We start from the raw sequence: 135778 nt of genomic DNA on the forward strand, positions 1-135778 counted from the left end.
AAGACAGATTAGCAACTATCATCTTAATGCCAACTTTGAGCTAAGCAACCAAGGCGCCGAGACATAAGTCGCTCAAATGCTCATTCCATTCCTCTCAGCTCTTCATAAAAGGAAGCTGAAATGACTGCAACAATCTCACATCTGACAAATGACCTGAAATCGATACTGCTGCGCTGAAATGTTATCAGAGACGATATTAATCTCTCACCGAGTGGCAATCACTAATATCATGTACAATTAAGTTGATGAATGGGGTTTTAACAAACTGAGCTATTGTTAGCAAATGCAAGTGGACAAATTCATCAAGATCATGATTAACCAGTGGACTGAGAAGAAATATGTGCAGGGAAAAATGGCATTAGTGGGAAAAGGAATATCTAAACGAAACGAGTCCGAGACAGACATGACAGATGGCAATTTATATTCTCTTTCTGTATCAGAATCCAGACACAATACTAGATGACCAAAAAGGGAAAGGATGTGATTGTGACTTGGTTAAGAAATGCACATGTCAGCATAACTTTCAAAAAACTGTGGCTCACAAAAAGAATGCAGCAGGACATTCACGGTGAAAAATTGGGAAACAGTGACATCTAGTGGACACTTAAACTTTCTTTGAATGCTATGAAACAGTGAAGATGTTCAACCGTCTTTTGTCTTGCCATGTTCATGATTTGCAAGCAATATGGTAATGAAATCAGTTGTTAAGTCAATGCACTGACGACAAATTATATGCGTTTCCATTATTGTGAGGATTTTCATTTGAGCTACTCACCAATGGATTAAAGGTGTCATTTGCTATTTTTGATCGAGAAGTCATGAAACGTATTCACTGCGCTAACAAAAATGTGTAATAGTAATGAAAAATAATCAGATATTTTTGCTTTGTCAATTTATCATAATTGACAAATGGTAAAGGCCCAATCCTATGCTTTTGTTTCATTTAATTTAACTGAATTTCATATTGGTTTATTTGCTCATTCCAGTATTTAAAATAATGCATTATCCACAATTTACTCCCAATACATGTGTGAACAGACAGGGGCAGGAAGACGAAAACCCTTTTAATACCTGCCCCTCCAACAATAATAACATATATTAAAGACAACACAGACAACACAGACTGGTGACATATGAACACTGGTTTTCTGAAGTGAGAGGAAATGTAGGCAGAGAAGAGAATACGCAACCAAAGGTGTTGGACTGACCAGTTTGTTCTCTTGCAGGTAGAGTCTTTGCAGTTTGGGACATCCTCTAGCCAAGGCCACCATGCCTTCATCACTGATACCGTAGCACTGACCCAAGTGGATGTCCTTCAGCTCACTGCAATGCTCTCCCAGCTGAGGTCAAAAGGAGAAATTGCAATTTATTAATTAGCATTCTAGATATGAAATTCCAAATGATTTTCTTTTAGAGTGACACTTCACAATTCAGTGACAGACAAAGTAAGAAGCTGTGGAGCTCTCATGTGCTCTGACGAATACCTTTTTTAGTGCTTCATCTGTTAATTTGTCCTGATTTCCCACATGCACCTTCACCAGCAGAGGGCAGTGTGTAGCCAAGGCGGACAGGGACATGTCCCCCAGCTGTTTGCAGCGGTATGCTGTGTACTTCTGCAGGCCTGGACAGTGGGAGGCCAGAGCAGAAACGCCGTGGTCGTGGACCCCACGGCAGTCTGAGATGTTTATCTCTGTCACATTCTGCCTTCGAGAGGCTATTTTCACCAGGAGATCGTCATTTACCTGAAAACAAGAGAAGGGACATCTCAACTCCCTGGATCACTTGCTTCATATCTGAGCATCAACTTGATCTCTGAAACGATAACCATTGCTTCGCTCTCATTATATTAATGTTTATTAATTAGATTTTTTATATGTACCTCCTTGTGTATCTGCTCACGAAGGGCTTTTGAATCTAACTATATGCACCAGTACAATAAGAGGGAATTATATCCTAACATCTGAGAAACCAAACAATTAGCCCTGATCGCAATGAGTTTTTACCCCCAAAAAATAAAAAAATATCCTGTGTGCTGACTTACTTGTTGTAGGCCACTGAGGTCGATTTGCTTCCAGAACTGGAAGTCCAAGCACAGGTCCCTCCAGTACTTACAAACTAGAGAGGCACACAGGCACCGCTCCTTCACTGTCAAGTGTGAGAGCACCTGGGAGGAGAAAAACTGCCCTTCAGTAGGTGCCTTTCCATGACATTCAGTACATATTTATAAAAAACAAAACGCATCTTTACTAAGTTCATTATGACCTCTGACCTTAAGAAGGATGGAGGAAGGCAGGTGGTTGATACTCAAATGATCAGCAGCATCAGAACCTCTCGCCTGGCAATCGTCATAGTGATGCAGGCAGCAGGGGGAGGAGTCTGAACTGTGGGCCAAATCAGTTTGAAGACCCAACCCGCAGCAGCCATCAGCCGGCGTGGAGGAAGAGGAGGATGTAGAAGAACAAGAAGAGGAGGAGGAGGAGGGAAGTGGACAGAGGGGAAGGTGGCAGTGGCCAGTTTCAGAGTTCGAGGCAGCCTCTCCTCCACCTCCTCCCACTCCTCCATTGTCCAACCCTTCGTCCGGGGAAGCAAAGGCACAGCGTGGCTGCTTACAGGGGGTGCACCTCTGAACCTCTGAACACTTCCTCTTACACACCTGCATCCACAGAGAGACACACACACACACACACACACACACATCAGCCACATACAAGCAGAGACCTTCAACTATAACTGAGAACTTCATGTTGCCCACATTAAGAGACAGTTATCAGGATCAAAAGTGTGAAGGCTTGATGATTGCAATTCTGCCTCTGAAGGAAACTGAGTCACTGTATAACCCCCACATCTAGAACCTGCTGCCTTATGCATTTGAGTACTTTTACAATAAATATACTTTTATAAAGAAAGAACACCTTGATTTACAGACAGGAAATGTGAATTTGCACTATGGACTGAGCAATCCCTTATAGCTCAGATAGTTTTTAATGGAATCATGATTCTACTACTCAGAGGTAGAGTGGCCATCTAGCAACTGAAGGGTCGCTGGTTCGATCCTCTCTCCCCCCGGTGACCATGTCAAAGCATCCTTGAGGAAGATACTGAACCCCTAATTGCTCCTGATGGCCCTGTGACCTGGTGAGCCAGAATGATTTCTCATTTAGAGACAAAAAAAGAAACAAATTCAGCAACATGGAAAAAGTTTGTTTTCAGGGAGTCTTAGGAGGTATAACAAGTCACTGACTAATCCATCTTAAAATTTATTAGAAATAACACAATTAAGATTTTTGCCATAATTGAGTAACCTGCATCTATCGGTTGGTCTTGTAAGATTCTTAACTTCAGCACATACTAAGATTTGGTAATATTTAGGGGTGCATCGGTTCAGCAAGCCTACAGTTCTGTATATATATTGTGTATATTTCAGTTCTGTTATTTATGTACATCAAGGAAAACAAAAAAATCCCCTGAAAATTTCAGCAAAATGCAATGAGGTGAAATGAATAAATAAATACCGTCACTGTTGTGTTTCACTACCATTTATGTTAATTGTTGCCTGTATTCTTCTCTGCACACTCATCAGATACACACAACCTAAATATCTTGAAGTTTCCATGTGGAACCCAGAAATTGCAGTGTGTAGACAAACTGAACCTGGTTTGTGTCTTTAATGGCTCTGTTTTGTGCATCCCTAGTAATAATGCTAAAGCTTTCCCTTGCTTCTTACCATCTCGGCGTAGTCGCTGGTGCAGCCAGGCACAGGCACAGGTATGGGAACAGTCACAGACACCCCAACAGTTCGAAAGAGTGCTGGCGGCGGTATTAGTTTAGCAGGAACTGCTGATAACAGGCTCCTACCCTGGCCCTCCCAGATAGCAAGTTCCCGCTGGGTCAAAAGGAACTTGGAGCAGTCCTCCGGAGACGCGAGAGTCGCGTATCGTTCAGCGAGCTTTGATGCGGCAGCTGCTCCGATGCCAACTCCACCCACACCTGGGACGCTGATGCCGGTTAGACTGTTGTGATGGCACGTGCTGCCGTTGACACCAGCCTCCAAATGGTCACTGTCGTCGTCGAGAGCGCTGCTGTTGCTGTGGACGATGAAGCACAGCATGCACGGCCCCTGCAGGAAACAGTTCCTCTTCTTCTTCTTCCTGTGATGTAGCTTGCGTGTCCTCTTCTTCAGGCGGTAACCATTTTTCGAGAGAAGATGGCCCATATAGATGATTCAAGGAAACTCTATAACCAGAGAGAGTTCAATAGTATGTACAACATGCAGTAATACTGTCTAGACCCATATGATCAGTAAAAATCTACTAATCAATTTAACCACTTACTGGCTTAGATACTTGTAATTTCTCATTTCTTAAGTATCGGCATATTTTCATCATTTGGTTGTTTTTGACGCATTAATGGACCAAAAGCCAAACAAAAAAACCTTAAACATGATAAACTTTTAGTTCATCCAAAAATTGACATTTCAAACATTATTTTAACACCCTGTTTCTTATAGGGCTGCACGGTGGTGCAGTGGTCAGCACTGTGGCCTCACAGCAAGAAGGTTCCGGGTTTGAGTCCCGGCTCGGGCGCAGGATCTTTCTGTGTGGAGTTTGCATGTTCTCCCTGTTCCTGTGTGGGTTCTCTCCGGGTACTCCGGCTTCCTCCCACTGTCCAAAGACATGCAATTTGGGGACTAGGCTAATTGGATTCTCTAAATTGACCATGGGTATGAATGTTAGTGTGAATGGTTGTCTGTCTCTATGTGTTGGCCCTGCGATGAACTGGCGACCTGTCCAGGGTGAACCCCGCCTCTCGCCCGTTGATGCTGGGACAGGCTCCAGCCCCCCCGCGACCCTTACTAGTAAGGAATAAGATGACGATGACCTGTTTCTTATATTTTATCTTCAGTATGTTCAAAGTTTACCTTCAACACAGTCACCTTTCATTACTGTTCATACTGAAACTTTCCATGATAAATATGTTAATTTAAAAAAAGCTTTGTCTCAGGGCTTTTATTTCTGCAAAGTCTGGCACTGAAATTCTAATTCTCAACAAGTATCAATTATTTATCAGCCCCCCTGACTTACGACTAATCAGCATCAGCCACGAAAAAGCAAAATCTGTCGATCCTTACCCTTAAATGTTATGGACACAACCAAGAATGATCAATAAATACATCTATATTGGACCTGATATATTTGTCATAATAATTTAACAGCAAGATACATAGTTAGTACATGCTTCTCTCTAAAACGTGTAATGGCGTTCACACTGGATATCCAAAAAAAAATGATGCCCTACTTCTAAACTCAGAGGTATCTTATAACCCGTATTTGCCACTAAGCCTTAACATTGCATAATTTGCGTTATCCTGAATATTTTCCTTGTTGCGACCCAAATGTTAGAGAGTAAAAATAAATGTGCGTTTGTTAGGCAGCAGTTTCGTTAAGCAATGGCAACAGGGCATGGTTAGGGTTGTTGCCGAATGACAACACAAAGATGTAAACAGAGAACAGGTGGTCATTTGTTTAGCAAATTCACATACGGCAGCGTTGCCCTCACTAGTGTAATTGACTCAAAATCAACAAGTTTGTCACTACTGACTTTATCTTTACAACGTTTATACATCCTCACATGGTGAAGAAGAGCACCGCTACCCAGCAGAGCTTTCTGACAGGCTAGCTCGCTCCATCACTGGATGCTAAATTAGCTGTAGCCCCAATATGAAGCATCTCTCACCAGTTCACACGGTGCTCCCACACTGTGCTGGCATAATACTGCTATCCTGCTCGGTCAAGATGAGCGGTGACCACCCCCGACAGGAGAGACGCACCCGTAAAACAAAAAATCCTGCTGCTGAAACAGAGTAGTGTTAACCCAAACAGTAGCAGCTCTGGCTATGCTGCTCCTGCTCCTGAGGACAACACTTCCGCACCGAGAGGGCAGCCGGACGGAAGCCGACGAGGGCGCTTCGTAATTCGCTACGGTTCCAGTGAATAGGCCATTAGGGAGACTATGAGGGGAAAGTGATAGTGTGTGACTTTGCTCTTGATCGCGTGTAATTATTATGCATTATTCAATATTACATGGAATTCAGAGAGCTAATCCTCCGTGTAACTCCGTTTCGAAACACTCCACAGGTCGTTTAACTCGATAACATTTAAAGCAATGTGAATGTGCAGCACTCTGCACCATTTTATTTCAGATCATTTTTTATATCAATTTCTAAACTAATGGCTTGGAGCCAGTGGAAGCTCTTCCACATCTAGATTGACTTATTATTTGCATTCTATATTTGTTTTGTTAGAGAAGTACACTCCACCAGGGTCACCAGAAACAAAAAAGGTTATACTGCAGTTAGAAGCAGTAGAGACTTTGTTATTAATGTAGATTAGATTTGAATGGGGGGGGGGGGGGCACAGGGGATCCACAGAGCTGAGTTACAGGGCACTCTGTGGAGAAAGCATACCTCAAAGTGAACTCAGCCTAACCCTAGGTAAAACTATGTGGTACTACAGAAACCATTTGTACCACTCCACATACCAAAACTAGCCAGCAAGTTCTAGCCATTCTGAAGCAGAATAGGGCTACAAGTGGGTCCTCTGGGGATGAGACCACAGTATGTCCAGTGTTTCCTGGGTTTGGAAAAGAATAAGGCCCATTACCACCGAATTGAATATGTTATCTGACTTCCTCAAATATGATAAATGGTGATAAATGGTTGAAACAACTTCACCAGCGGAACCAGATCAATAGTTGAAGACCAAGTGCCATGTTTGCCAGAGCTAGCATGAATGTTAGCCTAGTCACAGGTGGTGCTAGCCAAGTGTCAACACCAGCGCAGATGAATCCACGTTAATGACTCGTCACACATACAGAATTGTGTCTGACCATCATACGCCTCATGGCAGTAGTATTTTGGTGAAAAAAGAGGTCGCATAATGAAAAATGAACAATGAAAGTCATTTCTTCACATAAAAGACCTACTTTATGTTTGCTGTATGTCAAGTTTTAGGAATGTGGCAAAATGTAACATCTTCTTAGAGTTGGCCCTCTATGGAGATAGAACTCAGCAGGAGGTTGAGGCAGTAAAGGTCTTGTGAGAACCACTGGTCTACAGCATACCAGCGGGCCACCCAGAGGTTTGAGCATGAAGCCCTGAATGTTTATTTCGTCCGGCTCCGCCCCTGCCATGCATCATGCATGCATCCCCAAATATACTGTATTCAAGCGCGTATTACAGAGATACCCTTTCTTTATTCAAAACAAGTTCACAATTTGCAAATTATTGTTTTATTACTTACTAAGTAGAGGTTTACCGTGTGCACATATGTCAGTGTCCGTTCTGCCGTCACACGTGGAAAAAAAACACAATTTCTCTGATTTGCATTTCCCTCCTCTGCGCGGACCAGGTGACGTTTTCATAACGCACTCTCACACGCACGGCAGAGAACTTGGGCGTGGATTTAGAGCCGCCAACTCTTCCAGCCTCAACTGAAACGCCTAAAATAGCCCCAAGAAAATGGCTGAAGTGGAGTCTCCCGTAACTCGACAAATATCGAAGGGAAACAGCGAGATTGGAATTCACTCGGTTGATCTGCGTCTTGAAGACGTGGAGGATTGCTTAATATACGACAAATATGGAATGTCAATTCCTTTCAGGAAGTTATACCAAGACAGGAAAGCGATCATAATTTTTGTGCGGGTAGGGGAAAACTTTGTCTGGCTTGTTATACAGATTAGGCTGAGTCTAAACATGGGCGTCTTAAAATGAGTAGCGCTTAGAGTAGCCGACAGGTGAGATCCAGATGCCCCAGCGAATTACCATACTAGGATGGAAATGGAAGAAGGTCGAGCTCATGTCCATAGGTGAAGACAGGGGGCTGAACATCATAGAGGTGCGAGAGTTTTGAAAGCCTTCTGCAATTTAGTCTTAACACTCTCCCAAATTCCACTGCAGAATTTCCTGTGCTACAGCTGTAAAGAATATGTGGATGATTTGAGCAAAATACCCAGAGAGGCTTTGGAGGTGAGTCCCTAAAATTTGACACAGTATACCATGTGAGATGCACGATAATTTTGCAAAATATGTGTGTTTTGTTTTTTGTTGTTTGTTTGTTTGTTTGTTTGTTTTTGCAGGAGGCTGACATCAGTCTGGTTGTGATGGGTCAATCTGCTCATCGTCACATTGAAGTAAGTTATTTAGAGATACTCTGTGAATAACTTTCCTGTCATGGAATACTGATGCTGATTATACTCCCTTTCATCTAGCCTTTCTGCTCACTGACTGGATATCCTTACGAAATATACGTGGACCCAGAGAGGTGCATTTATCAAAAACTCGGGATGAAAAGAGAGGAGACTTTTACAACCTCGGGTAATAATGTAATGCAAATTTACAGGATTTACCTGGCTGTTTATCATTGGTTCCAAATGATTGACAGAGACCAGAGTTATTTTTGATGTTTTTAGACACTGCTGATTAATCTGTCAGTAAAAAAATAACAAGCACTTTTACCAGACTGACTTTGACGGGGGTTGTTGCCTCTATGATAATTGCCAGTCATCATGTTCCAGTTCGATATCAGAAGGATGAGAATAAATTGGTCCCCAAAAGTCAATGCATACACACAGGAAAACTGGGAGGGAAACACCAGAATTTCCCTTTTGACAGAAATTGATCAGAGATCAGAGCAGCACTTTGAGCAGGACGTCAGTCTGCTATTGGTCATGCACTGGATGGCTGAACTTAAACACCAATTACTGATGTTTCATTACTTTTGTTTTCTCCTGGTTCTGATCCTTTCAAATACAGTAACAGGCATTTAAAGAAAAATTATAATGTAACCCAAGCTACTACATTATATTGTCCCTGAAACATGTCGTATTAAGTTATTATGCTCTGCAAAATCTTATTTTTTGATATAATCAATATTTCATAATGGGAACTTTGTTTGTTTGTTGTGTCCTAAGCTCGCCCAAGTCCTCATGTGAAGTCTGGTGTCTTTATGGGCCAAATGAAGAGTATATGGAGGGCCATGACTAGTCCTGCATTTGACTTCCAGGGAGATCTGCATCAGCAAGGCGGAGCCATCATTGTAGGACCAGGTATGCTCGCTTGCTCTCTCTCTCTCTCTCTCTCTCTCTCTCTCTCTCGATGTAAATGCTCCATCTTCCTTACCGTGTCTTCTCTTTGCAGGCTCTCAAGTTCACTTCTCCCATTTTGACATGAATCGCCTGGACCACATGCCTATTACCTGGCTCCTGCAGCTCGCCGGAGTTCAAGAGACTCTGGACTTCAGTGATAAACCAAAGATGATCCATGTGTAGCTAGCTAGCTAGCTGCCTGAAAGCTTGTTTCTGCTTCACCTTGCACCACCGTTATAAGCTCTCATCCACAAAGCACACATAGTTTATTCAGTTAAACTGTTTTTTACACTGAAAAACTGCACAAAGAGTTTGAGTGTACATAATTGTCAGCTACGGCAGTATTTGCGTCCTGTAATTTTGCTCATGACCTCCACACTGGATACCAGTTTGGGCTCCCTGCAAAAGTCTGAAAAAATGCAGCAAAAGCGTGTGTGAATGCATTTCTTTATTCATGATCGTGTGACCCCTGAATTCAAACTCGTTCACTAGTTTTTCAATGCATGTCCATATCTGCAGATATCTCATCGGTTGACCTTGGGATGTGATACAAAGGTTCACATAATTAAGTCTTTTATCAAAATCTGAATATCACCATGCTTCACTCCCCACATTGGCTTACATCAGTGACTGTTTTCTGTTGTGTCATTCCCCATGAACACATAACCATAGCTGCTGCTCTTGTTTCCACAACCTCCCCACAATGCTCAGAGTGTTTATTATACTGTAAATAAAGTGCAATAGCTACATTTGGATCTGCATTTGTCTGTGTCATGTTTAGAAGAGTTAGTATAGAAAATTTCACGAACAATGCATGGTCGTAGGACAGTTATATTCATATACTCTGCAGCACCGAGAGAAATACATGTTCACTGTGCAGCTGCTGCGATTGAACAGTCAAGGGTGGGCACTGGACATCTCGTCCTGATACGTCACATGCAGGGGATTCAGAAAGCATAGAACCTGCCCCTGCTCAAACGTCACCAACACCAGAGAGAGGCTGGAGCAGGCAACTGTGATTCGGTTGACACACACTCTCACTCTCACTCCCTCACACACACATACACACACACACACGCACACACACGCATAAGCAGATACAGATCATTCGCTTCAGGGGAAACAAGACATGCCAGAATAGCACAACAAGAAAAAAAAAAGGGGACCGGCAGCCGTACTGCGAACAAGAGCAGGTGTGTTGCAGCCGCTCATGTTTGTCCACCGTGCAGCCCGGAGGAGAAAATGAAGCGCAAGAACGAGAGGAGACGAGCCGAGTCGAGGAAAAAGCGCTATGCAGCTCAGCACAGCTCGGAGGCGGAGCCAAACTCGGATATTTACATTGAGATTACAGGTAAGGGAGTCTGCAGAATGAACCCTGTCAACTTTAAGCAGAGTGGATCAGAGGTAGAGACACGCCGCGGGATGCGTATCAGCATAATTTCTGTTTTAAACCCCCGGGATGCATGAAAGACTTGATTTGTTCAGTTTTAAACCTAATATGGCGACAACGCCTCTCCCTTTATGGGTAATCCATTGGTTGTGTGGGTATTTATCAACGCCGCACTGTTCATCTACATGATCGAAATTAATGTTTTGATTTGCGTTTCCAGAAAAATACTACAAAGTTCTACAGTGCGCATCTGGGATTAAGTAATACGCAGAGATTAAGATGCGAATTTGCACAATCTACACAATAATCATGCTGTTCTACGTCTAATCTGGGGTGAATATTATTCGGACATGTTTAAAACAAGTCAAGTCTGAAAGAGGCCCCCCTTTTTTCGTGGAAGTGGAAATCAGATTGTGACTGGTTGGGGGATCGTCCTAGCAACCGCTTGGGCAACGTTCCCGGAGCCTATCGTGTGTCCTATGTAGAGAACTTTAAACTAGAAGGGGCGGTGCATATTGTTATTGACAGCGTCTTCCTCAAATTATGTAACGCCTTGAATCTGACGCAGCCAATAGCGCACCAGGGTACCGCCCCCGTGCAGCAGAGTGGGAGGAGCCACGGTGAGATCATTTTTAGCAGAGTGCGCACTTACACACGGAACTCCCTTCTTCTCTTCGGCTGCTCACCTTACTGCCTTATCCTTGATTTAAAAGTCGTGGTCAACAACGTTTAAAACTTAAAAAAGTATTGAAATATATGTATATATTTTTTTAAATATTTTGTTTAGTATGCACTTATTCTTGTAGGTTTAACCAGACTCTTGTAGCTTATATTCTTCGAAACGTAATGTTCAAAACAGTTGGCAAGATGACCGCGGACGATGTTTCTTCAAGATGCATTGAGTTCATCAAAGGTAAGATTGCAAGAAGAAGAAAAAACATACTCGAAATTTGTTGATGAAGATGTTGGAATGAGAAGTCACAGAAGCGTGCATGCATGCACGACTAAAGACTGAGAGTTAACTGCCTCTTCTGTGTCACCCTCCCCCTTCTAGATCAACTCTATTTCGCCATTCTGCAGCAAAAAATCAAGAGCACCGCTGAGCGACACTGTTTCTGCATAGATGAGGAGCTGGCGTATGAGAAGTAAGTTGTCCTTTCAGTTCTTCTTAACATTTAACTTTGCTGGATGTTACTCTTTTTTTTCTGCACTTTTCTTCTGGCCATCGTACTCTAGTGGGACATTTAAAATGGACGGACCAAGGCCCACACATTGAAGCTTTTTTTTCCTTTTTTTTAAAATCATACCAATTCTTAAGATGCATTCTTGACTTTACTTTTATAAAGGAGGTGAGCTTTGCATAAAACACACGCATAAATAATTGATCCCAGTATTGGGTGTCTTTCTGAGGAATCACCGCTTTGCCTCATAGAATCTTGAAAAACGAAAAAAAAAAAAAAATCATGATCTACGTGAATGCATAAGCAAGTGTCAAATTTGAATCTTAAGTAAAGCTGAACATTTTTTTGACAAGTTGTGTACATGCAGTCTCTGGAAAATCTTTTTGTGAATATGCATCACCTATATTACATGTTCATGATGTAGCTTTGATATACATTCAACCTTGGTGATGTCCTTGGGGTCAAATTTGACTGTTTTTCAAAAGTTTTTTTTTTGAAAACTAAAAAAAAAAACCTGATATTTTCATGCAAATTAGGCCGTTTGACCCAAAATGTGTTTACTAAAACACCAGACTTTGGGCGATAAAATATACTTTATACCTTATAAACATTCCAACCAGGCAGGGCCAAACATGATAACTGACAACATTTTTTTCATGTTTAGCCTAATCAGTCGTTTTACTGCCACAGAGTTCATACGGTCACAAAAATGTGGACAAGTCATGAGAAAATTTGAAAATGGCAACACCAGGCCTGGGAAAGCTTTTTAAAAAATAAATGAATAAAGCCAGAAAGTTTGGGGAAAGTTATGCAGAATATGTTAGGTTTCCATCATCTGAGAGAAAATTTCTTTTTTTGTTGTTGTTTATTTAGTTTAACATGCGTGTGTGTTGTATCAAACCACGTATCTCAGTTTTAGTGACAATTGTATTTGTAAATTTTGATTTGAAATTCTGCTATTCATTTGCGACCAAATCAGAATGTTTTTAATGGTCATGAAAACTTGTGCTGCATGGAAAAAGGCTTGCCTTTAAAAATGTGTCTGAGCCAGTGATGCTCCTGGAAGCAATCAGAGGGAAACCAAACAAGTCAAAGCACCTTGCAGCAGCTACTTTGGTAGCTTCTGCTGTTTCGCTGGGCTTTTTATTAAGTGGCCTCAGGAGAGGACATGACTGAACTTTCAGATCCCATTTTTTGTGCCGGTGCAGCTTTTTTATCCACTTCTGAGTGAACCTCACCGGCATCAAATGATCCTAAATATAGTCTTTAACTTCTACTGTGCCAGTCTGAGGTGGCTGATTGCATCTTGTGAAACTTCCTCAGAGACCATCACCGGTTTCATAAATAGCCACTCTGACACACTCTTTCTTCTTCTCGCTTTCCCTCGCAGCTTTTACGCGGACTTTGGTCCCCTCAACCTTGCCATGTTTTATCGCTTCTGTTGCAAGCTGACAAAGAAGCTGAAGGTAACGTAAACTGCCGCACAAACGTCTCATCGCATGATTTGGGTCGATTCGTAATTTAATTTCTGTTCCTTACGTTGTTGGTTTGTGTCAACTTGTGACACCAATGTTCCTTTTTTCTGTATAATATTTTTCACATGACACGTGGGCACAGATGTTTGTTCGGCAGCTCCTTTTTTTTTCTTTGTTTAAATCTCTCTAAGAATTTGTATTTCGCTGCGCTGATTTCTCATCCACCTTTTGCTTTAGAAATCCTGCAAATTGGCCGTTAAACCACCACCTGTAGCATCTTTGAAATTAAGTACCTTTCCAGGAGGAATTTCCATTTTTGTCTGCCTGAGTGCTGCTGCACCTGTTCAAACAAAGCTGCCATGTTGAGTGAACAGCACCAGTGTGGGAAAATTAAAGACCCGTGTAGTGTCTCTCTAAATAAATGGTGTCACATGTGTGCGCATACTGTTTTTTTTTAACAGAGTAATTAAAAAGGACACAATAGTCAAAGTGGATTAGAATTATCTTTATGTGTATGACATCAAGTCTTCTTCGTGTCTTTTCACAGTCTATAACCCTTTCAAGGAAGAAGATCATATTCTATACCTGCGGAGACCAGAAGAAACAAGCCAATGCTGCCTACCTAATAGGCTCGTACGCAGTAAGTAGTGTGGAAACATGTATGTTTAATAATGTTTTATTTTCTTCATTAATTTCATTAATGTTTTTTTTGTATTTTAAGGTAATGCACCTTAACATGATGCCAGAAGAGGCCTACAGTCTGCTGGTGTCGAGGAACTCCACATATCTTCCATTCAGGTAACCGTTCACTGACGTCCAGCTGAGCTGTAAAGAGTCGCGATGAGACGAGTTGAGACTTGCAGCTGATTGCAGTGCGTCTGTAACGACTCTGCACTTCAGCTGCATTAACAGGACGAGCGAGCGATTTGCCATAGCTGCAGTTCCACTGATGAAAAGGCAGAAACGTACAACAAGGAAATTTGCACTTGTCCTTCAGTTCATGCTGCTGCAATTTCCCCTGCAACCGTTCTGTTTCGTATGGAATCTTTTGGTGTAAAGTGGCCTAAATTTGTGCGACTTTGCAACTTTTTCGATCGTGTCATGGATAATATTCTACAGTTCTACAATTTCATTTAGCAGACGCTTTTGTCCAAAGCGACGTACAACACAAGCAAGAATTTAGACTTAATTAAGGAGAAGTCCATAGGAAGCGCAAAAGTACTTCAGTTGTGATTTGGTCACAGGTACTGCCATCTAGTGGCAGAAGAAGTGTCGCCCCCCCTCCCCCCCCTTTTTTTTTTTTGGCAGACATACAATACAAATATCACCACTGCATACAAATATCAGACTGCCCCTGTCACTCATAGCCTCAGATAAAGAATATGGTCGCAAGATGACATGAATTACAAAAGGGAACCTAGTGGGAAGGTATCGAACAAGCCCTTCATCTTATGTGAGCATAAGATGTGACATGGCTGCACTTGTGAAGGCCGGGGAAACAAAAATGACGTTCTGATTTAAATTTTTTTTTTTTTAAACCCTGTTTCTTCCATGTGTCACAGAGATGCCTCATTTGGAACCTGCATGTACAATCTGAACATCCTAGATTGCCTCCATGCTGTTCACAAGGTACGTCGATCCCGGATGACTTGATTGTTATTTTCCTGCTGTGTCACGCTCCTAATGAAATTAACTTCCTCTCAACTACTTCTCCAGGCTCTGCAGTACGGTTGGCTGGACTTCTCCAACTTCGATGTGGAAGAATACGAGCACTACGAGAGAGCAGAGAACGGAGATTTGAACTGGATCATTCCAGGAAAGTTCCTTGCCTTTAGTGGGCCTCATCCGAAAAGTAAAATAGAGAATGGTAAGTTAAAAGAAACTAAATTTAACTGTATGTGACTTGATTAAAAACTCCCATCATGTTTTTGCTCCTTATTTCAGGATACCCTCTGCATGCTCCTGAGGCCTACATCCCTTACTTTAGAAAACACAACATCACTAGCGTCATCCGACTCAATAAGAAGATGTATGATGCCAGACGTTTCACAGACTCGGGCTTTGAGCATCACGACCTATTTTTTGTGGATGGAAGTACGCCAAACGACAGCATCGTCAGAAAGTTCCTCAATATCTGTGAGAATGCGGAAGGAGCCATTGCTGTTCACTGCAAAGGTTAGAAGAGACCAGATGCGATTAAAAAAAAAAAAAAAAAAATCAGGCTGCAAAAAAAACGGTGCAGAACGTCTATACGGCAAAATACTCATTCAGCTTCTGGATCCTGTTAACTGCACACATTTATGCCAAACCACCTTTTTTATTCTAGCCGGTCTGGGAAGAACTGGCACTCTGATTGGCTGCTACATGATGAAGCATTACCGCCTGACTGCTGCGGAGGTGATTGCTTGGATACGGATCTGCAGACCAGGGTCAATCATCGGGCCTCAGCAGAACTTTGTTGAAGAGTAGGTGTAAATGCTGAAGCATGAAGCAGCATGTCTTAATCTGGTTTAAAGGTACAGAGTGTAGAAATCGGTGTGAGTTTCTTTGGCAGAAATTAAATATAAAATTCCTGAATATTTTTTATTATGTCGAAATCACCCGAGAGGTTCATCGTGTTGGCTTTGGAAAAACATTCAGTCTCAATGTTCCCTGCAGAAAAGCTAAATATTTTTGTGGTGAGAAATCTGAGAACTCAAAAGTTTGGCAAATGTTGACTGATGCAGTAAGGCTGCAGTTTGCAACTTCACCACTAGGTGCCCCTATATCCTACACACTGTCCCTTTTTAAAAACACTGTTACTGACTTGCTGATCATACAGGCTTTATTTCAGGGCATATCTGCTGGGAAATCTCAATATTGGCTGTTTGTTTATACAGAAAGCTCATCTCACGGTCTCTTTTAATCTTGTTTGGTAGAAAACAGAACAGTTTGTGGGCAGAGGGAGATGTTTTCCGGGAGAAGATGCTAAATGAAAGGGAGAATGGCAAAATGGCCGTGACCAGAATTCTCTCTGGAGTTGATGACATAACCATTAATGGGAGTAACAAGAACAGGGCATCCAAGAAAGAAGACATGGAACTGGTAATTTTTTTTCCCTAACTCTTCATGTCAAATCTTCAAGTCTACTCTACTTTTGTCAACTTTTTTTAAATCATTCATCTTTGGCAGTATAATGATGAAGAGGAGAGAAATGGCCTGACGCAGGGTGATAAGCTGCGAGCCTTGAAGAGCAAGAGGCAGGCCAGATCCTCAGCTTCATTGTCGTGAGTATGAAACAGCCTGACAATCTCATCATGCATCACTCGATTTGTTGTAGCACTGAAATATGAACAACACCGCTCCTCGTCAGTCCCTCGGATCGTGACACATTTACAGTCACTTTCAGGTCAACAGTATCTTATGATTTGAAAAGTAAGGATTCACAGTGTCCCTGTAGAGTTGATTTTTTTATTTTTGTGGTTGGTACATGAATCATTTCATTCGACATGTTAGGTTTTAGGCACAGTCAGCTCTGCTCTACAATTTCATCCTGGTACCATAATTAATAGCTCAGTTAAGGACCAAGGCAGCATCCATTTAATGTTGTATTTATTGATTTCTCATCTGTTACTTTGGGGTAAATCACACACAGATCAAGGGGAATGTAATTCATTCCATTTCCTCTGTGTAATCTATGAGTTGTGAGTATTGACGACGCGTCAAGGAAGTAGGGAGTCAATTATGAAGAAGCTGTGAGCAGCATACTGGCTGGATGGAGCTATCTGACACACAACCTTCCAGAAAAACTACTTTTTTGTCAGGCTGGATTTAGAAAGACACGAGTGTATGTGCATAAAAGTTCAAGTATGGGCTGAGACAGTGATTGGGTTGATAATGTAGAGCTCCTTAAGTCAATAGAGGACTTTCCAACATAAACATGATATACTATAGATAAGTTATTAGAAATATGCGGTCAGTATATGTTTATGACTTTATGACATATAAACTAGATTTGCCTAAAGTCAAATCAGTGTTAAAACCTTTGAATGAAGGTATAACTGTGTTAGAACCAGAATTGGTTTTGAGGGTCTGTGGTTGTGGTAAAATAAGGTCTGTGGTTCCCACAGTTTTAAGATATTGATTTGTTTTTCTTCCCACGGCATAAAATACATCAGTAAATACCACACTTGTAATATCCTCAAAATGGCGTTTGCAAACAAGCGGCTAAAGGAGACTGCTGATAGTAGAGGCATGAAGCTAGTGGAGGTGGAGTGGAGGTGACGGTAAAAGTTCATTTGCAGCCTGTGTTAGCTAATGTTGCTGTAATTCTAAGGATTCAATTTATGTTTTAAAATTTGTAAAACTGGTTTGGATTTGTCAAGATCATCTCGTTGTGAAGATAATCTTGCTGAACAAAGATGGAAAAAAAAATCAAAATCCCTTTTGGTTTGGGTCAAGGGAACTCCTGATGATGCTAATGTTTAGGTTAGCTTCCATAAGTACCAGTGACACATTTGCGTCCATGTAAATCAAGCCAGGGAAGGTTGGGTGTCAGCGGGACTGAGAGGGGCTGACTTGCCTCTGCCAATGTACCCATACGGCTTTGGCTTTTGTTGTCCCATGCCAGGCAGGTGGTAGTGTTCTGCTGCAGCCTCATGTGTACGGTGTGGCCAACATTCAAAAAATAGCTGAGAGAGGCAGAGAGAGAGTGGGGGAGAGGAGACAGGATGAGAGAAAAGATATGAGGTTTTGTATGATGGAGGTAAGTGCACGACACTTGCTTTTATAGTGGCTACATACTCTTCCTGTAGAAGTGGTTGCTATGTCGATGAATGATACGGCTAATGGTATGGCTGGTTGAAGTTTTTTTTTTAATTCTTTTTTTTTTTTTGGATTGTGTGAATTGGATATGCAATTACTGGATGCCTTACATTTACGGCTTCAATGATCATCGGCACACGGAGATGTTCCGCTTTGATATCGAGGCTTATCTGAGATATCTAACAAAGCTCTCAGGTGAGCCTTCATGAGCAGCTGCTGCTTCACTTATTCAGCTAATCATGGTTTTACATAAGATCGGGATTAGCTGAATTAAATGTTTAGCGCTTGGCTTCTACTGTTGACTTGGCACTGAAGAGGAAATCTTGATAAAGGGAACAGTGACTACTGGTTCGAATGGTTTATAGGAGTCGCCCAACTTGTCTGATCAGCCATTAAAATCATCAGTAGAATTCAGGGTCCTTGAAACGGAGTTGATTTTAGGAGTAAATTAGAATTTCCATCTTATCCTGTTTGTTTTTCATTTATTTTTAACATGGTGGATTATAAAACATCATTTATGAGCTGCAGACAAAGGTAGTGGGATTAAAGTGGGTTCTTATCTGCTCTCCAGAGGGAGCTGAGGCAGACTTTAGGCCATATGCCTTATCAGCGTATATGTTGCTACACAAACATCTACCTTCCAGATGAACCTTCACCATCTGGCTCCACTGTTTGTTTTATTATGTAACACTGAAGTGCATGTTGAATTGCAGCGACTGCTGTATGGAACTTATTCATCATCTCTTCTGCTGTTCTCATGCATGGCAACAGGCACAATACCCTCAGACATGCACGCTTGCCTCTGTGTTCAATCTGTGTTTTGTCTAACATGTAAATAGATGTTGGGGGCCGGGTTCTCTGTCAACTGTTGTTTTTCCATTGTTCTCTGTGACTGGATTGGTGCACACAGTCAGTTTTGTTCGGTTCTTATCACAGATCAAGCCGACAAAATGCATTTTGGCCGATAAAGAGCTCCACAGTGATGGTTTAAAGGGGCCCTGGAGTGAATGTTTCATTCATTTTCTCCAGAGAATCAGAGCAGCGGGACCAGTTTTGTGTTCCCTCACTTAAGAAGTATGGTTCTTGACCTGAGGTAGGAGGTCGCAGATACAGGCCATTGCAATGGGTTTACACAGGAGGGTGCCTCGCCTCTGCTTCAGGGGTGAGGGAAGTTCACTCATCCATGAGAGACTCTGTAGAGGCTGGGTAGATTCTTTGCATCGAATGTAACCTTTATGTTTTGAACCTGGGACCGAAGTCGCCCAGCTACCAGGTGAAGGGCGGCAAAAAATATTAGATTCAACATTAAAATAAAGAACAGTAAGAAAGCAAAGGTACAACACTGTGGGCATAATCATCATCAGCACTGGGAAAGTACTCAACCTATGAGCCATTGCTAATTTGACCCCTAGCCTTCCGTCATTAAACTACATTTTGTACATTTTTATTGTGGCTACAGAACTTTTCACTGACATCAATTTTTAGGGGGAAAACAGGATTTTGCTGCCATTTTTTTCTCTTGTCCATGATAACATGATGGTTTCTCCCAGTTGGCCGGTGCTGAGCCAACCTCAGACGGCCAGCATAGCTAATAATCTCACCCTCAGAGAGAACATGAGTAGCATTTGCACTTCTGGAAACCTCACTGTGGAGTTGTGTCGACAATGAAACTGTTAGGCAAAGGCTTCAATGATCTAAAAATACAAATCGTAAACAGGTTAGACTTTTCATAATTACATATTATTAGCCGCTAATATGCAGTGTAACTGCTAGAACATTCTTTTGGGTTCTATGTAAACTGGTCACACATCGGAGTAAAGGAACTGTGCACTGTTGGATGCAGGGCTCTATGAAAGGCGTCTCATCTAATCCAGTCCCAGTGGAAAAGCAGAACATCAGAGGCTTTGTGTCCTGCCCGGACGTCTCTTGTCTCCTTCCTTTCCCCCCCCCTCCCCTTTTTTTGTTTTTTTGTTTTTTTGTTGCTCTTGTTGTTGGATTTGTCCTCCTTTCAGATGGCTGGTAGCCATGCTGCTCTCCTCCCTGTGTAGCCTTGCCCTGTGGTGGATTGTGTATGGCTTCCCTTCTCCCATCCTGCATTTCTGTATAGACGGGTTAGGATTTCAATGACTTCAACATCCCCCATCCCCCCACCCCCCAAAAAAAACCTGTCCTGCCTCTCCGTTCTGGAGCTGTAACTGAAAACGCTGTAAGTGAGCCCCCTTGTCTCTTTAACTCCCGCTCCCCGAATCAGAAATAAGTTCCTAATCATCCTCTTGCTTCTTTCTGCAGTTAACTTTGATCTGAAGAGCGGAGCCTTTAAAAAAAAAAAAAAAAAAATCTTAGAAACAGGCTCCGTTCTTCTATTGTTTACAGACGTTCTCCATCAGTCCCTCATTTTTGAACATCATGCTCTGCTTGTTATTGTGCTGATCTATGTTCCACTGCCAAAAATTAACCCCCCGTGGAGCCTAATCAATGAAAACTACTATGTTTTCACAGACAAATGAGAAGCCCCCTCAGCCTTAAGTTGTGAAGCATCACCCTCATTTTTGTCTGCTACTTTCTTGGCTTTACTAATCTCACCTGGCTGCTGCAGCTAAAATAAAATTTAAAAAAAAAAATCTCTGCCTCTACTCTGTCCTGTCATCTAACACTTGGACACTTTTTTTTTTTTTTATACTTTCATATTGCCTGTTTTCACAGACTAGAAGAAAATAAAATACACACCAGGTCCTCGTCCCAGTCTCTGAAGTAAGGTTTGCTGTGCACTCGCCATCATCACACATACCTACGGATCTGTCCAAAAAACAAACAAAAAAACAACCAGACTTAACGATGACACCCATCTCCTCTGCAGCAGGGTCATCCTGCAGGCCAGCGTCAATCCTTTGTCTGACCACTCAGACAGCAGGAAGAGGACCAGAACCTCATTACCAACCAACGGAGTAGCAGGCAGGTTAGTGGCTGGCTGGCTGCCTGCAGTGACTCATTTACACAACAGAGACCACAGGAAGTTGCTTATTTGGAGATATCACCACTGATGAAGCTTTTTTTTTTTTTTTAAGCAGATGCCATTTAAATGAGCTCATTTTAGAAATTACTCAGTGGTATGGAAGCCTTCATCGCGTGTGGATTTTTTTTGTAATCGTTTCAACATTTTACTTTCAGTATTGAGGTGCTGCCTAGACTTAGAAAACATCTTGGTTTGATACAGATTGCACTAAAAATTACAACAATTTCATAGGTTTTGCAGTGAAAATGAGAATAATGTAAAAGTGAACATTGCCTCTAATGTAGCAAATGATACTGCAATGTAGTCTGCTAGATATTTTCCAAAATCCAACAGCACGACTTCCAAACGGAGCCTGGTGCAGGTCTTTAGTGGTGAGAACATGATCCGACCTCCTTTGGGCCTTATCAGCTCCTGTTACCAGGCGTTCTGTGTTTTTGGACACGTGGAAGAACTGCGCATTAGTCGGAACACAGGAGCTTCATCCTGTTCACACGGCTTGTCGTCTTCATTTTTTTCCATCCGCCCATTTTCTATACCGCTTATCAGTTATGGGTGGGGGGGGGTGGGGGTGCTGGAGCCTGTCCCAGCTGACAATGGGAGAGAGACGGGGTTCACCCTGGACGGGTCGCCAGTCTGTCCCAGGGTCATCAGGAGCTTCGACATGGCCACCGGGGGAAGTAAGGATCAAACCTAGTGATCCTTCGGTTGCTAGACAGCAACGCTACCTCCGAGTCATGCCGCCCTGTCGTCATTTTGTTTTAATTGGAATTTGGAAAATGGGTGTAAAAACAAAACAAAACCGTAAGAACAACGGGGGATTCAAAGAGGGAACAAAATATGGGTGTGAAAACAGCCTGAGCTTTGGCGACTATGGAGATTGCTGTGTTACAGCGTGTGGAAGAAAATTAATGGCCGTCGCTTTGTGTTGCAACAATAGAGGCAATTTTATTTACTGACCAAAAAAAGGACCGATACAAGGCTACATCTCTGGGAAAAAAATGATTAAACCCTCTTCAAATGTGAAGTATTTATGCAGTACATTGTGTTTGTTGTACGGTAACCAAGAGGCTATAGCCACTCATGAATGGGTGTGGTTTGAATTTAACCCCTTCCCCTCTCTCTGCCAGCTCCCTGTGTCGTACCAGACTGGTCAGGTCCCTAGGCAACTTGCATGTAGTGGCTGGCGACAGAGACCCGATGTGTTGTGAGCCATGCAGCAGCCACACAGCCACAGCCAACACAGGCACTCTCATCAACTTAAACATGGCACAGGCCCACTTGCAGGCAAGCCTCCCCCCCCCTTCTGAGCCTTATGGAGACACAAACATCAGCTTTTCTCCTCTAATGCTGTCCTGACACCCAAAGTCAGAACTAGTTCTGTTTGATTTTGGCAGCAAGCAGTTGGAATGGATCTATGGGGATCAGGGGTCTTGTTTTTATTAGGATCCAATGTAGAAATCCATGTGCAAATCCAACAGTGTGCACTTGGAAAGACATTCAGATAAACTCAGTCTACTGGAGATGTGTGCACGTGGATCAGTCACGTTTCAGCCTCTAATCAACCAAATTCAGCAACAACTGATCAATTCAAAGTCCCTGGGGTACATTAATGATTCCTTCCATTCAGTGAAACTTGCCAATCACCGAAAGGTCTAATTATTTAAAGCCAGCCCGACAAAGCAGGCAGTCATCAGACTGCTGGCCTCCCAACAGCAGTTAGCGTCCTGGTTGGTTATTGGTGCAGTAGCGCCACCCTCTGCTCTCGTTATCACACACTCTTTTTCCAACTGGTCCACCAATCACATCCTGTGCGGGGGCAGTTGACATGTTTGATTTATTCCCCCCCCCCCCACACACACACACACACACACATTTTCCATCATCATGCAAGCCTGGGTGACTGTTCTCACCTGAGAAAGCTCCATCAAAAACTCAGTGATGACTTTTAATGCTCCTTTTCTCAAATTACTCTTATTCTTGTTTAGCCACTAAAAATAAAATCCTTCTTAGCCTCTTCTGGCAACACTGGATGACTTCAATTCACCGCCTCATCCGCGTCACCAATTTCCTTCATCTCCATAAGGTTTTTAGGCATGAGTTAACTTCAAAGTGCGCACACTCTACCATTAATTTTTGAACCTAGATCGTAACTTTGTGCACTGGTAGCGGCACACACACACACACACACCTACCTCGTTCTGGCACCATTTTGTGTGTGTGCAACAGTTATAAATGAGACCCCTGATCATTAGTGCCAATAAATCCAGCCAAAATCCCGAAGCTCAGCACTCTCTTTTCTCCTCTGTGCTCATGACAGTGCTTGTGTTATAATTACTCATTGTACTTTGGCTGGGCTGCGTCAACGTTCTGACTACGTTCAGTTGTGCACCCGCATGCACAGTGAAGAGAAGATACTTTTCCTGCACACTGACGTTAGTTTGGCAGCGATGATCAGTGAAGACGTGAAAATATGAACAATTCAAATTCCCACCCCTGCATTGTTACTCATTGAGTTCATGCACCTTTATTTAAATTTTTATCCTGAATACATCACGTTAGTTAGAAATCTGTTACATTTGTAAATTCTGTTGGTATTTGGGGATCAGGTAGATCAAATATGAGACCATAATTTACAAAAATTAAAAGACAAACTGAATGAGCTGATGCAGATTTATGGTTACAGCCAAATAATTTCGCCCTCTGCTGGCCATTACAAAAAATGCTGGCAGCAAAAAAGATTTAGGTCTTGCTCCCACTTTTTAAACACTCATCCGTAATCTGCAGAGATGCAACCCAGCCAAATACCATGTGCTCAGTTTTACTAACATGTCAACAGGCTGACTTTCTGTTCCAAATCAAGACTTGGTAACATTTGGTAAATCTTACAGCGTTTTGGTTATAAAATCAAACCGCATTGGTCTCCCTGCACTTCCTTTCAATCTTTTCTTGCATGCTCCTAAAGAACAGCGAAGTTGGGGAGTGTGACTGGCTATAGCTTCTCTGGTCTCGTCCATATCTGCACCCATATCTGCACCCTTCCCTGCTGCTAATGTTCATTTCTCTTTCCTCCTCTTGTCCCGCACACAACAGACGTACTGTCTCCAGAGGACGTAAATCTCGCAACTCTTTGCAATCAATGCGATTTTCCAGGCTATGGTATATATCCTCTATTCACTGTCTGTTACTTTTGACTTTTTTTTTTTTTTTAATTGCTATCATTGGAGTAATTGTAGTATGAAGGAGATTGACAGGCATGTTTGTGATGATTTCTGATATGCATGAGTAACACATATATACTTTTTTTTAATTGCGTTCATTAATTAAAACATGTGATTTAGTTGCTGTCTAACTCTCTTGACTCTGTTTGTGTCCTTCAGTCACTCCATACCCAAAGCTAGAGCTCCTCTACTCCGGTGAGCCCGCGGATCTGGAGGACCAGCAGGAGGATTTTACTCTAAGCTTCTACACGGAACGTACTCGTCGTTCAAATAAGATCCTTTACAGTTTCAAAAGATGTGACGCAATGTTTGACATCAAAATCATTTATAGATTCTTTAAGTCTCCCTCCCCAAGGCACTTTGATTTTTTTATATTTTTTTTAAACACAGTATGATTTAAAAAAAAAAAGTATTAATCATTGCCTGTTTTATAATTTGTACATGTTGAAGCCAACAGAATGACCTACAATCAGACCGGCGGGTGAATGTGAACACAGGAGATTTTTTGGGGGGGTGTTTAAACACTGTGTGAGACGAAGTTTTTAAAAGATGGATGAACCTCCTGCTCAGTAGATTTGAATAACCTGCTCTCTTCAGGGTACATGTACGACACCCTGAGGTCTTTTTTTTGTACAGGAAGTCCTTGGATGTAACGTCAAAAGTGCAGTACTGTCTGAATGTCTTTGTTTCCATGATCTGGCTCGTCTTTTATTCATGTGAAGCTTTTCAACTACTGCAGTTAACAACTGTAAATACATCAACATTTGATATGCTCAGTTTGTATTTTGTAAATATTTTGTACTATATTTTAATCATGTGATGATTTATGGGGCCTTGTCTAACTCATGTTTAGAATCCACTAAATACTGGATGGAAGCACATAGAAATCTGACTTTTTAAAATAAAATCCTACTCCAGTTTTTCTGGCTGCATCTTCTGACTCAACTGTAGGAAAACTCCACTCTGTTTTTAAGTCCAATCACAGCAGGACACTTATCAGGGTTTATATACTTTAAATATTTCCAGGACTTTTCCACACAGTTAAAATTTTTCTTGACTAAATTCTTTGCAACGGCTGTTTATATGAACTATACACACATGCTTTTAAAACGTAGCGTACATTTAAATAAAAATGACTGACAAAATAAATGATTTGATAGAAATTAACCAAAAGAAATTTCACAGTCTGGGTTGACAGATTTGTGGAGCCAATTTCCATGACTTGCAAGGTTTTCTTCACTTATTAAGACATTTTATAGGACTAGAACTCCCCATTTTCCAATGACACCTATGACAGAATTATGAACCCAGACTAGTTCCTCTTCAGTGCACTTGTGTTTTCCAATGCCAAAGTAAAATCTGGGCCAAGGAACATTGAAACAGACATGCTTACATTCCCTATGTTTATGGTATGAATAATCGCAGGGGTGCTACAAGATTAACTTGCAAAAATATTTATTCTCAACATGAACCGTGTGTTTCTAGCGAGTGCTAAGTGCAACCATTTTCCCCCACTGGAACAAAATGAACTCAAGTTATCTCCCTGCTGAGAGTGCTGGGAAGTCTTCAGGGTCATCAGGGTCAGGAGCCACATCATCCCCCTAGAAGTGACCAGGCAAGACATTAGCATACAGGGATTCATACTCTGGTTCAAACTAGTTTCTGTTGGGGAATGGAATCCAGACCGGGTTAAAAAAAAAGGTCTGATTTGAACACTTCACAGCTGATATATGAATGCTGGACAAATACTCTCACTTCAGCCATTTTTTATGACCGACGACGCAGCGACAGCTAGCTCTCAGGCTCAAATCACTCATCGGCTCTAATCACGTGAAGAAAGGGAGCATTGACTTCGTTTTTTTAAAGTAATGAGGTCGACATGACACACCTGAGTCACGTGCAAGCCTTTTTCCTGGTCCTTTCACACCATTTTCAAACAAGCAGTTCTGTTGTGGGTGAAAACTCCTGTAGGCCTACTTTTTCCATTCTACACACGTAACCGACAAATAAAGCAATAAAGCATCAGGCAACCGCATCGGTAAAATCTTGCCAATTCCATCCTTGTAATCTGTGACAAAAGCAATCTAGCTTCAGCTGTCAGGTGGAATGTGCTTAAGTGTGCATCTAAATAATTATTTGAAATCAATAGCTTGAGCAAATGGAATGGAAAAAAGAAACGGTAATATATCTTAATGTAGACTAATTTTGCGCAGGCATGTAAAAAAAAAAAAAAAAACGTGTCAGCAATGGACAATTCATCAGTGACACACCCTCCTCCCTCAAAAAAGAAAAGTAAATAGAATATCGATAATTGTACTTAAATTCAATGTAAAATGCCAGGGGAAACTGCTAATTTTGGTTGCACAGACACGTCACCATATAAGGAGTGTTCTATGAGACGAAGCTAAACAGTGGGTGTGTCTAGAAGGGCCATGGACATAGCAACGCACCCCTCGTGTTGTTAGAAAAGTAATATAGATGGTGATAATCGTTGATAAAGTTTGGGGTTTTGTTCTGAGTGACTGATCAAATGGTTACACTTCCCATTTTTTCTACTGAGCCTTTTCAAAAATAGGAATAAATGATCTCTTGCTTGATCAAATGAAATGAAATTACTTTACGTTACATCATTGGACTTTCTACATTAACAGTGAGCATCCACAAAACCCACCTTGTTGAAAAGAATTTGATACCTCAAGTTCTCCTTTAAAAAGATTCTGAGCAGTGCAAACTTCCCCGTGGTTAGAAATACCCAATGAATCCTGCATGAGGCACTACAACAAGAGAACGTTCATAGCACTTACTGGCGAGGTGTGTGTGTGTGTGTGTGTGGTGGGGGTAAGACAGTGAATACACAATGGCTGTCAAACAACAGCTGGTTTAAAACGTTGGATTAAAAGGGAAGCATGAATGTAGAGCTGTGAACACACACCTTCTCAGGTCTGGGTCTGGGTCTCTCTGGGAGACTAGCCAGACCACCTCTTGCTCCCCTGCCTCGACCGCCACGACTAGGGCGCCCAAGACTCCCGAAATTGATGTCCAGAAGGGAGGTGATGTCATTCACAGACCGGCGGAGGAAGTTGCCTTCGTCCTCCATGTCTTCCAGACTCTCCTTGAGGTTCTGGGGATGGGGAGCAAACACCAAATATAATCTAATGCACAGTTAATGACAGATACAAGACAAACCGACCACCAGCGTGGTACAGTGTTGCAGGGGTGACATTTTTGTAGGTCTCTCAGAGTTTAGCGTTAGCCATGGGTTACCATGACCAAGAGCCAATAGGATTTCAATCATTGCAGAAATACTCCGACATCAACACCATCACAACTCAGCTCTGCATTTCTTAACTTCCTGCTGTGATGATATTTAACATCCGCCACAGCCTCTGTCGTCCTGTTTAGCCACTTGTTGGCAACTGCTTCAAATTCATGAGCGTATCATTTATGACTCATGTTTTCTTCACAGATGTCAGCGCGCGTTACCTCCTCACCTCCACATGTTTGGACTTGTGGATGACCTTTGCTTTGGATGGAATCTTGTCCTCTGCTTTGCGGAGATTAAACTCTGCCTTTGGACGACCCACCTCCTGCAGAGCCTTCCACTCATCCAGGGTCATCTCCATGGCAACCTGGACCACCATTTCTCCGCCCTCCTCTGCTGTCGCACTATCGTAAAAAGTAAAATTGTTTGTTCCAGTGGATTTAACCGTTTGGTTTACTTAACTCAAGACAGTAGCTCTGACGTGACATTTTAAATGTACACCAATATTAAAGATTGATGATTCTGCTAAGCACAGCTGCACAATAGATGTCAGGAGCGAGGAGATACATCACTTCATCAGGCTTTCTGTCTGGAAGACTCAAATGAGGGCTAAAAAAAACAAGTCTAATGCTTTGTAAGAACACATTTGTGCATAGGAACATTTCATAAATGAGGCCCAACATGGCTTTAAAGCTTTATTCATACATGTAGTCTTTCCCAAAGATGTCCCAGCATTTTCCATGGAGGAGTCAAGTATTAATGAGAGAAAAAAAAAAGAAAAAAAAAAGACTGCTCCAAGAATATTCTTGTTGACTAGAAATTATTCTTGTGATTTACGTGTCAAAGAAGCTTTACGTGATAAAGAAAGGGTTAATGACATTAAGCCTCAGTAAGTGTGATTTGTAGAAACTTTATTTCAGGACAATCAAACTAAAAAAGGTAGAACACTGAGATGTGCCCAGCAGGCTGTGATACAGAAGGCAGACGAAAGGAGGGATGCTTGTGTGCACTCACGGATTCTCTTCATCCACTGGCACTTGGGGCTCCTCGGATTTGACCGCAGCATCAGATGTCACCTCCATTACCTCACTTCTCACAACCCCGGGGGACACGCACAAGCACAAAACAAAACACAACTCCATACTGTGCCCAAGTTTCAAGGGGAACATTTCCTTGTTGTTGAGGGAGTTTCACCCACCTTGCATTTTCTTCAACACAGCCCCAGTTCCAGGGTCCTCTGCCACCTCTCTTCTCCTCAGGAGAAATGCCACTACAGTAAAATAAAAACGATATAATCAGCAAGTACGAGCTCTTCAAGGGAACACGCCAACTTGTTTGGGAAAAGCACTTATTTGCTGTCCTTCCCTGAGCCAGATGAGATAGATTGGTTTCAGTCCCCAGGGAGCTCAGACCCACAGATCAGCTGATGGTTCGTTAGCTGAGCACAATGAGTGCTCGTGGATGTGCTGGTTAGCACAGTTCTGCCTTGGTTCTGTGTATTCTTGTGCAAGCAGATCAGGTTCAGGGTCTTGGTTTGTCCAGTATTAACGTTACTTATTCTTATCAACAAAGTCGGCCATGATTTGGGGTAGCAGTCGCGCTTCTTGTCCACAGATGTTTTGCATCCAAAGTTTGGAGATGCTGCGTCAAATCACTGCAGCCGGTCAGTAAAGTAGTTCCGGATGCGTGTCAGATTCTAAACTTACAATATCTCAACAACTGAAACTGTTGTGAATGTTTAACACAACCCTAAATATATTAAGCAGGCAAAGACCAGATTACAGTCAAGTGTATTTGATAACTTGATGGAGGCATGCTAACCCACCCATACATTACCATTCATTGTGCTAAGCTAACTAGCAGTCAGTGGGTCTCAGTTTTCACGTCTGGCTTTGGCGGGAATGGTAAATAAGCATATTTCTTGGCCATGTCCCCTTAACCCTCCATTACCAAGACCTACGTTCCATTGTGTCGATCATATTCTCTTTTGCCCCTCAGAGCAAAGTTGTCCGGGTTCCTTACGTAACCCCCTCCACCTCTGGCTCCCCTCCTGCCTCTGAATCCTCCTCTGCCCCGGTTGTCTGGGTCAGGGTTATAGGAAGACCTGGGAAGAAGTCAGAATAAAAATCAATCCTATTGATCGGTCTCCTGAGTTTCAAAACTAGCTGATGGTGCGTCTGCAGCCAGCCATCATGCCAGCCAAAATGAGACTGAGGTTGCAGCAGAATTGCTGAATTGAGACATTTCTGTAAGTTTCAAGAGTCGGAAAGTGACAAATCTTTTTCTCTCTCTCTTTTTTTTTTTTTAAAGTAGCCTTATTAGATTAGTTAGACGAAACCAAACATTAAAAAAAAAATAATTTTGCCATCATATGCTGAACTGATATGATCAGTGGTAGTGATTTCAAACAAAACAACATGGAGCTTGTTTCTCACGTACACAGAAACAGAAAACTCCTGGGGGCGCTCTCCTTGATTGGGCCGACGCTCCCTGAAGGCAGCCATCTTCAGTCCTCTCCTGCTCTCCGCTTTGCCATCGACACCTTCGGGTGCAGGTCCAGCATGGGCCAGCTGCTTATGAGCTGGGGACAGAAAGTAGGTTACTGCTACAGAGAGAGCTTTGCTTGCATCGTCTTTTTCTCCTGCTGAACACAAACAAGTTAATATTATCAGGATTCAAATTGAAACACGGATTGATAAAATCCATTTATTTGCAACACGTAAAAATCTGTTGAGGTAAAATATCCTGGTGAGTTTCCATGGAACATTAAAACATTGCCATTCCTTTTTTTTCCCCAAAAGTTGTAGCCTTCCTTCATCCTACGGATTTGAACTTCAGACTGCCTTCCTCATTACTAAACATCACACTAAATACCAAGTAATAGTCATGAACAAGATGATGTTCTCTGATTTAGCCACCCCCCCCCCCCCATTCAGTTCAATAAACGCCTACTGGGAACTTTAAAATACTTCAAATGTTCATCCAAAACAATTGTGCTCCAGGGAGTCAGTATTTTCAGTTTGTTCCTATTTAATGCCAAATGCATTTTCTGACATTTACTGTTCATAAAGAGAACTTTCCATTAAGCGTGTTAATTTAAAAGCAGCCGTTTGTTAGGGGCTTGTCATGCTGGAAAATCTTTGCAGCAGAAAGTTTTTAACATTCACAACTGAATATCGGCTGCAAGAATCTATCAGCAGCCAGATTGACTTAATAATAAGTATAAGCCTTGGAAAATGATAGAAGTTGACCCCTCATAGGGTTTCTGCTCCAGCCACTGAATCCCTCTGATCACTGTCACCTCCACGTTAAATGGGTTACCATCTTTTTTGAGAAAAAAAAAAAAGTTACCACTTCAAAAAACTAGCACTATCTCAGTCATGGCAGTTCAAAGTGGCCAAAAACCTCACTAAGACATTTACTATTGTTACTTTCCCCGCTGTAATTTGTCATGTGTGCGAATGTAGTTTATTTATTGCGGATGAGCCAAAGCCTAACAGCCCCACGGACGTGGAGCGCCACCCTGACAGCACGCACATGTGCTCAGCAGCTTTGCTGACAGTGCAGCATCAGCAGCTGACTGGGATGAGCGAGCTGGCGGCTCTCGGCAGGATCGGCCTCTCTAGAAATGCGCACAGCTGCCAGAATCATGTGGATACGTTGGCTAGGATGTCAACTAAGTTTACCTGGACCCAGGTCTGGACCATCCATGACGGGGACGCGCCTGTCCCTCTGGGACTCCTTTTGACCAGATTTTTTCTGCTTGCCTTTCTTATCCTCCTCTTCCTTTTTCTTCTTTTTTTTCTTCTCCTTCTCAGTTTCCACTTCGTTGATGAAGTCGAACGGGTCAGCATCGTCGTCCAGAAGATTTCCGAATCGGTTCGCCACCACACACCCAAAGGCGTCCGGTAGCATCTTCGTATGACGATGAAAAAAAAAAAAGTTGAAAAACTGTCTCCCTCCGCGCACTCTAAATGTGAACACACCAACAACAAGCCAAGTCACCGTTTTCCTGTCCAGAAACACAGAGAAAAGCTCCGGACGATAACGTGACTCCTACGACCAACCGAATATCCAACGGCTTCCCACACTGCTGCTCGACATTTATAAATGTTTGCAGGTGTGGTGTCATCCGAGGCCACGCCCCCTAATCAATATTCATCACATCGATTCAGCAGAATGTCCCTCGTTGTTATTTAGCTTTCACTGGCCAAATTGGAAGGGAAATACATTTTTTATAAGTACATGTAACTTTGTTTACTCAAAAAAATAGCAACGTTCAATGTCAACGTTTTCCACTCTCTCCTTTCCCTCTTTAGAGTTAACAGAGAGAACTCAGAACTTCATCATCTATGCCACGTGCTGTGAAGTCGTTTGTTGTGTCATAGATTCTGAGTTCTCCAGACAACACATTATGACATCACGAAGGGGAGCTTATGTGAGAACACACTGTGCTGTATTGTCACATACATTTGGAAAAGGGACACCCATATCAAAAATTGTCGGTGAAATATTGGAAGAATCCTTGACTATTCCTACTACAACCCTTGACTAACCCTCCAAGAACATCACTACTGCCTCCAGGTAATACATTTTCATGGTGAACTTAACTGCTGTCACATCAGGAAACTGTTCTTTTTTATATGTATGTCCCATTTACAACCAGGAGTAGAGGAAAATCACAAGGTGTATCAGACTATGTCTCAGTGGGGTGTATGAATGTGGGTTTTTTTTCTCTTTGCATCTTTTTAGTGTTGAAAATAAACATGGAGCCTTCAGATCACCCCACCACCCAACCACCAGCCCCAGAGGCTTCTTCCCCCATGGCCAGCACCTCCACTGCTCCACCCCAGACACCCTCACCCTCCAGGAAACGTAGTCGTAGCCATAGTCCAACAGATAGTGCTTTACCTGACACCTGCAATGGTATGTGCAGACACACGTTCTCTCTCACACACACATACACACTAAAAACACACACACTAAATCATGTCTTGTATTTGCCAGGACCAAAGAAAAGGAAAGTGGTAGATGAACAGGCGTTACGGTTTCCTCTCCACCTTGGGTAAGATAGTTTACATCTAGAAAATATAAGAGTGACACGCACAAAGATTTGATGAAATCTGTACGTCTGCATTGTTGCTGTTAATCGCTGAAGTCACTGTAAAATCAAATCTAGCTTACAGAATACAGCTGATGCTACGGCAATAGGATTTTTACTACAGTGTGTTTGCAATTTTTCTTCCTCAGGTGGCAGCGACAAACTAGGATAAGGACTGTGGAAGGTCATCTTGAAGCAGAGGTGGTGTATTTTGCCCCATGTGGACGGAACATGAAGCGATACCCTCAGGTGAAGAAGGTAAATCCGCATTTTGATTTTTTTTTTTTTATTTGACACCTGTTTTGTTTTCATTTCAGCAGGCAGGAAATTCTTTTTAAAGGTTACTGGAGAGTTCAAACAGTTGAAAGTTTTTTAACCTGACTTTGTATCTGTGATGTGCTTTTGTCTTCAGTATCTAATGAGTAGCGGAACAGCCGGTCTGTCGGATGACAACTTTAGTTTCAGCACAAAAATTAAAGTTGGAGACTTCTACGAAGCCACTGAGGGTCCAGAGGTAAAATTCTTGTTTTTCTGTTTCTTCTTGAAAGGTCGTGGCACAGAAAATACGAAAAGTCCCAAATGAAGCTAATTTCTTTTGTGCATTTAATCTCTCTTCCTTATAATTCAAAGGGTTTAGTTTGGCGTACTCTGACCGAGGAAGAGTTTGCCCAGAGGATCGTTGCAATGTACAAGAGGCGCAATGGTGTCCCAAAGACTGAGCAACCATTTGATGATTGTGCTGAAACTGAGGAGTTAAAGCTCCAAAGGAAACTGCAAGCTGAGGGTGAGTTCACTTCTTGGAAATGTGTAAGGACCCCTTTGTGATTTGTCCTGCAGGTGAAAAATGGTGCCACTGCAAGATATTTCCATTTAAGCAGCGTGTTTTACATGTTGAAGTTTTAAATTTAGCCGGGTTTGTGTTTTCTCTCATGTAAATCCTCTCGTTGCAGAGCTCAAAGTGCAGCGGCAGGCTGCAAGACAAGCTGCCAAAGACGAGAAAAGGCAGCAAGGTAAACCGTCAAGTCAGACGTGCCTTCTTCTCAACACGATACCATATATCAAGTGAAGTTTGTGTTGGTGTAAATGTTCTTCAACAGGCTTTGAAGAAGAGCGTTTCATGAATTGGGTCAAACTTGACAACTTTCATTTGTGTGTCTTTCAGCAATGATGGCTGCCGAGAATAGGAAGAGAAAGAGGGAGGAGGATACCCTCCTAAAACAAGAAGTATGTACTTTCAGTTGTTTAATATTTAATAATTTGCTTGATAACTATTTTCAGCAAACAAAGAGTTTGCGTTCCCCAAGATGGATTGATTTTGCTGTCCTTCTTTCTCCAGAAAAAATAAATATAAACTTTATTTTTGTGCTCAACTAGGTAAAAAAGAGAAAACTGGAGGCCACGATCCTCCAAAAAGCCGAAGAGGCTCGTGTAAAAGAAGAGGTGTGTAACTGTCCCTAGCTTCATTCATGATATTGAGCTTCTTAACCCTCTACTGCTTTTTTCTACAAAGCATTTGAATGATTTGAGGTTAAAAGGGTCCACAAGTGCATTGATTTTGCTCTCCTCCTCTCACCAGAAGAGGACTGCTCTTCTTGAGGAAAAGCGCAAGGAGAAAGAACTCCGCGCCAAACAGATGCTGGAGGTTTGTCTTTAGTTTTTGCAGAAATATTGTGACATTACTGTGGCAGATGTTTAGTTTTCTACTGTCTTGGTGTTGATGCTGTGTTCCATCAAAACTACAAATTAAGTATCAACTGTATTTTTGTGCTCCACTAGGACAAAGAAAGGAAGCGTCAGGCCATGATCCTCCAAAAAGCCGAGGAAGCCCGTATCAGAGAAGAGGTGTGTAACTGTCCCTAGCTTCATTTTTGATATTGAGCTTCTTAACCCTCTACTGCTTTTTTCTACAAAGCATTTGAATGATTTGAGGTAAAAACGTCCACATGTGCATTGATTTTGCTCTCCTCCTCTCACCAGAAGAGGACTGCTCTTCTTGAGGAAAAGCGCAAGGAGAAAGAACTCCGCGCCAAACAGATGCAGGAGGTTTGTCTTTAGTTTTTGCAGAAACATTGTGACATTACTGAGGCAGATGTTTGGTTTGCTACTGTCTTGGTGTTGATGCTGTGTTCCATCAAAACTACAAATTAAGTATCAACTGTATTTTTGTGCTCCACTAGGACAAAGAAAGGCAGTGCCGGGCCATAATCCTCGCAATCGCAGAGGAAGCCTGTATCAGAGAAGAGGTGTGTAACTGTCCCTCGCTTCATTCATGACATTGAGCTTCTTAACCCTCTACTGCTTTTTTCTACAAAGCATTTGAATGATTTGAGGTAAAAAGGTCCAAAAGTGCATTGATTTTGCTCTCCTCCTCTCACCAGAAGAGGACTGCTCTTCTTGAGGAAAAGCGCAAGGAGAAAGAACTCCACGGCAAACAGATGCTGGAGGTTTGTCTTTAGTTTTTGCAGAAATATTGTGACATTACTGTGGCAGATGTTTGGTTTGCTACTGTCTTGGTGTTGATGCTGTGTTCCATCAAAACTACAAATTAAGTATCAACTGTATTTTTGTGCTCCACTAGGACAAAGAAAGGCAGTGCGGGGCCATAATGCTTGTAAAAGACGAGGAAGCCCGTATCAGAGAAGAGGTGTGTAACTGTCCCTCGCTTCATTTTTGATATTGAGCTTCTTAACCCTCTACTGCTTTTTTCTACAAAGCATTTGAATGATTTGAGGTTAAAAGGGTCCACATGTGCATTGATTTTGCTCTCCTCCTCTCACCAGAAGAGGACTGCTCTTCTTGAGGAAAAGCGCAAGGAGAAAGAACTCCGCGCCAAACAGATGCTGGAGGTTTGTCTTTAGTTTTTGCAGAAACATTGTGACATTACTGTGGCAGATGTTTGGTTTGCTACTGGCTTGGTGTTGATGCTGTGTTCCATCAAAACTACAAATTAAGTATCAACTGTATTTTTGTGCTCCACTAGGACAAAGAAATGAAGCGTCAGGCCATGATCCTCCAAAAAGCCGAGGAAGCCCGTATCAGAGAAGAGGTGTGTAACTGTCCCTAGCTTCATTCATGATATTGAGCTTCTTAACCCTCTACTGCTTTTTTCTACAAAGCATTTGAATGATTTGAGGTAAAAACGTCCACATGTGCATTGATTTTGCTCTCCTCCTCTCACCAGAAGAGGACTGCTCTTCTTGAGGAAAAGCGCAAGGAGAAAGAACTCCGCGCCAAACAGATGCTGGAGGTTTGTCTTTAGTTTTTGCTGAAATATTGTGACATTACTGTGGCAGATGTTTGGTTTGCTACTGTCTTGGTGTTGATGCTGTGTTCCATCAAAACTACAAATTAAGTATCAACTGTATTTTTGTGCTCCACTAGGAAAAAGAAATGAAGCGTCAGGCCACGATCCTCCAAAAAGCCGAGGAAGCCCGTATCAGAGAAGAGGTGTGTAACTGTCCCTAGCTTCATTCATGATATTGAGCTTCTTAACCCTCTACTGCTTTTTTCTACAAAGCATTTCAATGATTTGAGGTTAAAAGGGTCCACATGTGCATTGATTTTGCTCTCCTCCTCTCACCAGAAGAGGATTGCTCTTCTTGAGGAAAAGCGCAAGGAGAAAGAACTCCGCGCCAAACAGATGCTGGAGGTTTGTCTTTAGTTTTTGCGGAAACATTGTGACATTACTGAGGCAGATGTTTGGTTTGCTACTGTCTTGGTGTTGATGCTGTGTTCCATCAAAACTACAAATTAAGTATCAACTGTATTTTTGTGCTCCACTAGGACAAAGAAATGAAGCGTCAGGCCATGATCCTCCAAAAAGCCGAGGAAGCCCGTATCAGAGAAGAGGTGTGTAACTGTCCCTAGCTTCATTCATGATATTGAGCTTCTTAACCCTCTACTGCTTTTTTCTACAAAGCATTTGAATGATTTGAGGTAAAAACGTCCACATGTGCATTGATTTTGCTCTCCTCCTCTCACCAGAAGAGGACTGCTCTTCTTGAGGAAAAGCGCAAGGAGAAAGAACTCCGCGCCAAACAGATGCTGGAGGTTTGTCTTTAGTTTTTGCAGAAACATTGTGACATTACTGTGGCAGATGTTTGGTTTGCTACTGTCTTGGTGTTGATGCTGTGTTCCATCAAAACTACAAATTAAGTATCAACTGTATTTTTGTGCTCCACTAGGACAAAGAAAGGCAGTGCCAGGCCATGATCCTCCAAAAAGCCGAGGAAGCCCGTATCAGAGAAGAGGTGTGTAACTGTCCCTAGCTTCATTCATGATATTGAGCTTCTTAACCCTCTACTGCTTTTTTCTACAAAGCATTTGAATGATTTGAGGTTAAAAGGGTCCACAAGTGCATTGATTTTGCTCTCCTCCTCTCACCAGAAGAGGACTGCTCTTCTTGAGGAAAAGCGCAAGGAGAAAGAACTCCGCGCCAAACAGATGCTGGAGGTTTGTCTTTAGTTTTTGCAGAAACATTGTGACATTACTGAGGCAGATGTTTGGTTTGCTACTGGCTTGGTGTTGATGCTGTGTTCCATCAAAAAAATATGTGTAGTGTAAAATCAGTCTAAGGAGAGGAGAAATGTAGTGCTTTAGCAATGTTGGATCTGCAGTGATAGGACAGAATGTAACTCTATAGTTGTTCCGCAGCAATGGTATCGATAACACAGACTTATGTGTTTAACTTATCCTCAGGAAAAGGAACTCAAGAGGAAACTAAAGGATGATCAAGCAAGATTAAACAAAGAGAGGAAACTGGAACTCCGAAGGCTCGAACAGATCAAGGCAAAGGAGCTAAAGGAAGAGCTGAAGAATCCAAAAGAAGACATGTGCTTAACTGACCACAAGGTAAAGAAGGATTACCCTGTCTGATAAATCATTGATTATTATCACCAATCAAAATAATTTTGTATACGCTGTAATAATGTGTAATTAATTCTTAGTCAGGGATTAGATACTCACTGTTTCAAGAGATAAATCAACTACAATCTTTGATTTTCTTTCCAGCCGCTTCCAGAGTTGTCTCGAATCCCTGGTCTCATCTTATCAGGAGGGACCTTCTCCTCCTCCCTGGCTGTGTTACAATTTACACATTCCTTTGGAAATGTCCTCAAACTGGGCAAAAGATCCTGCTTGCTTAACCTGAACGACTTCCAGAAGGGGCTTCTTAACACCGGGGATAGCGAAGGAAAGGTGCAGGACCTATTGGTGGGCCTCCTCTCTGCAGCTGTGCATGATCCTGGGATTCCTCCAGGCTGCAGGGTAAGATTGTCAGTGCAACTGGAATATTTGAACTGTACAGTTTGCATTTATTTCTCATACAATGTATGTTTATTCTACCAGAATACAACCGCCTCGGGGGAACCCCTGACCAATGTGAACATAAATCGTGACAATGTGTCGGAGATCCTCCAGATCTTCATGGAGGGTCATCATCACCACACAGAGGCCGCCTCTCTGGCTCTTAGCCTGAAGACGAAGGATTTTAGAGTCCAAACACCATCCATGAAGGCTTCCATGCTGGAGTTCTTGGTCAACGTGCTCTGCGGCAACACAGCTGTCATCGAGTAAGAATCCATCCTCCTCTGAAAGTCATGTACCCTTTGATTGAAACCTAGTCTTTTATCTCAAATAACTACATTTTCCTCTGTAAAAGATGTACTTGGAGCAATAATGGGGCATCAAACTACTGATTTTTTTTTTAATCATACCTCATCAACTTCACTACTCTGTTTGACTTTGCAGCAAGGTAAACCAAAGCATGGATGAACAGAAAAACCTGAAGAGGGATAAATGGCTCGTCCAGACTGAGTTATATAGGTGAGTATATCAAATTACTATCTTGGAATAAAACTTGTAGATTTCTTTACCTGTTTGATGTTCGACTCCAAACGCTGATTTTCACTCCTCCTCTGTCCTTTTTTTGTCCACATAGACTGAAGGAGATTCACCGCGCTGAGAAGACAAATGGCATCATCAAATGTGAAATCGACTACGAGAAAGAGGCTGATCGGTGTGTGGATCAACGACATGAAGATGAAGAGGAAACAAGACCAAAGACAGCGAACAAGACAGAAACCGGGGACGAGCAGGTTGGTGAAAGTCTTTACTTTTGTTTGAGAAAATGTCTGCCCATCGACAGGTCACACTAATGAGATCTTCTCATTCAGGACAAAAATCTCCCCTCTGCCGGCATGACAGACCTGGAGAAGGACATCAACGATTTATGCCAGGTGAGGAGTGCACATTCATTTAGTAGAATTTGGGCAGAATGCTGTATAGATACAGGCCATTTATCAACATTGTTCACCTCAATGTGCTTTCTGTCTCTTAAGGAACTGAGTCAAATAGACCAGAAGCTGTTTGACTTATCTCTCTCCATGCAGTCCACTGTGATTGGACAGGACAGATACAAAAGGAATTACTGGATCCTGCCACAATGGGGCGGAGTCTTAGTTGAAGCCACAGCAGGGGACGAAGGTATGAACTGACATTATAATTCAGGTTTCAATCAACCCTTGGCATATATATATATATATATATATATATATATATATATATATATATATATATATATATATATATATATATATATATATATTTATTTATTTATTTTTTTGGTGCTGAACTTAACTTATATGCGTAATGATACTCAGGTATTGAGGACACAGCCACTGAGGCTCAGGACCAGCCTTGTCCTCAGCCCATCCCTGTGGGTAAGTACACTGCCAGGACACTCAAGATTACATTCTATGCCACGCAATTACACAACTGTGCTTCTCTTATGGATAGCAGTTTTAAAAGTTTCTGTGTTTGCAGACATGCGTCATGGATGGTGGACTGTGTCAAGTCTGGAAGAGCTACAGATTCTGGTCAATGCCCTCCATCGTCGAGGAAACAGGGAAAAGGAATTATGCAAAAAGATTAAAGACAATCTTGGGTTCATCACAGTCCTTTATTCTCGCAGAGCTGAAGGTGAGTCGAAGCTTTTGTTATTTGACTTTTTGCTCTGGATCTGATAGAATTGGTTTCTAACATCGCCTTCTGTGTATGAGGGGTGACAATGAGTGGTATTGGAGAACTGGAACAACTGGATTATCGAGAAGATGAAGCGAGGAGCTCTTGTGAGGAACAGAAGGAAGAGACAGCCAACTTAACTGATTTCAGAAGGAGGAGAAGACACGATGACACGAGAAGAAACAGTTACCATACCAAAAAAGTTGGACGACACAGGGGGCCTCGTCAATGACCGGTAGGTTTGAACACGATCAAACAGCATCTTTGGAACGAGCAGCATTCATCTTAGTCTTTTAAAACATCCTGCAACATTTGTCTAGGGCTGAACTAGAGACTCATTGGGACTCCTCACCTTTGCTTTCACCTGTGGAATTGCACATGTATATTACATAGTTGTATTTTCAGTGGATGTTGCTCATGAAACGAAAATGTTTGTTTGCAGAAATGAACATTTGGAAAGTCCCAGCATCGACAATGAAGCCGGTCCTCAGAAACTGGACAATGATGAGGAGGATGACCTGATCTGCGGCCTTTCAATTGGACTTGAATTATATAATTTCTTTTTATTAACAGCCTAAAAAAAAAAAAAAATTGTCAATGTATAAGAGCTGGCCTTACTTGCTGCTCTGCAGTTTAATTTAAATTAAATGAACTGTGTTTTTATTGACAATAATAAAAAAAAACATTTCATTGTATAAAAGTTGGCCTGCCTTGCCTCTCTACAAATGAATTCTAATTGTGTACATTTTGTATTCATTACCAGATTAATGAAAAAAATATTGTCAATGTATAATATGATTGTAATTCATTGTGCCTTAAACATTGTCTCTGACATCCGTTTTGCAAACATTTCTGATTGACATGCTCCTGTTTTGGTACATCTCTGGAATAAAACACGGCCTCCATGAATTTTAACCTCTGGCCCACAGCCCATGAATGTGCCATGAGCACCCTCTAGCGGGCTGTGAGAGGCTTTCAAATGAAGCTCACTCAGTGAGGGAACTACTTATCACTCTAAAAATGTGAGGGAATTATGTGTTTAAAGCATTGGAAGCTGATCTTAAACATCAAATAAATTATCCATCCTCAAACAAAATTATTAATTTGAGACGGTCAGTTTGTCAAACTAGTGACGTCATCCTGTCTGGTAAATAAAAATACTGAGAATGGATGACAAAACTTCAACTGGCCAGGACGACTTGCTGAATAAACAAAGGAACTTTTTGAACTTCCCCTTTCCTACGACAGCTACAAATGCTTTATTGGATCAGAAAAGAATGGCTTAGGCAAAGTTATTTTTGATCTTTTTTTTTTTTAAAAACAGGTCCTGACCTTTTACATGTTTCAATAAAATAATCTGAAACTAAAAATCTAAATAAGATACGTCCTGAGTGATCGATGGACAGCTCTAAATACACACCTGAACGCACTCAGGCCTTGTGTCCATCCTTCGTCTGAAAAGCCCATCTATTACAGATGAATGAAACACTCGGGGTGGCTTGGGTTGTCAAATACAGTACGAGGGTAAATCTGTTCTGCTTGACCACAATACAATACTTGGACTGTTTCTGTGTGTGAATGTCAGGCTGACAGCAATAGGACAGGCACGCTAAGACAACCAGTCTTCTGTACACTACGGAATGACTCATCTCAACAGTATGACACACTGACTGTAGACTTATTTCGGTCATTCTTACGGCTAAATATAAACCCAACACCAGCAGAAGAAAAAAAAAATGTAATACCTCAAATTAAAATCGCATCCATCCTGTCTTCACTTATTAAATGTCAACAGACAAAAGGTTGATGATATAATTTCCCACTCCTACCTATATGGGTTATTTTATAGGTATTTCTTCTCTGGTTTCATTTTTTTTTTGTACAAAATTACTCTAGACAATGGAGAAGAACAAAATAGCCATAGTTATAAATTATACGTAGTTTCTATTTTCTGTTACACAGTACATCCTTTGTTCAACTATTTCCGCCCTGAAATGATTACGTAACGTTGGCGCCTCTTCGCCACAGTTTCCTTTACCTTTAAATTGCCAAAAAAGAAGAAGAAAAAAAGAAGGCTAACAACATAAACAGACTTTTCAGCGCGGGAAAAGACATCTGCTCATCAGCGCTGTAAAATTAACCGCCCTTCACTCTCATTGGGCACATCGTGGGTCAGACGTGACGTATCCGTATTCTGATTGGCAAAGCTTCCTGTCTACGTGGATGGGCGCGCGACTGTTTAAATCTCATTGGACAAAACTACTCGACCAACCACATCAAGGGGGTGCCATTGCTCCCCGGCTACTGGCTAACTAGCTCGCTAGCTGGGACACTTTAGCTGCTGTGATTGGTTGCTTCTTACACTCCGGCTTAGATCCTTGTCACTGATTGGTCAATTCACTGCTCGGGCGCGATTTTGCAACGCGGGACAACGCTGTTGCGGGTACCCACAGGACAGTCCGGACTGGCTGCGTCAGGAAGAGGCATACACACCATCAACTTGATACATTTTACGGATATTTTACAGCGAAGGACGCTTTTCTGTTCTTGTCTCTTTGGAAATGAAGGACATATTCACCCCAGACTGATAAACAGACAGATCATTAAATAGGAGTGAAACTTTTCTTGGCTTTTTCCCCCCCTATTTATACCGGAATTTTGACATCCCTACAATGGCAGACAGCAAGCATCCGCACGTTATTTTCTGCAACGATTCGCCCAAAAGAGTTCTGGTGTCTGTCATCAAGACCACCCCTATCAAACCCACCAAGGCGGAGGCCATGACGCCGACAAGCCCCGGCTTCAGCGACTTCATGGTCTACCCGTGGAAGTGGGGCGAGAACGCCCACAATGTGACTCTGAGCCCCGGCTCGGCGAGTGGAGCCTCGTCTCCCACCGGGATGACCAGAGAAGCGGACACGGCTCAGTCACCTGACCAGATGAAGGTAGAAACATATTTTAAACTGAATTAACAAATAACTTTAATAAGTTTAATTATGACCAATGGACGTCCCTGCACATTCTGACTGAGCAGTTCTGTTTGTTGTAGTGTTTTTTTAGGCTGAGGACAAATTGTAACACACTTTATATTCCACGTTCATCATATTTATAATACCTGCAACTGGCAATGATAGTAATTCCAGGTCACTGCCTGCTCAAGGACCGCGACATCTTTACATACACACACTATTCCATGTTGAGTGATTTGAATCGAGCAACGTAATCCTGGTGTATATTGTTAATATCCTGAGCCTGAACACCTTAAATTTCTTAGAGTACACATGGGCTCAGCCTAAATATGGCCGAGATTGAGAGTCATTTAAAAAAAAAACGCCCGCGCATTAGGGTGTGACATGGTGGATTTAAACCCCAGTTACTTCCTGGTTCTGGAGCAGCTGCTCATCCATGACGTCTAGTCTCGCGCCAAAAGTGTAACCGGATGTGAATGAATTATGGAGAAATGTGCGACACTGTTGCCCACGTGAGCTCAGCGAACGTTATTATTTACTAAGTACTGGTAATTACTGTATAACGAATAAAGCTCTCTCTATATATCGATCTATATTCGTATAGGCGATAAGTCCGCCCGTAGTTACTGTGTCCCGCGTGGGTACTTCTTACTTGTAAGTAACCTTTATTAACCACTGCTACGTCTCCATGTCATCAGGACGGCATCCGTAGAGGCCGTCCCCGGGCTGACACCGTCCGGGAGCTGATCAGTGAGGGTGAGACGTCCTCCAGCCGTATCCGCTGTAACATCTGCAACAGGGTTTTCCCCCGAGAGAAGTCTCTCCAGGCTCACAAGCGAACACACACAGGTGAGAGGTCACGCAGCAAAGCTAGGTGCGGTAGATGAGAACCAAGTAAGAATGTATTGGCTGACTGACCTAGTGGTTTAAGTCTGAGAAAGGATTACAAACCACATGTAAGAGGAGAACATACATGTAAAAAAAAAAAAAGACATCATACTGATTTTTGCATTTGGGTTCACTCTAGGAAAAATATAAACATTTATCTCATTTTCCTTCCTAGGAGAGAGACCGTATCTGTGTGACTATCCAAACTGTGGGAAGGCGTTTGTCCAGAGCGGTCAGCTAAAGACGCACCAGCGGCTGCACACTGGAGAGAAACCCTTTGTCTGCTCAGAGAAAGGTTTGTGCTTTTGGTCATGAACTTCTAGGTACTTTCCAGTGGCATGAAGTGAGTCTGTTTGTGTTCAACTGAAACTCCTACTGTTTTGGGAAGTACCTAATAAACACAACCATGGTTTCTGTAGTATAAATGTAGTAGCTGTTCATCCATCCATTTTCTATACCACTTATCCATTAAGGGTGGTGCGGGAGGGGGCTATCCCAGCTAGCTGACATTGGGGTTCACTCTGGACGGGTCGCCAGTCCATAGCAGGGCCATCAGGAGCAATTAGGGGTTCACTACCTTGTTCAAGGATATTGCTGTTCATTATTTCTCGAATTTAGAACCAAGAAGGTAGCAATAAACCAAAAAAAGTAACATTCAGTTGTCTCTATTGTGACTGATGAAGAAGATAGTGTGTAGAGTGCAGGAATGATGTCGTCTGTGTGGGCCAACCCAGGAAGTTAGCGCAGAGTTAACTGAAATGACTTCAAAATTAGCTTCATGTTTCTTCTGTTCTTAGCCTGGTTACATTAAATACGGTCACACTTAGCCACTTGTTAGCATCAGCTGTTCCTAAGATGCAGAAACAGCTTCAGAATTCAAAAGTGTGGTATCTGCTCAAGTAATTTTATGCTTTAGGTCAAAATTTGTGTCCAGGCTGTAAAAAAAAGAGAGAAAGAAACAGACCTCAAACCACAACCACCCCCCCCCCCCCCAAAAAAAACCCAAAACATTTTTCATTTAAAGCAGTGGTTTTAGGTCTCATTCCTGTGCAGGTCTATTAGTGCATCCCTGTCCTGTAATAACACGGTTTTAACCAAAGGAAGCATCACACTGATTCTAGGTCACTGACAAGTGTCACCTTGTATGCTTCACTGTATGTAATCACACCGGTTGCTGGTGCATTTCTTTGTTCAGGTTGTGGCAATCGGTTTACCCACGCCAACCGTCACTGCCCCAAGCATCCTTTCTCCCGCCTGAGGAGGGAGGAGCCAAAGGAGGGCCAGGAGAAGGCCCAGTCTGTGGACAACAAGGCAGTGGCAGAGTGGCTGGCAAAGTAAGAGTTCACGTATGAAGTCGGCCAATCAAAACCACAAGTACGTTTATTAAGTAAAGCGTATGTAACACGCTGGTTCCTGCCCTTGCAGGTACTGGCGAACTCGTGAGCAGCGTGCCCCTACAACCACCAAGGTGAAACCTCAGGGCAAGGCAAGATCTGAGGACCAGGAACAACGGGATCCCATGGAATTTCTTCAGTCTGATGAAGAGAACGGAGAAGAGGAGGAGACCACAGATGAGGAGAAGAGCAGCAGCCAGGGTGGAGCTGCCAAGCGTCGGCTCCAGGAGCAACGAGAGCGTCTCCACGGCGCTCTGGCACTCATCGAGCTGGCCAACAACCTGTCAGCCTGAACATCCTCTCCTATCTCCAGTCCCCACCTGCCTTCCTGTTAGCTGTGCTAGATATTGCTCATAAACACCAATCATCGACTAGTTTATTCTTTCTATCCAGACTTTGAAGAGCGACGTAGGCCTCAGATCAGTGTTGCAGTGCAGCGGCAGGAAGGCACAAGCTAAAGCACCTTATTCAGCTTCCATTTTATCCTCTTAGGCTGCTATTATTGTAGATTTGACTATATGAAGAATGTCTGTCCTTCTTCGGCCTTTTAAAGGTGAGGATGGATTACCTATTATGTTTTTAAATGTGTTTTGTTTGCACTTTGACGGTAACGAGTTTTTTTTAAGTATATTGTGAAGCGTGTGTGTGTGTGTGTGTAAATATATATATGTGTGTATATATACATATATATATATTTATATATAAAGATTAAGTTCAGATGGACAGATTGATACAGGGTGTGGTCAAACATAGGAGGTCCAGGTTGCATTCCTATGGCCTCCCATCATGCACCTTGGTTTCATCTCCAGCATTGTTCAGCACAGTTGGATCGCTAGCAATGTCAGTAGATGTGTCAGAAACGAACTGAGAAAGATTTCAGAGAGGTTTAGCCTCAACCTGTACGATTCCTTCCAAGATGTGCTGAGAAAAGTCAGGGGATGTAGATCAGTCGGACATGTGACAGGTGATCATTGCAAGCCTAATCCAGAGTTCCACTGAGGCTTAAATCGACCTAAAAATCCTCTTCTCTCGATGTAAATAAACAAAATCATGACATCAGAGAGGCAAAGAAAAGTCCATCTTGAGCTGAAAACACTGTTTTCTGGATCAAGACTATAAATATGCTACATTGTTAAATAATCCAGAGCATTTTTTTAGGACATGCCATTTTTTCCCCCATTTTGATCAGTTTCCTCACAGTTATGAAACAAAATGTCTGCATATTAAGGAAAAGTACATGTCAGCTGTCTTTTATATTAAAAGGCGGCAGGCCGGTTGTAATGCAGGCGCAGCAGATCGGGAGTATGAGGAGCATCGCTATCATCTCATTTCAAAGTTTAAATTATGAGATATTTATTTGTACCATATTTTTCTTCTGCATTGAATTGCTGACATCCTGATGATTTTTAAAAGGGAATTTTTTTTTAACATCAACAGAAATCTGGCAAGTTTATAAAGCAAATGTAGAATCCTGTATTTATCCATCTGAGCTCATATTCATGGCAGCATTTAAAAAAAAAAATCAAAGGAACACGACTTTTTGGGAAAGACATTTATTGTCTGTTCCTCAAAGCTCCTGTGTGTGTTATTGTGTGTGTGCTGAGACCCACAGAGGCAAGCTGACTGCTAATTAGCTTAGCACAATGACGAGGTGGATGGGAAGTGTTAGCACACCTGTCTAGCGTCATTAAATACACTCGTTATGGTGACTACTTATATTAATCATGGCTGACTCTGTGAGAGAGGATGATGAGGATAAACAGACCCCACTTGGTTTGTTGTTTTTTCATGGAGGTATGCCAACACTTCCGACTCCGCTACCATTCACTGTGCTAAGCTAACTATAGGTCAGCTGGTCTCTGGCTTTCTACTGCACACACAGGAGAGAAGGGTGCCCATCTTCTCAGATAGCAAACAAGCATTTTTTCCTTAGAGTTCCTTTAAGCACTTGCGTTCCCATTTAAGGTTTGGATTAAGCTTGCAATGCATGGAGGATTATATTTGCTCTAAATGTGCAGGAAAATGGCTCCTGTCTCTGAAACTGGTTTGAGTAGTGCTGTGTATTTTTTTTTTTTTGGTCTTTCTTTTCAGCAACACTACATTTAACACTGTTTATCAGAGCTGCCCTACATCTGGGTTTTTGTGTGTGTGTGTGTGTGTGTGTGAAACCTCTCACTCTCACCAGCTAAGTTGTTTGAATTGGATTTACAAATTTTAGGCGGAGTTGAAAACTGGAAGGCAAGCGAGTTGTTGATAATCAAAGCACCAAATGATTTATTACACCCGATAATAGTATATTTTGAGTTTCTAACCCTTAGATTTTTTTTTTTTTTGTGGTTTGAGAAAAATATGGCATTTAATATATACAGATTGTTAGATTATTGATTGTGCACAATTTACCAAGCGCTTTGAAGTTGAAATTTTAGTCCGCCCCCCATGCTAACATCCTCCAACAGTTTTTATGTTTGTGACATGTAGTGATTCTGCTTGCTGGGTAGACTTTTTTTTTTTTTTTTACACACATTTAAAGGTAGTATTTGTCTGAAAGGCTGTCCACACTGTTATATAACTGATGGTTTCCAATAAACATTCACTGAACCTCACTTGAAATACGTGTGCCCTTTTTGTCAGTTGAGCGGTGCGGTTGAACAGTGATTTTAAGAGATTCATAATAAATAAATATAAACATGAGGCACTTGTGCTCCAATATGGAGCAGAATAGTCCCATCGAGAGGTAAATACTCCATTAAAGTCCATTCAGTTAGCAGAGCTCTTGGCTGGAGGATCCTCTGCAGCGTGAGTCTTCTGCTCTTTGGAATCTTCTGCGTTATTTTCGGACGTCTGTTCGTTAAAAGTCAGGTAGGAGTAGACGAGTCCACCTGTCATGCTGCAGAGAAAACACAAAGTGATGGATTGTTGAGCTGATTGTTGAGGATCACCGCACCTGGAGACTGAGACTATTTGTATGTGATTTACTTCCACAATAGATTTCACAGCCCACTGCAACACTGAAATATATTTTACTGTATATTATATAGAAATATTCGATTGGAATTTAAATTCAATAGGAAGAAGAAAAAATACGAAATTATAAATGTGGTATTTACCATCACAGCCCACCAGGGGGCCACAGCCCATACTGGGAGTCGCTGTTGCACCAGAAACAATTGTTCTATTCCCTTCTTGCAAAACAAGAATTCGGGTGGTGACAGATCACTTCCTGTGTGGAGACTTTGGTTTGTTTTTTTTACGACTGAGGTGCAGTTTTTAGCTGGTAATTGTTGGATGATCTTTCTTAATCTCTCATACGTGTTTGATTTTAAGCTCATTCAATATCCACAGAGTAACACAAGTCTCAACAGGATTTTCATTTATTTATTTATTGATTTTTACAGATCAGTACTGTTAGATATATGTAAAGTGTTCCATCTAATCAAGTTGTAGTACAAGAGTCCTTCTTACCAAATGCTGAGGCCCAAGAAGTTCATCCAAGAGAAGAGGTAGTCTCCCCCCACGAAGATGCCAATAAAAGCTACTGCAACATTCTGAGGAAATGTTCATTTTTAAGCATCTTTACATTTTTTTTTTTTTTGGTAGGAAGAATGGGAAGGATATTAGAAAACTGAAGGACATATGCTGGCATATAGTGAATCAAATGAAACTGATTTCACCAAATGGAACGATTCATCTGTGGGTTCTTACCTTAATCGCCCCCACGACTGAGGTAGTGAGAGCTGAGTTATAGTGGCTGCACAGGACGATGGAATACATCAGCACGAACCTGAAATGATCCGAAACTTAGCGGCCAGCGGCAGCAAGACTCTTCACGTTGTAACAAAGACACATAGATGCGTACCCCATGATGCAGGAGAGGAAGAAACAAAGAACAAATGTGGCGTGAACCCAGTCTTCAAATGTGACTGCCTGCAGATGGAAACACACAGGGGTGTGTGTGTGTCATATAATAATACTAATACACAGACAGAACGAGCAGATCACAGAGTTACACACCTCTCGGAAGTCTCCAGTGAACGCACTCACCAACAGAGTGGGAATGACGATCATTAATGAGTTGTAAAATAAGACACCATATTTCCCAAGACCCTTTAAGACAAAAATAAAGACGTATAGCAGGATAGTAATTCCCTTGATTATTGTCAGTAAGATCAGGACAATCCCAAAATATTAAATACAGCTAGTTTGAACAAGTGCATCAGCTGCTATATCTGTGCACTGCCCGTGGAGTTGCCTAATGGAGAGCTTCTGTGTTTACAGGTTGTTTTTTTTACAACTTTATTGAAAAAGCTTGGGCGGCACGGTGGTGCAGTGGTCAGCACTGTCGTCTCACAGCAAGAAGGTTCCGGGTTTCAGTCCCGGCTCGGGCACGGGATCTTTATGTGTGAGTCTCCATGTTCTCCCTGTTCCTGTGTGGGTTCTCTCTGGTACTCCAGCTTCCTCCCACAGTCCAAAGACATCAAGAGGGGACGAGGCTGATTGATACTCTAAATTGACTGTAGGAGTGACTGTGAGTGTGAATGGTTGTCTGTCTATATGTGTTGTCCCTGTGATGGACTGGTGACCTGTCCAGGGTGAACCCCACCTCACGCCCAAAGGCTGCTGGGATAGGCTCCAACCCCCTCACAACCCTACCCTGGCCAACACATAGAGACAGACAACCACTCACACTCACAGTCACACCTACGGTCAATTTAGAGTATCAATCAGCCTCGTCCCCCCCTCCCCAGGCTCGACCCTGGAACCTTCTTGCTGTGAGGCGACAGTGCTGACCACTGCACCACCGTGCTGCCCAAAGCAAATCCCAACAATATCTTTTTAAACAAAGTAACACCAAGTGAGAATGGATGTGATCAGCACTGTTCCTCCACTACTTTAAAAAAAACCTTACAACAGACAAAACCCCTTTAACAGCCCTACTACTTTGGCAGGACTCTTGAGCAGTAACACAATACGTCTGAAAGGTTTTCAAAACCACCAATGTTCATGCTGGGAATGTTACCTTGATGCCAAGTTTCTTCTTGGTGTACACACCGCTGGCGGCAGTGAAGGCGTCGTTGAGCAGGATGAAGGAGTATCCCTCCACATCGAAGGCCAGGTCGGAACTACAGGAGACAAACAGTACTGGTTTATGGCTTTTTATTAATGTTTAATCAACAAAATTCCAAATGAATCCATTAAAAAATTACCTCGCAGCAACTACAGCACCGAGGACGATGGCCACAACGCTGTACACAATTCTTTTGGGAAATGTTTTTCTGTAAAAGCAACAATTCCAAAAAAAGTGAACATAAGAAATCAGGACACTTGACATTTAATAGATACACCACACCTTTTTCTCCTCCTGTTTCCTCAAAGTTAAACGCTTTCTAAACTTCTATCAATATGTAAAAATGTCAAACGTTACTGATGAAATAAAACAAAAAAGAGAAAACCAACCTTAATATGTATATTTCCAGGATCATGGTCATCAATATAGTGAATTTCCGTAGAACCGTAAACATGGGTAAGCTGCAAAAGGTGGTTTAGATTGAGCAGATATGAACATCGACAGGACAAAAATCAAGATTATTGTAAGACACGTATATCAAACCTGAGCTTTTTGGTGCTTGCCAGTCCTGTTATATGATTCCCAACATAGAGCAAAGGAAGAGGGAACATCTGGCACGAACATAGAGGGATTAAGTTGTTTTTTTTAACTAAAAATAATCCGATATCCCATTACCTTCTTTAAAAAAACAAACAAAAAACTTACTTTTAAGAGAACACTTTTGTCAAAATCTTGAAACTGGACCGCTTTGGTCATTTTAGCAGCATAAAGGACAATGAGAGTGGTGATCATCTATGGGGATGAAAAATTGTATGAAAAGAGTGAGTTTGTGTGATAAAGTGAAACACAAGCCTGGATCTCTTACCTGGCCGATTCCTAGACACATGTAAGATGGAAACCTGGTGTAGAAACGACACAAAACAGAATAAAATGGAATTAAAAACAGGATTTTCTTCATACATAGAATAAACACAACACTGTAGAGGCTGATAACATAACAAATGGCAAGAACAAGATCTTTTTTTTTCCATTATTGGATCTATAACTGTTAATAATGTAATAACTGACCCAAATGTAAGATCCAAAAACCTTTACTTAGGTATTATGTAGTCAGTGAGCATTACTGGCGAAGTAAATTTGACTTCAACCAATGACATTTATGACAATCCTTTATGTAACACGAGTTCAAAATGGAAAAACTCACCTTATGACACAAAAAAATTGCTTCCCAGAATGTAAAAACTGCCGTTAACTTGATATTTCTGTCAGTATTTGTTGCAATTAATGTTGGCAACGTGAGAAATATGTATTACATTTAGGCAAATTAACTTGTTTTTTTCAGAGGGTAATAAATTGTTACTGTTTAAGTTGTAAAAAGGAAGTTTTCAATGTTAAAAACTGAAAATACTTTTGTTTTTGACATTTGTTAATATATAATAAAAGTTGACATTGTAATAACTGACCAGGATAAAACTAAAAAGACTGTTTTAAAGATTATAATCGGTTATTACATTATTGAGGGATAAAAATACAGCTGTCAGTTATGCAACAACTGCCAATAATTTAATATTTATTTCATTATCAATGGAATAATACTTGTTATTATTACTGATCACATACAAGCCAATAGCACAAGAACTTGTTTTTCATATCTGCAATATATTTACTTACATACTGTTATTATTAATTGTCATCATCAAATGTTTGGCAATCATTACACATTGTCAGCAGTGTCTACGTTATCAGCCGCTACACGGAGGAGCGACACTCCGCCAAACTCCATGTAAAAAATGCCTTTTTCTCGTCACGTTTCACGGTTTCGCCCCAAACTTGAATTTTTACTTCTATCTTACGAACTTCAGCCGGTTTGATGGGGTTCGGCCAGTGCTGGTTGAGTGCAACGGTCCTGTGAGGGCTCAGCACAGCGCCACCACCCACCTGAAGCTCGTCAGTACCGTTTTGTTAACCACCGTGATGAGAAACGAAGAGGCGGCGTAAAACAGCGCGGAGACGAGCTTGAGCAGCCCCGAGTGTGGAGCGCCTTCCTGGCCGGTCACTGCGGACATCTTCAGCTGCTGGTCGGACACAGAAATGGGTCTCGTTGGAACTTCCTAGTTGGGTGTCCGGTTCTCACTGTGTTTCCTGTAAACCACTAAGAGGTCTACACAGGAAAAGCGAGCAGGTGGGCGGTCCTATTGTCATCGCTGGGAAAGAAGAAATCAGACACTTGGGGAACAATAATGACAGTTAGCAGTAAACTTAACTACGGATTTCAAAGTAAAAGTATTTTTGAATGACTGGCCCCAGGGTTGAATGTGCATAAGTGGAAGCAGCAACACTGTATACGTAACCCTCTTTAAAAACAAAAAGTGATTTTTGAAAATTAAAAACACATTTTTCTTTTCACTTTTGGTGACATTGTTCCTACATTTTGAACTTTAATTAAAGGTATTTTTTTATTGTATATTGAATTGCATTAAAGACTCTTTCATCCATCCTCCGAGCTCCAGTGTCTGTTCCTGCTCCATGTCGCTCACAATGTTGGCAAAAATACACAATCCCTTCACTTAAAAGTAGAAATACCCAGCTAAAATAGGAAAAATCTCCATTCCAAATTTCCTGTAGTTAGCAAGAGTAAGCAAGTAAGAACTGGACGGTAGATTATTCAGTCGTTGAGTCATTCACCTCTAAAGGTCATGTAAAAGTGGTGTGTGTGTGTGTGTGTGTGTGTGTGTGTGTGTGTGTGTGTGTGTGTGTGTGTTCCAAAAGTACATACACCGTCATATAGCATTAAAGCAATAGTACCCTCTACCACTGTCAACCTGAATGTGAAGTATTCATTCACACACTCTCCAGAAGTCCATAGCTCATCTTCTGTGTGTTTTGTACAGCTAAAACAGCCACTTTCCCAACATGTTTAATCCTGTGGATGGCTTTAAAGATGAGGACTATCGCTTTTACAACATGGCATCCTTGCCTTGAACATGCACTTAACTCATTTACTGACATCGATTTGATCTGGTCTGCTTCACCGGGACTGACAAGAGGTTTAATCTCTGTGCCAGTTATACATCGTCAGACTATGAAGGCTCGTCGTGCTTCAGCGAGGATCTCAGTGAACCCAGTGTGCTACTCTGCAACATCTGTTATTTGACAATGACTAGAATCAGCAGTTCCCCCGAACAGTTCGATTTGTTGAGACATATACAGCGCCTTAATAGACACTCTTGTAAATGTATGATGTATCAGATGATTATTTTGAGTCAAGACCACCGTTGCTTTTGAGCATGCCGTCGTGTCACTCGAGGGTTTTAACAGCAAATGAACGTTAAATGTCAGATAAAATGTAAAATAACAATGATAAAGACACTTTGTGTAATAGCTCCCTCTACAGTACCATTGTCTCTCCACCAGAGAGTGATATTGCTTCAGACTAATGAATCAAAGTACTTCTGAAAATATTTGGAGATGGCAGGTAACCACAAGTGGCATGACTCAGAGGTAGTGTGGGCGGCATGGCTCAGGGGTAGAGTGGCTGTCTAGCAACCAAAGGGTCGCTGGTTCGACCCTCACTTCCCCTGATGTCCAAGTATCCTTAAGCAAGACATTGAGCCCCTAATTGCTCCTGATGGCCCTGCGACAAACTGGCGTCCAGGGTGAACCCCGCCTCTCACCCAGTGTCCCCCCTGTGACCCTTACCGGATTAACGGTATAGAAAATGGATGGATGGATGTAACCGCAAGTACATCTTTCTGCCTCTGTACAAACACTTTGACAGTTACTGCAAGTCAGCATGCTTACATGCTCAAGGGTATCTGTTCCTTTAAAGACACATTTAAGAGAAGTGTCACTTTAAAGATGACTTAATGACCTGTGCTTTGAGGTGAGTTGAGACGCAGCCAAACGTGCGTGACAGTTGGAGAGTGTATGAATCTGGAGATTTATGTTAGCAAGCTGTCAGCAGGAGTTCAAGAGTGCACAGCTCCGACATGTTTCTGTGCATCTGCTGTGGTCTCATCTCTCTCCTACACTGTAGCTGAAGTCAGAGATGTCTGGATTTGACCCCTGGCTGTGTTCACAGCGGTTGTAGCGGGAACTGCTGTGGGGATTTACACAAATGCGACTCACTAATCGCTTGTGAATGTAACCTGGAAGGGAGCCGAGGTGAACACCTGAGAAAGAAAATCTGCTGGCTTTCTTTCGGTCTCGATTTTTCACCTCTGTAGTAGTGGATATCAGTATCTATTACCCTGAGTGTTGAAATAGCGAGTGGTGTGGATGTGTCCAAATCTAACTGTAGGAATATTTTGGCAAGAGTTCTTGAAAGTGTGCCAAACCAATCAAAACCACATACATTTGAGCCATAACTTCAAAATCCAATGACAATAAGGGCTTGAGTCATTCACATCACGTGCAGGCCACATTCCTGTCAAGGATCCAGAGAATATTCTCAGAGCAAATGAGGCGTTGCGTTAAAACAATGTTTAATAGCAAAATTCAAACGCTTTTCAACAAAAGTTTTAGCAACAGATTCATACAAGATTGAGTTGTTGTGGGTTTTTTTTTGCCAGATCAGTTGAGCAGAAATAAAATTCGGAAAATTGAAATGAACAGCGGCGTATTGTTTGTTTTATCTACAAGAAAAGGGATTCTGATTCAGGCAGGTGTCGAAGAAAACTCAACAGTTACAATTATATACTGCAATTAACTGAAGTATTGTCAGGTATATTTGCAAAAAAAAAACCCAAACAAACAAAAAACCTGTACCTACGGTAAGTAAAATAATGGGCCAAGAAAGTAAAACATTCTTCCACTTGATAAAATATGATGATATCGTGTTAAAATATACTTGTTATGAGAGTCAAGTGGAAGAATGCTTTTATTTTTTTGATAATATACTTGCTGGACCTTTATTTTTGTTTGTTTGTAGATGTAAATGGGTTTAGGTACTTTCTCATATTATCTTGAGATCTTCGATATGATCCCTCAGTTTGAAAAAAAAAACCTAATCAAACACAAGGGTATAGTGAAACTTTCCAAAAGCAGACATGAACAGGAGTCATCGGAGGAAAACGAGTCGATGGTGTTTTCATTTAAGCTCGGAGTGCAGTTTATTTTTTAGGCTCTCCATTGTATGAATGGTATCACGAATAATGCTCATTTTACCAGAGACTGATTAGCACCTGTACGGTCAGAAAACAAGGAAAGTTACAGTTATTTCCAACGCGCGTGTATGCCAGCGTGAACTTGTCTTGGGAAAAGCGGCATTGTTGTAGTGAAAATGTCTGACAACAGTTTGACCAGCATGACTATGATCGTAGACACTACACTACTCAAGTATTCTTATCCTTTATTCCATCAACATTTTACAAAAAAATTCTGTTTACTGTTAGTTTGTTGAGGGCGAACGGAAGCCACGCAGGGCAACAAAAAAAATCGGTATTAGTCATGATATGCAGGAATGACATCACGTTAATCATTGAATAAAATTCCCCAACTTTATACTGAATTATATTTCCTCTCACCAGTTACAATAAAACGAGCCTTCAAAAGGTAAATGCTCTTAAAATCAGGATATGTCACACACTCATAGACCAGACAGAGACGTGTTTTTTACCCCTCAAAAGACCCTTTGAGGAAAGGGGGAGATTTTTTGCTACGCGTCTCTGTAAGTTGCCTTCTGTCTGTTTTGTTTCATCCTCATCCGAAGCCACATCAGCACTCTCTTCTCTTTGGGATGAGCACAGATGGGTCTCCTCATGTCTTTAACGTGCAAGCTGTGGATACACGAGAAAAAGAAATCAGATTTTCATTAAATGTTGACAAAACAGATCATGAGGCTACCGCTCAGTCATTTGGAGTTTTTTTTCTTTGTCAGCTGCGCTCACTCACATCAGTGCAGGGATGTCACAGGCGCCGGAGCTCTGCTGGATGTCCCATCGCTGAACCTTCCTCAGGATCGCTAAGGAGATGTTCATTTTTGTTGCAAGGCAGCATTTTGGAATGCCGGCTAAAAAAAAAAAAAAAAAAAAAAATCCATGATAGAATGTTGCAAATTATATGGAATAACAACACCTGGTTACTGACAATACAATACAGAGTTGAAATGTGCAGTTACATTTGGAATTAAGATGATAAAATACAAAAGGATGAATGTGAACTTTTCCACTAACCACCTGAAAACTGAACAGTTATTTCCGGTTAAACTGGTTACAAGTATCAGCTGAAAGTCAAATTATTTTGTCAATTTTAGGTTTTAAATTAAAACAACAGGGTAAAACTGCATGAATTGGTCTAAAACAAGTGGTTTGCTATGGATAAAGGTTATCACACACACACACACACACACACACACACACGTACATAACTTATCATCATATGTTTTACTGATTATAATGTCCTTACCCTCTGTGAAGATGATGCCCCAAGCACACAGACAGACGATCACCAACCCAACTTTGAGATCCATGATGCTGGAGAAAATGAGGAGAGGAAAGCTACCTTCGCTGTATATATGCACACATACCTGTTCACCCACCCACAGACAGAGAGAGGGAGTGTGTGTGTTTGTGTGTGTGTGTGTGTGTGTGTGTGTGTGTGTGTGTGAGTGTGTGTGTGTGTGTGTGTGTGTGTGCTCATGCCAACCAGGTATGCATCCCTTTGATTGCAACACACAAAACAATAACAAGGTTAGCAGCAGGAATAACAAAGAAATCACGTTTAAGTGTGAAAACACAGTTTGATTCTCAAGCGTTTGTGTAAACTGCTGGTGTGTGTGTGTGTGTGTGTGTGTGTGTGTGTGTGTGTGTGCGCGCGCGCGTGTGCAGGAAAGCAACGTTCAGACAAGCTCCGACAGGTTTAATAAGTGCACTTGCAGCAGAATATTTGATTGATCGATGGAGAACACTCCAAAGGCAGCTAACACCACATCCAGTAAAATAAGATGTAGGTCACAGGTTAAACAATATAGGTTAGGAGGCGGATTACGAGAAACGTACAGGTTTTTAAACAGATAAATATCTGCATGGAAAGAAAAGACAGGAGAAGTCACTGGTTTTGATTCTAAAAACAGTTAAGTGATGCTCTTGATGATCAGACAAACCAGACAGTGAAGCGTGACCATCGCTGACCTGCCCTCCTCTCGCTGACCCTCACTCTTTACTTACCTGAGGGCCACAAACATTTGCAAATTAATAAAAATGAATAAGATAAGGTGGAAAATCCCTGAAGCAGTAGAGACAATTAACCGTCAGTGTGATCTCAGGTTTGGCATAAATTTGGCTCCCTGGGATTTTGCACAATTTTACTGAACGTCTGACAGCCTCGCCACTGAATATCAAAAAATACCCTGCGGCATTTTCCTGGCACAGCTGGTAGTCTGACTAAAGTGGGAAAGTTAATGTCAAGGGCCAGAAAACATCATCTGCAAAGCTTCCTTTTTTTTCTTTTCCAGCAGACAACAGAAATTATCTGATCACATGAAAAGCTGTCAGATCACATGACTAATTAAGCCTCCTGTCTGATTTAGTGGCGTTACTCTGAGGGCATAATTTGTAAAGTAATTATTAATCTGGGGCATTCAGAGAGTTTTGTGGTTGATTTGAGAACATCAGCTGCAGGATTTATGCCGGTTTGCTTTTGTATTTAGAAATGTTTATATTAGCAAAGGAAGACAGACAGACAAAGAAAGAAAGAAAGAAAGAAAGAAAGAAAGAAAGAAAGAAAGAAAGAAAATGTCAGTAGGAAAAGCACGTGTGTAAATTGTAAAACTGATGATAGGTCACTCCTCAGTTTAAAAATAAAATTTAATTTCAATTAAGTTGACTTTAAAATACTGAACCCAGCTTTCGATAATACTATTATTAGTATTACTTTTGTCAATAATAATAATACGAGTCTTAAAACCATGTATTTTAAGTATTAGTACAAGTATTATTATTATTAATGTTAATAATAATAATAATAATAACAATTGTACCAATACTTAAAATACATAGTGTGTATATATATATATATATATATATATATCTCAGAAATATATGTGTATACATATGTATATATGTATATATATATGTATAGTTTGTATGTATGTATATATTTTGTATTAAATAAGGAAGGCATCTTCATAAACCATTTTTGTTCTCTTTCATTAATTGGTTTGTGAAAATCAATAAAACCAAACTATTAAGGCTGTGGAATAAAAACAAAATATTGCTGTTATGATCCTGTATCAACGCTCCAACCACCGTGTTTCAATATCATGTCACAATGTGTGGTGATAGTCATATCGTGACCCCTGTATGCATAGCCGTTACATTTTAGTGTGTACAACTGTGCAACTTTGCACAACCATTCGCATAACCTGGGGTGTAAATCTGAATAGTTTTGATTCAAATTGTCTGAGTAACTAATATAATGTGATGTAGCATCTGCATCAGTAGATTATCTAGGTCAACAAATTGTGTTTTCTGCTTTATTTTGAAAGTTTTATTTGGAATACTGCTCTAAATGTTGTGTCAGTAAATCATGATAAGACTGCATGATCATGTTAGGTCCTTGCCAATTCCCAGCCCTAATAACTAAGCAAAAAAAAAAAGGACCTAAATAAGAAATATCAATTCAATACATATAACTACATAACATAAGGAAATTCCCTCTCAAGGCCGAATTACGTATCACTTTTATTCAGTTACTTCCACTGTGTTACTTTAAATTTTTTTTTTGTCTTTTGCTTATGTGAAAAAGTGATTTGCAATAAGTAGTTGTTATTACCCTCATCTGCAGACATGACGGCCTTCCAAGAAATAACGTGTGTTCTGAGAAGCCCCAATCATACTATCATTTATGGTACCTGCTTCCAATTTCAGCTGGGTCTGGGACACAAGACAGTCCAACTGCCGTCACATAAAATTCTGGAAGACGTATGAGCTGTCTGACACACACACACACACACACACACACACACACACACAGAGCGGGACATGTTGAAACAGCGCAGATCTGAAGCCGAACATGATGAAAGAAAGGATGATTGTCAATCAACACAGTCATATTTATAAGCGAAACTACTTGTGTGTGCTGAACACCTCAAATGATTTACAGGAACAACTGTCATTTAAAATATGCTGTGTTTTTCCATCCCGTGCCCTTTTATCCTAATTGTCTTTTATTAATAAGTAAATGTTGGCAGTGACACAAAGTTCTTAAAAAAGTGTTCAAAAGAAGGTGAGTGTATTTCAAACTCTCGCTCACATAGAGTGTGAGCAGTGTTTTTTTTAAGTTTTTTTTTTTTTTTTTAGTGTGGGATTAAAAGAAGACACACGCAAGACATATTTTTTGGCAATATTTTCTGTATTTCCCATTTTTAATGTACAATAATATTTCTACTACACATGTGAAACTGCTCAAGCTGTTTTTAATCAATATCTGTAGCAACTGTAATCTCCTGATATATTTACAGTGATTTCTGTTTCCCGTTTGAAATATGCGTAATTGTCCTTTCGTTTAGAATACAATTTGTTTACAATATGTGCATCGATATATACATTTAGAGAGAGGGAGAAACACGATACCCACTGTTTTTATACCCATGAACATAATTCCTCTCCCTCAGGATCTGGATAGAATTTGCCAATCAATAAGTGAGCTTTGTCTGTGACTACGAGCCTTCATAGATACAGAATTCTTACATCGGGGTGGGGTTTGGGGGTGGTATTGATTCTCGATGCTTATATTTGAACCTTTGGGCCCTGAGGAGCAGAGGAACCCCCAGAGACCAATTATCAGTACTCTTTCTGCCCTCTGGTGGCCACATGCAGCAGGCGCAGCAGCAGCTCTGCGGGCGAGCTTCCAGCGGAGCTGTGGACCGGATCAGAGGCCTCAGCCCCCACCTGACAGGAGGAGTCCACCACGCAGCTCTCTGCCACAGAGGAAAGGAAAGGAGGAGATGAGGGGAGAGCAACATTTACCGCGGCACTCAAATACACACAACCAGATCAGACTTTACCTGAGTTACAGCAGAGTCCTGAAGCAGCGCAGTGCCCTCCGTCAGACCCACAGGATCTCCCTCCTGTCTGGCAGGGGGTAAGCAGGTAGTTCTCCTCCTCACAGTGAGCTGTCTCTGGCGAGCCAAGCAGGCAGCCAAAACCCTCTGCACAGCAGATGTTGGGGCCAAAGCAGCGGCCCCTGTCCCCTGGCCCGCATGACATGCACTACAGGAAGAAGTGGATGGACATAAGTCTAAGATGCAATAAAAAATGGAACTCTTTGGGGTTTTTTTTGGCCTGCCAGTACTATCCAGCAGTAAATCCTACTTCATATGGATGCTTATGGAATCAGCACCATAAACTACAGCCTCCAAGTGACCATTACAATAAATCCCTCTTCTAAACAAGCTCAATAAAAACAGAACATTATCATCTTCATGAAGGGGAGATTTATCACAGGGCTGCTGTGTTTTACTCACTATCAAACCTGCCAGCCTGCTCACATACACCCATCAGCCAGAACATTACAACCACTAAATGGATCAGCCCAAAATATGATCCTTTCAATACAATAAAACATGAATTTTATACTTTTTTAAACGATGTGAACTTATTTCAACTTGGTGCTCGCGATAATAAAACAAACCGACCCTCATTTACTGTCTGGAAGGCCCATCTAAGTCTGAGGTATAGAGCTTGTAGACTTAAAACATTAATTATTTACAAAAAAACCCTTAGTTGGAATTTTCTGGTGTACAGATATTGTGCTTTTTTCCAACAGTCGCTCAATACGAATAAATAAATACGTAAAACTAATTTCAAAAGAATTAAAGGATGTAAAGATTCTTAAAACAAATGTTTCACAAGTTAAAATGTAATATCGCATCCCATCTTGGACACATACAGAAAATACCTTGTTAAAATAAATAGATCCAAAATAATTTGTCATATTTAAGAAGGGAAAAACAGAGAAGAAATCTTTCAACCGTTTTTGATCTTAACTTGTTTTCTCAGGCGTTTTTTTTTTGTTTAAATTTGAGCAAAAGTACAAGTTGATCATTTGCCTTCATCTGCTGTTACACTTAATTTTGCTGCTCCAAAATTCTAACTAGTTCTTCTCTCTGAGGATGACATCAGTGTAGCCCCATTTCTCTATAATTATAGAACATTACTGCTCAGTTCTGAGAAACACTTTATGAAGTGAATTGAATTCTTTCTCGTCAAGAAACGAAGCAAAGACACTTAAAGATGATTTCTAAAAATGGTACCTGCAGACGGTGCTCACCTGTCTGATTCCAGTCTCCGCCAGCGCTCGCTTCCCTCCTCGGGGGCAGTTCTGGATGTAGCAGGCGGAGGAGAGGGCGAGCAGTCCCAGGACGCACAGGGGAAACATGGAGTGACGCATCGCTGCCGGCCGGTTGAGATGAGCGCCGTAGATTTCCTCCGCCTGGCGGATGTCTGACAAAATGTCCACCTCTGCTCCTCACTTATAAAGCAGATGAAGTGAGAGAAATGATTGACACATGTATGTGACGTAAGTGTATGATATCTCCGCACGCACGCGTGCCCGAAGGCCACCGGGCGAGCGCGCGGCTTGCTAGCGAGCGAGAGGTCGCGGCAGATGTGGTTCTGCATCAGATGCGTGCATCAAACAAATCTGCACACGAAAACAACAGCAGATGCCTTTTCTGTATTCAACATGCGCTGCGTTTATTCGGAAGAACTTTTCTGCATAATTTGAGGGCAAACACTAGACATGACATGACATGACATGAAAGGACTAATTAAAGTTTGCGGACAACTAATTGGATTTTCTGTCACATTGACGCACATTTCATGACGATCACGCACATTACAGATGCAAGCCAATCACATTTCTGAGGGCGACTTCAAGGTCACATAAATTATCCTCCTGAAGTCGTTTTTAATGACCATTAATGAGCCAAACAAGATCAGCATTTCAAACAAACACAAATTCTCCTCAGTTCATTATTCTGTTGTGTGTCTTGAATCATGCTCCTGGTTCTATCTCAGCCATTAGATGCTGATTAACGCATCAATAATAAACGGCAAAACTGCACATCTGAGCAAGAAGTCTGAAAGCATTCACATTAGAATGTGGTCTCCTTATGCATTATAAAGGACTTCTGAACAAAAGAGCATTACAGAGGAGACAAATGAACAAGGAACCAAAAGTTTATATTCATTGATTAATAAATCAACAGGATTTCAGAGCTTTAATTTCCACTTGTAACTGAGAAATGCACAGGATGTTTTATTCCTCTGTTTACATGCAGAAAACTCAGTCTTTGCTGCCTCTGAGCGGATACAGGATCAAGACCTCCATTAAGCTTAATGTTGTCAGGGAAACAACTATATAAGCTATTCTGTCTGTAAACCCTATAATATATATATATATATATATATATATATATATATATATATATATATATATATATATATATATATATATATAAAAAATGTTTGACTAGAATAATTTAAAGAATAAAAATATAATGCCAATAATCTTTGACCTTTGACCCTATTCAGATTTAGCTTGTGAATGGAAAGCTGCTGGAAATTAAAAGAACTTGACCTCTATTTATTTACACATTTCTCATCTATTTGAAGTTAAATTAGACCCTTAACGGATAATAGTATAGAAAATGATAGATGGATATTGACTGACAGCTCTAATAACCTCAAGATTTCAAAATATGGTTTTCCAATAAAATGTCTTTTTTCAATGTCCATCCATCCATTTTCTTCCGCTCATTCCTGTTAAGGGTCGCGGGGGGGCTGGAGCCTATCCCAGCAGCTTTCAGGTGAGGGGGGGGGGGGGGGGGGTTTCACCCTGGACAGGTCACCAGTCCATCACAGGGCCAACACATAGAGACAGACAACCATTCACACTCACAGTCACACCTACGGTCAATTTAGAGTATCAATCAGCCTCGTCCCCTCTTGATGTCTTTGGACTGTGGGAGGAAGCTGGAGTACCAGAGAGAACCCACGCAGGAACAGGTAGAACATAGAGACTCCACAAAGAAAGATCCTGTGCTGGAGCCGGGACTCAAACCCAGAACCTTCTTGCTGTGAGGAGACAGCGCTGACCACTGCACCACCATGCCGCCCCCTTTTTAAAATGTCCGTGAGGAAAATGTATGATTTCCTTAAATTGAAGATGAAAAAGAAGCTATCTGGTTTGATTCAACATAAGGCTGTATATCTTAACTGACCCAAGTAAGCTCTAATACTCAAACAATTATGTATCAAATTTTAATTTTTTACAGCTTTTTTCAAATACTTCACAAGGCTTGGAGGTGGATATTTTCAACGGCATTATTTTTTCAGGTTTTTCATGATCTTATGAAACCTGAAAACGGTAAATCATCAGTTTTTGCCCTTGCTATTATCGTTACTATCCCTTCAAGGATAACAAGGAATCATCAAGGCATCAGAACGAAATACATGGCCTTGGTCTGCTCAATTTCCTCTTTCTTCATGTGAGCTACTGCACTACCACAGTCCCTAAACATTCCTTTGTGTGTCCTCAGTGCGTCTATGAACGATCTGGACAAAGGTTGCATCTACGCTTTGTAAAGCAGGACAGGGAAGATGAGACGAGCACAAACCTCCTTTGTGTACGCCAGTTATAAAGATCGAAGTCATTTCTGCTCTACTCCTGTAGTCAAAAACAGACTGGTCCACATTTGAGTTGTTACGAAATATTCTACTTTGTACTTTGTTCACAGGTGCATATTGTATTAGCAGTGTGAATGAGGAAAAAATTAATTAATTTAAAAAAAAAAATCAATATTATGGAATGCATTCAACTGAAAATGATGAAGATACTGTTATTATTATTGAATCCAACTATCATGAGACATTTAACATTACTGTGAAGAAAAAAAATAAGCCATCAATTCATAAACAAAATGTCCACTAAACTAACAGTACAATTCCTTGTGAGGACAGTCCTGATTATTCCCTCACAGGATCTCAAAGGGGAAATTCTCCCGTTAGTGATGAACACGTATGATGTCACAGCGAGAGGTTGGACTTTGGCAGGTGTGACAGCAGATCTGACTGGATTTTCCAGCAGAGGTTGAGTTCAGTGGTCGTGATTCTCTCTGCAAGCAGGCGCGACACAGCAAGTGGCCGCAGATGAGACGATAAACGGGTGCTGCAGGTGTCGAGTAAACGGAGACGCCGCCGCAGCACGACGAGCATCTCCTCCCACCTAAGAGCGAGAAAAATATGTGGAGGATGAGCTAGCAGAAAGCCTATAAAGAGCTACTCATTTGAACGAGATGTTTATTAGGTCTAATAAACCTCCATGTACTGTTAATACGTGACTACTTTTTGCCATTTCTATCCAACATCAACCATCACCAAACCAAATTATGCTTAAGTTACTGCATTATGATACCAATGAGAATGAAATTATGTTTTAGCGTACCTTAAAAGACAACTTTTGAAACAGCTTTTAAAAGGCTTGATTTCAGAATAGAGTTCAGATTTAATCGGTTACACTGCAGCTAACACAGCTTCCTTTAATCTTACTGAACTGTTCATGAGTTCTGTTGTACTCGGCTACATTGCTCGTCCCTGCCCACAAGAAAATGTGACCTCAACAAATGTAGACCTAGAAATGTATAGACTGAAGACTTCAGTAGCACAACCTACCTAGTTTTTTGTTTTTGTTTTTTTTAAATCCCTGTAGTAACTATAAAAAAAGAGTGTTTTGACTCTCAAGATTTTAAGAGTGTCAGTTTGGATTTTTTTTTTTTTTAGAAGGTTCTACCTGCTGGAGTACTTGTCTGGCACTGCTGCGAGGAGTTGAGTGGACCCTGAAGAGACGTATCCTGTCTCTGCACTGACAAGTTAGAGGTAAAAGAGGGTCGGCCCCTCAGAACAGAGAAGAGGGCCTCATCTAAGCTGGCTGACAAACGTTGCTCATGAGAGCTGCAGCTGGGGACTGAAAAAGACAGAAGGTGCGGGAACGAATGATTAAAACGCATAAATATGTTGAAGGAACCTTCTAGAACAAATGCATCTGCCCTCACCTGAGGCTTGATCATTTCTTGGTCTTTTTGTTGGAGGCTTCAGTTGCTTTTCGGCTGCTGACCCTTCTAACAGATCTCGTTTCTTCCCTCTATGCAACTCTAATTTACAGTCTATGGTAGTAGACTGGGAGTCAGACGTGTCATTAATACCAGCTGATGAATGTCCTGATCCAGTGTCTCCCCTCGGTGTAGTCGAGTACGTGTTACTGGTGTCAGCGTTGTCTTTACTGGGACATGGACAGGTCTTGGACTCTCCTCCGATAGCAGCTACAAGCGTTGACGGTTGTGGATGCTGTCCCTCTCCTCGTCTCCCTAACATCCCCTCCTTTCTCACGTAGCCTCTTTGCAAGACAAAGTGGTCAATACGTCTTTTCAGTTGAGGATTGGGGAGAGGCTGGGAGGTCGAAGTGAACGGGACACCAGTGAACGGGTCATTCTGAGGTCGCCCCCAAGTGGCTTCCCTCTTCTGGTACTCCTCCAGGGTGGAGTTGTCCACAGAGACACCACTAGGTAACAGCATGGGCAGCACCATTACCTCCTGAGTTATGGGGTCCAAGAACTCTTCTGGGACTGAAAGATTGCTAAAGTTAGACAAAAAGCCAGCAAAGAATTGTCAATATTCAAAAAAACTCACATTATTTAAGATACACTCAATCAAAGACCGTATAATGCTACGGTTCTATTTTACCACATATTTTATTTCAGTAAAAATCTAAATGAATATTGTCACCTTCTTTAAATAAATGGCTATGTCATGTTTTTGACTTTTTTTTTTTTACCTAAATCAACTCCTTATGATGTTTTGTCTCCAGTTTTTTTTTGTTTTCAGAAAAACTTGAAAAAAATGACAGGCAATTATTTTAAGAAAGGTGACGATATGCAATAATGTGATTCACATTTTCTCACTCATATGGGAGTTCTGTGTCAAAATTAAAATTAAAAACTATAGGGTATTTCATTTTAAAAGTCACAAATTAAAAACAAAAATCAACTAGTAAGCATAGTTAAGTCACGGTTAACATCGTAATAACATTTTCAAACAATTTACAAATAGAGTAAAATTTTGATAACGACTTTTACAGTTAACCTGCTGAGTTAACCTGCTGTAACACAAAAAGTTAATGTTAATTTACATTTTAAATTTTAATAAAGTCTTGTTTGGGCTTCCACACATTTTCAAAGAGGATTGACACGTAGACATTTGTCACATTGAAAAGCACGTCAGAGTTTGACACACAATTTTTAACTCATTAATACAAACCTTGGAGGTGCTGCTTCCTGCGGTGGCTGTTTGGTTTGACTGACAGATGGGGCAGGGCGTGGTAGCGGTCTTTTGCTGGCCTCGTGGACCTTTTTAATCTTCTCCACTTCTTCTGGAGGACAGCAGCGAGCTGGTTGTCCCCACACTGATAAAGCCTTCAGCCCCAGAGCGGATGCGGCACCGCCAAAAGGTATAGTGACACGAAGTTGAGTAACAGAACCCAACGATAGCAGACCCCGACTCCACAGATCCTCTTGCCGACAATTAACAGGTCGTGGAGCAGGAGGCGAGAGGAAGGGAGACCGAGGGCTAAAAGGTGACCGAGAAAAACTGACTTGTGTTTCCTCTTTAAGTTCGCAACGACCCACCAGTCTAAACTCTGGCTCAGAACAGCTACACTGAGTAGCTGAATGACAAAGTCTTTGCTGAGGCCTGCTCAAAACCTCTTCACCCCACTTTTGGGCCTGAGGACGCCACTGGTGACCATGACACTGGTGGGATTTAGTGCCTTTGTCTCTCTTCTGATTATTCTGGCTCTGTACCTGTACCTGGTTTTGTTCCTTTTGCTGGCCTTGTCCTTGGCCAGAATTTGAGGGAGGTAGCGGATCAGAGTTGGTGCTGATCTCTAGTCTCTTGCAGGACTGTCCATGGTCCATGCCCCAGGGCCAGAGCTCCACATCCACCCTCCACAGCTCAACCTGGAAACCAAACTTTAACGTCACCTGAAAGAAATGGAATGAACATGGAGGTTAATAAGGCTGATGAAGATGAAAAATGCCCCCAAAAATCTTTTTTAAAAGCCTGTAGCTTTCAAAAATGCAAATATTAAGAGGATGAAATGATTTAGCATATATTCACTTTTTTCTGTCCCCGGTCAGGCTTCAGATTTTAATGAGAAAACTGTCACATAATTAAAACTCTACGCTAACAACATGATCTCACCTGTACAGGTGGACGTAGGAAGTACTCCAGCTTAAAACCCCGCCTCCGCAGAGCAGGGTCAGCTGATACAAGGTTGGTGACATCATACCCGTCTGCACACAACTGCAAGGGAAGCGCAAACGGGAGTGTCATATCTGTAGCGGCAGCAAACAGAAATGACGGTTTTCTTATTGTGTTGGAATTATAAAAAAAATCTTGTGCATTCCTATCTATCAATTATTTTCACGATTAAATGTGGCTACAGCTGAGCGTAGAACACGGATATCGATGGTTGAGGAATGTAGCCTCCGTAGAAAACGGCTGTCTGATGGGAGTAGAGAGCGCCAACATTGCTAAAAGTGTAGCAGGCCAGTAAAGGGACATGCATACTTAAGATGGGTGGACTTGTAAGTGGCTAAAAGTCATGTTTGTCCTGGGGCTCACAGAAAAGCAGAACCTTCCTGTGCTTGCTGCATTGTGCTGATTCACCAGACAGAGAACAAGGAGACCATTATCTTTGGCAGGTGAGACACTGACTTGGCCCACATCAAAGTAACCAGATTATTCTCTTTTAATGTTTAATGTAAAAAATTCTCATTACAAAACTGATGTACTTGATCACTGCGACATTGCTTTTTTTTAATCCATCCAGCCATTATTCTTTCAATTCTCAATAATAAATGAAAAGAAACTCAGTATATCTTTATAGTCAAGTGTCTATAAGCAGTAGCTTTTGACATGTTGGTATGAATGAAGATTATAAAGATTGATCTATTATCAAAAATAACTACCAAAACCGTGACGGCAAAACATGACAAGATAGAAAAGGGGAGAACTAGACCATGAAACTAGAACCTAACTGAGAAGAAGATGAACACAATCGCTTGCTCAATGGTACCAATAAAAAGAACATAGCAAGGTCAATGATGACGCAGTCTCCCACACACCCCTTTGTCCCTCTGCGCCTTAATTTTCCTGTCTTTATCCTCCACGTCCATGCTATGCTATTTCATGTATGTACAATTTAACCCTTATCATGGAGACGACCTTTAGCTGTGGGAAGAAAAAAATAAGGTGAAGGGCATTTTTTTTAACTGCTCAAAAATAATTCTATTCTATTCTATTCTCATGTAAAAAACGAGAGCAACATATATCAACCAATCTGATTATACTGGGAAAGATACAGTAACATGATGGTCTGTGCAGTGGGTGATACCTTGTTGGAGGTAACAGTTGTATTGAAGTGTGGCAGGCAGAGATTCACAACCATATTCCTATGAATAAACAAGGATTGTTAAAGCAATAAATATTCCATTGTGTCAGACAGGGACAGCGTATAGGTAAAGGAACATTGAGACATTCAGTGAAAACATGCATTCAACGCTGACTCACACTGGCTTGCACTATAGGAAGATATTCACATGAATGTACCTTTTAGTTCATGTGACCTTTAACCCTACAACAAGGAGCCTTCCATGTCCACATACCAATCCTGAGTCGAAGGTGACAAGCTCACATTATTTTGTAAAAAGTTAATAGGGTGAGGATGACAAGGAAAGAGTCACGTTTATACAGCCCATCTTACCATACATTAACAAGTACGTTACACGGGAAAGTGATAAAATGTTCACTATGATCGTAGCACCTCATTATTTAGTTATTTATCCCTTTTGGCTATGTAACTTATAGCGTAATGGACTATGGAACTAAAGGGCACATGAGTATTGTGTTTTCACAACTACATATGCATCAATCTCATTATAAACGTAACCAAATAAATGTAGCTACATTTTGATAGCTGAGTTTGGCTTATTTTTTTTTACAGCTGAACCACATAGATACTATCAATATTAACAAACTTAAGCAGCTTACGAAGCTTACTTTTCTTGGTCGTTGACAGTTTTGTTGCTTTATTGCTTCCTTTGGCCAACTTTCACGATATCTGATAGATGTTTGCTTCCAGCACAATTGCTTTTAACTGTTTGCGTTAGCTAGCTAGCTAGCTAGCTTGGCCGCTACAGATAAGGATGGCGAGAAGGAACAAATTTTACAAATGCGAATATCGTCAAAGAAGTATCAGATTAAAACAGATTTAAAATAGGCGAACTCTTACGTAGCTTTGCGGTATTTCAAAATATTGTTTCCATATTTAATTTTCATTTCTCATTTTATTGCCACTTACATTTTAACCTGTTGGTATTGTTGCCTTATTTGATCAGTGTCTTAACTAGGTTTAGTTCTGTGTGCAACTACGTGAAATAAATCTATTTTTCCTTTACCAGCTTCTTTCGTTTCGTCAGTCACTTTTAAAGCCCTTTGAATTTAAGTTTGAATTGTTTGAAAGGTATTTGAATGGTTGATAAAAGACTTAATTTGATTACATGCTGTCTGACAACTCCTCAGCAGAGAGACAGCTTTTTCCTGGTCCCTGTCAGAAACATACATAATCTTCTTCCTCCACAAGAGGTCAACAGGGTTAACTGTTAACACTTCAGGAGGATGCTGAATGTTCCCAGTGCCCACTACATCACCTTACGTAACATCACTTCAATTCCATGTGTACCCACAACAGCATCTTCATCTTTTAGTCAACTTGTAATATACTTAAAGCAGTTATTCTCAAGATTTTGATCCCCTCTTTTCAGTACCATGATACACCAGAATTTATTTTTGCATGACAAGGACTGTGAATTGTGTCCTCCATTACTAACATCATAATTAGGATACATGCTGTCCAGCAGGAACAAAAGAAATAATTTAAGCTTGATTTAAGTTTCCGAACACATAAAGGCACAATTATGTGAACACTTCTTTCCTTGTCTTGGTCCGATTACTTTTAAGAGATCCGGAGAAGTCTAATTACTCAATAGAGATAGATTTAATTCTAAATAAGAAGTGAAACAAGAACTTGAATACAGACTGTATAAAAAGCCTGATTATGGATAGCAGAGGAGTTTTAGTGATTTTATTTGTTTAATTTCAACGGAAAATTATTTTCAGGTAGTCTGTAGCCCCACACTGTGTAGAGGGTTTCATAAGATAAAGCAATCAGTGCATCCCAAATGCCAAATAACACATGACAAATGATTTGTTCAACAACAAAAATTGCTGAATTATATCACATATCTTTATTATTTCTGCTGAATGTTAACAGAGGGTGGTTTTAATCAAGCCAGAAGAGTACTACTAACATAAATGTAAACAATAAATCTGAAACATGTATAAAATCGGTAGCATTTTGTTCTCTAAACAATGCAATACTGTAACTACATTTATCACCTACATCAAAAGGAACATCATTTTTGGACAGGGTTGCTATGATTCCATCATCATGGTAGGCCAGTAGGTTATCTACACAGTTTAAAAAAAAGAAGAAGAAACACATAAAGGAAAGCTCAATGGCACATTTTCTCTGTCAGTTCACCATAATATAACAGTAATAAAGATGATAATACTATGTAATACCTTAGAGATAAGTTAATATTCTTGAGCAACATCTTTGTATGCTGGCATAAACAACACATATAAAAGCCATGATATTCACATTTGAGTCGACTGTACATCTCAATTTGTGTGTAGGACACTACGTAGTGCAGTTAGCCTGAATGTTTCCTTTAAAGAGGCAGATTCTCCTTTTTTAAAACTTTCTTCTCCCCTCTTTTTGTCTAAATAAACTATGAAGAAAGGATATGCAAACTCCCTCTGATTGAAATTTCTATCTCACTGCCTTTGAGTCAAGTTTTGATGCACGGTTAAATGTACAAAAATTCCTTTGTTCTTTATATATTTTCACTTGCTGTATTGCCACTTGTCCCTCTATCCTCAATCTCATAAACTGAAGCTTTTCATGTGTATACACACATGCACACACCTGCTCTCCCATCCACACACACACACACACACACACACACACACACACACACACACACACACACATTTTCACACTCATTTACAATCTATAACTATTATAAGTATTTCTTTCTGGTATATTGTACATTCTATAATTTTTTTTAAATTTTTTTTAACTTTGGGGATGCTGAACTTCTTTCCTTGCTGTAAATGCACAAAGTGAATGACATAATTATCATCAAATTCAAATGTGTGCTTCCATTCATTTGCACTGTTTTACAGTTGAATAGGGAGAAAGACACTAAGCTATAGGAGCACCATGAGAGCTCTCTACCGACCTCTAGTGTTCAGTTTTAGTCATCACAGACGCGCTGCAGTGGTGAACTAAGTTCTCCCACCTGTTAAAACTCCTTTATTTGGATATCTTTGATTATCTGCTAAACATATATTTAATTCAATTTTGTACAAAATATAAGCTCTGTTGGTCTTAAGGTGTTGTTTGGGCCTTTCATATTGGACCCTGTCCATGAAACGATGTGAAAATTTAATCAAGATCATAATTATCTGCCAGGACTTCAATGAAATTGTCTGGTACAGTAATAGAGACTGGCTAATATATAATAAAAGCACTGGAAATGACAATCCCACTTGATTTTTTTCTTTTCATTATTCCCAGCGTTACTTATTCTCCTATACATGCTGGAAAAAATGGAGTAAGGCGCTCTCTGGCCAAAAATGCAGGTTAACGTCAAACACTCTGACCACTAATTCTACTTTACATTACCAGTGACACAGACTTACAATGAATAAATACCGCATAATTATCTTGTAATTTCTGACAATATCCCTGATTGTCTTGGTCCTTTTTTCGCATGGGCATCGAGTGGCCATTGTACTAGTGCTGTGATTGAAATATTGTCATTGACCATTTTGTTTTTATGCAATCTATCAGTGTGACACGCTTTTCCTGAACACTGATTATGCAGGATTTAGTGTGCAACTAGTGAGAGAAAAACTGTTAAGAAGATTGATAAATCATTGACTGAGTAAATGTCCTGTTCAGATGATCTGCTTAATACTGGTGATGTTGCATTTTACAGTTGACTGGTGTTGCTGTTTTTATGTCTAATTGCTGTGAAAAGTATGTCAGACTGAAGTGATTTATTCTATTGTAGACAGAAATGTTTTTACTGTTTGTGGTTTTGATAAAGAAGCCTTGTCACCGAGTATGTTCAATACTGAGCAATTTGATCTCTTGGATATGTCTCTATATTTCTGTTGATTCTATCCTCTCCAGACGTGAAGGTCCTGCCCAGGGAGGGGCAAGCTGGTGGAGAGAAGGTGGGCCCTTCTGGTCCTCACAGGGTGGTGAGATGGTGAGGGTGATGGGCCCAGGGAGAGAGGGTGGGGACTGAGGAGTCAGAGCAGAAAGAGCTGGTGGTGGAGGTGGAGAACTAGAGGACGAGGGGGAAGTGGTGGTTACAGTGGTAGTGGTGGTGGAGGTTGTAGTCGGTTTGGCTCCCAACTGGCTCATACGTTTTTCCAAAGCCTGGTTCTTCTGCAGTGTTTCCACGTAACTTAACTGCAACTGTGCCTGGTATTTCAAAACTCGCTCCTTCTCATCTTGCCAGGTGTGTCGCTCCTGGTCAAAATTGAGGGCTTGACGTTCCCTTTGCTGCCGCTCGAGTCGCAACGCAGCCTGCAGTTGCTCTAGTTGCCTGCGCAGCTCCCCTGCCTCATCCCAATGTCCATCCTGGACCCCCCGCTGCGGCTGGTGGCCATCCTGACGCAACTGTGCCTCCTGACAAAGCTGAGCCTCATGACGGAGTTGGGCCTCGTGGCGCAGCTGGACCTCCTGACGGAGCTGGGCATCTTGACGCAGTTGAGCCTCCTGACGGAGGTGCGCCTCTTGGCGAAGATGCACTTCTTGACGGAGTTGGGCCTCTTGACGTATTTGGACTTCATGACGGAGGTGAGCCTCCTGACGCAGCTGGGCTTCCTGGCGAAGCTGAGCCTCTGGTCGGATTTGGGTATCCTGACGCATTTGCATGTCCTGCTGCATGTGGGCATCTTGCCGCTGCTGCACATCACGCCATTGCGCTTCTTCACGTTGTTGCCTCTCCTGTCTCTGAGCTTCTTGCCTTTGGGCTTTGGCTTCGTCACTCTGAAGACTCAGCAGAGTGTCAGAAGTTGGAGTAAGAGAGTTGGTTGAGGGCTCATTAGAGTTGCGTGGGCAGTGGACCACTCCCCAGGGTGGTAACAGCCCTGCAGCAGCTAAGTTAGGGCTCACAACAACTTCGACTCCTCTGCTGACTTCATTCAAAGCCCGTTTCAGACTGAGCACCTCTGCCTCAAATACACCCAACTTCTCTCGGAGGATGGACACCTGTGGACAAAAAAATACATATCATGGCAAAAATGATTCTAGAACTTCAAAGCTCAGTCTGTGTTTCCATTTTGCTGAATAGTACAAGAGAGACTCCAGGAAGCTCTCCAGGAGCCTACCTTATTAGAGCAATACTATGCTACAATCTTAGAATAACCTTTATCATTATCATTTTGATGGTACTCAGACTCATGAGAAGCAGAACTGTGTCTCTTCATTTCTTCCTTTGAACTCCATTTCTCTTATCAGGAATAACAGTCTTGGTATAGAGATCAACCATGAAGGATGTCAACATCCAACCAGTTGTCTTTTTCAGCTGTTTCGCCCCACATCACCTTACAGTCTACTACTTCTTAAATTAGTCCTGTATTTTACCGCTTTGTATCAGCAGTGGGCGCTGCTGCTCATCAAAACCAAACAGTGCTGCTTTAAAGCCATAATTCAGTGTACTTTTTCTTGCTGGGTTAGCAGCACAAATCTTTCGATCGCTCCATGTGTTTTGTTTTCATGACACTCTTTTCATGACAATGTCACTATTCTTCCAAATATTATGGATATGTTTTTTCTGCAAGTGTTTAGGGAATGTTCACTTATTTCACTTCACAAAAGCATCTGATAAAAACATAAATTATAGACAGCACTTAGCATGACTGAAAATTGTTCTTAATCTTGCTATTGCGTAACCATAACTCATATACACATATCTATGTAAGCTGCTTATGAGCCCACACAGCACAAAAGAGAAAATAGTTTTGGCTGTCGTAAATGTTGCTCAGTCCCCAATTTGTCCTGGTCTTTTACCCAACATTGCGGAATTCCTCCTTACCAGAGGGGATTTTGTGGATTACATTTTCAACAATTTGGATTTAGTGGTAGCCTTCCAGATCCAGCAATCTAATTTATTAAAATATATACTCTGAGTGCTTTGGATTCCAATCTGTATTGTGTTGTTCTTTATTTAGTCCTGTCTAAAGCATTTGATAATTCCCTGCTATTGCAGATATATTTTTATCATGTCTTATAAATAATCCGAGCGTTAGATCCTACTAAATTCCATTGTAATGCTGGGTGACATACTTTATGGTAAGTTTTAATTTTCGTAGTACATGAATATAGAACAAATAATGTCCAGAAATACTGCTAATATACAATTCTATGCTGATGACACAAATCTTAATCTAAAACTACTACACTATTCAGCCCGTCTGTCCTAATTGTTTTCCTGCTATTTTGTGTTGGTTTGAAATGTTATTATCCATCCATCCATCCATCCATTTTCTACCGCTTATCTTGTTAAGGGCCGTGGGGGGGCTGGAGCCTATCCCAGCGGCTTTCGGGCGTGAAGCGGGGTTCACCCTGGGTGGGTCACCAGTCCATCACAAGGCCAACATATAGAGACAGACAACCATTCACACTCACAGTCACACCTACAGTCAATTTAGAGTATCAATCAGCCTCGTCCCCTCTTGATGTCTTTGGACTGTGGGAGGAAGCTGGAGTACCAGAGAGAACCCACGCAGGAACAGGGAGAACATGGAGACTCCACACAGGAACAGGGAACGCATGCAGACTCCACACAGAAAGATCCCGTGCCCGAGCCAGGGGCTCGAACCCGGAACCTTCTTGCTGTGAGGCAACAGTGCTGACCACTGCACCACCGTGCCACCAAATGTTATTATTATTTGCATTTTTATTATGTTAAACATATGTGGAAATTCGGTACATGTGTTGTTTTGTGACTTTAAGTCAACCTCAGTGTTCAAGTGTTCAATAAACAAAAGTCAGACACTTGCCTCTGACAGAGTCCTCCTCAGCTCTGCCTCACACTTCTCCAGCTCCAAACTCTTGGTGCTGTAGGAGTCTTTCAGTCCGAGCATAGCCTCCTCCTGCTCCCTCAGCTGGGCATTGAGCTCCTTCAGCTGACCTCTCAGGGCCACCATCTCTCCAGCTCGCTGGGTCACCTCAGCCTGGCTTTCCCTTAGCTGCTGCTTCAGTAGGGAGATCTCTCCAGCCTTCTGACACACCTGCAACATCATGAATGAAACAGTGAGTATTTTTTGTATTTTTTTCAGTGCAAGTACTTCAAATCAAATTGTATATTTGTCGTTGTTGTTGTCGTCCTCCTCCTCTACTTATCGGGGTCCGGGTCATGGGCCCCAGCAGCCTTACAGCCACAGCTCACAACAGCCGCCTCGACAATGGCAGAGCGGAACATGGTCCATGTTACATTTAATGGAGTTGAATTTTCAGATATACTTCCAGACATAGGATATGCATGCATACACACACACACACACACACACCATATTGAGTGCTTCCCTGCTCAGTCAACCATGATGTGATCCTGATAATATTTTCCTGAACTAGTCAAGTGCACATAGTTAATATACTCATATCTCACCTCCCACTTGGTCTCCTCCAGACGAGGCAATATGTCAGCTTGCTCCTTCCTGTAATCTAGACACTTTCTCTCCAGCTCCTCTCTCTGGGCGAGCAGAGCCGCCATCTCCTCTTGGAGCCTTCTCTTGTCCTGGGACAGCCGGGTTATCTGGGCCTGCAGGGCAGTCTGGGAGCGCTGAGCACGGCGTGTAACCTGATGATAAAAAATGCACATAAAGAGTACGATTTTTCTTCCTAATTTTGAAGCTATGTCGTCTGTCAGTTTAAACTACAAACTTTTTCCTCTTCTTTTTTCGGTTGAACTCAATTTTTTCCGAAAAAGAGTGTTAATTAAGTAGGTAACAAACCTACTTAATTATTGTGGCGTGAAAAGTCAACTTTACTGTTTCGACACCTTTTTTAACAATTTTGCATGTGTTGCCATTGGACTCAAGGAAGTAAATAATGGGACATTGCGAATATGTTTGATTGAAACAAAGTATCTCGTGAGGTCACCTGCTGCAAGCGTGAAGCATAGTTCTGCCTCAGCTCATCCATCTGACGCTCCCAGACACGTTGCTTCTCCTCGAACACCTGAATGATTGCTGCTTCACTTTGGTCCAGGTTGCGGCGCATATGTTGCACCTAGTAGAGGAGGAATCAGATCACAATTTAGTGATGTTAACCAAAGGAGGACACACAACTTAAAATACAAAATGAAGCAGCAGCAGAAGTATAAAATTATCATTTCATACGACTGTATGGATTCACGTCATTTGCAGAATAATACAGTGAAGTTTCCTCTAAACCATCGCTCTCTAAAACATATATGTTCTATGATCCACAAGTGGATGTAGCTTAGGAGGGTTTAGGGGGCATATCAATACATCTCTGCAGCTTTGATATTTGAACTCTGAACATCAGCTAATAACAAGACCTGGCTGTATGTGTTAATGTTTTTAGATATACCACCCGAGGTAAGAGTAGGATGTTTCTGGAAATATCTAATTTCAAATTTTCAAGCAAAATTCCAGCTCAATACTGGTACAGGTGAAAAGGTAGTTTTTTTGCATGAAGTAAAATTACATTCTCAATTAAAAACAACAACAACAACAACAACAACAACAACAACAACAAAGTGACGAAAAATACAAATTTGACAGCATCTGACCTCTTGCTCTTTCTCCCACAAGCGGTCCTCCAGGTCTTGGATGATGTCATCAGATGAGGGGGAGGGGCGTAGAGGTCCTGGAGCATCACTCAGGTGACTGAGCCTCTGGTAGGATGAGGAACTTTTTCCAGAGGAGGAGCGGCCACTGTCTGAGGCACAAAGCCCGTTCTGAAAGAAACAGACAAATTTAAGATGTAAACAGCAAACTATATTTCTAGTTTTTGGGTGTACTGTGTATGAGACTGGTAACCTACCTGGTAGCCAGGCTTGTCCAGCTTGTCCAGGCCTGCAGCTGCCCCAGCCATGCCTAGCCTGTTGATGTGACTGGTGGAAGCACTGAGAGGCCCCAGGACTGCTGGAGGTCCACAACCAGACCCTGAGCCCGTGTATGTGGGCAGACTGGTCAGAGAGTTCCTGCCTGAGTCGGACATCCCTCCCTGAACCACCTCATTTCCATTTCCCCCGCCCTCATTTCTGCTAACCCTCACTGGGCTTTCCTGGTCTAGAAGAAGGGCCTCTGGGACCTCTCCTGACTCTCCTCCTCCACCGTCCCTGCCTCTCCTGCCACCTCTGCCCTCACTGTACCCATCACCCCTTGCCTCAGTCTTGCCCTCACTCCCAGCACCCCCTGCTTGGCCCACAAGGTTCTGCATGGAGTGGAAACTCTTTGGAACCACTGGCTTGAAGGCAGAGGGACGAACGAGGCCTGAGTTGTTCTGCATCGCCTGCAAAAGAGATGGGGGGACAATTGAGAGATAATAAATACAGGTAATAAACAAAAAAAATAAAATAGTCATGTGTTACGCATAAAATATATGACATGTTTTATAAAGCAGAAAAAACTTGAAATGAATTCATTCCCTCCGTTTTGACATTTGCCATATGAATCTTCAGTAATGAGAATTAGCCAAAAACACATAGCTGTATTTACCAAAGTGAGCACACATTTGAAAGTTAAACACTTAGTTTGGAAATATGAAACTGCTGAGGCCTCGTATAAACTTTAAATAAACAGAGCAAGTTCCATGGATTCTGCCGCTCTTGAGTTGGAGATGCACTAGAGAGGGATCTCTTTGCAATTCTTTTAGAACTTTCTAGACTGTTTTTGGAGGCCTGACGACATGTAATCAAGTTGAACTGAAAGAAAACACAAGATGATAGAACATCTGCTTAATAGTTATTGTAGATTGGTATTTCCTATCCTGGTACTCATCATGTGACTCCTCATAAGGTTGGGAACCACCGTTCTCCATCCTGAAGTACCTGCTCCAGTTTTCCTGACACTGGCAGAATCTTGGGTGGGTTGTGGTTTGGAGGGTTATGGCTGGCGGGATTGTTCTCACTGTCAGTTCTGGCAGCCAGCATCTCTCTGTGCTGGTGTTGGCTCATGCCAACACCATTCTTCTCATTTGCTCCTCGGCCCACAATGTTCCCACAAACATCTAGACCTGCAGCCTGCATCTCTCTCTCTCTCTCTCTTTCCATTCTCTCATTCTCCAGTCTCTCTCTTTCTCTCTCTCTTTCTCTTTCTCTCTCTCGCTCCCTCTCCCTTTCTATCTTCTCCCTCTCGATTCTCTCTCGTTCTCTCTCCCTGGCTCTCTCCCTCTCTCGCTCTCTTTCCCGTTCCAGCCTCTCCCTCTCCACTCGTTCGCGCTCTCTCTCACGGTTTCTCTCTCTCTCTCTCTCCCTCTCTAACCTCTCTCGGTCCCAGTCTCTGTCCCGGTCCCTGTCTCTCCCCCTCTCACGTTGCCTCTCCCACTCCCTTTCCCTCCTGAGTGCTCCGTTGCCACAGTCCAACTGGTTGTTGTTGGATGGAGCCGTCATGGTACATTCTGTGTTGGTGGAGGAGGCTGTTTCAGTGGGCCGGTCAGTCCCAGTACAGGTTGCAGTCCCAATACTAACGCTCCCACGTTCATCACTAGAAGCCGTCCCGTCAGATATAGTTGCTGGGGGGCGGGGTAGCCGCTCTGCGCTGCAACTGCGGTCGGCGGGGCAACGGCGAGAGAGTGGAGGGGCTCGAGGCAGAGTGGTCCTCGTGCCCACAGACTTCATGGCAAATTCCTGCTCTCCTGCCACCCCACTGCCAACACTGCCCATAGTGGAGGTCAAAGGTCAGGGATTAGAGGTTAGGAGTCAGGATTGGGGAGGGTCACAGATACATTTGGAAGTAGTGTGGGTCATCACAACCTAATGCAGGTAGTGGGGGCACATACACTAGAGGAACACAGAAAAATGAGAGGAGTTATACAATATTGTAATTGCATAATGACTGGTTATACAATAATAGCTAATGCAGAAGATTCCAACCCACATTAGGGCAGCATGATCCTCCCACCTTGATAAAAAAAGGGTCAGATAGAGTCTGGACATGTAAAGCGTAAAAACACAACCTATCCTGCAGATGAATGTGGCTAATTGAAACAAATCACAGGATTATTTTCTGTCAATGGCGTCTATTTACCCTGATCACACCTTGTAGGTTAGCTGTGCCTATTTCGTGTATGGATGTGATGTATACCTTTGTACAGTTAAGGGCTCGGGGGGAAAGAGACCACTCACTGCAGTTAAAAATAAAAAAAAGGACACTGTGTTTTGTTTCCATCAGCATTACTGAACTGGAGCAGGATAGCTATTCAAAACAACAGCTCTACAATAAATACAAATTTTGTGAAAATGGTGTTAGAGAAATGTTTATTTGTTCTAGACTTAAGTATCTCAATAACTATTTGATGGATTGGCATGAAATTATGGCCATAAATTCATCATATCCATAGCAGAAATAGTAGCAACTTTGGTCTCTAATTCTTTGTCTAGTACTTCCTGATGTGCTGTTGTTTCATGGGACGTCGCAATACTGTTGCATGCCTGCAAGAGCTATTAACTCACATTTCATTTACACCTGAAACGATACTATCAATTTATTTTGTCAACTTGTTAGCTATATGGTCAAAATGTATATTAGTCAAAATGTTTCGTTTTTTTTTTTTTTTACGTCATGACAGCTAATACTGGAAATATTTGCATATATTTATGATTACGTTTGCTAACATGCTAAACTATTGTAATTCCATATGTTAGCATTGTCAGAATACAAGAGTTGTGAGGTCAACGTGTGTACAGTTTAAAAACCTCTCCTGCACCTCTACACTCATCCAGAAATGTTTAAACACATGCCTGCATAGTGTGTTTGACTGCATATTTATTGATTATTTCACTAAAAAAATCATGAATGCAAATCAAGGTTGTTGTTTTTTTTTAACTTTAATGTGCCTCACACTGCCCCTGTGGTTGGCCATTTGTGCACATTTTTGTCCAGTGTGTTTGAAATCACATGCCTTAACACATAGAGCAAGTTAATGCAGTTAAACAGAACAACTCTGAAATATCTGAAAGATCAGTTTGAAAAGATGCTGATCCAACAATTCCCACAGGGGCCCCCAGGCTAATTTTTGCCCCCGGGTCCACAAGCAAGTCAATCTGGCCCTGCTTTTCCTGACATGAGTAATTGTTCACTGATTGATGCGATACAACTCAACAGTGCAACAAGTCAAATCAACACCTACGTATAAAGAACAAGTACCTGATGATAAATGGTAGAGGCTGTAGTTTACATACCTGATGCTAACTGGTAGAGACTATAGTTTATATACCTTATGCTAAATGGTAGAGGCTGCAGTTTAACATTCCTGATGCTAACTGGTAGAGGCTGCAGTTTACATTCCTGATGCTAACTGGAAGAGCCTGCAGTTTACATTCCTGATGCTAACTGGTAGAGGCGGCAGGTTATGTACCCGTTGCTTACTCATAGAGACTGTAGTTTACGTTCTTGATGCTAACGGGTAGAGGCTGTAGTTTAGATACCTGATGCTAACCGGTGAAGGCTGTAGTTTATGTACCTGATGCTAACTGGTGGAGGCTTATGTACCTAATGCTAACTGGTAGAGGCTTTAGTTTATATACCTGATGCTTACTGGTAGCAGCTGATGTTTATGTTTTATTATCGTGAGTTGTGTTTCTAATATTTTGTTTGCTGTCCCATTTATGACAACTGCATACACCACAGGCCAGGGCAATATTTAAAATGTTTGCACAATAAAATCTCTTGTTCAGTATAGATGATAACTGATCATTTTTAATGACCAGTTTTTAAAAAAAGTATAAAATGTTTAAAGTTATTTATCAGCCAGACTTAAAAAACTGCTCACCAGGTAAACTGACCTATCCTTTAGAGGAAAAAGAACGATTATCAATTACTGCACTCATTTTTGCACTCACGCTCCATTATCAAGGAGAGAGAATGATAAGAGTTTATTCTCTGAACCAAATTCACCATTTTTGTTATGTGCTTTCATGGCATTTTGTATTTGGTGACATTCTGTTGATTATTGTTCTTACTGTTGTGGCTTGCCAATACACAGTGCTAATGATTATTACCAGCTCTCACTGGCTGCTCTTGTGGTCAAAAGGTTTAAGATGTTGACTCTCTTGTTAACTGTTCAAAACCTCCTTTCTAAAAACGGCAATATAAATGGCTCCTCCCCCAAACCGTAGTTGCCACCTCTACAATTCCATTCATCTCAACAGCACCACAAACTGTAACCTCCATACAAGCATAAGGCAACACTTCTCTGAAACTGTTCTCACAATACAGACAGGAATTATTGCATTTAGCTGAATTTGTATTTGCAACCAATAAACTGGCAATTATGTGTGGAAGGTAAGAGACATGCATGCTTTGCAATTAATATACAGTATAGCTTTCTGTCTATGCAGTCAGTGAATTAGAACATGATAAATAGATAGATAGAAGGATTGATAGATACCCAATCATGCCAGTGAACCTCCCTTTCTCAGTCTATTTGCTAGAGGTTTACTTCCACTTGAGTGAATTGTAGTAGTAGTAGTAGTAGTAGTAGTAGTAGTAGTAGTAAAATAAACTGCCTATCTATCTGCTGCCTGCTCTGCCTCAATCCCCTCCCCTCACGACTCACCCCCCCCCCACCCCCTCCCTTTTTCTCTGCATCCCTGGGCGGCAAGGGCGGCTTTAGCAGCATCCGCATCAAGCCCTGCTTCGACTGCGCTTCCAAACAATTCCTCGCTAGGCCTGAGACTAACAACAGACTCACCCTTCTAGCTGCGCTACTGAAACGAATATGAATTAAAATTCACAGCGTCATTGACATTGACGACGTATCATGCAGCAGCTTTGATTTACCGATTGTAGCATCCTGGTGGTCCATCATCAAAGGCTACTCACTATTTTGCAGCTGGGCGGTTTGTAAGATGGCAGCCTCAATAAACAATATTGTCACAAGACAGCACCGCTAGTCCCAGTCGTCCTGGCTTTGAATTATTCCGCGATGTTACCGTGGGTCGGTAATATTAAGGATGCTGTCCTCGACCGCTGTCAGCGTCGGATGCTGATGATGGAGTCGGTCGGTTGATACGCGCATCAGCTGAGAGACACACACCCACCTCTGGACCCGCCCCTCCGGCTGCATGATGCAAACGCCCCCTTTTGGCATCCATCCAGTCAGTGGTCTCCCTCAGGACTATCCTATGTAGTGATATATCCCTGGATGGATGGATGATGGATGGATGGAGGGATGGATGGATGGAGGAAACCCCCCACTTCATCAATGTACTATAGTAACATTAACTGAAAAATTGAACATGGTGTCATTTAAACGTCACACAGTTTAATCAAACCAAACAAGAACTTCATAAATAGTTGCTTCCAAAGCAACCGTCAAGCTAAATCAACACCACCACCACCAACAACAACAACACAAAGTTCATATAAATCAATAAAATGTGGATATATTGGGTTGTCATGCTGCGCTGCATTAGTTTTAGCTGGTGTAGCTAAGAACTTGGCCAATGAGTGTAAAGTATATTTAAATAGGTGACAGTGCGGAGATGAGTCGTCGTACCTTTAGTGCTGATGAAGAGCCGTCTATTGTGAAGGGAGGCCGTGTTTCTCTTTGCTCATCATTATTGATGCTGCTCCTGCTATGAAGAAGATAAGCATCAGTTTGCCCCCTACAGGATTAGCCAGGAACATCCAAGGCCCAGACTAATAAATCCAAAACTCAAAGATGTTAATCAGTTTTTAATTTTCTTTAACAAAACATTTTATTTCATCTGCATGATTGAACAAGTAATATACATCATTTACATATAAGTTAATTTCATGCTTATCAAGCACAGGGAGAAGAGTATCATGATTTACTAAAATTACACATTTAATTTGAATGTCAGAGAGAATGGTTTCCATGTTTTATTGGTCTGAGTGAGCAGATGTAATGTGACTTTTATGATAAAAACTAATGGTCTCCAGAAATATTTTGCTGCTCTTTGGCCACATGGGGGCATCACGATCCATTAGATCCAGCTCAGGCAGCACCCTGGTCATCAGAAAGACTCTGGACTGCACCTCCTCATCTTTATAAATATAAATATATATAAAGTATTAGTCCCATGTCTGTCCACAGTCTTAAAATTTGTTTCACAAATTAGTATTACAGTAGGAGGTCTTGCACCATAAAATATCAGCCATGAAATCCATCAGTTCATTCTGTTTGTTTGGGGCTATAAAAGCAACTCAGCGCTCACATTTCTCCCACAAGCTGATAACAGTTTTCTCCAGGTCTTTCACTCTTGTCTTTCCCATAGAAATTTAAAGACATGTCAGACATTGAGGCCACAAACTCCAGGACTTTAGGCCGGTGTTGCTGTATCATTACTGGAGCCTCCAAGGGATTCGGACGAGTATTGGCATACCAAGTAAGTCAACAGCTTACTAGAAGAAAAAAATCAAAACAGACAGAAACTAAAAATGCTCTGTGTTCATCCAGGTGTGTCAGTATCTCAAACCCAGCTCTGTACTGCTGTTGGTGGCTCGCTCCGGGTCTTTGCTAGAGAAGCTGAAGGAGGAGCTGCACAGCTACACTGAGGCCCTAAAGCTGGTGGTTCACTGCACAGTAGCTGACTTGAGCACCAGAGAGGGTGTGAATCTCACGGTGAATGTGGCGAGGCAAGAGGCTGTGAATGAAATAGATCATGTGCTTCTTATCAACAATGCTTGTATGTCATAAATAACTTGGCTTTACTGAGATCTGAGTTAACTTGATATCAAATGCTGGCCTTTCATTTTCTTATCTTTTAGCAGGCTCATTAACACTATCGTTTCTATGCTCCCACCAATCTATCCCAGCCTCTTTGGGTGACCTCTCCCAGTTTTCAAGCTTCACAGACCTTGACGAGGTGAATTCGTTTCTGGCCTTCAATGTCAGCTCACCACTAGCGCTGACTGCAGGGATTTTAAAAGCATTTCCGTTGAGAACGGGGCTGCGATGGACTGTGGTGAACTGCTCCTCAAAGTTTGCACAGGAGGCCAAACCATCCTGGGTGCTGTACTGCAGCGGCAAGGCAGCCAGGGAGATGATGTTCAGGGTGCTAGCAGAGGAGGAGCCACGTGTTAAAGTCCTCAGCTATGCTCCAGGTTAAAACAAATCTTTGTCATAGCAACAACAAAAAGAAGCAGCAATTTCTACCGAGTGACACGTTCTGGAGCCTTGAAAGAAAAGAAAAGGGCAACATTTGCTACTTCCTCAACCATTTCTTGTCTTTATGGCTTTTTTCAGGTCCCATGGACACAGAGATGCAGGAGGACATTCGGAGGAGGACAGGCCTCCGTGTCAAACTATTGCCATGTCATGAATCTGCAACCAAACTGCTGAAGGTTGTTCTGGATGATAGCTTTGCCTCAGGGAAACACCTTGACTTCTTTGACATCTGATGTTTGTCTTTTCTATTTAAACTCAGTCCTTAAAGTTCTTGTGTTCAATCAATCCATCCATTTTGCTTACCTGTTGAGGGTTGCGGGGGGGGGGGGGGGTTGGAGCCTATCCCAGCTGCCTTTGGGCGAGAGGCAAGGTTCACCCTGGACAGGACACCAGTCCATCACAGAGCCAACACATAGAGACAGACAACCATTCACACTCACAGTCACACCTACAGTCAATTTAGAGTATCAATCAGCCTCGTCCCCTCTTGATGTCTTTGGACTGTGGGAGGAAGCTGGAGTACCAGAGAGAACCCACACAGGAACAGGGAGAACATGGAGACTCCACACAGGAAGATCCTGTGAGGTGTCAGTGCTAACCACTACACCACCGTGCCACCTGTTCTTGTGTTTATATTCTCTAAAAGCAGAGATGCGTATGAGGAGCTGATTTAAACATCTGATGTTTTTTTCAATGGTTATTTTAGTCACTTTCTTTTGTTCTTTGCATGCACTAAATTTGCTGTTAGGCACCAATAAAACCACCTTTACCTCAACTGCTCTTACTTGCCTTGTCTTTTATTGTGAAAAGTATGAAGAAGTACTTTTTTAGGTGTTTCAATAAATACCCTTTTCTCCAGCAGTCACCTTCTGTAAAATCATTTGAATATATCTCATTGTACTACAACTCTGGTGCACAAGGGGTTTGGCTGAATATTTATTTGAAGGGAACAACTTCCATTCCGAGGAATAAGAATCTTCATGAAAGTTTGTAACTGATGTTGCATCAATGAACATTTGAGAAAAGACTAGAACAGGACAGAGGTGGCAGGAGAGACCAATTCTGTGTCTGTCAATCTTCACGCAGCTGTCTAACGTCAGGCCCGGGTCATGACAGGCAGGCACATCTGAGGGACAAAAATAACCCAGTGGGACCTGGCACTTACTAAGTCCTGGTTTGGGGTGGGGGTGGGGGTGGGGGTTATTCTGCTAGTTAAAGGTCCAAAGGAATGGATGGATCTGAGAGAATGGCATAATTATGATTAGATTTGTGGATTTTTAGTTCTATCGACAAGTCTGCCCTCTCTTGACATTTAACGCTCGGTGAACTTCATCTGACAAAAGACCTGCAACCCATTTTCAGTATCTCATGGTACAGTTCAAGAGGTGGGTAGCTATTTTAGTACCTTGAATGTGGAATGTGCAGTTGTCATTCTTGAACAGCACAAGGGGTACAGATTGGTTATCAACTATACCCAACCCTTCGCTCAGTACATTTCCTCTCTTCCTCCTCTACCTCTTCTCTCATCCCCTGGACTGTCTGTTCCTACTCCAGCATCTCAGGAACCACCGCTGCTACCATGGACTCTGTGGCAGTATTTGACACACCTGATAAGGGCAGGGGTCTGAAGGCCACCAAGGAGTTTTGGGCTGGAGATGTGATTTTTTCAGAGCCAAGTATTGCAGCTGTTGTGTTTGACAGGTATAGTGGAGACGTGTGTGTGTGTGTGTTTGTGTGTGTATGTGTGTGTGTATCGAGGTGAAATTTTGACAGTTGATCTTTGTTACCTTTTTCTGAATCGCTTTCACCATAGACCGACAATGACATAGTAGTAGATGTGATCATGTGAATGTATTTTTGTTCCAGGGTAGAGTTCATTCTCAGGGGAATATTTCTGTTGTAGATGAATGACTTGTGGTATTATGGTGTGACAATATATCTTATCTGGAACGACTGAAACAACTGAAAACAAACACACAGCTGTTTAGACTAGTAACAACATATCTAACATCATTCCAAATGTCATCAGTGTTGTTTGAGATAGGGAGTTTGTGTTTCTTGCATGTATAGGATGATTTTTGTCTGTTTTTCTGAATCATAACTTCTAGGGTGTACGATAAAAAGCCCCATCAGAGTCTCCTATGTGACAAAAGAGTGTAAGACATAATGGCAGAGAACCTACACAGTGGTTTAAAATACAGCATGACATGACAGGTCATAATTTCCCCCGGTAATTACGAAAAACAAGAGAGCTATTTTGGACGATTGTTTGGAACAGTTGTCACCGTCTGAGACATAATTATCTCAACCTGAATGGAACCTCATGGTTGCAGGCTCTGAAATAGTTCTTTAGTTTTCCAAGGTTAAGAAAAAAAAAAAGACCTTTCTCAAATGTTAACTTGTACTTCAGCTGAAAGATAAAGAGAATAAACTGCAACGCATTAACATTCAAAATGAAAGTGTTGGGGTTTGTCCTTCTTGACCATATCGGGTCATTCAGGCTCCTGTTTGTACACTACGCTGCTACACCAGGATCATAATGTCTTCCAAATCTTTGTTTCCTCTCCTCGTCTGCAGCCTGGCAGAACGTATTTGCCACAGCTGTTTCCGCAGGCAAGACAAACTCCAGAGATGTGGCCAGTGCAAATTTGCTCACTATTGTGACCGAACCTGCCAGCGGGCCGGTTGGGCAGAACACAAGATCGAATGTAGCGCCATCAAAACCTACGGCAAGGTACCCAACGAGAACATCCGGTAGGTGGAAGGACACACAGATGCTTAATGTTTGATTGACAACTCAGTTCCTCAGTATCCTGTCCACTATTAGCTGGATCAACCTCATTTGATTCAAAACCGGGTAAATTCTTTGACGATTAAATCATTTCATCACTTTGTCACATATGAGTAACTACCTAAACAAAGCATTATGGTCCAGCCACCAGAAAAGAGGGAAATATAGTGGGAAAATATATTGTTTTTTTTCAAGAGGCACCATGACCTGTGACCTAGAGAGTCCAGGTGTTAGTAAGCGACTGTAAAAATAAGATATCTCTGTTTTATTATATTAACACCACTTGTATTTTACATGAATATTCCAATTCAAGTTTCTGCCTTCTTAATTTTATTCATGAAAATATGCTTTGTGCTGGGTTAGTTGGGCCCTGGGGCCCTAAGCTGGACAGGATGCCTGCAAAGACAACTGACCACATGAGGTGGGGTAGTGACTTGTCACGTTGGAGGTCAAGGGGCAGCCACAGGTCGTTCATGCCCCCGACTCCATCTAATTAGATTAAGCTTCTCATAGTCACATGTCTTCTTCTTCTCCTGTGCTTTTCTGTGACAGTTTGGTGGCCCGTATCATGTGGCGCCTTGAAAAGGACGGGGGCGTGATATCTGACATGCAGTTGACCACACTGGATGAGCTGGAGGACCATGTTGCTGACATGCAAGAAGATGAATTAAAGGAGTTTAAAGTGGACATCCACAATTTCCTGGACTACTGGCCTCGTAACAGCAAGCAGCACACCATTGATGTCATCTCACATATCTTTGGAGTGGTGCGTTCACATCTGTTGTGCCTGAATTTTTCATTATGATGTTAGGCAGTGGCATCCAAATCTCCATCATTGCCCCTCCTCCCAAAATAACTGGCATGTCAGATCATGTCTTTCTTGTCAACTTAAAAAAAAAAAAAAACCACTGGTTTAACTTCAACAGCTGATAAAGCAGTAAATTCTCTCTCCATCGTTAAAGTTGGACGTTTAAAGAAGTTTATACTTCATAACAACTGGAACACAGAGCACCATCTCAATTGTAGATTCAGCAGTTAATTTGCTAAGGATCCTAACCAGACAAAACCCTTGAAACATACAAATTTCGCACTTCAATGACCACCTGATCGCAAATTTGCACGACCTGTGACCTGGTCGTGCGTTCGGAAACACTGAGGGACTGGACATGTACACAATTTTCTAGCTCCATTGTCACATACACTGAGTCTTAAATCTTAAAATGAGAAAGACATTGAATCCAGACACAGCTGTAGTCCCCATTTCCCTTTTTATTTCCTCGACTTGCCTTTTGACATTCAAAGAAAATAGGAGAGACAAAGAAATAGATGTATAATACTGAAATTCTGGCTGTGCATGAGTTGTACTGTTGTTGACCAATGCTGCGATGCCTTCAATGGTTCCACATCTAGATTAACTGCAATGGCTTCACTATCAGCGACCAGAGGGGTCTTCAAGCGGTCGGAGTAGGTCTTTTTCCAAATCTGTGTCTCGTGAATCACGACTGCTGGCCAAACTGCACCGTCATCCTCAACCACGGCAAGTGAGTGACATGCAGCTGCTTTTCCAAAAAGATGCTCTTCAATTATGCCTAATATCTGACAATTAAAAAAAAAAAAAAGAGTGTTTGTGTGCAGTTGTGTCGCGTTCAGTGTAAGACTGCTTCCTGTTTGTCTTTCAGTCAATCAGCTGTGAATACTATATATCATTCTCAACGGAGGTGCGTTACCTCAGACTAAATCTTTTTGGTGTGTGTTGTTTGTAATAAAGCAACACTGACACACCTGAAATGCTTCATCACTGCTAATCCTCAACCGTTTTCCCTCTTCACACTGAAGAATAACTTGAGATAAATATATCACGATAACATACTACTTTAGTGCTCTAACCTTTAGTTTCCTTAGCGTTTCAAAAGACTGTCTCACTTTTTCTTTTATCTATCTTCACATGCCTAAAGCTCAGGCTTTAACATATTTATTTATGAACTGTCATGGACACACAAAGCCCCTCTGACCTTGTTTGTCCTTGTGTGTGTGTGTGTGTGTGTGTCACAGTGTGCTGTGAAAGAATGTATTAGTTATGGCGCCCAGTTCTAACTTCACCAGACTAAATGGGACGAAAAAGCTTTATTTCTAACAGATTTATGAAGTTACATTTTAGAAAGTAACTTATTACTAATCTTTTTAATGATCCTTTTTTTTTTTTTTAAAGTTGGACAAAAACAATCCAGAATTTGGGTTTTGTATATAAAAAATCTTGTAAAATGACAGGTTTACATTTGGCACAGAATAAAAAAAAAATAGCCCACAAAGTATAGATGTAACGTAAATTAAACATATGCAGAGATTAAATATTTATGTTTAACAATTACTGAAAAATTATAGATATTAGTAGGAACACTGATATAAAAAGCACAAGGCATTGTGCATTAGTGCTGCAGCATTAACAGAGTTTCCCTGTCCTCAGAATTGAGCTGCGTTCCCTGGGTAAGATCGAAGAAGGAGAGGAGCTCACTGTCTCATACGTGGACTACTTAAATTTGTCAGAGGAGAGACAAAGGCTACTGAAAACACAATACTTCTTTGACTGCACGTGCCAGCACTGTAAGAACCGCACCAATGACGACCTGAAAATGGCAGGAAGGGAAGTGGACGGAGTCAAGGTTTGTTCTTTGATTGTCGAATTAGATGTTGCATGTCATTTGTCAATGTTATGGGGGCCAAATGGGCGACAGCGGTCCCATCTACGGTACATTTAGGACTGACAAGGGTGATAAGGACAGAAGGGAAACATGAGACTGAGCCACGAGGACTATTTAAAGCAAAGATGATTCCTAATGGGTTCAGCTTTTAATGTATGTGTGTGCTTTCATTCATTCATATCTCTACATACAGTAGCATTAGTATCCTCGCAATATTCACAATTACATTACTTAAGACTTACTTAAGATTAAGAGTTGAGCAGCTGAGGGCAGGAAACTGTCAGAAGGTCAAAGGTCCCAACTAACGAGATAAAAACAATCATTCGCTGTTATCGATTTAGTCAAAGGTTTAATGTCTATAGCTGACAATGGACTGAGCATACTTTCTGGTGTTAATTTATTAAAGCGTGATGAGTGATCTGCTGTCTCATCAACCCACCTCTGTCCTTTGCCTCTCAGCCTTCAGATGAGGAGGTCAAAGAAGCAACAGATTATTGCTTTGAAATGCTGGAGAAGATGGACCAGGCTCGACTAAAGGGTGACTACCATGAGGTAAAGCTTCACTGTCAAACACGATTAAATGTATTCTTTTTTTTTCGTTTTGTCTCTCAGAATTTGAATTTCTCATTTCTTTAAAAGGTGGTAAAAATCTGCAGAAAGTGCATCGAGAAAACAGAGCCAGTTCTGGCAGACACTCACATCTACCTGCAGAGAATGTGGAGCACATTAAGTGAGGTGCAAGCCTACTTGCAATACTTTGATGATGCAGCAGAGTATTCCCGCAGAATGGTGGAGGGATACATGTAAGTGCAGAGATCGTAAACCCACCCAGCAGGCCACCGTACCACTCAGACCTTCCTATTACCAAAAGTCAATATCAGGATGTCAGTATTCGCTGACAAGTTAAACCCTCCAAATGAGCATTGTGCTAACATCCATACAACATGAAATTTTGTATATTCACACAAATATCAAATCACTTCTGTCAGGAAACTGTACCACTCAAATAACGCTGCTCTTGGTATGGCCGCAATGCGAGCGGGAGTCAACCACTGGCAAGCTGGACAGATAGAAGTTTCCCATGGAATGATCTGCAAGGCCTACGCCATACTCATGGTCACCCATGGCCCAACACATCCCATCACCAAAGATCTGGAGGTAAGACCCCCCCCAAAAAAATCCAACTGTTGCTGTGATCCATGTATATATTAAAAACCGATGCTGCTGGTTTCCTTGGGGTAGAGATTACCCCTCATGACTGCTTCATATGTTGAAACAAACCTGCACAAGGACACAGGGCAGGTCCTTGGCTTCAAGTTTCCCCTCCACTAGCCTGATGACTTTGTAGCACAGTTACTGAAAATCCTCATTTTAACTAATACTTTCTAAAAGTGAGTTAGACACCAAAATGATTCAGTGTATGGCTCTCTTTTGCTGCCCTTTATACATTTTATGAATGGGGTAAAAAAAAAACAAGACCTCACATTTTCCTAGATCAGGTTATTCATGAGTTACTCTTTGTGGCCAAACCGACATGGTTTATAGCGTTAAAATCTTTTCCACAGGCAATGCGCATGCAGACTGAGATGGAGCTGAGGATGTTCAAGCAGAACGAGTATGTCTACCACAGTATGAGGGAGGCAGCTCTGAAGAACAAACCAATGACCATGATGCATGAACCCAAATCTGTGGATGAAGGAATCAAAAATCTCTTCCATCGGAGGAAGTGATCACTGAATACACAAATCCACAATTCTTCCAGTCGTTTACTGTAACAAGTGTGAGAGCCTGTTTTAAAGTCACATGAGCAGTTTCACGCACTTTTGTAGTGTTCCCTCTATCAAAGTGATGCAACACCAGTGTTAATGCATTTGTCTAGTAGAACTGTAACCAATTCAAACAGTTGTACGCAACAGTTGCTTAAGCACCTTGCTTTTACGAGACCTTTGTCCCCATAAGTTCAAGTTCACCACGATCTCTTTACAGCCATTAAAGATTACAGAGTAGAAGAATTCTGCCTTTAAATGTTTTATTATGTGAAGTGTAGACATTAGATGCGTTTGCTTATCCTCTTGTACACAATGCCACCGAGAGTCATCGTCTGAAAAGATGAGATCATAGTTAGTGCGATGAAATACAGAGCGAGACGTAGGCAGCAGTTTAACTACTCACATTGATTATTGTGTTCCCGTCCACCAGTTCTGTGACGGAGTCAATTCCCTTCAGGGAAACCTTCAGTTTGTTGCCTTCACGCTGAACAACTCCCTTAAGAGAAACATGACCAAGATTGTTTTCAAACCACTTGACATCTTGAACATGTTCAAGTTATATTACAGGAAAAAAAAAAAAAAAAAAAAAAAAAAAAGAGAAAAAAGGCATTTCAAGAATTCAACCTCACCTTAAGCTTCTCTCCAGTCATTGTCTCCAGCTCAGCCTCCACTCCAATGGTGAAAGTGTTGACCATGACTTTTGAGCCGGTGGTGATGGTCACTTTGAAGTCGTCGCCATTTTCGACGATCTCAGAGATGCTCTTGATGTCTTTGCCTTTCTGGATGAGTTCATCAGGGAGCCCTGATTAAGAGGAGCAGTGGTTATACAACATTGCATTTGTCTTGGCGACACTGAATGACAGCTAAGACCATTTCAAAAGCAGAGAAAAATCCTGTTATATAGCAACACTTCAAAGCCACAGCATACCAGCAGAACATGCCCTTTAATTTTTGATTATCGTCAATGAATGGAAGCAGCAATCTTACCGATGGCCTTCATAAAAGGCTCAAAGTTCTCCTGAGACTCAAGCTGATATTTTCCAGAAAAAGACATGGTGCCAGACAGTGAAGGTGAAGGGAGAGGTGGGTACTTACTTGTTTTATATCCTCTGACTGCAACGCTGCAATCATTAACCACAGGTGTCTCCAATTACAGCAGCCAGGGTCAGCCTACTTCTACCAGCAGAGGCAAGGCAAGGCAAGGCAAGGCAATTTTATTTGTATAGCCGGTTTTCACAAGCAGTTTGTCTCAAAGGGCTTCACATGGCATCATAACAACATCCTCTGCCCTTAGACCCTCACATCGACTGAGGAAAAACTCCATAGAAAACCCTTTTAACAGGGAATAATCTGAGAAACCTCAGGGTGAGCAACAGAGGAGGGATCCCTCACCCAGGACGGACAGACGGGCAGTAGATGTTGTTACAGACAAGAAAACAGAGCTCATCAGTGATAAGCTAGTCAGACAGGAGACACAAAGTGGTGGGACTAGAAATTCCTCAACAGAGAATGGAAAAAAATAATGGTGCGATACTATTTTGGAATCAAAATGTTAGTGACACAATGCCCATATAATCATTAAAAAAGTGTGTGATTGTTCTGCTCCTACAACTGCTGACTGACCATTGTCTCTCCCTTCATCCCTTGACCTTTCCTCTCTTTTCTCCTCCTTGTAACAAAGATTTGACCCCTTGATTTTTATTCCTTCTATTATTTGCCCTCTTGCACCTCTTATCAATTTCACCATGAACATGTACACCTGTTCATCTCACTTGAAGTAAAATGAGTGTTTCTCCTTACTTTTATGTTTTTTTACATGTTATACATTAATGCAAGTCACATTTCAGTGAAAAAAGACAGACATAATCAACGACACCTGGCAGTTATAATATTTAGTTATATATTTATAATTAAAGCTACAATCAGCATGAATGGGCCCCACTCAGCATGTTTGAATGTGTGGCTCTTCTGTTGAGTGAGTGGGTGTGGAAACCCATTAATATATATATATATATATATATATATATATATATATATATATATATATATATATATATATATATATATATATATTGCAGACATATGCACTGTAGCTGGAGCAAACATCAATTCTTGCATCCACGGTATAGAACACATACTGTGTCACGTCGTGCGGTAATAATACTGTGTAATTCTGATTTTAATAAAAATGTAATGTAACAAAAAGTATCAAATGTTGTGGGTGTGGCCACAAATTCCAGTGGTGTTTACATGAACAAATGTTACAATAGCGCAAAATGCGATTGAATTTTTGTGCATTATTTAATGCTATTAGTAGTTTGCATTGACAAATACGCCATTTCTGCAGATGCAAATCCTCCTCAGCAGGAACTCTTCACATTACACTTCAAGCTCCTTTATCAAGTGATGTCACTGTTTAGGATAAGTGTCATGAAAGAAAATGGGTTTTTTTCCAAAGAAAATGAAAAAAAGAAAATAATTCAGTTCAGTACCAGGTATTCAATAATCTCCCGTCAATGTTTCAGAGTGTTAGCTAGTGTTATGTTATTTAAACTTCACTCAGTGTCCTCCTCTTAAACTGTGTAGTTAGCAAAAACAGATCAAAGGTAACGACTGCACAAGATTATCATCTCAACTCTTGCAACAGTGATATTGTGTGCCTAGAGTTGTCCCCAGAGGACACACGCACGCACGCACGCATGCACGCACGCCCAGGATCAAGATGAGATCCTTTTGGCTTTATGTAGTAGTCTGCAGAGGGATTATGTAAAGCTGAATGAGAGATAAAGGCAACGTTGGCTTTGTGTTTGGTGATAGTACAATACAGCATAACTGTGCTGCAGTCTGATAAGGTTTGTCCTGACTATTGATCTTACAGCCAGGATTTTTAGATCATTTTTCTGCACAGGTTCCCCTCAGGTGAAGATTTCCAAAACATTCCAAAAATGTTATACTCTCTCAAAACTTTATTTCAACATGCAGATATCTGGATGACTACAGTCAGTATTCATCTCATCATTTTCATAAATACAAATATAGTGACAAAGGCACTCTACAGAAGTGCTCCAGCTGAAAGAGTCGAACCAGAGCGGTGACAAACATGCAACTATGATATTCTAGAACTACACGTTCTGATCCGTTCTTATAGCTGGAGTGTGTTCGATGAGACCTTGCAGTCAGGAGCAGCTCATTGGTGAATTCGATGAGAAGAACTGCTGCCAACCAGATGCAGGAGCCTGAGGATGATGTCACCTGGGTCACTGCCTTCAAATTGGCCAGCTTGATCTTCTCCCTCCTCTTCGATGAGGCAAGATTGGTCTGCGGTGCAGCTTTCTATGACAGGGATAACAAGGAGATAAACTTCTGTGCTACCACAACCCCATTTACAATCTGCGCAACAGTTGAATGTTGTTATCAGGTGACCTGGGAACACGAACCTTTAGATCAAGAGAAAAAGTGGAGTTCACAGTGACTTAAATGCTCTTCGCACAGACGAGAAAACTTACAATTTTCAACTTTAGTGAAGCTGGATGCATCAGTAAAATAACCTCTATTTATATTCATGCTATTGGCCTCCAAATCAACACTCTAATTCTCCAAAAACTAGTATTTTTCCTTTTTAACTACATTATCTCCAACAATAAAAGCATGTAGATGAGTACTGAGGATGGAAGTAATCTGAGATGTTTTTCCTCTCCAATTGCGGGTATGATGATGTCATTGTTATAGCACCCAGCTCAGGTGGTAAGACATGAACACAAACATCCAAACAATGCAGCCATAGATAGAAAATGGTTTGATCATCTACTCTGATGGTTCCCCCTCCAAACTACAGCTTTGATACTGTACGTGTTAATCAGTGGAATTTTGTGGTGTAAAACATCGACACATTACATTTGCAACGTTTTGCCGGCTTCATCTGACGAATATCACACATCAGTCAGTTCTTCTCTTCTGCTTTAAAATAGTAGTTGCAAGTGGAAGGACAGCACAACTTCCTGTGCAGCCTTAAACTACTTTTAAGAGAGGTAAAGAAGAATTTATTTCCTGTATGTAATAGTCTTAATCTGTAGTTTTCCTGTAGCCAATATTGGAGGCACTTAAACTGGAAGCGGAACAACCCAAGACACTTCCTGACCTGCATCACAGCAGAGTCCTGAAGCAGCACAGCGTCCACCTTCAGATCCACAGGGTCTCCCTCCAGCCTGGCAGGGGGTGAGCAGGTAGTTCTCCTCCATACAGTGAGCTGATTCCAGGGAGCCCATCAAGCAGCCGATGCCCTCCCCGCAGCAGATATTGGGGCCAAAGCAGCGGCCCCTGTCCCCTGGACCACAGGACATGCACTGCAAGAGACAAGTCATTCTGACTTAGTTTCTCAGAATTCTCTTTTGTTTTCACAATAACTTTTTACACCATTAAGACTTTTCTCTACGGTCAAAAGTCTCTCCTGCACACTTTCTTACATTCTTAATCCACCAGTCCTCTGACCCCTATTGAGGCAAAACTCACCATACTAGTCTTTCCCAAGTAAATTGTTGCAATTCAAATAACTTTTTAGGAAGACAATCCAGAAAACATTTGAAATTTTTACATTTGACTATGCGACTCATGCCCAAACATAACAACTAATAAGGCAAGAGGGAAGTCAGCTCACCTTGCGGAGTGGGGCATCCATGATGGACCTCTTCCCACCGATGGGACAGTTAGAGATGTAGCACGCCGAACAGACGGACAGGAGAAAAAGAAGACATACGGACACCGCGGCTCCAGTCATTTCTGCTGAGAAAGTAACAAACAGGAGAAAAAAATGAATCTGTCAGCACCAAGGACTGTACAGCCGAATTTAGAACCACAAAACAGAATCTACTCACTTGTTGCTTAATGTCTTGATGAACAGTAGAAGTATTTCAGATGCTTGTCCACTGCGGTCCTCTTCTTTTGTGGTGCTGCTGACCTGTCTTATATACTTTCAAAGCGTCTTTTGAGAGTGACCCAGAAACCCAAAAGCCACTTAGAGATCTTTAATGAGTCTGTCTGAGTTGCCGCCACCCTCAGTGATGAAGCTGACCACTGGGCAGGTCAAAGGGCTGGGTGGTTCTGTGGTCCGGTTTACGTCACGCTATTGAGTATCATTAGAGGAGGACTCGTGGCGCGTGTCTGTGCATGTTTGAGGTGACATAAAGTTGGAGAGGTCACGAAGAGGTGAAATTATACAGAGCAAGAATGAACATCGGGATAGTAAAACTGTAATCCATTTTTTTTTAAATATAAGGAGATGCATTTCACTTCACGCAGAAGTCTGATCTCCTTCAAAAACACTGGAGAAAGTTTAAGTTTTAAAGATCATGAGAAGTCCATCTCTGAACCTGCTGAGCTGCCATGTTGGATTCCTCCCAGACCAAAACAGATGTTTGTAACCAACCCGAACGATGACAAAAACATGATTACACAGACACATACTTTCTAATTTTACATTTTTATTTATAAACTCCCTTATTCACCAATGCAATTGAAGCACACATCACCCAGGTCTTAGGTTAATTGGCCTTATAAGCTAATTAAAACCACTAATGATCAGCCACAACCCTCGGATGACAGTTTCACTGTACCAATGAGATGAGTTCAATTAGAGCAGCTCACTCCTGATTCACAAACTGCCACCTCATCCTAATTAATAACAGAGTTGATCATGTCTTGGTTCACTAACTTTACTGTCACGAGGTTGTATTTCGACATAGAGACGTGAGCTGACAACCAAGGAGGTTGTTTGTTTGTTTATGTGTCTCCCTGGATTACACAAAAAACTTATGGAGGCATAAAACCAGATCCATTTAATGACTAATTTAATATTTGGAGAATTTTTTGAGACTTTCCAGACTTATTCACACACACACACACACACACACACACACACACACACACACACACACACACACACACACACACGGACATACACATACATTAATGTTAGCAAGGTTTCATATTTCAGTTTAAAACCTTAACTTAGCAAGCTGTCACTCTCTATATTAATATATACTGCCTCTTAGTGCATGTGTTGACACATTCCTTCCTTCCATCCATCCATCCATCCATTGCCTACCATTTATCCTGTTAATGGTTGTGGGGGGGCTGGAGCCTATTCCAGCTGCCTTCGGGTCACCAGTCCATCACAGGGCCAACACATATAGACAGACAACCATTCACACCTACTGTCAATTTAGAGTATCTGAGTAACCTAATTTGCACATGTTTGGACTGTGGGAGGAAGCCGCAGTACCCAGAGAGAACCCTTGCAGGTATAGGGGTAACATGCAAACTCCACACAGAAAGATCCCGTGCTGGAACCCAGAACCTTCCTGCTGTGAGGCAACAGTGCTAACCACTGCGCCACCGTTATTGTTGTTTGTACATGACAACATGTGTCATGCTAGAGGTCCAACAAAAGAGACCAAAGGTTATTTTGTAATTTAGAGGAATGATACAGCTTATCTTTCTAAAGGCAGAAAAAGGAAAATCAGTTTTTTACAGAGGTAGGTGTTAGCTGCAGCTGAAATGGAATATTTTAAAATGCGCACGAAGATCCCTCTGCCTCTCATACTGTCACAGGCATTGATTAATTCCCTAATTTAGCCCCAGAACAAGTGACAGGACTTACTGAGTGAAAAAGACCATTCATGGATTCATTTCTCCAGGAATTACTAATTCTACAGACATGGCTGATCCTTTTTGTGCTTGTGTATTTTGGTCTTTGATACTATTTAGGAGCGTTTGGGCTGTGTCTGGAGTGTGATTATACTGACCTCTATTGGTGACATATTTATTAAGGATGTGAAGTGAAAATTGTTATCATGATAATTGCATTTTCTCCTTTTAAGAGGACAGCAGTTCCTTGCTTTGATAGCTTGATCCTGATGAAGGCCATGCATAGCTGTTACAGGTGATCTGCTCAACATTTTCTAGCCCTACATTAAGTGCTTTGGAAGGAGAGTGCACTGGATTTTCATTTATATTAAAAGATGACAACTGTTAGTGAGATGCTCCCCCATCAGTGCATGTCACTTCACCGCTGCTTAACTTTCAAAGTGCATTGTTTTCTAGGGAAACATCAAATCTCGCCTCACCACATTCCTGCAAATGCTGTGCAAATCCCTATTTCATAGAGAAATGGAGATGTCTATCTACTGTTTCCTTATTTTTCTGCAGGAAGGCACTAGGCTTGTTGACTTCCTCTCCCCTCCCTTCCTTCCTTTTCTCCGAAGGTACTCATCTGAAAAATGAGAACAAAGTGATTGTTCCTGTTCTCTTTCTTAAGTCACTTCAAATGCTATCCGTGGATGGGCTGCTCATTGTCAGGAGAGTTGCTCTGCGCGCAGGAGGGAGAGAAGCTGCAGCAGCCGGCATCAAACCACAGCATCATAGAAAACACACTCTGCTAACACTCAACTGGTAAGTTACACACACACACACACACACACACACACACACACACACACACACACACACACACACACACACACACACACACACAGACTTGACAGCAGCTTTGCACCCAAACACACACTTACATGGCACTGACTGGCACAACGGTGAGGAGGGGCTTCTGTTTTAATGGATTGCTTGGAATGCAGTGAGGGAAAATAGAGGTCTAGGGTCCTTTCACGGTGCACCTTCCTCACAAATGTAACAGGTGAAGAGGATAATAAAAGAGGAGGAGCACTTTGAAAAGTCATCAGAAAGAGTTTTAGTATGCATGAAAACATAAAAATGTTGGAAGTGGAGAAATAACAAACACTGAGATGTAAGTGATTGCATGGAATGTTTGCGAATGTTTACACTGTAGATGCAATACAGTTTGTGTCACTTTTATAAGGCACTTCCATCGTTTCAATATCTGTTAAAAAAGATATTAAAAGGATGTTTTTTATTAATATGAAGGTATATTCCCTTTTCTTAGAGAGCATTGCATTTCTTTACCAAATCCTAAAGATGCTTGGCAGAAACAGTGGACACTTTTGAATTATGTGGAAATGAACTTTATCATCATCAACATTTTTAACCTTTTATACCGTAAAAGGCCTGCCGTATTACAACCAGGATATATGTGTGTAAACCTGCATGCTTAGTGACATCTAGGTTAACTGCGTAATCAGAATATACTTTGATAATCATTCTAATAACTGTTTGATCGATTCACTAACACATCCATTGCTCCAGCCTCTCAGTTGTGGTTGACCTTTGTTTCAAGAATAGCACATAAGTTGGTTTGGTGGGAGAATAACATTTAAAAAAAATGTCATCTTAGAATGTATTCTGTAGCTATCTTAAAATTATCATAATTGAAGAGAAAACAGTCAAGTGCATTAATCAATTTTTATAATCTTCGCTTATGAGTGTATGTCAACACGTTTAGTGCGTACCATTATAAATAGTTGCTTTATCTAATTCAGACAATAAAGCAGAGGTGGTCATGCAGCAGTTTTCATTGACAAGCACTGAACTACAGAATAAACAGCACTAGAACAGATGCATATTGCTCAGCTCTGTTTTGAAGGTCATGCAGAAGTACAACAGTTCCCCCCTGCAATTATCATCCACGACTATCATCGTCATGACGGTATGCACAGACACTGCAGTGACGATCATGATACTAATAGCTCTATTAGCCTTGTTTCAGTTATTTAATTGAACTCAGGCTGCACATGCAGATATGAATTAAATTATCATGCATGTGAGAGGAGGAGAAAAGCTTCAGTTATTACTTTCTGTCAGTGCAAAAAAAAAAGTGAAAAAAGATGACCAGAGGAAAGAAAAAGAGATGGAGAAGCGAAAAGTGGGCGGGTGGTAAAGGTGACCCTGTGACAGATAAGTTCCTGATTTTAAGAAGAAGAGATCTTTGAGAAAGGAAGAAGTGAAAGGTTTCAGGTTTAACAGTGAAAGGTGTGGGTGTCACCGTCATACATTTGTCCGGTGATGTTCCCTGAACACCTTTTCAGAGAGACAAATCATAAATAGAAATCAAACACTTAGTCATCAACTCCTCTGCAACTGATGTGTGAAACAGTGACCTTTCATTCTTTGCTTCTTTTGCAGAAAGAGATGGAAACAGACCCAGTAAGTTTCTCACGAGCAAGAAGTCCTTGTCTTAGAGATGAGCTGCGGCAAGCATCTCAGCGCACTTTCTATCTAACTCCACCTCCGCTCCTTATTAAGCCCCCAAAATTCTCCCCTTCAAGATATCCCAGTGTATCACCAACCAGAGAGGCCTGCAGTGAATTAGGACCACCTGACTTCTTTCCCACGCTTGGCCCTAGCTACATCCACAAAGAAGGATCACAAAAACGCAAAAGAACTCCTTTCAAAGTAGATGCTCATGGAGGTGAAAGTCCTGATAGAGAACCAGAGGAAGAGGAGGACAGAAGCAGGAAGAGGACAGTGGATCTCTCCCATGTTCCCCTCTCCCTCTCGCCCTGCCCCATTCCTACCCTGTCTCCGAAGCCCATCCAGGGTATGATCGAGCTTAACAGACTGCAGCTTCATCACAGACCGTCAGCTATGACTCTACCTATACAGGTGAAACAGGAGCCCATCAGTCCCTCCCCTGTCTGGCCTCCCTCTCCTCTCCTCCTTCACCCTCCATACTTCCCCCCTCTCCACCACAGCCTCCTACCTTACCCCTTCTTCGTGCCCAGGCCTGTCATGCACTTCTCCCCTGGCACTTTCTACCCCAGAGAGGACCTCGGGCCTGGCCACCGCAGCCGTGATGGGCCTCCTAGAGGTGGGATGAGCAGCACAGAGAAGTTGGGTCTTAACATCCACGTTGATGAAAGCTACTATGTAGATGTGGGCGGTGATCAGAAGCGATGGAAATGTCGAATGTGTGAGAAATCCTACACCTCCAAGTACAACCTAGTCACACATATCCTGGGGCACAACGGTATTAAACCACATGGATGCCATCTCTGTGGCAAACTGTTCAAGCAGCTGAGCCACCTGCACACACACCTGCTTACCCACCAGGGCATGCGGCCGCACAAGTGCCAGGTGTGCCATAAAGCCTTCACACAAACCAGCCACTTGAAGAGACACATGATGCAGCACAGTGACGTGAAGCCATACAGGTATGTTTGGTTGCAGGATTTTTGTTGTTGTGCTTTTCACTGAATTTTATTTAAATTTATGTCATGCACAAATTTTCTCTACCCCACTAGTTGCCGGGTGTGTGGTCGTGGATTTGCCTACCCCAGCGAGCTTCGTGCTCATGAACTGAAGCATGAAAAAGGCCAGGAGAACATATGTGTTGAGTGTGGTCTGGACTTCCCCACACTAGCCCAGCTTAAGAGGCACCTGACAGCCCACCGTGGCCCCACACAGTACAGGTGAGCTCCCTTTACTGAAAGTCTTTAAAAAAATGATTGCATGTGGAATTCCTTTCACTTTCTGGAAAAATGTTAGCTGATATGGCTGTACCTAAAACTGAAGTTACAGCTGGTTAGCTTAGCTTAGCACAAAGTCTGACTTGAACTCACTAGATTAGTACACTAATAACACAAGCAAGGACTTGTTGCACAACACATCTTAAAACAGAACGTGAAACAAAACGAAACAATGACACGCAGCAGTAAGTAGTAAGCATCAGAGATGCTGGTAGGCTGATTGGGGCATTTTTTTAAAATGTAAGTAAGACTAACTGCATCCTGCCCTTGAAGTAAATTGAGAATGGTCTTTTTTTGTGGGAAGAAAGAATGAATTGAAAAGAATGAACGGCAAAATATTACAGCTTTGATTCTCCAGTCCTCTGTTGTTTTATTTGAATTGAACACTTGTTGTCCTTGCAGGTGTTCAGAGTGCCAGAAGACTTTCCAGTACCCGAGTCAGCTCCAAAACCACATGATGAAGCACAAAGACATCCGACCGTACATCTGCAGTGAGTGCGGGATGGAGTTCATCCAGTCACATCACCTGAAACAGCACACGCTCACGCACAAAGTAGGTTTAACTCTCTGGACAACTTGATCTCTTCAGCATCCCAAACTTTTCTCGTTTGAAAGACGACTAAAAGATGGTAGACGCAGAAATTTTTGTGCTTTCATTTTTGTGCTTTCATTTTTGTGCTTTCATTTTTGTGCTTTCATTTTTGTGCCATCATTTAACTGAAACAATATGATTTTTAGATGTGATCTAAACCTCCTTAATTTAGGATTTATATATATTTACGTAATTTAAAAAAATAGAATTTAACCATAGACATTTGCTACATCTTCAGGGCGTGAAGGAGCACAAGTGTCGCATCTGTGGTCGTGAGTTCACTCTGTTGGCTAACATGAAGCGCCACGTCCTCATCCACACAAACATACGGGCCTACCAGTGCCATAAGTGTTTCAAGAGCTTCGTCCAAAAGCAGACTCTCAAGGCTCACATGATCGTCCATTCTGACATCAAACCTTATAAATGCAAGGTGGGTTCAGCTAAGCATGCCAAATTGAATACTTTCTTTTATTAACAAAGGACTCCTTTGAAAGGTGTTTGGATAAAAGCTGTTCAGCAAATTAACCAAGCATGCAGTGTTTAGCTGCTATTAAAGGACTTCTCCGCTGTTCTTGGGTGTCTGTTTTGACCTTGGCGTTTAGAAGAAGGCCTGAGACGATGACCAGATAGCAGAGAGGCTTTTGGCAGTGGGTGCCTCCTTGTTCGTAGGAAGGATATCGCTGCACAAACTGCCTCTCTAACAATGGCCTCCAGCCTCCCCAGAGAACAAGGCCCGCAAATAGATTTCATCTCGCTTTCTCTGCTGCTGGAGGGAGCTTCCTGTTTTCTCACGGTCCTCTTGGACAGTTTAGAGTCCCTCTCTCCTCCTGAAGGAAAGGACCACCCTAATAAAAAAGAATGGAGAGGAAGGACAGCGGAGGAGTTGCCCTTCCCTGTTCTGTTGCTTCCTCTTGCTCTGTCCCTCTGTTTTTCTTGTGTGTGTGTGTGTGTGTTGATGAGGGAGAGGAGGAGGAAGACAGAGAGGAAAAGAGGAAAACAAGGACAGTGGGAGGGAGATCTGCACATTCATTCATGATTACGTGTCACGCTACAACTCTGCATTCTGACTAAATTAGTCATCTCACAATGAAGATTTGGCAGACAGAGAAACACAATAGACGTGTAATGTTTGTGTGGCTTCAGTCAGAGTTTACTCCACCCTCCCCACAACATTTTAATGTGGAATGCTCTCTTTTTGCAAGGCAGTTTCTATCTTCAAGGGAATCTTCTAACATTGCAATTTGCATGCAAATGCAAAAGAATATTGTTTAAGTTCCCAGTGAATTCCCTGTCTGCACCCGCAGTTCCTTGCTCGTTGGATAGTAGATGTTTGCCTGTTCTAGGACTCATATTTGTACAGATTTGACTTCCTCATTCAAAACAGAATAGCCAGCCTGCGCATGGCAACATATTTCTCTGGGGGTATTGTACAAAAGAAGGCCTCGAAAGAAAGAAAGAAAGAAAGAAAGAAAGAAAGAAAGAAAGAAAGAAAGAAAGAAAGAAAGAAAGTTCCAAGTAGCCTGGGAGTGGCCTCGGAAGGTGATGAGCACAGAACATTCTGTCTTTTGTAGGTTTTCTTGTATTGGACTTTTTTGGAAGATAAGCTAATTTTTTTATTGAGCTAGATAATATTTTGTATAGTAAATATATAATTCAAGCAACTGGTTAGCCAAGCATACTGGCTGTAAAGAGAAGGAAAGTCATAGTCATCAACCATGAACATGGTAATTCACGTGGTAGTTGGATGAGGGTCTGAGCTGCAGGAGATATATTGACGTAAACAACTAAAAAAATGTCTACGGTTTCTTACCTTTCTTCCCAAAACTCTGTGTTATCTTTCAGCTTTGCGGCAAAGAGTTCAACAGGATGCATAATCTAATGGGCCACATGCATCTCCACTCAGACAGTAAACCTTTCAAATGCCTCTATTGCCCAAGCAAGTTTACCTTGAAGGGAAACCTCACCCGACACATGAAGGTCAAGCATGGTGTCATGGACAGAGGGCTGGATGAAAGATGTAAGAATGCACATGGATTATTTAAAAAAAAAAAAAAAGACAAAACTTTTAGATGCACAAACCCTTGATTTATTTTAATGCTCTGATTTCAGTGTTTAGGCAAAGGGGGCGGTTCTGTCTCTCCACTCCAATGGATCTCCTTACCCACTACAGCCAAAAGGAGCCATTTGATCTTTCCCAGAAGCCCTCAGGCTTGCCCGCTCTTCATCTATCCCAGTCCGATGGTGAGAGCGTCCCAGGAAGCTCATGTCAGGAGGAGGATGAGGAGAGTTTGTACAGAAGAAGTCAATACAGCCCTGAGGTGGATCAACATGAGCCTGCAGGTGAGGGTCGGTACATCCCTGATGTAGAGGAGAGAGGGCAAGGGTCTCCACCTGAGCAAAGGCAGGAGGAGAAGCAGATGTACCAGCGTGGTCGAGATGGCAGCACGTACAAGAGAGAGTTGGCAGCAGAAGGAAACTCATGTGATCCCACAGTTGACCAGGAAGAGTCCCAGGATGTTCCGGAGCTGGGTGATGACTCTGATTTTGAGATATGTGACCGGGAAAACTCTCGCCAGGAGAGATGTCACAGACCATCATGCGATTCTGATTACGAACTGGAAGAGCATGGAGAGCTTTATGAGGCACAGCATAGCAAGCAGCACTTGAATGAGTTTTTTGATGTTAAAATCAACGTGGCAGAGAGGAATCAGAGCAGATCTGAGACAGGTGAAGCTACCTGTCCACAGAAAGTGGAGGAAGAATGAAAGGAATATAAGACAAAGATGCAGGTTTAGGGAATTTTTTTTTGGAGAGTAAAATAGAGGGGATATGAAGGAAACAGGAGACAGTGTGTGGATCTCAAAAAATGTTTATGAAGCATGTAATAAATATATATATATATATATATAATAATAATTTTACAATAATGAATATATCACAGTTACTGACAGCACAAACAACAAATAAGTGAATTAAAAGCTGTGAAGCAAGTTTCATGTACATGTTTTTATTGACCAACTCTGTGGAAAGCTCTGGGACATTGACATTGGGGTCCGTAAATAAGACACAAGATCTATTTAAGGTGTTTATGAATACTTTTTGTTAACCTTACAACACAATTTTACTTGTAGCATGACTCCAAATATCTTATATCTTCTTGTGTGATATTAAAGTGAAGAATTCTTCATTTGTCATCATATTTTGTTTTTATTTCTGGGATTTAATTTTGTTGTTTTTGGGCTACATTGTATTCAATGTTTATCTGATTTGTGTATGTATCTGATTTGTTGGGAGTGATACTGTGTTTTTTTTTAAGGTATGGCAATGCTTGAGTTACTTAAATCTTGAAATGTATCTGTGAAATAAACTGTGATTTTTCATTTTGTCGAATTGTGTAATGTTGCCTACTTTGTTAATTCAAACTAGGGGTTGACAGTGTCTTCACTGTGTGGCAGCTTTTGTCAACTGAATATGATAAATATAAAAATAAAAGGTTTAATGCATGAACCTGCAGTACTGTATGTTTTTATCAAATAAATGTGCCTGTAAATCTCGAGACACGATTGCTTCTGAGCTTCTGTAAGCCCTCCTTTCTCCTCCTGCCTCTTGTTTCAAAGCAGAGGAAGAGGAAAACACCTCTCCCCTTCTCTCTTTTAGGCCGTGATCAAACAGCAGTGACGGACACAGTGGGTGTCCAAGACAAAGGCTTCATATGTCTGTATGAGTCAAAAAAGGCATTGTTTGTGCTCGGGGTAAACGCTTCATTGAAAATGGCAATATTAGTTCAAATTAAATACTTGTGTTTAAATTGACAACATCAAATGTTGACACATTTTAAGCTTTTTGCACATCATTTAATCACATTAAGGTGAGGGAAAGAGTGCTCTTCCGATATCTGGCCGTCAACTGATTCCCTTCTGATGGTTCACATTTACTACGGCTGTTAAAAGGAAGGTTTTCGTCGCCCCTATTGCAGGATGTGCTTGCTCATGGAGAATTGTTGGGTGGCACTAGACCTGCTCTACTTGTAAAGAGTCATGAGATAACTTTTGTTGTGATTTGGCGCTATATAAATAAAATTGACTTGACCTGACTTGTCTGCATAAAATCAACACAAAAGCCAAGAAACATGATGTCTCATGATAATATGCAAAATGCTGTGTAATCGCGACGTGCACGTAGTGGGTTTATTTTTGGTCAGCCTACTTGCTGCAAATGATGACTGGCATTCGATTGTGAGGGACCCATGTCAGGAATGTGCAAGCGATCTCTGTTTGTTGTAGTTGGATGTCGATCACACGATGAGTCACAAATGTACAGAGGCAGTTATAGACAGAGATTTCTTGGTTTTGTTTTTTCTTTTGCTACAGTATTAGTTATAATAAGTTTTGAGGGCTCTCTCAGCCTTCTCCCTTGTTTCGCGGCAACCCTTGCAGTGTTGGTTAGGCTTCTGGGAATAAGTGCACTGTGATCAGGACCATAAACGTAAAATACAAATTACACTAAAGCAACAAATTATTTATTCCGTACTTTCGTGTATTCCTCTCCACGGTGTGCTAAAGCACGGACCTTCATCCTAACAGTTCAGGTAAACAACATGTTATTTCTTGTCACATGAAATGCAGAACAGAAGCTTCTCTTTTTCTAATAGACATCACCACCGTGTCCTATAGGGTGAAACTGCAATCAGTATGAGGAAGTTCTCACATCCTCCCGTCCTTTCCTCTCCTCACCTACCTGTTTCAACCTCAACCAGCAGCTCAGAGACAAACCACAGTTGTGTGTGCATCTCTATCGGTAATGCTGCTTCTTTTACTGGCATCATGTGTAATCTCTAGAGAAAAACACGTTTGGTCTCAGGGGCCCCATCGCAGAGGTGGGCGTACATTCAACCGCTCTGGGTGTTTTTTGGGAAGCGAAATTTTCCAGATCATATGAATTCAAACAGAGGTGAACAGGTAAATCCTGCTCTGATGGGAAAATGAATCCCGTCGTGCTTTGCAAAGACAAAGCAAAGCAAAGCACTTTGCAGTGGTGTCAATTATTACCAAAATAATAATGTTGTGATTGTAGATAATGAATGGTTTTGCACCAACCTAATCAATAAAAGTTGGTGATTCATTCTCACTTGGAAAATATTAGTACAGTAATATTCATATTAGTATTTCTAGTCTTTCCCATTTTGTCAAGCAAATGCTTAATCCAGTTATCACTAGTCAACCAATCATTGTTTACATGCTTCCTGCAGCTGTACACATTCAGAGTAAAAATGATCGTCATCACTCAGTGTAGAAACAAAATCCATCCATCCATTTTTTTCCCTTTATCCTGTTAAGGGTTGGGTGGGTGGGCTGGAGTCTATCCCAGCAGCCTTAAGGCGTGAGGCGGGGTTCACCCTGGACAGGTCACCAGTCCATCACATTCATACCTACAGTCAATTTAGAGTATCACTCAGCCTCGTCCCCTCTTGATGTCTTTGGACTGTGGGAGGAAGCTGGAGTACCAGAGAGAACCCACACAGGAAAAGGGAGAACATAGAGACTCCACACAGAAAGATCCTGTGCTGGAGCCGGGGCTTGAACCTAGACCCTTCTTGTCGTGAGCCAACAGTGCTAACCACTGCACCACCGTGCCACCAGAAATAAAATCCATAGAAAATATATGAAAAAAAATGAAAGTTGTCTCATATTTTTTAAAAGGTACAGAAAAACCCACAGTACACCCTCTTACTGTGACCATTAGAATTTATTCAATGTTAACGAAGCATTTTTTAGTGTACCAATAACTAGTGCTTAAAATAGAAAAAACCAAATTGCTAGTACTGCATGAATCAGCCAAAAACACCAAATCAAACACTTACACTCAGAATCACTACAGTGATGTGTTTACTCAAAGGGAGAGTTGTTTACCAAACTATCCAACCATCCATCCATTTTCAGTGTGTTGCTTACACCAGTAGGAGTGATTTTCTGAGTGGGTCGTCCGGCAAAGAGCACTGTATCCTGTCATGGCAGTGTCTTGGGTGAGTCCTGAATAGTGGAGTGACTACTGCATGTCCAAAATTCCACTGAGGAATCAGGGTCTGCTGCCCTGGAGAGAACGTTGGACTTGAAACCTTTTTTAAAACCCATCTTACACTAACAGTTGAATTGTGGCTGATTAGATCCTGTGTTGTTTTTCTTTTATTGGAGTCCAAGGCTCCTGTAAACTCCAAGGCCGGTGTAAAACATTTTAAAATATCTTGAACCTTGATTTCATTCTAATCAGGTTTTTTTTTTTTAACCTCCCCTCATTCCCGCCTCTCTGAACGTGCTTGCTGATGAATCAACAGCAAAAACACCTGCAGCTCCAGCAGCCAGTTACCATATGAACTGCTGCAAGGGATTTCGAGCACCGCCAGTCTCATAGGTGCAAGCAGTGCGCTATTCATCTTCAGATTCTGTAGATGTAAAAAAAAAACAAAAACAAAACATTCTGGTCATCCAGTCTAAACATATTTCTGACAACTTTGTATTCAGACACCAATTTCCTATGTGATGCAATGGCTGAGAAACAAAAAAGGAAGCAGACAGGCGATGACCCATGACAGAGATAGTGAAATGACTACATCTGAATTCTTTGCATCACTCCAGCACATCCACAAACAAATACTTCTCTAAACAGGAGATTGTCTAGATAGAACATTTTTGATGAAAACTGATTGCGCACAGCTAACAATATTTACATTTCATATATTCTCCATTTTACATTGTGAATTTCTGGAAATGTTGAACTGTATCTTTGCATAGAAATGTTTACTTCTTTTGCGCAGGTAAGAATTTCCTGTTTTGCTTGTCAAAGAGCAAACCAGAGAGTGCTAAAATTCTTCCATGTTTTGTTTTACAGAAGTGTCCCACCCAAGATTCAACATGTCACCTCCTTTGACCGAGAGCCAAAGGAGCTCTGCTGTGATTGTGGCTGAGGGCTGTCCTCCTGTAAAACTTTTGGAGAACAAAACTCTGGCTCGCTGACAGACAGGGCGACAGGTCAACGGCCCTCTCCTGGGGGTTTTTAATGAAGCGAAACTTTCGAGATCATGTGAATTCAAACCCACCAGAACAGGTAAATATTGTTCTGAAAATGAATCCCAGGGTGAACAACTGATGTTCTCCTCTGCAAAGAAAGATCATTTAAAATGTGTTGATTTATAGATTGAAGCACAAAGCAGAGGTGATGAGGCCCCCATCGCTGAACAGTTAAGTGCATTTGTTTCTTCGGAAAAACAAAGCAAAACACTATCTTCTTGACAGTCTTCTTGTAAAGCACCGTGAAGTTCTTCATTTCAAAATCAGAGCAAAAAAGGTATTTTTTTTATATACGGTATATCTCAGTTTAGTGAAAATCTTCTGCATATTGGCTGACTGGCTGTCCTCTATATGTTACTTAATATTACTTAACATTACTTCCTGCATCAATAAAATAAGAGCTAGACAACATGCATAATCAATAAATTATATTTCTCCATAAGTAAAAACCATGCAGTGTTATTGTACTGTAAATCTCTTGATATTTGAAGAGGAAGAAGGGTTCCTGCCGCTTGGATCCCAAATAATAATCCTTCAGGACCCTCGTGCCCCTCTGTGTTTGGGAGCTGAATACATGTGGCTGAGGTGAGGCTCAAAATATAAGGTGGCGCGTAATTTTTCTACACTCGATTTGTGGGCCTGTTATCGTCTGCTATGTCCAGACAGCTCAAATATCCTGTCAAGCTTCAGGAAACACTCATCCAGGAGGCTGGTCTTTATATGTGCAGTGTCACGTTTAGCTCCTGTCCTGTGCTGTTGGTCTCCTGCTCGCTTAAACAGCACCCTCTGTTGTCACAATGTTGGTTCTGCCCGAGCATATTTAAATGCCTTCTTTTCTATTTGTTGGATATTCCTCCCACAATCTACACAAGAAACAAGCATCTCTGATGGTGTCATTCATCTCTCAAATGCACATTTTGTTCGGTCCACCACTGCTTATACTGCAGACAATCATTTTGCTTTAGAATCATGTTTTTTCTCTGATGAAAGACACAATACTTGACATAAAATTAATTTCAAATCACTGTTACTCGTATTCAATGCACATAATTAGTAAATTAAGGAGATTTCAAGGTTCAATTCAAATATTTTTATGTGGAACTCAAAGCACAAGGCTTGACTGCCAACGAAGCCCAGCAAGCCACTATCCTGGGGTTCCAGACCCCCAAAGTCCCAAGTTTCTTTCACATTAGTCTCAGCCTGAATCATTATAAGGCCTTTTATGGTTTGTTTTCAGTTTTCTCCTCCAGAGAGAAGAATATGTGGCTCTGGGGGTCTCACTGTTGCCAACTGGTCTTCTTGTCACTGTTTCGTGAGAAAGTCTGCATTACCTAATGAATTATTTTACCTCAAAACTGAAATTAAATATATGCTAATATTAAATATAGAACTTAACCTACCTTAACTTTATATGCTAGTAATTTGCCTTATTTGTAAAAGGACATTATAGGCTTCCCTCTCTGGTCTGCCTAGTTTTCATGGAGTTTGAAGAGACAATGTTTGCCTTCAGTCTTTTACACTTTTGTATCATTTTCTCATGCGTTCAAAGGAAATATTTTTTTCTGAGATTGCATGAAAATCAATTTTCATCAACAGGTCATACTTGCAAAATGGCTCAACCAGAGATCATTTTGGTTTGAACAAGAGGGACAATCAATTGGTATCTCCCCCGCCCTGGCAGCAAAGTGGTATCGTCCAAAGATGGCCGCCTTCGTGTTGAAGAGATGTGTGACTGCAGCTGTCAAAGTTAAACGTTTATCGCCGTCTCTTTCAGGTAGATACATGTAATATCTAACTACGATGGACGTGGAATTTGGTTTTCTTTCACATTTTATATTGCTTGTATTCGATCGGCCATTATCGTCCTGGTTATGACGTTTTGGCCAGAAGAGCTAAATGTCATCTGTTCTTGCTTTTAGCTAGCTGTCGGCAGATAACTTTTAATGCAGCAGGGCGAAACTAATAACCAGTATCATCGTTACGATATCATCATCAAAAATTGTAACTGTTTCACAGATGACGAGTTGTGTGCTTGTGTTTGCAGCGAGGAGGTGGCTACTCTCAGCAGCCTACACAGACACCAAGCTGTGGGAGGTAAGAGGGAAGGATCCTCAGAACCTAGGTAAGACTGTATACGGTGGTTTTTGTCAATATTCCCATTGCTGGGGTTTATTATAACACTGTAGAACGCTTACACACGTCTGGCATGGATGCTTCATGGATTAAGTGACTCCTTGTCGGTCAGTACGAATTGCAAATCTAGACCTTACCAGACATCATGAGAGAAATCCAGTTTTTTAAAATCCGTGATGCCCCCCCCCCCCCCCCCCCAAGATAACGTATGGATAGTTTTTTTGTTATGAGGTTCTAAATTCTAAAAATGTATTAAAATAAAATACATGGAAATCATATAAATGCCTAAAACTCATATGTGTCACTTTCAGTTCCGTAAAATGAAGAGATATAAGTTTTCCGCATAACTGGGATTTTTTTAAATAAGCATGTTGCTGTGTTGACAGGAAGAGTTATAAAACCACACGGAAAAAAAGTAAAATGTAGTTTGACTAAACAATGTTAATATAATCACAGTATAAAATGATTGTTTATCCAGTCCTCAGTGACATCAACAGCTCATGGGTTCTGTATTCATTTAAAATGACACTGCATGAGTTTTAGCCCTTCTTGCTTTCACTTTGAGAGCATTTAAATGTTCTGTGTCTTTTACTGTACCTGAAGTGTAGGAGTTCTACACAAAACTAAACGCAACAATGTCGAATTTTTGCTCGTTTTGGTAAACAATGATGACTCAGGTTGGTAGATATTCATACCCAGGAGTATTTCAGGTTATGTAATATTAAAAAAAAAGAAGACAAATGGTAAACATTTGTGTTTGACTCGTTACTCTGCGGCAGTGCAACATGACATCTTAATGTGTGCGAGCGTCATCGACACAGGGTGGCAGTGTAGTGCTGCAGCTCTGTGATTATGGCTTCCACAAGTCACTGAAACAGGGTCGGCTTAGATTAAAATTTGAATTAAGAAGAGTTTTAAATGCTGGTATTTTATCTTGACCCAGTCAGAAACACTTAAATCATAAGGAGAATTAATTTCTAATGTTCTTGTTTCCATTTTTCCTGACCTAAAGCTGTGTTGGCCAATGACATGGAGAGGACATATAACAAGAGCCTTCCTGTTAGCTCTCTGACTGTGTCAAGGGTAAGCTGCTGCACTGACGTTCATGTATAATGCATGTTCTCATGGTGAACCTGTCAATCATATAGATCCAGAGGATGATGTTTTCATCTTGTGTTTATTGTACAGTTTGTTGACAACATATCATCCAGAGAGGGAGTCAGTCAAGCAGAGTATTACCTTTACAGGTAAGAGCAGCCACATGAGTTCCTCTGTCTTTCTTTGTGTGTCAGACCTTGGTTCATTGCTTGGCTTTGTGTGGTCCCAACTTGTGCGCTTTTCCTGGAATGAATTGTCTGTTTGGTTTGTCTGTTTTGGTTTATGTTCAGCCACATGCTTTTCTTTGTCCTGGGCAATTCCAGACCTTTCCTGTTTACCCCTTCCTCTGGAATCTGCGGTTTTGTGATGACAAGATTTAGTAAATTTCATGATCGCGTCCGTGTTCAGGTCATATTAATTTTCAGTGAGGTGACACTGAAACTGCTGGTGTAAATACCCTGTATTTTTAGTTGTGGTAGAGTGTCATCACTTCTCCCCCTTTCCTACAATTCTAGATGAGAGACTAATCAAGCAGAACTGTGACGATGGTACAACGTATCCATTTTTTTCCCTTCCACATCTCTAGATTTCGTCACAGTCCAAACTGTTGGTACTTAAGAGACTGGACCATTCACAGTTGGATCAGACAGTGTCTGAAATACGGTGCCAGGGACAAGGCCATGCACACAATTAAAAACAAGGTACGTAACACAATAAACTGTAATTTATTCATTCTATATGCACAATAATTATACAAAGATTGACAAGCTGAAAGAGAGAATGTTGGGGAAATCTGATGAAGGTGTTCACCGCCAGGATATGTTGATCAGCACAAAATAACATCTCGCATTTTTGGGCGTCATGGATTTATTCCCAGAGCAAAGACGACCTCCACCCAGTGAGGTGTTTACAGTCATGTTGGTAGAGCATGTTCAGCCAGTGTGGTTGCCTCTGTTCTTGTTTTGATCCCTCGTGTTCCTGAGAGATTAGAGGGCTCAGTGTCAGCCGTCGAATTGCGTGGTACGTAGTTTACCTAATCATGTTGGGTGAACACTTTGCATAAAAATGCTTAGAAGCAGTGTTGATGAGAATTTTCAAAAAGTGAAGTTGTTTTTGGCCTAGTCAAGTGACTGCCCACTTTTAGAGCAGCTGTCCTGTGCGGATATTTCTTATTAAATTCCTCCGCTGATGTTCTAGAAAACTCAAGATACGACACCTTTTAAGACTGATACCAAGCCAAGCAGTGCGCAAAGGTATCGTGACCGTAAAATGTATGAGTCGGCACAAAATCACTACATTTTTGGAACGACTGACCTTTTTGTTGTTGTTGTTGTTTGCTAACTTGTCACTGATGTAAACCAATATATAATATGAAAACATTCAACGTTTCTCACCCGAAAGGGAAATTACATTCATATTTCCATCTCTGATGCCCTTTAGGTGTTCATGTCGTGTTGTTACTCTCTGTGAGACTACAAAAAAATCTTCTATTTCTTAAAACAAGGTTGACATCTTAAGAACTTGAAGCTTGTACGGAAACGAAAACCTTTAGTGATTCCATACTGGATGGTTACAACTTTATGGCTGGGAATTGACTCCTCTGTGAAAGATAGAAATGATTTCCACTTGCTGAACTGTTCCACACCGTGCAGGTCTATTCTTTCATTCCGGAATCAAAGCACTCTTTCAATTTGGCCCCCCCCCCCCCAAAAAAACCCAGACAAACAAAGAGTTCATCTTCTGGTTCGGCTCTCTCGCTTCCACATAGACCCCAGTGTCCTTGAATACGCAGGAGTCTCTGGTCTGTACGCGGTGTTCGTCTTGATCAAACAAACCATCATTATGGTGAAGAGAATTTTTTAGGTGAAGACGTGGTTTAGGACTAGGCAGGTAGTGATTAAAGGTATGATTCCTGTCAATAATGAATTAATCAAGAAGTGTCATATGGATTGAAGTTGTGAAAGTATGACTGTGTGTGTTTGTGTGCAGGTCCAGTATGGAATATTCCCAGATAACTTCACCATCAACATACTAATAGATTCTTACCTCATGGATGGAGACTTAAAAAGTAAGATATTTTAAAAACAAATTTCCAGTCACATGTTTGAACTTCATAAGCTGTTTTTATTGTATTTCATTTACTGCATTTATATTCAGTGCTGATGTGATTTTTTTTTTTTTTTTTTCAAATTAACTCTCCTTGTGTTCATCTCTTTTTGATCTCTTCGACTTAAATTCCTGCAGTCTAACTCAAATATTTTGGTTAAGGCTCGCCTGAAAACAGTTTGTGGAATACAAACGTGAAGAAAATGGAAGAAAGAAATCACAACTTGTGCATTTTAGATGTGAACGTTTGTAAAATATTTCCTGGTAATCTATTGATTTGTCACCATTCTCAGGTGCTTGCTCTTTGGTTGAGGAGGTGATGCTTCAGGAGGCCTTCGACCTTCCCACCACGCAGATCCTGTCTTTGTACAGTCTGGGCAGTTACCTAGCAACCAGACCACAACTCACTGTGAGTGAAACACAAGACGCAAAAACATGGGAGGTGTTATGAAAACAAATGATCCTAGAATTTTTTTTCCCTTCTTTCTTTCTTTTTTTTTTTTCCCCCTGGAGCACACTGAGCAGAGTGTGTTTGTGTCGTGCAGTTGCTTGATTGTCAGCATGGCTCCGGTGTTAACAGCAGCGGCACGACCCACATGAAGAGAGCGGAGCTTCAGTTGGGTGCCATCTAGGGATTTCTGCCCTGCTTTTTTTCAGCGAGATGTTTGTGAGCTTTAGTAGAAACAGAAAGAGAAGGACATCGGCCGATAAATTAGATAATGACGTCCAAACAGCAATGCCTTTTAATGAACAGTTTCCAAAAAATACACCCCTTACTTGTTTTGTTTTTGTTGTTTTTTTAGCACGTGCTTCTTTTATCCTTGTCTGCCAGAAGGAAATATGACTGAAATTTGTAGTGAAGTGAAACACTCTATTATTGATGTCTGCTATTGAAGGATGGGGCTCATGTGCTAGCTTCGGCACTGTGGGCCCTTGGATGGAAAATGACAAATTTGGAGTGTGTTCTTTTTTTTTTTAAATGACTCGCAGTAAAATAGTTGTGGCTGGTTCTGTTCAGGTGCCGGAGGAGAGGGCGTTGGGAGCGTCACTGCTCATCTGTGGATTAACTCAAGACAACAGCATCGGCCTCAATGCTCAGCTGCTGGGCAACGCTCTCCTGGGTGTGTTTTTGAGCTCCATCTTCCGCGGCCTGCTGGTGAATTAATTCGGTGTTTTGTCATGATACTTCAGGTGTTATCTATTCTTCTCTCCCTTCCCCGTCCAGGCAAGGTGGAGATGCTCAAAGGCATCCATGCTGTGTTCAAAGGGATGCCTCTCGACTGGAGACACGGATATCTGGGCCGAGCCCTGGCTGTCATGGAGACCGTGGCTGCTGCTCCTGATGATGTTAAGCTTACCAAAGACACAGTAAGGATAGAAAAGTTTAACCGAGTCCAGCGTTACATGGAGCGCGTGTGTTTGTGTAAACGGATCGCGCCTAAAGATCATAGACACAGTCGGTAGATCTCGTCATCACAAAGCTGATGTTTTGTTAAGTTCACCAGGGTCATTTCATGAATAACTAAGTTATTCTGGGTTTGTGTGGTAATATTACAAAAACTATCTCCAGTCCAGGAAACCTCGCAGGGCCACCAGATATGAGGCCAACTCAAATACAAACAGGATTTAGCTTTTTTGTTTGTCTGCATTCAAATGTTAATTATGAAACAACCCAGTCATAGATGTCATCTCTACGCTCCAACGTGATTCTCGGAATTCTCAACAACTATTTACTGGAATTGTAAGTGATCCTTGCTGATACATTGGGCTGACCTTCACTTTTAGTAGCTGGCAGGGAAATGCAGGAATTTGTCTGGAGTATTGAGGAGTTGCAGCACTTGTTCACTGGAATCGCCTCAGCTTTTGTGTTGGCTTTGGTCGTTGATCCATAGTAGTTCTATTACAGACACTCAGGAAAAAACTCTGCTAACCCTGAACTTCAGAAATAACCTCAACCAAACGCTGGCTAAGACTGCCACACATCACAGTGTCTTATTAACTTAGTTTTTTCCTCACACATCAAAGCCACTACAACTACATAACTACAAGTACAAATTATTAGAAACATCAAAAAAACACCATGCACGGACACCACATAATTATGAACTAGTTCTTGCGACCTGCACTGACTGCAGCTCCATCCCATTTAAATGAATGGAGGTGACAAAATATGAAGTGTAAGCCGGTACCATTCAACGGCACCGCAAACTACAGTCTCCATAATCAATGACCGTAAAAATAAATGGACTCCTCGAACATTTTCTATAAAATCTGGACAGCATAACCCTCATGAAGGAGGATTCCCTGCAAGACTGTTGTATTATGCTACGTAGATAACGTGTCAGTGGTTTTAATGCTTTGTCTGATCATTTAATATGAGCTGACTAGCTTAGCCTCCTGCTAACATAAAATCCATCCAGAAGGTTGCATCTTTTATTTTCACTTAGCAATAAAAATGAGCAATTGAGGTCATAACAACAACAACAACCACAACCCTTTTTTTTTTTTTCCTGCAATAGCTAATTAAAGAAGGATTAGACTGGTGAGAATGAACTCTGTACTAAGAAAACACACACACACACACTTGTACATGTACTTATATCTTTGTGAGGACTTTCATTGACGTAATACATTCCCTAGCCCCTCACCCTAAACCGAACCATCTCAACTGACTGCCTGACCCTAACCTTGAGCCTAAACCTAACCAGAAGGTTAAAGGTTGAAGATATGAGGACCGGCCAAAATGTCCTCACTTTCCAAAAATGTCCTCACTTTGTTTGGTTAAATTCGTATTCTAGTCCTCAATATGTATGTACACATATGCAAGTACAAGAACACGCACACACACACACCCCATATTGAGTGCTTCACTGGTCAGTCAACCATGTTGTGATCCTGATAATATATAATATTGTGACCCAGACAGTCTTCATCAATGGAGATCGAACACACATGCTGTCATATTGCTGTTATTTTTACATACATGCACGCACACACAGTCGGATGTTTCCCCTCTAATCTCGCTCGTGCTGTCAATTGTAATGGTTGAGCTTCTTCTAATGAGATTTGGAAGAGCCTGGGGCACTGAGGATGTCTGTGAGAATCCCTGCAACCAGACATAAACAGTGTGTGTCAGACAGCGGCGCGGCAGTAATGTAGACAGAGCAGATAACAGCGCAGGACAGAGAGGTTATATTGCATCAAGCCAAGGTGCTGGTGCCTGCCGCCTCAGGTCACTTGTGATCTTACCTCTTTCAAGATTAAATGGTAAGTTGTCAAATATCATGTTCAGCCTCATTCATCACCATATGACACTAACGTAATAATTCACAAGCAGAATCCCCTTAAACAGATGACAAAAAATTGCTATTTTTAAATAAAGCTCATTGAGAGTGTGTTGAGCTGCGCTTCCTATACATTTCAGCAGGCATACTCAATTCAAAATGATTCTTCATTCTTGCTTTTGTACATTTTTCCAGCTGGATTACATGAATGACTTGCTGCAGGAGCTCTCCTCTGCTTCAGACTCCGATTCCTCCGGAGAGGAGTCGGCAGGAGAGGAACAGGAAAAGAAGAAGGAGGACACAATGGATGAAGATGATCAGGCCGAGCAGGCGAATCTATCTCAGTACGCCAGCAGATTCAAGGTGGGTATTTACTGTTGCTTCAGCTTCAGCCAATAACTTCACACCAGATGTCCTTGATGCCTGATCCTGTAAATGTGTTAAACCGTATTTCCTGCTGTGGCCTCCAAATCAAGACACAAAACTGTAGTTAAGCAATGAAAAATAGATTTGAGTTTGTTTGTTTTTTTAATGACTGGCTGCTCATCTTGTTTTCCTCCAGGAAATGAGCAGCCAGCTGGAGTCTCAAGGTAAAGTGGACACCACCTCCTTCCACACTCTAGTGACCACACTGGCCCAGCAGAACCTAGCCTCTGCTGAGGAACAGGACCTGGAGCAATACAAGAGTAAAGTGCAGGACTGGGAGGCTGAGAGGAAGCAGCTGATCCAGAGGGAGATGGAGATGAGGGAGAAGGCCAAGCAGGAGAGAGAGGAGCGGTTAGCCGGCAAGGCTGCGGCCCAGCAGGCTTAAAGAAGACTAGACCAGGAACAGACGCATTTCCTTTTATTTTTGCTGTCTGTTCCTGCCTGTTACTTTCGTCTGTATTGTTCATTGTGGATTTATGACAAGCCTTTAATAATTTCACTTGGGCATATTCCAGTATTCGGTCAAATAAATTATGTTCTTCTTTTGTATCACACATTCTGCCTCGTGTTTCTTGGTCAAATGACCTCATGTAAGCAAAAAGAAAAGAAAGCTGGGGAAAAGAAGTTACGTCACATCCTCCCACTCCTTTTCCTCCCCGCCTGTAGTCGTATCTGTGCATTTATGTGCATGTCAAGAAGCATCTCGGTAGGTCTTCCCACACAGGGGGCTTTGATTATCGTCAGAAAATAACGTGATGATGTATCGATCCCTGTGAAGGTAAACACAAGGGCACGTCCATAAAATCAACTTTGCTTTATTCATCAACATTTCAGTCACCGTCATCAGGACATAAAGAACACAAAAATGTCTTTAGAACAAAGTATAAAAAAATGAAACTGGATAACAAGGTGTTGCCCGTCTACATTTATTGAAGGTGACATCATGTAATAGCAACGGCACAATGAGGGGGAAGGAAAAACCATGTCAAATTAAAAGCACCAAATATATATATTTGAAGAAAGGGGTTAAATTTTTTTTTTTTTATCTTAAACATCAGACAGCTTAGATTTAAAAAAAAAAAAAATTACAAATTTCTTACATAAGAGATCCACTCCCAGCAACACAAACCTTTTTGTTCATGTCGATATCGTCTTCTGTGGCAAATAACAAAGTACAACCTCCGTTGTTTAGACGCTGCAGAAAGATAAGATAATACATCTTTGGAGAAGAAAATGCTGTTGTGGCAGCACACATAATGCCTTCATTCCACATCATGGTGCAGCTATTCAGGATTCAGAGCAGGATCTTGGGAAAACAGCCTGGTATGCGGGTCAGAATGAATGTGTGGCGGGAAGTGCTTCGACAAGAACAATTGTGATCCTGAAGCTGCTTTCTGAGTGCAGCTCCTTGTTCACAGTCGTTTTCCTCAGTGGAGGAAATGTAATTTAGCTGTTTGAGAATATCATTAGTCTAATAAATGAATGGTTACTAAAATACAATCACTGGAACATAGATGTTTGTCTTGACCCGGGAAGCTGATGAACTCATTCTAACTCACCATCACATTACATCATCACACACACATCTGAGCAGCATCAGCAAATTCCAAAATGAGATTGTAAGAATATATTGGTTTCATCTTCTGCATTTATATTCATTTCCTTCAAGCAGTAGGGGCTTGACTATTATTCAGTCTGTATCGACAGCGGAGGACGGACCACTGTTCTTATGCTGGAGATTGCACTTGTTGCATGTCGCCCATTAAAGCTTTGCCTGTCACTGTCATAACTTGTACATTCCATTCAAAATTGATTTGAGTCAAGTTCATCGTCTCATACAAACTGTCGGCCCCAGGACCAAACAGGAGCATATTGCTGCAATTTTTGAGCTTTTCATCAGATTATTTTTTTTTCCCAAGTTACAATGAGACCTTTTTTATACGCCATGTGTTAAGGTTTAAGTGAACGTGTAGACCCCCAGATGCAGACGCAGCCACTCAAATAGGTTTCAACAGCAAGTAGAGTTTATCGGAAGCCAGGTGAAGTTCTCAGAGTGGGTCGCACAGGGAGACAGAAGCAAGAGGCTGGAGAAGCAAGAGGCGGACCGTAGCAGAGCTGCAGTCACCGGAGAGGAGGAGCTGGAGCGGAGTTGAGGGATGAAAGCTGAGCAGGTGAATCTGTCGGTGGAATCCGAGTGATCCGGACACAGATTAGACAAAACATAAATGCAAAGACATTGAACAAGAAACAAACTTCATACAAAGAGCTGTGCTGAAAACCACGCGGGGGTAACAGGCGACCTGGTGGAGGAATGAGCCAGTCTTAAGGAGAGCAGGGTGAAAAGGTGACTTGATTGCTTGATCAGATGCAGGTGTGTGATGAGCAACAGACGAAGGCCTGAATGATCTCCAGCTTTACCCCAACTCCACACACACAAACACAGCAGAAACAGGGGGCGTTAAACACACACGAAGGGAGGGAGACAACAGAGGAAACAAAGGGGAAAAAAAACATGTTGAACCCTGACACCATGTGACTTGAAAATGAAAGGAAATCATTTATGTGAACGTGTCAACCATCTATGGTTTATTGTTATCTGGGATCAAGTATGATCATCCGTGCATTTTAAACCAGATCAATAACTTAAAAGTGAAGTTTATTTAATAAAAAAAACATAAAAAGACCAAACTAATTTGAATAATTCGTCAAACCTTCTGGCTTGCTTTCCTTGCCTGTCATCCTAAATGCATTTGATACTGAAGAAATCAGTGTGTAGAGGTGCATCTAAAATGCACATAATTTTCATTTTGAAAAGTTCAGTATTTTCTCAAAACATTGAGCACTTAATAACCTTCAAGTGGGACAATGGAAACAACTCATAAGTCAAGTCAAGTCAATTTTATTTATATTGCGCCAAATCACAACAAAAGTTATCTCATGACTTTTTACAAGTAGAGCAGGTCCAGCACCACACTCCTTCAATGAATTCACACCCAACTATTCTCCGTTGAGCAGACCCAGGCTCAATGGGGACGGCCTTCTGCTTTGACCGGTTGGGGGGGGAAGAGAGCAGGAGAGCGGGGCAGAGACAAAGACAGATAATGGAGGAAGACAGATATACAGAAGGAAAGAGAGGGACAGAGAGAAAGACAGATAATGGAGGAAGACAGATATACAGAAGGAAAGAGAGGGACAGAGAGAAAGAGAGAGAAAGGGGAGGAGTCTGATGGGATGTAAACAGGTGATGCTACGGGTGTCAGCTTGAACCTCTTCAGGTCTGTAGCCTCCTCAGCAGCACCTGGGATCTGGGATTAGGGGAGCCTGAAGGCTCTGGAGAAGAAGAAGAGTTAGTAACACATATGAGTATGATAATGACTGAAAATCATAAAATGTCATTACAAAGAAAGATGTTGCACAACAACTCAGTAATGGAGTTTTTAGACAGTTGGGGCTTTGGCTCACCTTCTTTATAGGATCAATTTATTGTTGGCTGGAAATAATTTTATTAACCTTCTTAACCTTGAAATTACTCTCACAAAGTGACATCTTTTCCTCTTTATTGGCCACATTTTATTGCAGCTAATAAACAGAATATCATCTCACTCTGTTGGTGTTTTGCATTCAAATTTGCAAAAACCTTTTAGGGTTGAAGGTACAAAAATGGCTAAACACTCCCATTTTTATTTAGAGCAGCTGCCTTTCTTGTTTCTTTAGTGACTCTTAAACATTCAGTTGAAGTGGTTTTTCCCCCGAAGAAGAATGTTCCCATCTCCTTAGCATCCTTGCAATCAAGTAATTCATCTTCACTCCCCAGGCTGCTCGGGTCATTTTTAATGGGCCGTTGTCACTGCTGTGTTAATAATGTAGACGGCAAATAATTTCTAAACAGAGATGGAAATGAGTCCATTTTCAGTGTCAACAAAGTGTTTTACACCCTTCGCTTGTTGTCAAAAAAAAAAAGCTTTTGTCTGTCACTTTGGTGTGTTTGCACAATCATCAGCCAGGAGTGCTGTTGAATCAGCTGAAGAAAAATCAGGAAGTTTGACATCCACATCGCTGATTGAGTGATGTTCAGAGCCTTTGAAACCTTTTCAAAGGTCAGGTGGACTGGTTTGGTAAGAGAAACTGTGTCACGGGTAAGTAGAGGTAAACAAATATTGCAGAAGAAACCTGATGCATTATCAGTGCTGAGCTAGAACACAGACCAACTGCTACTGATAATCATTAACCTCCACCACAGAATCTTGTTTGTAGCTGATTAAGCAGCACATCCTTATCAAATCTTGTGAGATGAGTGTGATCCGCTCCTAACAGTTTGTTCTTAAAAGTTGATTCACTAATTCTCCCGGCAGCTGATATTTAACCTCTTGTAGCGCTGATTTCTTTCTTCCCACGGTTGTAGTTTTCTTTGTCTGTGTAAACACATAGCTGTGGCTCTTGTGAAGTCGATTTCAGTTCCTGTAAAATGTGGTTTGTGTGCGTGCGTGCGTGCGTGCGTGCGTGCGTGCGTGCGTGCGTGCACACATCCAACTCAGAAACAGCTAACAGGTCAAGATGCTGCTGGTTGTGTTGCTCTTGGCCAGACTGACCACAAACATATTTTTGCATTAATATTGAATGATTCATCAACCGCCTCATATTTAACATCATAAAGAGATGAGTGTCAACAAACAATGTTTATTTAATTTATGTTTGTTTTGAGGGTATGCTTGGCTTTAATGTGTTCTGACATGAGTGTGCTGCTCATACATCTAATCGGGCAGACATGACATTGTTATTAGGAATTAGATTCATGAGCTGTCTTGTTCATTTGTCTACTTTGTCATTGATAACAAGAGTATAACCTCTTTAAAATGTTAAATGTTTTCAGCAAAAAAAAAAAGCTTCCAGCTGGAAAGTTTATGCTCCTCATTTGTAGATTGGGGGGGGACCGAGTGATGTGACGCATCTCTAGCACTGCACCTTCAGTCTGCGTCGCTGGCAGGCGGTGACAAAATGCGGGCTCGTCCATAACTAAAAAAGGGTTATAAAATTTGTTCGTTTGTTGAATGATGGTCAGTAGAGTCAGAAGTCAGGGTGTTTCTACCACTCTGCCTCACAACAAAACAAAACTCAGAATAAATATCACGAGTTATTAGGGAACGGTCCCAGTTAGCGGACCCCTGGCAAAAATGAATGAAAGCATTCGAAAACATTGTGAAAGTTTTTGTGCAAGAGTATTGACCCAACATTGAGGCGATGTGGAGTTTATAGATGATGCAACTGACCCACTGTAGCTCCTCTAAAGCAAAATAGAATTAATCTTCTGCTGCACTGGTCACTTCATTTGAAACAAAAACAAACAAAAACAAATTTTCATAAGCATCGTTTCTATAAAAAAAACAACACCCTTCCAAAAGAAACAATCCTCATTTCACATGTTGAATGTTCACGAGGGCCAGAAAAGCTTAATTGCATCAAGAGAACAATGTATCACATGTGATTATTAAGATATGTCCGCAAGGGGAAATGAGCTTGCGCAAGATGAGTTTCCAGGGAAGAAGACTTAGCCCTTCATCATGACTTGCATCTTAATTCATTTTTATAGTCAACACTTCAAAACTCAGGGACTCATTATATGGACACCTCTTTTTAAAACAAACACAAGGGCTTTACTTGCATAAAACCAGACTAAAGGAACAGTGTGTAGGAGTTACTGGCTAAACTGGAATTAATCTCTTTTCCTTTGTGTACAATAATCTGGTTTTGACAGTTTAGAATGAGCCCTCCATGGAGAGTAGGTCTTTTTCCATGGTTCCCATCATGTTGCACTGCTGTGTTTCTTTAGTTGACCAGAATAGACAAACCAGACACTGCAGGTTAGGCTCCTAAACAGTTATAATATGTGATCCGAATATCAGATGGACTGTATTTATATAACAGTTCTTACAATGTCGGCACATTCACACGCACTATGGGTGGAAGCCGCCATGTCAGGCACTACCATTTTCTGGATGAGAAATAAATTAAGGGTTCAGTGTCTCCAGATGAGTCGGGGATTGAACCGCTCATGAGTAAGACACACACACACACACACACACACACCCACACCCACACACACACACACACACACATACACACACACACACACACACACACACACACACACACACACCTCTTTAAAACTAAAACACAATCTTAAAGAAAGAAATGAAACGATGTTGCTCACTGTATCTGTATGAAGGATGTGCAACATCAAAGCCTTGCTCTTGCATCCCCTCTACACAAATAAAATGAAGTCAGCATTATTATGAATGACACGGTTTCTTAGCTTTCGCTCATTTGTGTTATTGCACAATTTAAGCAGTGTAGGTTTGACGCAGTTCCTTTGATTTATGCATCATCAGCAGTACAAAATCCAGCATGTTTTTTGTTTTTTTTTCCCATCATGCTGCAATGCTAGCAGGGCCACCAGGTCACGTTAAAATGATCACTAAACCTCTTTAATGTGGCGTTTTGGTTCTCACCCTGATAATGATAGACACCATAGCATCTGCAACGGATGGTGCAACATCTGCAGTGATGAGTATTGCTGTTTTCCAAGGAACCTGAGATGTTTGGATGGTTAAACACTTTCAGTAATATTTCTGTTTGACTGATGCTATGATATGAGTCACACCTCTCTGTGGAAGTCAACGATGTCACCGGGGGAGGAATTTACCTTGAACATGTTTCAGTTTGTAAGCCGACAGCATGTTCACATATTCAAAGTCCTACACTATGAATCAATGTTTTCAAGGAGTTAAAATGCTATTGATTGTGCCGTTCACAACAAATTAATGAAAGACTTTCTGCAAATAATCTGAAAACCAGACCAAGAGTGTCTGTTTCCATGCGGGCATCCACTGTAAAACTCCATGCCAGTTAAAACAATTTACATCTGATCCTCAGTGCTGCAGCTTTGTTATGTTGAGTGAGATCGCATTCGGATGTTCGCTCTGCAAATCTGCCAGACTCTAAAATAAACATGTACAAAGTCTTTCTAAACTTTATATTAAAAACAAGTTGGATGCAGTGTTTTCAAGGACAAGGACTCATGCTCCTTGATTTATTCTCAGACACGTTGGGAATCCAAGAGAAGCACAACCATGCAGACAGTTGGATAGAAAACAGGTCCACTTTAAAATGGCAACGTCTGCTAACAATTTATTAGGAATGAGAATCAAGAGCCAGATCAGTGTTTTAATGTGTTTTTAACCCAATAATTTGGTCGACCTTCCTGCTTACAATTTTTTAAAAATATGCGAAAAAGAAGTTTTACATTTAAATGTAAAATGTGTTTTGGTACTCTTGTACGTACCTAATGGTTTTCATTTTCATTCAGTGGTTTTGATTTGCTTCAGTAAACATCTTGAAACTTGAGGCATGCAAAGTGAACTTTAAAAAGGATTTAGCTGAACCCAAATTTAAAAAAACAATTGTTTTAATTATTTTCTTTCAGATTTAACGTCTTTAAAATCTTATGCTGTAACTTTAGAGATCAGGCCAACAATACTTAACAGTGTCCCTGCTTACATGCGCAGTAATACTCCATTATTCCAAAAATGACAATACATGATGTCTCTCATTTGTTTTCAAGCAAAGGTGTAAATGTGTTAGCTTAATGCTACTATGTAGACTGCTGACAAGCAATTTAACTCATTAACCCTTAAATTTGTTATAATGAGGTAAGCAAACATAAGATTAAACCTTAAGATCCCTTCATTTTCCCAAGAAATGCACAGCAGAAAAAGTTATAGTTCTAAAGTCGCACAGCGTGTAACATTTTAACCAGACTGGAGGGAAACGACAGTGAATTTCAGTTCCGCCCTTTCTAATGAACCTCACTGATTGGAATTTATTTAAAAAATTGGATTATAAACAGAATATTGAAGCTGTTTCATGAGAATATTTTCTATCTTGGAATAAGAATTTACCTCCTATCTCCTGAGACATAGGTTCATTATAAACATTTAGCAACTGGCCCCATGTGTTTATTAACATCCTGAATCTAATTTGGGAATCATAATCATTTTCAATTAAAAAAAAGGATTTTATAGGGCAGAGTTGCCATATCACATGATCTACTTGTGCAAGATATAAACCCCTGAACAGCTGTTAAAGGATTTTTTTTTTTCTTGATCAAGAACGAGCTACTACTTTAAACAATGTTTCTAATTCCATATTTTTTTTATGATCCTTACTTAATAGAGCTTTAAAGTCAGATTGTTTGAAGCCAGTTTGGAACAAGAAAGCAAATAAATCACAGCAATTATCTTTGCTTTACCAAAATTCAAAATCTCAGATCGTAAATGCAACTCAAACTGGGTTGAGTGAGCATCCCTGCACACACGCTGCAGACTAAAACCTGGAATGAAGATGTGTGTTTGACCCAAAACTATCAAATGTGTCTGTTCCTGTCCACAAAACCCATTAGTTACTCTCCAGGGTAAAAAAAAATAAAAATAAAAATAAAGGAAAAGGAAAATCTTCCAGAGCAACACCAGCACACATCTTCCACTGTATTTCTAATTTTTCTTTGTTTGTTTAGTTAGCCTTCCTGTTCTTCGAAAGAAATTCCAATTCTTAACAGCTTCCCCAGTTTTTCCACCCAATTGGCAATACTTGTGGGATACAGAAGCTAACAAAACCTTTCCAAGATACAATGTAGTAATTGTTTGGCAGAGGAATAAGAGTCATGATGGGGAAGGTTTTTTTTTCCTCTTCATTGCTTTCTTTTTGACCACAAAGTTAACCAAAAAAACAAACGTTCAAACAGAGAGAGGTGGGATTGTCTTTGCAAGTTGTTGTATTTACAGGAACTCTGATTCTTTCAGCTGTGCTGGTTGCCGTTACTCCACATTTGTAGTACAACCAAGTTGCAGGTTATCTGACTTTGACAAACAAATCCAGGAAAAGCATATTCATGAGAGGCCTAATCTTTCAAATCTACTTTTAGTACATTCTGCAAGGCTAAGACTGGGCTGGAATCATATTTTATCCGTACACACAGGGTGGCACGCACGCACGCGCACGCATACACACACACACACACACACACACACACACACACAATGGACAAAATCATTACATAAGAAGCATATTTTTCAAAGAAATGACATGTTAAGGGCAACAATGTCTCATACTGTCAACACGTGAACGACATGCCAAAAAAAACTTTCCCCCCAAGGCTACACAATGTCCGTGATTGCAAGAAATTTGGCAACCAACAACACAACAAGTATGTTTTCCTAGTGCACACACTCCATCTTGCGCTATGACGTCTGGCAGCGGGGCTCAAGGTCTTGCAGTCCCAGAGTTCAAGATGTTCTGTGAAAGCAATCACAGTCAAGCAGGGGCAAAGAAGCAGCCTCAAATAGGGGACACAGAGTCTGGCTGGGGCTTTTACTCATGCAGATCTATGGTCAATTATGATCCTGCAGTAATGGAAGTCTTTCAAATGTTGAGATGCCTGCGTGTTGAGTGGGAGTCTTTCATACAGGATGCAACTGACGGTGAGATCAGGGTAGACTTCCAGCCGCAAATATACCCCGCCCACCCTTGACACCATCCCCTCTGCTAAACGCCGCCCACCTCGACGTTGGGATGTTGGTGGCTGAGGTAGTTTGTTTGTAAGACAACATGCAGACACAGTCCTTGACATCAAAAATAAAATCAACATTTCTTTCAATGAGGCATTCATGAATTTTTTCACAGTGGGACTACGAAAATATTGGAAGTAAATATATTTGCAATGTAAAACAACCAACACTTGTACTTGAATACATGTCAATAGAGGCCTGTACCTTTCAAGACTTGCTCTAAAGGTACAACTACAGAATTGTAGTTGGATGTGTCAGTGAAACTTTCTGTGGTGATGCACGAGCAGATTTTTGTTGGCCATCCCAGAACTTTGCATCGCCATGGCTTCCCATGACCTCTGAAATCTTATTCGACCACTTGTTAGCAACCACTGGTTTCAAGGCAAATAAATGCCTCCAGAGTGCAGTATTTACAGATGTATTTTATACCACAGAGCAAAACTTTAAAATCTCGTCAACTTTGAGGCGAGGGAACCGGATGTTCAGGATTTAGGACCCATTCCTGCACCGATGGGCTGTCCTGACAGTTCAACACTGGTCAACTCACAATAATCTGAAAAGATGCTGTTGATTTATGTAAAAAAACAAAACAGTCGTGATCATTTGTTTTAAGATATTCGTATTACTCTTGAACAGTATTAGTACATTCCATTGACTATAATCACCCTACAGCTAACTTGAACACATTCAGCGGTTCATAAAACAATGATGGAAGCGGATGAAAAAGTTGCTGAGCCGAGTTGTTACTTCATGTGTGACTGTGGTCTGAGATGTTCTGTAGCTTACAGTTGAATCACATTTTTTTTTTATCCTTCTGGTCATCATTGCTGATGAATTGTGACTTGTTTTGAACTGAAAAATAAAGACATTAGACCTCCAAATTTTTACATTAATTTGTTCGTACTTTGAACAAACTGGATTTGAACTAAAATATTTGAAATGCTTGCAACGGCCACAAGTGATACATGTGATTCATTTCCATCAATTGTTTGCAAAATATCATATTGCTTAATCTACTTTGTACTGCCTTCCCTTTTGGACAACATATTGATTTTTCAAAGTGCTGCCACAAAAGGTGTTTTATGTATTTTTTATGTATTTATGCGCATCAAGATCTATGGATTTAATCCTCTTTCTGACCCTTTCTGTTACCAATCTCATGGTTACATGTTCCCACAGACACGCACGCACACACAGACACGCACGCATACACACACACACACACACACACACACACACACAGTTACTTGTGTTAACCTCTGTGTGATGCTGTTACTGTATCAGGCCTGTTATGAGCCAACCTGAGCAGCTGATGAATGGGAGGGACTGAGCCGCCTGAAGCTCGGAGGCAGAGCCACATTTCAATGAAGCCACCTCGCCTGTCGCCTGCATTCATCTCTCTTAGTCCGGATGCGTGAAATCTGCCTCTGTCTTGCTAGAGACTCAGACTTGCTAAGACAAACTGATCCATCTGGAACCACCGGAGCGGCATTCGCAGGATGCTCTGAACCTGCCCCAAAGTTGATTTAAAATACTTTTCAGAGAAACTTTATTTTCTTTCCTTTTTTCCTAATTTTTTTGACCATGTTGCTAAGGTGTCCTTCAAATGCAAATAAGTTTCCTGCTCTGGGGTGGAAATACTGGCGTTAAGACAACTTCTTTCCACTCGTCGTGAACTTCATCTGAAGGACACAGCCATGAATAACCAATCGATGACAGGCAGGACCATGATCCCAACTATTCCGTCTGTTATGTTCATTTTCGGGGTGGTTGGGAATGTCATCGCCATTGTGGTTTTGTGTAAATCTCGAAAGGAACAGAAAGAAACCACGTTCTACACTCTGGTGTGTGGACTGGCAGTGACAGACCTCTTAGGAACACTGCTGGCCAGTCCGGTAACCATCGCAACCTACGTTAAGGGATCTTGGCCCGGTGAGGATCCGCTCTGTCAGTACTTTGGATTCGACATGCTCTTCTTCTCTTTGGCGGGACTCAGTATCATATGCGCCATGTCAGTGGAGAGGTACATCGCTATAAATCATGCCTACTTCTACAATGACTATGTGGACCAAAAACTGGCGGGTTTGACGCTCCTGGCGATCTACATCTCCAACGCGCTGTTCTGCGCCCTGCCGAGCATGGGCTTCGGTCAGGTGAAAAAGCAGTACCCGCAGACCTGGTGCTTTCTGGAGTGGCGGAGCAACAAGACCAGTGATGCAGCTTACTCTTACATCTATGCCGGGTTCAGCTCTCTTCTTATTCTCGCCACTGTCATCTGCAACGTGCTGGTTTGCGTGGCTTTGATCCGGATGCACCGACGCTTTTTGCGCAGGATGTCGTTGGGAACCGATCTGGGACGCAACGTGGACCCGCGTAGGAGAGGTCGTAGTTTTGGGCATCTGGCCGGAGCAGAGATTCAGATGGTTATTCTGCTCATAGGCACGTCAGCAGTTGTGCTCATCTGCTCCATACCTCTTGTTGTAAGTGATGTTTTTCTCTGCTCCGTGAGGATTAATTCTCACTATTACGCACGTTTTGCGCACGGGTTTTTGGACACAAGTCTGATTTATTTTGGTTCATGTATCATGCTGATTATGCAGATTCATCCAAATCCAATTGGATGATTACAGAGCAAGAACAGAACATTTTATTTTCTCTATTAAGTCTTCCCAAGCAGCTTTTGCTTATTTTATTTAGTTTGGCTCTGGTAGTTTTCTCGCTGCACACATGCACATGCCCATGCACAGCTGCTCACATGTAGTTTAAGCCATTAACTCTACCCCCTCTCTCCTTAACAGGCACAAGTGTTCTTAAACCAGCTCTACAAGACTCCAGTAGAGCTACGACTGGAAAAAAACCCTGATCTAAGAGCGATACGCTTTGCCTCCTTCAATCCCATCCTTGACCCCTGGATCTACATCCTGCTGCGAAAGACTCTCCTCCTTAAGCTCACTGAAAAACTGAAGTGCCTGTTTTGCAAAATGGGAGCAGGTAGGAGGCAGCAGAGGAATAGAAACTTCCCCTGTAGAGATGCACATCAACTCTCCTCAGTGATCTCAAACCGGGACTCCCACTCCCTGGTGTCCCATGACCTCCGAGACAGCTCCCAGACCTTCTTCTGCCATCCGGAGGGAAGTGAGGTGTACACTGGTAGCTGTCACAGGGAAGACAGACTCTCATGGCCCTCATCGGTCAAAGACTTGCGAGCATCTTACTCCTTTGAGCAGGGCAGCAAAGAGGGGACAGATATGATCAGGGACCTCTCTCCCTCCCCTAAAGATCCTGCACTTCATGTATCACTGAGCACTGAGACAGTGGAAGAGAAATGCATCTGACATTTCTGTGAAATCAGCAAAAAAAGAAAACAACCTCTGAGCTCACTCTGAGGTAGATGATCTTCTGATTGAACTTTTAAACCTCTGAAATATGAGGAAAGGCACATGAAAATAATAAATGACTCATCTTGTAGAGTTTAACACATGGAGAAACTTCAAGAACTCTTGGCTTTACCATCCTGTGTTCTGTTTCAGCACCCATCTACCTCACTGATGACTATCTCTCTGACTACATGAGCATATGTTGCCCCAAATGCAGATATTGATATAACAGACCCACTTCTTCATGACTCAATGATGGGAAAGATATTCCTACTGATTTCAGCCAATCATTGTGGAAACCTTTGCTGTTAAAGTAGACGAGGCCAGAAATTTAGAATAAGTGAATCACAAGCTTGTGGTCGATATGGCAAATTCGATGTGACATTCGTGATTGATGACACGTGAGCTGCCATTGTTTCAGAGCAGCTATTGTTCAGTGCTTTGAAGGACATTTCGTGTTAGTTCCATGACTCATGTAAAGTGTGCAGTACTATATTTGTAGTGATCGTTGCCTTGGAATACACGCCGATATGTCATCTCAGATTTTACGGTGAAGGTACAAACATCCCGACGCTGCAGCTAGCTTTGTACATCTTAACGGAGAACTTTTTTTTTTTTACAGTTGCAGAAAGTGTGCACATGATGTTCACCGCATCTGTCAGCTTGATGTTGTACTAGATGATCAATGTCGTGAAAAGTATTGTTACTACTACATTTATTCTTCTCTAGGAGAAGGTTTATAGTTAGTAAATCACAACTGTATGGGAATATCCACCTTAAGATAATATTTATGAGCATCTATTAAGTTTTGTGTATATTTTGATCAGTATTCACGCTCACAAGAGGCATGTAAAGGATAGGACATTCAAACTTCAGATAAAGAGCTGATTTACATACTTTATCTCTTTTCCAAGTTCTCTCACACGTCTTCAAATGTCTTGTTTGTCTAGAAGCGACAAAAACAGAGCTCGCATTCAAGATTGAGTGCCTTCCAGTGTTTGTGCTTGAAAAAAAAATGACTCAAGCATTTATCATACAGTTGTGGTTTATTTCAAGTTATTGATTGTATCAGGCCTTACAACAAATATCTTAGAAGATTTTTCACATTGAAAGATTTTAATTTCAAGAGCGTTAAATTTGTAAAATCATAGATATTCTTAGGGTTCACATCCTCAGATCAGCTTTTTTTGTTGCCAGTGTTGAATGCTGGTATTCAACTTTTAATGTTGTATAGTGTTGTCTATGTTAGTATTGTGCTTCTGTCTTATCACAATAATACAAAGTGACCTTTCGAACTCCTGTTTGTTCGAGCTTTGCCCTTCAAATGAGCTTAATGTCTTATTTGCCTTGAGGTAAACAGTCTGCCTATTAAATCTGCTTCAGATTGTTGCTTAATGTCCCGTTCTTGCCTTCCTTGTTGTTGTCTGTATGATAGATTCTGAAAGACCTGCATCAAGACTGAACTGTACAATATTTGTCTCAAGGCAGCATTGAAAAGTGACATCTAATTTAAATTTTTTCATAAAGTCTTTAAATCGTGCACATTTCTTGTTCTTGTTGTTTTTAGTATCGCGGTGCAGATGGGAATGAATACATTTTTGTCATTTTGAACGTTTGTATAGAATTTCTCCAACTATGAAATGAACAAAATGAGGAAACCCATCATATTTGTCTGTTCAAGGTTTTTAACAATTTCCAATCCAGCTAGAGGAACAATATAATCTAACATCAAACATGACCTTTGACATATAATCATATTGTGTCAACACAGAGGGGAAGTCAATACTAGAAGCCCAAAGGTTCCCCCCACTAGAGAGAAAATCTTAACTCCCCCATTAGCAAAGACTAATGATGGACAGACAAACACATTTCAAACTCCTTCCATGAGTACAATGAAACTCAACACCACAGTTTTCAGTGTAGGAAAATACCTCTGACTCTGGATGGTGCCTCAAACAGATAGCGAGCAAGAGACTATCGGAGTCTGATGGAAAAAATCCTTGGGGGGGGGGGGGGGGGGGTTCTGCTCTGAAACAATAAACAATCTAAGGCTCCAATTCATTGCAATAAAGCTTCAACAAGCAATGCAGCGCCTTAGGAAAACACGCCACTGAGAAGAGTGTCAGAGAATCCTCCACACTCTGGGAACAACACACATTCATTGAGGTGAATGGAGAGAAACTGGGTTACACGGTGGCAGGACACTGTGGTGTTTGGAAGTCTGAGAAATACGATCCTCTTCCCTCAGCGGAGTCTGATTAAATGTACAAATGGACAATCAGTGAGGCCGGTATTTACCGTACGTGTGAACAGGTGTGCATTCACATACAGTGCAAATGAGTGCAGGGCAGCCTCTCGCTGACCTCAGCGTTTATCAGGAAGCCAGTTGTATTTGACACAAAATAACAATAAATATGCTTTCTTTTTACTTCAAGCTGCCCAGATAAAATGATTTCAAGCGATAAAAAGTTTGAAATGAAAATGAAAATCTTAAAGCTGCGTGACACCAGATGGCCTGCTCTCTGTCACCGCTGCATACGTTGATAAACTGCAGGAAACGCCTGCTGCTCCAGCCGGTCAGCTGTCACCTGCCACTGTAAAGCACAACGACCAATGTAGAGCGAAAGCAGAACTGATGCTGGAACAGATAAATGTCACAGCGGTTGAAGACCTCCTTGAGATCAAATGATGCCAAAATCAATATCAAAGAGAAATCCGACATACTTGGAACTGGCTGTCACACTGATGCTTAGATCAGAGTCCTTTCGTAAACTATTCTAACATGTGAGGCTTTGGTTCATTAATTGACAGGAAACATAGAGTTTCACCACATCATCTGATCCCTGGAGATAATTTTGCTTTTATTTCATTACATAAAGTTTGAGATTTCTCCTGCGATTCCGTCTATTGCTCAAAATTTACTTCAAAGGAAAAATATTCCTTAGAATTCTGAACATAGATAATAACCTGAACAGTGTTTTTTATGCTATTTAGAGGGATACTCATTCCTCCATCCATCCATCCATCTATCCATCCATCCATCCATCCATCCATTTTCTGCCTCTTATCCTGTTCAGGGTCGCGAGGGGGCTGGATCCTATCCCAGCAGCCTTCAGATAAGAGGCAGGGTTCACCCTGGACAGGTCACCAGTCCATCGCAGGGCCAACACATAGAGACAGACAACCATTCACACTGACAGTCACACCTACGGTCAATTTAGAGTATCAATCAGCCTCGTCCCCTCTTGATGTCTTTGGACTGTGGGAGGAAGCTGGAGTACCAGAGAGAACCCACACAGGTACAGGCAGAACGTGAAGACTCACACAGAAAGATCCTGTGATGGAGCCGGGACTGGAACCTGGAACCTTCTTGCTGTGAGGCGACAGTGCGAACCACTGCACCAAAATCAATTACCTCTAAATGTAAATGTAAAAGTTACATTTCTGTAACCTCAAGTGACTGCAACCTCAAGTGACTGCTGTTGTTCTTATACGAAAGAGGAAAATGCTCGTACTTGTTGTCTCATCATGCATAATATATCACACAATATAAGTGAGTCCCACTGGTCTCATGAACATGTTTTTAAGGGTTATGTGGACGAGACTGCAACAGAAAAAAAGATCCAATAAAATAAAATCAGACAGATTCAAACTTTACAGTGTTTGTAAAATATACTGTATCTCTGTCTTCTTTCCTGGAAAGAACAAATATAATATGTGAAGTTGCAACCCAGCTCCATACAGCATGGCCTAACATTCAGGGTAGTAGGAAACAGCTTGAGGCAATGAATTAGTCACGCCGCCGACTGTTAAATTCCTCATAAATAAGCAGCACGTAGAACAACAAATTTCAAAGGATTTAAAGCAGAATCATGC

At 41.5% G+C, this 135778-nt stretch overlaps 18 protein-coding genes across 42 annotated transcripts in view; 9 read left to right on the forward strand and 9 right to left on the reverse strand.

The window, feature by feature from the left end:
• Positions 1-5957, reverse strand: part of fbxl17 (F-box and leucine-rich repeat protein 17) — a 218331-nt gene extending 212374 nt beyond the window's left edge. Inside the window, exons 1-6 of the mRNA XM_086206418.1 lie at positions 5734-5957; positions 3725-4233; positions 2270-2653; positions 2042-2164; positions 1485-1742; positions 1209-1340 (exon numbers count right to left, since the gene is read on the reverse strand). Coding sequence (XP_086062544.1) covers positions 1209-1340; positions 1485-1742; positions 2042-2164; positions 2270-2653; positions 3725-4213 — 1386 coding nt within the window. The 5' untranslated portion in view covers positions 4214-4233; positions 5734-5957. The remainder of the gene's footprint in view (positions 1-1208; positions 1341-1484; positions 1743-2041; positions 2165-2269; positions 2654-3724; positions 4234-5733) is intronic.
• A 1490-nt stretch (positions 5958-7447) lies between these two features.
• prxl2c (peroxiredoxin like 2C) lies at positions 7448-9887 on the forward strand. The gene is made up of 6 exons (XM_086205336.1): positions 7448-7699; positions 7955-8023; positions 8134-8187; positions 8266-8371; positions 8968-9102; positions 9194-9887. The coding sequence occupies exons 1-6, from the start codon at positions 7517-7519 to the stop codon at positions 9322-9324; spliced, it is 678 nt and encodes a 225-aa protein (XP_086061462.1). The 5' UTR covers positions 7448-7516; the 3' UTR covers positions 9325-9887.
• A 250-nt stretch (positions 9888-10137) lies between these two features.
• Positions 10138-25135, forward strand: cdc14b (cell division cycle 14B). 10 transcript variants are annotated; one of them, XM_086206428.1, is made up of 16 exons: positions 10138-10492; positions 11586-11676; positions 13103-13178; positions 13735-13827; positions 13909-13985; positions 14750-14816; positions 14904-15054; positions 15132-15362; positions 15514-15652; positions 16106-16271; positions 16359-16453; positions 20694-20741; positions 20851-20946; positions 22131-22287; positions 24094-24159; positions 24381-25135. In XM_086206428.1, exons 1-15 carry the CDS (start codon positions 10384-10386, stop codon positions 24115-24117), a joined length of 1620 nt encoding a protein of 539 aa, XP_086062554.1. In that variant the 5' UTR covers positions 10138-10383; the 3' UTR covers positions 24118-24159; positions 24381-25135. The 10 variants fall into 10 exon arrangements, 9 of the variants coding, with proteins under 9 accessions (XP_086062554.1, XP_086062558.1, XP_086062552.1 ...); XM_086206426.1 differs by having other exon boundaries at positions 10140-10492; positions 20848-20946; XM_086206429.1 differs by lacking the exon at positions 10138-10492 and adding an exon at positions 10589-11444 and having other exon boundaries at positions 20848-20946.
• A 130-nt stretch (positions 25136-25265) lies between these two features.
• LOC147260057 (intracellular hyaluronan-binding protein 4.L-like) lies at positions 25266-31745 on the reverse strand. 3 transcript variants are annotated; one of them, XM_086206437.1, is made up of 9 exons: positions 31489-31745; positions 31170-31398; positions 29923-30064; positions 29444-29587; positions 28682-28753; positions 28498-28575; positions 27713-27887; positions 27154-27342; positions 25266-25822 (listed from the first exon to the last, which is right to left on the reverse strand). In XM_086206437.1, exons 2-9 carry the CDS (start codon positions 31396-31398, stop codon positions 25757-25759), a joined length of 1095 nt encoding a protein of 364 aa, XP_086062563.1. In that variant the 5' UTR covers positions 31489-31745; the 3' UTR covers positions 25266-25756. The 3 variants fall into 3 exon arrangements, with proteins under 3 accessions (XP_086062563.1, XP_086062562.1, XP_086062564.1); XM_086206436.1 differs by having other exon boundaries at positions 25269-25822; positions 31170-31744; XM_086206438.1 differs by having other exon boundaries at positions 25276-25822; positions 28498-28572; positions 31170-31742.
• A 173-nt stretch (positions 31746-31918) lies between these two features.
• LOC147260058 (bromodomain adjacent to zinc finger domain protein 2B-like) lies at positions 31919-40348 on the forward strand. Of its 7 annotated transcripts, XM_086206419.1 has the most exons (35): positions 31919-32067; positions 32236-32409; positions 32491-32548; positions 32734-32842; positions 32997-33098; positions 33215-33368; positions 33535-33594; positions 33747-33808; positions 33959-34024; positions 34161-34226; positions 34361-34426; positions 34562-34627; positions 34762-34827; positions 34963-35028; positions 35163-35228; positions 35365-35430; positions 35565-35630; positions 35766-35831; positions 35966-36031; positions 36168-36233; positions 36368-36433; positions 36569-36634; positions 36769-36834; positions 36971-37036; positions 37283-37435; positions 37595-37849; positions 37931-38154; positions 38333-38407; positions 38523-38679; positions 38758-38820; positions 38923-39067; positions 39244-39303; positions 39407-39562; positions 39643-39839; positions 40047-40347. In XM_086206419.1, exons 2-34 carry the CDS (start codon positions 32250-32252, stop codon positions 39834-39836), a joined length of 3243 nt encoding a protein of 1080 aa, XP_086062545.1. In that variant the 5' UTR covers positions 31919-32067; positions 32236-32249; the 3' UTR covers positions 39837-39839; positions 40047-40347. The 7 variants fall into 7 exon arrangements, with proteins under 7 accessions (XP_086062545.1, XP_086062547.1, XP_086062546.1 ...); XM_086206421.1 differs by lacking the exons at positions 35966-36031; positions 36168-36233; XM_086206420.1 differs by lacking the exons at positions 34963-35028; positions 35163-35228.
• Positions 40349-41975: 1627 nt separating this feature from the next.
• Positions 41976-47655, forward strand: znf367 (zinc finger protein 367). Its single transcript, XM_086206443.1, has 5 exons — positions 41976-42549; positions 43272-43422; positions 43637-43756; positions 44657-44795; positions 44887-47655. Exons 1-5 carry the CDS (start codon positions 42277-42279, stop codon positions 45146-45148), a joined length of 945 nt encoding a protein of 314 aa, XP_086062569.1. The 5' UTR covers positions 41976-42276; the 3' UTR covers positions 45149-47655.
• On the reverse strand, positions 44823-52099 carry slc35d2 (solute carrier family 35 member D2). 4 transcript variants are annotated; one of them, XM_086206440.1, is made up of 12 exons: positions 51859-52098; positions 50786-50819; positions 50626-50712; positions 50464-50531; positions 50310-50381; positions 50060-50128; positions 49873-49975; positions 48897-48959; positions 48712-48779; positions 48558-48636; positions 48318-48400; positions 44823-47742 (listed from the first exon to the last, which is right to left on the reverse strand). In XM_086206440.1, exons 1-12 carry the CDS (start codon positions 51984-51986, stop codon positions 47613-47615), a joined length of 984 nt encoding a protein of 327 aa, XP_086062566.1. In that variant the 5' UTR covers positions 51987-52098; the 3' UTR covers positions 44823-47612. The 4 variants fall into 4 exon arrangements, with proteins under 4 accessions (XP_086062566.1, XP_086062567.1, XP_086062565.1 ...); XM_086206439.1 differs by having other exon boundaries at positions 44825-47742; positions 48867-48959; XM_086206441.1 differs by lacking the exon at positions 48897-48959.
• Positions 52100-54483: 2384 nt separating this feature from the next.
• On the reverse strand, positions 54484-56454 carry ccl27a (chemokine (C-C motif) ligand 27a). The gene is made up of 3 exons (XM_086205337.1): positions 56326-56454; positions 55813-55930; positions 54484-55697 (listed from the first exon to the last, which is right to left on the reverse strand). The coding sequence occupies exons 1-3, from the start codon at positions 56387-56389 to the stop codon at positions 55577-55579; spliced, it is 303 nt and encodes a 100-aa protein (XP_086061463.1). The 5' UTR covers positions 56390-56454; the 3' UTR covers positions 54484-55576.
• A 2829-nt stretch (positions 56455-59283) lies between these two features.
• On the reverse strand, positions 59284-61442 carry avp (arginine vasopressin). Its single transcript, XM_086205338.1, has 3 exons — positions 61192-61442; positions 59927-60131; positions 59284-59839 (listed from the first exon to the last, which is right to left on the reverse strand). The coding sequence occupies exons 1-3, from the start codon at positions 61309-61311 to the stop codon at positions 59703-59705; spliced, it is 462 nt and encodes a 153-aa protein (XP_086061464.1). The 5' UTR covers positions 61312-61442; the 3' UTR covers positions 59284-59702.
• Positions 61443-62398: 956 nt separating this feature from the next.
• ubox5 (U-box domain containing 5) lies at positions 62399-69171 on the reverse strand. 2 transcript variants are annotated; one of them, XM_086205339.1, is made up of 7 exons: positions 69039-69171; positions 68374-68431; positions 67179-67280; positions 66237-66958; positions 64976-65556; positions 64714-64887; positions 62399-64149 (listed from the first exon to the last, which is right to left on the reverse strand). In XM_086205339.1, the coding sequence occupies exons 2-7, from the start codon at positions 68425-68427 to the stop codon at positions 63929-63931; spliced, it is 1854 nt and encodes a 617-aa protein (XP_086061465.1). In that variant the 5' UTR covers positions 68428-68431; positions 69039-69171; the 3' UTR covers positions 62399-63928. The 2 variants fall into 2 exon arrangements, with proteins under 2 accessions (XP_086061465.1, XP_086061466.1); XM_086205340.1 differs by having other exon boundaries at positions 69030-69111.
• A 1100-nt stretch (positions 69172-70271) lies between these two features.
• On the reverse strand, positions 70272-82420 carry lzts3b (leucine zipper, putative tumor suppressor family member 3b). 3 transcript variants are annotated; one of them, XM_086206445.1, is made up of 8 exons: positions 82200-82420; positions 78206-79156; positions 77197-77667; positions 76943-77110; positions 76288-76416; positions 75794-75985; positions 75186-75416; positions 70272-73392 (listed from the first exon to the last, which is right to left on the reverse strand). In XM_086206445.1, the coding sequence occupies exons 2-8, from the start codon at positions 79037-79039 to the stop codon at positions 72274-72276; spliced, it is 3144 nt and encodes a 1047-aa protein (XP_086062571.1). In that variant the 5' UTR covers positions 79040-79156; positions 82200-82420; the 3' UTR covers positions 70272-72273. The 3 variants fall into 3 exon arrangements, with proteins under 3 accessions (XP_086062571.1, XP_086062572.1, XP_086062570.1); XM_086206446.1 differs by having other exon boundaries at positions 78206-79031; positions 82158-82420; XM_086206444.1 differs by having other exon boundaries at positions 82158-82420.
• A 1209-nt stretch (positions 82421-83629) lies between these two features.
• sprb (sepiapterin reductase b) lies at positions 83630-84743 on the forward strand. The gene is made up of 4 exons (XM_086205341.1): positions 83630-83728; positions 83800-84028; positions 84159-84446; positions 84589-84743. Exons 1-4 carry the CDS (start codon positions 83630-83632, stop codon positions 84741-84743), a joined length of 771 nt encoding a protein of 256 aa, XP_086061467.1.
• A 1224-nt stretch (positions 84744-85967) lies between these two features.
• smyd1b (SET and MYND domain containing 1b) lies at positions 85968-92123 on the forward strand. Of its 2 annotated transcripts, XM_086205342.1 has the most exons (10): positions 85968-86211; positions 87088-87264; positions 87854-88067; positions 88712-88842; positions 88981-89019; positions 89766-89961; positions 90460-90552; positions 90640-90803; positions 90990-91158; positions 91566-92123. In XM_086205342.1, exons 1-10 carry the CDS (start codon positions 86090-86092, stop codon positions 91728-91730), a joined length of 1470 nt encoding a protein of 489 aa, XP_086061468.1. In that variant the 5' UTR covers positions 85968-86089; the 3' UTR covers positions 91731-92123. The 2 variants fall into 2 exon arrangements, with proteins under 2 accessions (XP_086061468.1, XP_086061469.1); XM_086205343.1 differs by lacking the exon at positions 88981-89019.
• On the reverse strand, positions 92013-92868 carry LOC147260067 (fatty acid-binding protein, liver-type). Its single transcript, XM_086205344.1, has 4 exons — positions 92757-92868; positions 92399-92571; positions 92173-92265; positions 92013-92101 (listed from the first exon to the last, which is right to left on the reverse strand). The coding sequence occupies exons 1-4, from the start codon at positions 92821-92823 to the stop codon at positions 92051-92053; spliced, it is 384 nt and encodes a 127-aa protein (XP_086061470.1). The 5' UTR covers positions 92824-92868; the 3' UTR covers positions 92013-92050.
• Positions 92869-94875: 2007 nt separating this feature from the next.
• Positions 94876-96694, reverse strand: LOC147260068 (isotocin-neurophysin IT 1-like). Its single transcript, XM_086205345.1, has 4 exons — positions 96641-96694; positions 96424-96545; positions 95908-96112; positions 94876-95102 (listed from the first exon to the last, which is right to left on the reverse strand). Exons 2-4 carry the CDS (start codon positions 96541-96543, stop codon positions 94957-94959), a joined length of 471 nt encoding a protein of 156 aa, XP_086061471.1. The 5' UTR covers positions 96544-96545; positions 96641-96694; the 3' UTR covers positions 94876-94956.
• Positions 96695-99097: 2403 nt separating this feature from the next.
• Positions 99098-106243, forward strand: znf366 (zinc finger protein 366). Its single transcript, XM_086205346.1, has 7 exons — positions 99098-99215; positions 100860-101887; positions 101978-102145; positions 102605-102755; positions 103033-103224; positions 104637-104811; positions 104904-106243. The coding sequence occupies exons 2-7, from the start codon at positions 100866-100868 to the stop codon at positions 105557-105559; spliced, it is 2364 nt and encodes a 787-aa protein (XP_086061472.1). The 5' UTR covers positions 99098-99215; positions 100860-100865; the 3' UTR covers positions 105560-106243.
• Positions 106244-111494: 5251 nt separating this feature from the next.
• mrps27 (mitochondrial ribosomal protein S27) lies at positions 111495-119454 on the forward strand. The gene is made up of 11 exons (XM_086205347.1): positions 111495-111632; positions 111903-111980; positions 113004-113074; positions 113180-113238; positions 113676-113790; positions 115079-115157; positions 115489-115604; positions 116214-116316; positions 116421-116563; positions 118675-118842; positions 119042-119454. The coding sequence occupies exons 1-11, from the start codon at positions 111560-111562 to the stop codon at positions 119288-119290; spliced, it is 1254 nt and encodes a 417-aa protein (XP_086061473.1). The 5' UTR covers positions 111495-111559; the 3' UTR covers positions 119291-119454.
• A 10433-nt stretch (positions 119455-129887) lies between these two features.
• On the forward strand, positions 129888-133425 carry ptger4a (prostaglandin E receptor 4 (subtype EP4) a). Its single transcript, XM_086205348.1, has 2 exons — positions 129888-131005; positions 131324-133425. The coding sequence occupies exons 1-2, from the start codon at positions 130223-130225 to the stop codon at positions 131858-131860; spliced, it is 1320 nt and encodes a 439-aa protein (XP_086061474.1). The 5' UTR covers positions 129888-130222; the 3' UTR covers positions 131861-133425.
• Positions 133426-135778: the final 2353 nt, after the last annotated feature.

This window comes from Aulostomus chinensis, chromosome 6 (genome assembly GCF_037954235.1).
Source record: "Aulostomus chinensis isolate RoL2024-O1b breed Wild chromosome 6, RoL_Achi_v1.0, whole genome shotgun sequence".
In the NCBI taxonomy this organism is placed as follows: domain Eukaryota; kingdom Metazoa; phylum Chordata; class Actinopteri; order Syngnathiformes; family Aulostomidae; genus Aulostomus; species Aulostomus chinensis.

What these genes read in the sequence shown, in the direction of transcription:
- prxl2c (XM_086205336.1), top strand. Translation starts at nt 7,517, where the DNA reads ATGGCTGAAGTGGAGTCTCCCGTAACTCGACAAATATCGAAGGGAAAC. An exon ending in CGATCATAATTTTTGTGCGG is followed by an intron (nt 7,700 to 7,954) that starts GTAGGGGAAAAC and finishes ATTCCACTGCAG; the next exon opens with AATTTCCTGTGCTACAGCTG. An exon ending in CTGCTCATCGTCACATTGAA is followed by an intron (nt 8,188 to 8,265) that starts GTAAGTTATTTA and finishes CCTTTCATCTAG; the next exon opens with CCTTTCTGCTCACTGACTGG.
- cdc14b (XM_086206426.1), top strand. Translation starts at nt 10,384, where the DNA reads ATGAAGCGCAAGAACGAGAGGAGACGAGCCGAGTCGAGGAAAAAGCGC. An exon ending in CATTGCTGTTCACTGCAAAG is followed by an intron (nt 15,363 to 15,513) that starts GTTAGAAGAGAC and finishes TTTTTATTCTAG; the next exon opens with CCGGTCTGGGAAGAACTGGC. An exon ending in TCCTCGTCCCAGTCTCTGAA is followed by an intron (nt 20,742 to 20,847) that starts GTAAGGTTTGCT and finishes TCTCCTCTGCAG; the next exon opens with CAGGGTCATCCTGCAGGCCA.
- LOC147260057 (XM_086206437.1), bottom strand. Translation starts at nt 31,398, where the DNA reads ATGCTACCGGACGCCTTTGGGTGTGTGGTGGCGAACCGATTCGGAAAT. An exon ending in CAGGAGTTTTCTGTTTCTGT is followed by an intron (nt 29,588 to 29,922) that starts GTACGTGAGAAA and finishes ACTTCTTCCCAG; the next exon opens with GTCTTCCTATAACCCTGACC. An exon ending in TATGATCGACACAATGGAAC is followed by an intron (nt 28,754 to 29,443) that starts GTAGGTCTTGGT and finishes ATTTTACTGTAG; the next exon opens with TGGCATTTCTCCTGAGGAGA.
- LOC147260058 (XM_086206419.1), top strand. Translation starts at nt 32,250, where the DNA reads ATGGAGCCTTCAGATCACCCCACCACCCAACCACCAGCCCCAGAGGCT. An exon ending in GATACCCTCAGGTGAAGAAG is followed by an intron (nt 32,843 to 32,996) that starts GTAAATCCGCAT and finishes TTTTGTCTTCAG; the next exon opens with TATCTAATGAGTAGCGGAAC. An exon ending in AAGCCCGTATCAGAGAAGAG is followed by an intron (nt 35,631 to 35,765) that starts GTGTGTAACTGT and finishes TCCTCTCACCAG; the next exon opens with AAGAGGACTGCTCTTCTTGA.
- znf367 (XM_086206443.1), top strand. Translation starts at nt 42,277, where the DNA reads ATGGCAGACAGCAAGCATCCGCACGTTATTTTCTGCAACGATTCGCCC. An exon ending in AGTCACCTGACCAGATGAAG is followed by an intron (nt 42,550 to 43,271) that starts GTAGAAACATAT and finishes CCATGTCATCAG; the next exon opens with GACGGCATCCGTAGAGGCCG. An exon ending in TCACAAGCGAACACACACAG is followed by an intron (nt 43,423 to 43,636) that starts GTGAGAGGTCAC and finishes TTTCCTTCCTAG; the next exon opens with GAGAGAGACCGTATCTGTGT.
- slc35d2 (XM_086206439.1), bottom strand. Translation starts at nt 51,986, where the DNA reads ATGTCCGCAGTGACCGGCCAGGAAGGCGCTCCACACTCGGGGCTGCTC. An exon ending in ACGGTACTGACGAGCTTCAG is followed by an intron (nt 50,820 to 51,858) that starts GTGGGTGGTGGC and finishes TTTCTACACCAG; the next exon opens with GTTTCCATCTTACATGTGTC. An exon ending in GGTGCTGTAGTTGCTGCGAG is followed by an intron (nt 49,976 to 50,059) that starts GTAATTTTTTAA and finishes TGTCTCCTGTAG; the next exon opens with TTCCGACCTGGCCTTCGATG.
- ccl27a (XM_086205337.1), bottom strand. Translation starts at nt 56,389, where the DNA reads ATGGATCTCAAAGTTGGGTTGGTGATCGTCTGTCTGTGTGCTTGGGGC. An exon ending in GGGCATCATCTTCACAGAGG is followed by an intron (nt 55,931 to 56,325) that starts GTAAGGACATTA and finishes TTTTTTTTTTAG; the next exon opens with CCGGCATTCCAAAATGCTGC. An exon ending in TGTGACATCCCTGCACTGAT is followed by an intron (nt 55,698 to 55,812) that starts GTGAGTGAGCGC and finishes GTGTATCCACAG; the next exon opens with CTTGCACGTTAAAGACATGA.
- avp (XM_086205338.1), bottom strand. Translation starts at nt 61,311, where the DNA reads ATGCGTCACTCCATGTTTCCCCTGTGCGTCCTGGGACTGCTCGCCCTC. An exon ending in CGGAGACTGGAATCAGACAG is followed by an intron (nt 60,132 to 61,191) that starts GTGAGCACCGTC and finishes TTCTTCCTGTAG; the next exon opens with TGCATGTCATGCGGGCCAGG. An exon ending in AGGACTCTGCTGTAACTCAG is followed by an intron (nt 59,840 to 59,926) that starts GTAAAGTCTGAT and finishes CCTCTGTGGCAG; the next exon opens with AGAGCTGCGTGGTGGACTCC.
- ubox5 (XM_086205339.1), bottom strand. Translation starts at nt 68,427, where the DNA reads ATGGTTGTGAATCTCTGCCTGCCACACTTCAATACAACTGTTACCTCC. An exon ending in CAACTGTTACCTCCAACAAG is followed by an intron (nt 67,281 to 68,373) that starts GTATCACCCACT and finishes CTTCCCTTGCAG; the next exon opens with TTGTGTGCAGACGGGTATGA. An exon ending in TCCTACGTCCACCTGTACAG is followed by an intron (nt 66,959 to 67,178) that starts GTGAGATCATGT and finishes CATTTCTTTCAG; the next exon opens with GTGACGTTAAAGTTTGGTTT.
- lzts3b (XM_086206445.1), bottom strand. Translation starts at nt 79,039, where the DNA reads ATGGGCAGTGTTGGCAGTGGGGTGGCAGGAGAGCAGGAATTTGCCATG. An exon ending in TGGAGGAGACCAAGTGGGAG is followed by an intron (nt 75,417 to 75,793) that starts GTGAGATATGAG and finishes ATGATGTTGCAG; the next exon opens with GTGTGTCAGAAGGCTGGAGA. An exon ending in TGAGGAGGACTCTGTCAGAG is followed by an intron (nt 73,393 to 75,185) that starts GCAAGTGTCTGA and finishes TTTTGTCCACAG; the next exon opens with GTGTCCATCCTCCGAGAGAA.
- sprb (XM_086205341.1), top strand. Translation starts at nt 83,630, where the DNA reads ATGTCAGACATTGAGGCCACAAACTCCAGGACTTTAGGCCGGTGTTGC. An exon ending in GCTTCTTATCAACAATGCTT is followed by an intron (nt 84,029 to 84,158) that starts GTATGTCATAAA and finishes AATCTATCCCAG; the next exon opens with CCTCTTTGGGTGACCTCTCC. An exon ending in AGTCCTCAGCTATGCTCCAG is followed by an intron (nt 84,447 to 84,588) that starts GTTAAAACAAAT and finishes GGCTTTTTTCAG; the next exon opens with GTCCCATGGACACAGAGATG.
- smyd1b (XM_086205342.1), top strand. Translation starts at nt 86,090, where the DNA reads ATGGACTCTGTGGCAGTATTTGACACACCTGATAAGGGCAGGGGTCTG. An exon ending in ATATATCATTCTCAACGGAG is followed by an intron (nt 89,020 to 89,765) that starts GTGCGTTACCTC and finishes CCCTGTCCTCAG; the next exon opens with AATTGAGCTGCGTTCCCTGG. An exon ending in GGGAAGTGGACGGAGTCAAG is followed by an intron (nt 89,962 to 90,459) that starts GTTTGTTCTTTG and finishes TTTGCCTCTCAG; the next exon opens with CCTTCAGATGAGGAGGTCAA.
- LOC147260067 (XM_086205344.1), bottom strand. Translation starts at nt 92,823, where the DNA reads ATGTCTTTTTCTGGAAAATATCAGCTTGAGTCTCAGGAGAACTTTGAG. An exon ending in GCCTTTTATGAAGGCCATCG is followed by an intron (nt 92,572 to 92,756) that starts GTAAGATTGCTG and finishes CCTCTTAATCAG; the next exon opens with GGCTCCCTGATGAACTCATC. An exon ending in ACGGGAACACAATAATCAAT is followed by an intron (nt 92,102 to 92,172) that starts GTGAGTAGTTAA and finishes TCATCTTTTCAG; the next exon opens with ACGATGACTCTCGGTGGCAT.
- LOC147260068 (XM_086205345.1), bottom strand. Translation starts at nt 96,543, where the DNA reads ATGACTGGAGCCGCGGTGTCCGTATGTCTTCTTTTTCTCCTGTCCGTC. An exon ending in TGGATGCCCCACTCCGCAAG is followed by an intron (nt 96,113 to 96,423) that starts GTGAGCTGACTT and finishes TGTCTCTTGCAG; the next exon opens with TGCATGTCCTGTGGTCCAGG. An exon ending in AGGACTCTGCTGTGATGCAG is followed by an intron (nt 95,103 to 95,907) that starts GTCAGGAAGTGT and finishes TCCCTGTCATAG; the next exon opens with AAAGCTGCACCGCAGACCAA.
- znf366 (XM_086205346.1), top strand. Translation starts at nt 100,866, where the DNA reads ATGGAAACAGACCCAGTAAGTTTCTCACGAGCAAGAAGTCCTTGTCTT. An exon ending in AGCACACGCTCACGCACAAA is followed by an intron (nt 102,756 to 103,032) that starts GTAGGTTTAACT and finishes CTACATCTTCAG; the next exon opens with GGCGTGAAGGAGCACAAGTG. An exon ending in TCAAACCTTATAAATGCAAG is followed by an intron (nt 103,225 to 104,636) that starts GTGGGTTCAGCT and finishes GTTATCTTTCAG; the next exon opens with CTTTGCGGCAAAGAGTTCAA.
- mrps27 (XM_086205347.1), top strand. Translation starts at nt 111,560, where the DNA reads ATGGCCGCCTTCGTGTTGAAGAGATGTGTGACTGCAGCTGTCAAAGTT. An exon ending in GCAGAGTATTACCTTTACAG is followed by an intron (nt 113,239 to 113,675) that starts GTAAGAGCAGCC and finishes CCACATCTCTAG; the next exon opens with ATTTCGTCACAGTCCAAACT. An exon ending in GCTGGGCAACGCTCTCCTGG is followed by an intron (nt 116,317 to 116,420) that starts GTGTGTTTTTGA and finishes TTCCCCGTCCAG; the next exon opens with GCAAGGTGGAGATGCTCAAA.
- ptger4a (XM_086205348.1), top strand. Translation starts at nt 130,223, where the DNA reads ATGAATAACCAATCGATGACAGGCAGGACCATGATCCCAACTATTCCG. An exon ending in TCTGCTCCATACCTCTTGTT is followed by an intron (nt 131,006 to 131,323) that starts GTAAGTGATGTT and finishes TCTCCTTAACAG; the next exon opens with GCACAAGTGTTCTTAAACCA.